General features: G+C 47.2%; 1 long non-coding RNA gene across 2 annotated transcripts; it reads right to left on the bottom strand.

Moving 5' to 3' along the window:
* Positions 1-33194: 33194 nt before the first annotated feature.
* LOC141165042 (uncharacterized) lies at positions 33195-134410 on the bottom strand. 2 transcript variants are annotated; one of them, XR_012251038.1, is made up of 4 exons: positions 134332-134410; positions 127464-127509; positions 103099-103401; positions 33195-34926 (listed from the first exon to the last, which is right to left on the bottom strand). It is a non-coding gene; the product is annotated as an uncharacterized lncRNA (long non-coding RNA). The 2 variants fall into 2 exon arrangements; XR_012251037.1 differs by lacking the exon at positions 127464-127509 and having other exon boundaries at positions 134332-134393.
* Positions 134411-144179: the final 9769 nt, after the last annotated feature.

Below are 144179 nucleotides of genomic sequence, written 5' to 3'. Positions count from 1 at the left end.
AGAAGCAGAGGTGACTCTTGATCTTCCTTTCCTGGGGCGGTCCTCATGTGAGCCAGTTTCTTTGTAACGCTTGATGGTTTTTGCAACTGCACTTGGGGACACTTTCAAAGTTTTCCCAATTTTTCGGACTGACTGACCTTCATTTCTTAAAGTAATGATGGCCACTCGTTTTTCTTTACTTAGAATTTATATTATGGCAAGAAAAAAGCAGCTAACAGTCTATTCAGTAGGACTATCAGCTGTGTATCCACCTGACTTCTGCACAACACAACTGATGGTCCCAACCCCATTTATAAAGCAAGAAATCCCACTTATTAAACCTGACAGGGCACACCTGTGAAGTGAAAACCATTTCCGGTGACTACCTCTTGAAGCTCATCAAGAGAATCCCAAGAATGTGCAAAGCAGTTATCAAAGCAAAAGGTGGCTACTTTGAAGAACCTAGAATATAAGACATATTTTCAGTTGTTTCACACTTTTTTGTTAAGTATATAATTCCACATGTGTTAATTCATAGTTTTGATGCCTTCAGTGTGAATGTACAATTTTCATAGTCATGAAATTACAGAAAAGTCTTTAAATGAGAAGGTGTGTCCAAACTTTTGGTCTGTACTGTATATCAAAAAATGTTAGAGGTAGGCCTCTAAAAATTATTAATGCGAGCATCATAAACACCCTTAAAAAATGTATAGTGAGGGTAGCATGATCACCTTGCTGATGATATGCTGGTGGAGGAGGAGGAGAAGGAGGAGGACGACACAAAAAAGACAAAATCCTGAAGCGTATACCCATGTTTGGGTGGAAAAGGATGTATGGGAATAGACCAGAAAAAAAACAAAAACACTGGATTTGATTTTATGTTCCACTGCTGTCATCCGGTGGTGTTGAGAAGTCTGGGCCAATACAGCCCTTGTTCATTTTGATAAGAGTCAGCCTATCAGCATTTTCAGTTCACAGGCGGATGCACATATCAGTTATAATTAGTGTTGAGCATTCCGATACTGTAATATCGGGTATCGGCCGATATTCGCGGTATCGGAGTTCCGATACTGAGTTCCGATACTTTTACAATATCGAATACCGGAATCGGAAGTTCCCATAATGCCTGCACTCTGCAGTGTCTCTGAAGGATGACAAGCTGGATGGCAGCGCTCAGCTGCGATCCAGCCTGTCATCAGAATGCCATCCCAGCGTGAGAGAATTCTCCTGATTGTTTAAAAGCCGGCGGGCGGTAAAAAGCTGCCGGCTTTTAAACAATCACACAGCCCCATACTGCTTCCCCGCAGCCTCCCATCCCGATCCTCCACTCCCCTCGCCACCTCCCATCCCGATCGTAAGTTAGGACCGGGCGGGGAGTGCAGCACCAGGGAGCGGGGAGCGAAGGACCCGGGCGGGGAAGCCGGCAGTGAAAAGACTTCACCGCGGCTTTCCCGTTCTGTGCTGCGTTCTCCCGCCGGTTATTTCAAATGAACAGCTGAGGTATCCGATCAGCTGTTCATTTGAAGTCGCCGCGGTGCCCTCAGAGGGTTCATGTGAGTTCATGCTTGACTGCATTGCATGAACTCACATGAACTTTCCCACGGCCGCACAGCCCGTCATGATTGGTCTGTGCGACGTGTCTGTGCGACGTGTCTGTGCGGGATGTGTGCGTGCAGGCAGACATAGGCCGATGTGACACTACTACTCCCATCGGCCTATGGCTGTCCCCCGTCCACTCGTGCCAGCAGGATCAGCTTGATGGGAGCAGTAGTTCCCATCAGCCTGATCCTGCTATTTAAATTGCCCTTTAAACTGGCCCATATGTTATTTTGTCCCCCATAGTTTTCTATTTTTGCCCCTATACATGTTTTATTTAGGCCCACATTTTTTGGGGGGGGGTTGTTGGTCCCCAATAAATTTAAATACATTTCATTGGTGGCCAGTGGTTACCTAAAATAAATTAGTTTATACATTACCTGTCCCCGCCGATCGTCACTTAAAATAAAGTAAAAAATAAAAAACTACACCAATACTCACCTAGACACCTAATTCCCCGAAGCCATCGATCTCCTGTAATAAAATATAAAATAATAAACCACAACCTTATCCTTACCCCTCCGTAGTAGTCCACGAGTGTCCCATGATGATCTCCAGTTTAGAGCAGCCACATAGAATGTGACCGCTCTAAACCGCTGCCGCTGCTAGAATGACGGGGCCGTAAAGCAGCCCCGTCATTGCATAAGCGGGTTCGCCGGAGTTCAGGCAGCGCTGCTCCTGTGACCTCCTTTACGGCCTTGCTGTACCGTGAGAAATTCCCACGGTACAGCAGTGCCGTAAAGGAGGTCTCCGGAGCTGCGCTGACTGAATGCACTCCGGTGACCTCAGTCAGTGGCTCCCGCTGCCGGGAGTGGACGTGTTCCCGGCAGTGTGAGCTTACAGCAGCCATGCACAGCTGTCACCCTCTCCAGATGTGACAGCTGTGCATGGGAGATCAGCGCAGGAACGTGGACAGGTAACTATTTTTTTTACTAAACTAAGAATTAAATAAAATGGTGTGTTTTATTTCAAATAAATTATTTTTTTCTGGGTGTAGTGTGTGTTTTCTTTTAAACACTTTGTAGGTTAGTAATGGGGGTGTCTTATAGACGCCCATCATTACTAACCTGGGCTTCATGGCAGCTGGCGCTGACATGAACCCCACCACAATTACCCCCTGCCACCGCACCAGGGCAGCGTGGAAGAGCAAGGCTAAGTGCCAGAATTGCTGCATCCTATGGATGCGCCATTTCTGGGGCGGCTGAGGGCTGGTGTTTCTAGCCTGGGAGGGGGCCTATATTCATGGCACCCTTCCTGGGCTATTAATATCAGCCCCCAGCTGTCTGCCTGGCATTTGCTAGCTATTAAAATAGGGGGGACCCCACATCATTTTATTGGGGGGGTCTCCCATTTTAATAGCTAGTAAAGGCTAGGTATTCAGCTGGGGGCTGATATTACTAGCCTGGGAAGCTCCGTGGGTATTACCCCCTCCCCAGGCTTCAAACATCTGCCCAAGCCGTCTGCTTAACCTCCGCTAGAGACTAAAATTATGGGGGATCCCACGCCAATTTTTTTTTTAATAAATCCTTTATTTTAACAGTAAATGACACTTGAGGGGTTAATAAAGATGCAGTCCCTAAATTATTATTTATTTTTTAATTAATTTTTCCCAAAAATTTTGACGTGGGCTTTGCCATATTTTTGTATGCCAGCCAGGTACAGCATCCAGGAACGGGCTGCCCCCAACTCCCAGCTGCCTATTTGTACCTGGCCGGACACAACAATATAGGGAAGTCCTTTCTTTTTATTATTATTTCATGAAATAATTTAAAAAAAATTGATGTGGGGCTTCGCCCTATATTTGTGTCCAGCCAGGTACAGCAGGCAGGAACGGGCTGCCCCCAACCACCAGCTGCCTATTTGTACCTGGTTGGACTCAACAATATAGGGAACCCCTTTTTTTTAAATTATTTCATGAAATAATTTTAAAAAAATTGACGTGGGGCTTCGCACTATATTTGTGTCCAGCCAGGTACAGCAGGCAGGAACGGGCTGCCCCCAACCACCAGCTGCCTATTTGTACCTGGTTGGACACAACAGTATAGGGAAGCCCTTTTTTTCTTAATTATTTCATGAATTTCATGAAATAATTTAAAAAAAAAATACGTGGGGCTTCGCCCTATTTTTGTGTCCAGCCAGGTACAACTAGGCAGCTGGGGGCTGGAATCTGCAGCGCAGGGAGGCCAAAGCTTTCTGGGTCCCCCCCGCTGCAAATTGCAGTCCGCAGCCACCCCGGAAAATGGCGCGTTCATAGAAGCACCATCTTCTGGCGCTGTACCCAACTCATCCAGGGCCCTGGTGTGGTGGCTCACTGGGTAATAAAGGGGTTAGGGCCAGCTTGGCATTATCAGCTGGCCCTAAGCCCGAAATTCATGGGGTCATGCCAATATTAGACATGACCGCCATGAATTTCTAGTAAAGTATTTTAAAAAAAACACAACACCCAGAATAAAGTCCTTTAATTGAAATAAACACACAATTCTTTATTGTTCTAAATTAAACCATACCTACCATCACGCCCATTCCAACTGAAGCCAACAATCTCCTGCAATAAAAGAAAAATAATAAAGCAACATCATCCTTACCTTTCCATGGTTCCCAGGACAGCTCCAGCTCTGCTACATCGAGATGACAGGCTGGACCGCAGCAGAAAGCTGCCATCCAGCCTGTCATCCCGCAGACACTGAGAAGCGCAGGCTTGCTTGCGCTCCTCAGTGTCAGGCTGTGACGGCATCCAGATGAGCCGAGTCTCTCACGCTCACCGCATGCGCAGGAGAATTCTCCCACGCTGTCAGTGACGTGCATGAGGTGAGCTGAGTTCATTGTCGGCTCATCTGGATGCCGTCACAGCCAGACACTGAGGAGCACAAGCAAGCCTGCGCTTCTCAGTGTCTGCGGGATGACAGGCTGGATGGCAGCGTTCTGCTGCGGTCCAGCCTGTCATCTCGATGTAGCAGAGCTGGAGCTGTCCTGGGAACCATCGAAAGGTAAGGATGATGTTGCTTTATTATTTTACTTTTTTTGCAGGAGATCGTTGGCTTCAGCTGGAATGGGCGTGATGGTAAGTATGGTTTAATTTAGAACAATAAAGAATTGTGTCTTTATTTCAATTAAAGGACTTTATTCTGGGTGTTTGTGGTTTTTTTTTTAACTTTGACTATGGGGCTAGTAATGGGGGTGTCTTATAGACGCCTCTCCATTACTAACCTGGGCTTGATGTCAGCTGGCATTATAAGCTGACATCAACCCCAGCCCTATTACCGCACTGCCACCGCTACAGGGCAGTGGGAAGAGCGAGGCTAAGTGCCAGAATTGGCGCATCCTATGGATGCGCCATTTCTGGGGCGGCTGACGGCTGGTGTTTCTAGCGTGGGAGGGGGCCAATATTCATGGCACCCTTCCTGGGCTATTAATATCAGCCCCCAGCTGTCTGCCTAGCCTTTGCTAGCTATTAAAATAGGGGGGACCCCTCGTCATCTTTTTTGGGGGGTCCCCCATTTTAATAGCTAGTAAAGGCTAGGTATTCAGCTGGGGGCTGATATTAGTAGCCTGGGGAGCTCCGTGGGTATTATCCCCTTCCCAGGCTTCAAACATCTGCCCCAGCTGTCTGCTTAACCTCCACTAGAGCCTAAAATTACGGGGAACCCCACGCCAATTTTTTTTTTAATAAATCCTTTATTTTAACACTAAATGACAAGTACAGTAATCAACACTATCACTGTACTTCATATATATGTGACTGACATGTTTCTATCTATCTCATCTATGTGTGATGCTCTATTCTTTCTGTTATAAATTGTCGGGTACCGCTGCGGAATTGCCGGACGGCTTTTTTAAAGAGACGGTGCATAAAAACACTGTTATTTTTTTAAATAAATCCTTTACACTAAATGACAAGTACAGTAACCAACACTATCACTGTACTTCATATATATGTGACTGACATGTTTCTATGTATCTAATCTATGTGTGAAGCTCTATTTTTTCTTTTCTAAACTGTCAGGTACCGGTGTATGCCGCTGCTGAAATGCCGGCTTTTCATGTTTCACTGTGAGCACTGTTCCCATCGATTTGGGCAACCACCTCCCCCAATACATTCTACATTATTGTTAGTTGTTTTCCTTCATGTAGAATTAACCTACAAGGAAAGAAAGGGTTTATTTTCATTCCGATATTTGTGTCCCATTGACTTGCATTGGTTTCCGGTATCGGAATCGGCGATATCCGATACTTTTTGGGTATCGGCCCGATCCAATCCGATCCGATATTTCCTGATATCGGAAGGTATCGCTCAACACTAGTTATAATACCCCCGGCGGCACTAAAAACCTGCTGTGACGAAATGCTAGCGGCAGGGCAGACCAGTACCTCCAAGGCGTAGAGAGACAGTTCATGCCACTTGTCCAGCTTGGACACCCAATAGTTGTAAGGCACAGAGGGATCATGGAGGACGCTGGTACGGTTGGCAAGGTACTCCTTCAGCATCTTCCAAAACTTTTTCCTCCTTGTCAGAGTACCCAGCGCATCAGGGCCTGGGCAGTGAGAGGTTCTGAAACCATTGATAGTGTTCCCCTGCGTCTGCTGCATCTGGTGTGTAGACAGAGAAGCGGGATGGTTATGCTGATTATGGCATCATTGCAGCTCACCATCTTGGTCGAGTCCTCAAAGTTTTGGAGAACCGCAGAGATGTCAGACATCCATGCCCACTCATCAGCTCTTATGTGCGGAAGCTGACCGGAATACCGACTGGTATGTTATAGCTGGTACTCAGCTAATCTGCTGCTCACAAAGCCTTGCCAACATATGTAACTTTGAGTTCCAGCGCATGGTGACATCGCACACTAGTCGGTGAGCTGGAAGTTGCAAACGCTGTTGCAACACTGTCAGCGCGGCGGAAGCTATAGCTGACTTGTGTAAATGGGCATACATGTGGCGTACTTTCACAAGCAGCTCAGGCAGATCTGGGTTGGTTTTAAGAAACCACTGAACCACTAAATTGAGCACGTGGACCATGCATGGTAAGTGTGCGAGGTTGCCAATCTTCAGAGCTGCCACCAGCTTACGGCCATTGGCACAAATGACTATGCCTGACTGTAGGTTCAGGGGCTAGAGCCGCAGATTAGTCTGGTCTGTTAGACCTTTCAACAACTCTGCGGCAGTGTGCAGTTTGTCACATAAGTAGATTAGCTTCAACAGAGACAGTTGCTGCTTGGCCGAGGCAGTGCTGCAGTGCCTCCAGCTTGCGACTGATGTTGACGTTTCAGAGATGGAGGGTGAGGAGGAGAAGGAGGAGGCGCAGGAACTGCTGTAGAAGGTGGGGGAAACCCTGATTGAACCAGGGCCCGCAATCCTCAGGGTCGGTAGCACGAGTTCCGTCCCAGGGTCCGACTGGGTCCCGGCTTCCACAATATTCACCCAGTGTGTCATCCTGGAAATGTAGCGTCCCTGGGCACAAGCACTTGTCCACATGTCCGTGGTTAAGTGGACCTTCCTAGTAGCAGCATTTGTCAGGGCATGGCTGATGTTCTGGGACACATGCTTGTGTATGTGGGGATGGCACACCAGGAGAAATAGTGGCGAATGGGGACCGTGTTCCAAGGGACAGCTGCTGCCATGAGGTTGCGGAAAGATTCCGTCTCTACAAGCCTAAATGGCAGAATTTCCAGTGCAAGCAGTCTGGAAATGTGGCCTTTTAGTATTGTGGCCTGTGGGTGGCTGTGTATTTACATTTGCGTTCCAAAGATTGAGGTAGGGACAACTGAACGCTGCCTGGAACAAGGACGTGGATATGGTTGCTGATGGTGGTTGCAAGTGTGCAACAACAGGTGCAGGGTTGGGATGCCTTTTTACCTGCGTCATGGGCAGGGAATTGGTGTGAAAGTACAACTGGGGAAGAGGCAGCAGTGGTGTCACCAGCAGACACTGTTTCTGGACCCTGGCGTTCGGCCCAACTAATCGGGTGCTTTGCTGTCATGTGCCTGAGTATGCTGGTTGTGGTCAAGCTAGTAGTTGTGCTGCCCCTGCTGATGCTGTCATTGCATATGTTGCAAATGGCCTTTTTGGGGTTAACTGGACAGTCTTTAAAAAGCACCTCAGGAACACCTAACCCTTGGCCTGGCAACTTCCACCTTGTTGATGTTTTGGGGAACACCTTGTGTCTCTGGCCATCCCACTGCCTCTTCCTGCCTGTTGTGGTGCTGTGGATCCCTCCCACTGTGGCTGCGGTCCTCGCTCTGCATGTCACATTTCCAGGTTCGTTCAGTGACTTCATCGTCCACCACCTCGTCTTCCACGTCTGCACCCTGGTCCTCCTACTGAATGGTATCTTAACAACATCACTTGTTGGCAATTGTGTCTCATCATCACCCATCTCTTGTGACAGTAATTGCACTTTCCCACCATCGCCTTCTTGTGAGCGTGTCTGCTCAAATATTTTGGCATCGCTACCTGCGATCACCTCATGTCCCGCTTGAAATGGGCAAAGCGAGAGGCCAGAATCTATAAATGGAAATGTGAACATCTTTAGCAGTATAAATGGCATATAATATCTGTTTTCACAACAATTTGCAGAATTAAGAGCAAAAAGAATATTAGTAGCCCTGAGAAGGACTATCGATATGAGTTCCAGCAGCAGAAAGGAAGTGCAATGAACCCTATCCTGTCTTACACTCTGCCTCTGGCACAATCTCTCCGTAACTACTGCTAACAGCAGTATTAATATTTATTATAATGAGCCCTAATAAAGGCTGTTGTTGCAGATGAAAGAAATAAAATTGGTGTCGAATCACTGCCTATCCGCAGCTAAAACTCTGTCCCTCGTTCTGCAGCACCTCGCTCCACTCTGTCTGCTTCTGTTGGTAGACTGTGATGAGCATAAAGTCCCGGGTCTTATATAGACCCAATGACGCTATGCGGCCAGCCAAACACAGTAATGCCACTACCAGCATGGCTATGGCATTACAGTGACTGGCAGGCAATCCCCACATGTTTATTGGCTGTCTAAAAAGCTCCAAACATGCAGGCGGGAACTCGAACTTTCAAAAACTACTCGCCGAGTAACAAGCATCTCGAACACACTGTTGCTCGAGCGAGTAAGGAGGAATGATGAGCACTCTCGCTTATTACTAATCCCAAATAAAAATTATTCTTCATTCAGAACCCCATCCACCATTCAGTTTAATCTGAGTCTGTCACTAACATCAATCTATCTCCTCCCCATCAACCCACATATTTCGGCATACAAGCCTTTGAAATGTAAATAATCCATCAACATTTTTACATCTTTTATAGCTGCAGAGGAAGACATGGACCGCACATCCAAAAATCATACATTGATCTAATACCGAAAGACAAAAATTTACAAAGCTGAACATGAGGTTCTTAGTTTAACATTCTGATCACACTGTGTGAAACCCACTACCACGTCAAGGTGAACATCTCATTAGGTCCGTAGCCTAAAAGGTACGGTGCCATGCGCCAATCACCGCCGAAGCAACAGCGCACAAGCAGGGGGAGCACCCTTTTAGGTTAGGGACCCACTGAGAGGTTCACCATAAAGTGGTAGAGGAATTCATACAGTCTGATTAGAATATTAAACTAAGAACCTCATGTGCAGTTTTGCAAATTTTTGGCTAACTGCTTTAGATCAATGTATGATTTTTGGATGTGCGGTCCATGCCTTTTTCTACAGCTATGGTGACTTTTACATCTTCTATCTGTTGCTGCATTTCTGGCTAATTAGCATTTTAATGCATGTGCAAATTAGGTATTTAGTGCTCAGGGCCCAACAGAGCAATTGAACAAGCCTCTGACTCCCCAGGTTGTTTTCCTGCCCAGCTCTGTAGCTTGATTGATATCTCACTGTCTGGCCACATTCAAATGTTCAGTATTTGGTCAGTACGTTACATGAGTATTTGTTAGCCAAAACCAGGAGTGGGTGAAAAATGCAAAAGTAGTGCATGTGTTTCTATTACACTTTTCCTCTGATTGTTCTAGTTGTGATTTTGGTTTACAAATACTGAAGTAAAATGCTGACCAAATACTGAATTTGTGAACTCTGTGTGATGTCAGGCACAAGGCAAGGAACTCAGACACTGAGCTATCAATCAAGCTAAAGAGACTGCTGCTGAGCGGGAAAACAGCCTCAAGAGGCAATGGCTCCTTAAGTGCTCTGTGATGCCAAGAGCACTTAACACCTCATTTGCATATGACAAAAACTGCAATTACTCGGGAATGCAGCAATACATTAAATATTTAAAGGTTTTAATGGATTTACATATCAAAGATCTTGAGTGCCCATATATGTGGTTTGGGGTGTTCATCTTACTGACAGAATCCTGTTAAGTGTGTCTAAGATTGTTTCAATACCCAGGACTGGACTGTAGCTGTGGTATTAAACTGTTTTCGAACATCTTGGCATTTTATAATTCTATTCAAATTAATGCTTTCTTAACATAGAAAAATATGAAAAACATTTCAGTTAATCTGTTAATTATATGTTGGAACACATGAATTTAGCATTTTTTTTCTGTTTCTTCTCCCTGGCTTCTCAATTTTTCACATCACGATAGGTGGTAGGTATAAATTAAATAGATGCAACACTGCTTACAAAAGTCTACATGGTTTATGAATGAAAAGAAATTAAAATAGTCTAATTTTAACCTGTTAAAATTGCAGTGATTATCAAGCATTGTTTGAATAACCATTAACCAAACAATTCTCCCAGTGATAAGCTAACCCTTTATTCTAATATAGAACACAATATGGGTTTGGAGACTATAGATTTTTGGAGACTATAGATTTATCTAGTGATTCAAAGATAAGATAGTAGCAAAAAAACCTTTCTCTTAAATGGTCCCAAATTCATTCTGGATCATAATTTATTTGCATTTCAAGATAAAATGTACCTCCAGCAGTTTGGCACTGCGATGGGGACTCGGGTTGCCCCAAGTTTCGCAAACTTGTTTATGGGGAGATTCAAGTCCCTGTCAACTATTATATCTCAAAAATACTGTACTAATATTAAATATTATCGCCGTTTCATTGCTGATTTATTTATAATCTGGCGGGGCACAGAGTTAGAAGCAACATCTTTCATAGAGGAACTCAACAAGAATTCTTGGGGGCTCTCATTTACTGCACATATTTCCAAGGAAAAGATTATGTTTTTGGATTAAGAACTGTAGCACCCTAATTGGTCTATCATGAGCAGAACGTATTTTAAATCCGTAGATGCAAATGGGTATCTTGATTATTTTAGTTCTCACATGATTCAAAATGGAAAAAGAACATACCATCTAGTCAATTCAGACACATTAGACAAAACTGCACTTCCACTGAAGATTACATACAACAATCACATACTTTACAAACTAGGTTTAAAGGAAAAAGATATCCTACATCTCTCGTCCAGATGGCATACCAACGCAATCTTTATCGTACCCAGAGCAAGCGTCTTAGAACCTCCTCTATAAACGGTGACACCACAATGGAGACATCACAGTGGAAGTGCAGTTTCATAACTACTTACAATAGGGGAAATCAAATCATTTGGAGTATTCTCAGTAAATATTGGTTCCTCCTTAAAAAAGATCTAATATTGAAAGAGTTCATTCCACACAGACCAACTATCACATTCCTTAGATGCAAAACGGTGAAAAATTGCATAGCACCCAGTCTTTTGAAAAAAAAACTTTCCAATATCTCTGAACTTCTGATCAGCAAAGGACAACATTCTAAAACGATCAAAAAGGGAGCGTATAAGTGTTGGAAATATCAGTGCCAATGTTGTAAGATCATTGACCATGGTGCAAAGTCAAAAAATACTAATACTGTATACCATCTTAGTCAAGAACTGTCGTGTGATTCAGACTTTGTGGTTTATGCAATTAAATGCGATTGTGTTCTCCTATATATAGGCCGCACTACACAAACCCTACAAGCACGCATGAACGGCCATAGGCACAATGTTAAAAAAAAAGACTTTTTGAAACATCTGACCCTGAAGGATAATAAAAATTTAGATTCTTTATGGGTAATACCATTAGAGCAAATCCCTATTCACACTAGAAACAGAAAATCAATCCTTAATGCAAAAGCGTCCCACTGGCTGTATATATTATAGGAACCCCCCCTCTTTCCCTACCTCCTCCATGAGACCAGTCACCGTTCTTTTTTGCTCTTTCATTTTGATTTCTCAATGCAATATATGGTGACCATCAGAGATGCGGATAACCCGCAACTTATATTCAGATGATTATAATGGGATTATATTTATTATTTTATATATGTATATACAATCAGTTAATTTCTATTAATTAGCTTTCATATGAGAAGTGTATAAGGAGATGACCATGATTCATTCTCCAACCTAGGAAACCCGACCCATAAAAACAAGGGAAGACATAAATAATCTGTATAAGGCATACATTTTTAGACACCCGATGAAGGTTGAATCAGCCAAAACTCGTTGTGTTTTAATTCTGTAATTTATGTACTGCGATTGCGACACTGTGCTCTTTGAGTGCACCGCTGCATGTTTTTATGAATAAAACTATTCAAGACACTCCTGCTGAAAATCCATCATTCATGACGATATTCTGCTGATCTTCCTTGGAATCTCCCTCTCTCAAATGAAAGCGCCTCTCTGGGATATTCACCATTATCAGTTCTAAGTATAGGAGAAGTTTTAGAACTGATTTATGTTAAGCGACTGGAAAAAAAAGGATTGCACACTGATGACATACTGATGGCTCACTGATCCAAAACAATGATGACACTGGAAACGGTTTTTCCTGTACTGGTATTATTCAGACGTGTGAAGAAGGCATTGGTTGGCAGCTGACACACAGAAAATATTTAAATATTTTTATATATTTCTCAGTTTTAATTGTAATTCAAAACAAAATAAAATGAAAGAGAAGGATGAGATTAAGGCTGCGTGCACACGATGCGTTTTTCATGCGTTTATGCTGCGGAATTTCCGCAGCGGAAACGCATCAAAAACGCATGGTAATCTGCACCCCATGGTCCCCAATGGCATTCCGCAATGTCAATGCACATGCTGCGGATTTTTCCGCAGTGTTTCTGCAGCGCTCATAAATCCGCAGCATGTTCATTAATTTTGCGGAAGCGCAGCGGAACTCCCGCCATTGACTTGCATTGAGACGCATAGAATCCGTGTCTGTACATTTGTACAAGCGGCTTCTATGCGTCTCTATGTGCGGATGGTACCCAGTTCTGGAGGAGAGAAGACTCTCATCCAGACCTGGGTACCATTGTACCTGTGAAAAAAAGAATAAAATAAAAAAATAAAGTTTATATTCACCTGTCCGGCGGCTTCTCTCTGCATGCCGGCAGCGCTGAAGGACCATCGGTGACGTCACAGTCATGTGACCGCAGGCCCTTCACCGCTGTGTCTCGCGATATGCCGGCAGCCGGGAACCAGACAGGAACGAGCGCTGCAGCACACGCCGGGGCATCGGGGGTGAGTATAGCTTTATTTTAAGCATTGTTTTATGGTCACACTATATAAATCCATGCTGTTTTCATGGATTTATATAGTGTGACCTAGTTGTCAAGCACTTTCCAAGTGATGCTAATCGCCTGGAAAGCACTTGTCAATCTGCATGCGGAAACGCATGTGAATCCGCATGTGAATCCTCACGTATTCCACATGTATTCTGCAGGAAAAACGCATGCACAATCTGCATGCGTTTTTTCTGCCAGGGAGATGCAGAAATGCTGCAGAAATTTTCTGCATCGTGGGCACATAGCCTAAGGGAGAAATTTCTGGGATTTTAAATTTTTTTTCTGGATTTTCTTTGTTTAGTGTTCTGTTGTTTCTATTCTGATTAATAGACAAAAAACACCACGATAAACAATCTTGTTTGGTGAAGATTATACATTTATCTTTATAGAATAGAAATATAAAATCATTTATCTTTATAAAACATAGAAGGTGCAGATCCTCATAAATTTAGGAAAATAAAGTTAGTAACTATAAAGGATTGCTATTTCTGTTAATATGATTTTATATCCCTTCATTTTTCATGTGGAATATACCAGTGGTGTAAAAAAGTGTTTGCCCCCTTCATGATTTCTTATTCTTTTGCTTGTTTGTCACACTTAAATATTTCAGATCACAAAACAAATTTAAATATTTGACAAAGATAACACAAGTAACCACAAAATGCAGTTTTTAAATGAAGGTCTTTATTATAAAGGGAAAAAGGATCCTGTGTGAAAAAGCAATTGCCCCCTAAAACTAATAACTGGTTGGGCCACCCTTAGCAGCAACAATTGCAATAAAGTGTTTGCGATAACTGGCAATGAGTCTTTTACAATGCTCTGGAGGAATTTTGGAGCACTCATTTTTGCAAAATTGTTGTAAATCATCCAGATTGAAGGGCAATCACTTTTTCACACAGGGCCCTGTAGGTTTGGATTTCTTTTTACCTTAATAACAAAGACCTTAATTTAATAACTGGATTTTTTGTTTACCTGTGTTATCTTTGTCTAACATATAAATTTGTTTTGTCATCTGAAACATTTAAGTGTGACAAACATGCAAAAGAATAAGAGATCAGGAAGGGGGCAAACACTTTTTTAAACCACTCTACCATATAAGTCATGAAGTGGGTCAGGATGTGTGGAGTTTAGCCAGCCAGAACCTGCCTCTAACAACAGCTACCAGAGCTAGCTCCAATTGCGGCATTTAAACCCTTTACTAATAGTGGCATTTAAAGGGGTAGTCCACTACTCAGACAACCCCTTTTAAATCCCTATGTTTCCCCCTTGTAAATTAATAACATTTATACTCAAATCTGAACCTGGCGCCATTCCAGCAGTGTCGGCACTGGCTCTCTGAGGATTGCATAACAATGTCACGCAATCCCAGAGAGAGCCTGTGCCGACACTGCTGGAACGGCGCCAGGTTCAGATTTGAGTATAAATGTTATTAATTTACAAGCGAGAAATATAGGGATTGAGACGAGGTTGTCCGAGTAGTGGACAACATCTTTAAGCTGTGCGATCATGCCTTGGTATCTATTCTGGGCACCCACAAGCTCACCCATGATGTGATCGCAGGATACTGATGGATTACCAAAGCAGCTGGATCCTTTCTGAAGGCCCCCCTCACTGACATGTTGGTAACCGTGAAGTCCAGCCACAGACTGAGTTTCACAGGAGACTATCAACATCGTTGTTTTGCAGTATGTAGAACAAGCAATCAAATGATCGCATTTTCAAGTCCCCTGTGGGACCTAAAAAATAAAATGTAAAAGAAAAGAAAACATTTTTAATTACCCCCCCTTTTCCCAGTTAAAAACAAAGTGAAAAAATAAGCATGTTTGGTATTACCATGTCCATAAAAATCTGATCTATGAAAATATGGAATTGTTTAACTCATAAAGTAAGCGTTGTAAGAGAAAAAAATTTCAACTTCCATTATGTTGTTTTTTTAGTCAGTGCACCTCTCACATAATAGTGAACAAAAGCGAACAAAATATGTATTCCAAAAGTGAACTATTAAAAACTACATTTTGGAACGCAAATCCTAGCCCCATTAAAGGAAAAGTAAAAAAAAATTGTGATACAAACCAAATTTTTTTTTAAGTTTATAATTTTTTAAGCCACTAGAATATAAAAAAAAATATTTGTTTGATATTGTTGTAATTGTACTCACCTGGAGAAGCATGTTGTCAGGTATTTTTTTTATTGTACAATTAACGCTATGGAAACAAAATCAACAAAAACAATGGCGAAACTTCACCTCATTTGAATTTTTTTTCCAGCTTTCCAATGCATTATATGGAAAAGTGAATGGTGTCATTCAAGACTACAACTTGCCACAAAAAACATACCATGATATGAGTATATATGAAGAATAGAAATGTACGGTATTCCTACCATGTAGAGGTTTGAGAAGGTGTATATAAAAAGAAAATCAAAAATTATAAGAAAAGCCTAAAAAGGGAGACTTGCTCAGTCAATAGCTTTAATAATACTTTTAAATAAACAATGTAACAGTGAAGCAAATAATGTAAAGTGAACTGAACAGGTGAGCACCGACTCGAGAAAGGTCAAGGAAGCTGGCATACATCAGACTGTAAAGTACTGCTGGATGACGATGTAAAACATTAAGCACATATCATTGACTCTACTACCGTTGTCATTGTGGCACCCCAGGGGTCTGGTTTCCACAGTAATAGCAATATTATGTCTGAGAGCAGGTGGGAGGTCTCTTGGTCAGGAATCCTATGCATGCCACACCTCCTGCCCAGTCCTGGGAGGGGAAGAACTTCCCCTATATAAAACTGGGGCTGAGGCAGGGTTAAAAAAAAAAGAGTAGAGAGAGAAGAGGAGAAGCAGCTATAGGAAAGAGAGATCAGGAGCTCTGGGGAAGTCGTGCTAAAAGGAATCAGGGGCTGGCAGCTGTAGAGCTCGCCCTGATTGAAGAGTTACCACCGGACCCGGAGTCCGAGGCTGTGGGGACTAATCCTTACCCAGCAGCAGAAACCGACCGGCAGGGGATTTCAGGTCCTCTGGCCAAGAAACCCGAAGGCACGGTCACACGCGTGGGACCAGCACCGCCGTCGTGGAGCGGAAGCCACTAGAAGGCCCCGAGTCGCCGGCCATACGGGTGAGCACCACACGGTACACTCAGGGACGTGGGCTACTTTTACCCGCCTCTAGCAAGGTAGCCAGTAGAGTACAACTAGTTGGGGAGGCCTACAACTCCGCCTGGCCAGTACTCCGGGAGGGTCTATTTTTGTCACCAGTAAAGACCCTGAACTACACCGCATCGTCTCTGAGTGGTTCCTTCTACCCCCATCATCCACGTCGGCTGCCCTGAGGCCATACCCCTCCCGTTGGGGGTTATCCCATCCACGCTGCACAATCCTTCCACCGGCCTCAGCGGTCTGCCCTGCAGCGGCAGCTCCATAGCTGCATTCAACGGGTGGTGTAGTCGTCCAACATCTACTGCTAATACTCAGCCACACAGTTTGACTCCCTGGGCACGGACCGGGTCACCGCCACGAGACTACTACCCCCAACAGGCCCGGCTCTGGGTAGTCCCCGCGTGCGCAACGCTACACCAAGTAGGCCCAGGGGCGCGTCAGCTTTTGGCGTAGTCGGCAGGATCTCGTGCCCGCAACCACCGGGTACTGCGTGCCTGAAAGAGACTGTTCAAACTTACCAGTGGTTAAGATTCCCGCCATCCGTGGAGGTTTCCCGCCATCCGGCGCCATCTTCTACCTTCTTCCCGCCATCCGCGAAGTTTTCCCGCCATCCGGCGCCATCTTCTGCCTTCTTCCCGCCATCCGTGGAGTTTTCCCGCCGTTGGACGCCATCTTGAAGACGCCGCGCGGGAAGAAGAGGGGCGTGGACTCTGAAAGCGCGCGAGAACTGAAGCCCCGCCTCACGTCCGGACGTTGCGTAAGGTCCTGGAAGGAGCCCAGCAGACGCCGACGTCACAGGAGCGCGACGGAAGGTCCTCGACCCTGACGATCCACTGCGGAGCCGCGGCCTACGGAAGAGGATCATCGCAAGGTAGGCCACGGTCCACTAGGGGGGAGGAGGATGTCGGATACGGAGGAAAGCTTCACTGCCGCAGCCACCGCCAGCGCCACCGCTGCTGCGGTCATGCCTTTCACCATGCCCTATATCCCGGGGGCAGCCTGGCTACCCCAGTACTCAGGGGAGTCACATACCCTGAATGACTTTAGAGAAAAGCTGGATAGCCTCTTCCAGGTGTACCCCCTCACAGAAGAGCAAAAAGTGAGCATCCTGGTGGCCCAACTAACCGGGGCAGCCCAAAGGGAGGTAAAGTCCTGGCCACCTGGGAGGAGGACTGTCGCAGGGATATTAACCCGGCTGAAGGACACCTTTGATACCCGCACCTCAGCCGAGATTAAGCTTAGATTCTACGGGTGCAAACAGCGAGCACATGAGAATATAAGGGACTATGCACTAAACCTACAAGAGGCCCTGAGAGCCATTAAGCAGACCGACCCTGACGGCGTGGGAAACGAGGACAGGCTGTTGACTGAACAATTTATAGAGGGACTATATTGCAATGCCCACCGAACCCAGTTGCGGGCAATGGCCTTACAGGATCCTCATCTGGACTTTGCACAGTTCAAGGACAGAGCCATCCGGGTGCTCCGAGAACCGGCACCGGGTGGCGTTGTGACCCACAGGCGCCCTACTACCACTTACCACCAGGAGGCGGCGCCCTTGTCGGCAGGGCCTGTGGGAGCTGATGTGCAGGCTTTGAGCAATGACCCGGATCCAGACCTGCACCATCAGGTCCAAGAGCTAGCTAAAAGCGTTGCTGCGCTAACCCGAACTGTGCAGTCTTTACAGGTTTCTGCTCCAGGGAAGATCCAGCTGGCATCCGGACCGGAGGACATCCCGTGGCGTCGACAAAGGAGGACCCCACCGGCCAGAGGAAGACCCAGCGACCGGTACAACGAGGACGGACAACCTATCTGCCGCCGCTGCAATCAACCCGGACATATGGCAAGGTACTGTCCTTTAAACTGGCACAACCTGGGGTAGAGGGCCAACCCCCAGGAAAAAGATCACCAGGCCCATCGAACTGGCGCGACAAATATGTGGGAGGACGTCCAGTCTTGCCTGTGGTACTGGATGGCATCCCTATGAGTGCCCTACTGGACACCGGGTCACAGGTCACCACCATCCCGTACGTGCTCTTCAAGCAGTACTGGAATGACTCGGATATAACCCGCTATCCAGACGACGACTTGAGTATCATCGCCAGTAATGGTCAGCCCGTGCCACAGATCGGATTTAAAGAAATGACCATTAAAATCGGTAGAGTCGAACTGGCAGCACAGGGACTGATCATTGTAGACATTGACAAGCGCGAGAGTCACCCAAAGATAACTCTAGGAACTAATGTGATTGAAAATTGTCTTGCAGAGGTGATTTTCATTTTACAGCAGGTTGCCAAGAACGCCAGCTCCGGCCAGCAGCGAGTGCTCCAGAAAGAGATCCGGGCACTGATGCGACGGCAACAGGTGGAACTCTCCGGTGGTGAGATTGGTAGAGTAAGAATGTGTGACCCTTTCCCTATTGCCATGCCCCCGAAAAGTGAAATGATGATTTGGTGCCGGGCAGCTATTGGTCTGAGAGGTAGAGATTACCAGGCCATGGTAGAACCAGTCTACTCAGACAGTAGGCCCACCATTTTGACAGCACGGGGGGTAGTTGATGTACGCCATGGGAGGGTGCCCGTTCGTATAATAAATATCGGGAAAAGGGAAGTATACCTGCCCCGGTATGCTACGCCAGCCAAATTATATACTATCAACCAAAATTCTATACAGTCTGTGGAACCCTTGCCTCCATCTCACCCGGAGGAAGGTAACGGCTCTACGAAAATAATGGAGGATTGGTGTCAGCAACTACATTTGGGTACTGACTCCACTCCCTCCCACCAGAAACAGGGAGTCTACCGGGTGGTTCGAGAGTACGAGAGAGTGTTTAGTAAACACCCGTTAGACTTCGGGCGAGTCAAGGGGGTAGAACACCACATCCCCACGGGAGACCATCCTCCCATAAAAGAGAGGTATCGACCCGTACCCCCTGCACACTACCAACACGCCAAGGGGATGCTTAGAGACATGAAGGAGGCTGGGGTAATCAGGGATAGCTGTAGCCCCTGGGCAGCTCCACTAGTCTTGGTCAAAAAGAAAGACAACACCATGAGAATGTGTGTAGATTACCGGAAAATTAACCGTATCACACACAAAGATGCGTACCCCTTACCAAGAATAGAGGAGTCTTTGGCTGCTTTAAAATCTGCTAACTTCTTCTCCACCTTGGATCTCACTAGCGGGTACTGGCAGGTTCCTGTAGCAGAGGCGGACCGGGAGAAGACCGCATTCACCACCCCGATGGGACTTAGCGAGTTTACCTGCATGCCGTTCGGACTCTGCAACGCACCAGGAACCTTCCAGCGATTGATGGAATGCTGTCTGGGACACCGAAACTTTGAGACGGTCCTGTTATACCTGGACGATGTCATCGTCTATTCCAAGACCTACGAGGACCACCTGAAACACCTGGCGGAAGTGTTCGAAGCTCTGGCAAGTTACGGCCTAAAGGTGAAACCCTCCAAGTGTCACCTCCTGAAGCCAAAGGTGCAGTACCTGGGACACGTGGTGAGTGCTGACGGAGTGGCTCCCGACCCTGATAAGATCACCGCAATTAAGGAATGGCCAAGCCCCTCCAGCGTAAAGGAAGTGAGGCAGTTCCTCGGGTTGGTAGGCTACTACCGAAGGTTCATTCCCGGTTTCACCAAAAAGGCAGCTCCTATGCAGGACCTCCTGATAGGCCAGTCCAGGAAGGCCAAGAACCAGAAGCCACCCTTCAGATGGGAGAAGCTGGAAGAAGAGTCCTTCCGCCAGCTGAAGATGGCCCTCACGGGGGATGAAATCCTGGCGTACCCTGATTATAGCCAGCCCTTTATCCTCTACACCGATGCCAGTAACATCGGGCTAGGAGCCGTACTGTCCCAGATCCAGCAGGGGAAGGAACGGGTAATTGCTTACGCCAGCCGAAAACTGCGACCCACCGAAAGAAACCCTGAGAATTACAGCTCATTTAAGCTAGAGTTCCTGGCAGTGGTGTGGGCAGTCACCGAACGCTTTAAGCACTACCTCGCTGCTTCCCGGTTCACCGTGTACACGGATAACAACCCGTTGACACACCTGGACACTGCAAGACTCGGTGCCCTAGAGCAGAGATGGATGGCCCGCTTGTCCAATTATGAGTTTACAATCAAATACCGGGCAGGACGCTCCAATACCAACGCGGACGCCCTGTCCAGGATGCCGAACCTACCGGACGTAGGGGAAGATTCAGAGGAACTGGAAGAAGTTGAACTCCCCGCGTTCCACCGTCATGGGACTATCCAGTATTCCCACCGTGTAAGGAGTAAGCAATCCGCTACGTTCAACCCATTACCTCATTACAACTGGGCGGAGACGCAAGACAGTGACCCTGCCGTCCGACTGGTAAAGGAGATGCTGACTCGGCCAGATGCACGCCTTGACCCAGACGCTCCGGAGGAAGCCAAGCAACTGTGGGCTGAGAAGAGTCGACTGTTCCTTTACAAGGGGAAGTTGTGCCGCAGAATGGTTAACTCCCGGACGCATGAACTAATCTGGCAAGTAGTGGTGCCAAGAAGAGATGCAGCTATGGTGATGGAGGCATACCACGACGGAGCTGGGCACTTCGGATGGAAGAAGCTGGAGTTCCTGCTGCGCGGGCGGTTCCATTGAGTAGGCATGAGAGGAACCATCGAGAGGTGGTGCAGAGACTGTGGCTCATGCAACCTAAGAAGGAGGGACCGTGCCAGCCAGAAGACTCCCCTGCAGTCCATCATCACCAGACAGCCGTTGGAACTGGTAGCCTTGGATCATGTAAAACTGACCACAAGCAGAAGTGGCTACGTCTACGCGTTAACCATCGTGGATCACTACTCCCGGTTCTTGGTTGTCGTCCCCGTCAAGGACTTAACGGCTCAAACAGCAGCTAGAGCCTTCCAGCAGCACTTCTGCCGTCCGCACAGATACCCGGAGCAGGTGCTGACGGACCAGGGGCCTGCCTTTGAAGCGGAAGTCTTCCAGGAGTTCTGCACCCTGTATGGCTGCCGGAAGATAAGAACAACACCCTATCACCCGCAAACTAATGGACTTTGTGAGAAAATGAACCAGGTGGTGATAGATCTTCTGAAAACATTGCCCCTGGAAGAACGTAGTCTGTGGCCTGAAAAGCTGCCCGACCTGGTGGACCTATACAACCACATCCCTGTAGGTTCCACCAACTGTACCCCGGCTTACCTAATGAGGGCAAGACCTGGTAAGCTTCCTGTTGATCAGGAGATGGGAGTCCTGACACCCGAGGACACTTCACCAGAAGCCAACTGGGACACAGAGAGGCAGCAGCAGTACCAGAAAGTACAGGAGAGCGTGGAGCGAAGTCTCTGTCAAGCTAGGGAAAGACAAGAGAAAACTTACAACCAGTATGCTCCCGCTGTTCCCCTGGTGCCCGGAGAGCAGGTCTTGAAGGGGAAAAGACGGCTCCACAAGTTGGACGACCAGTGGGAGAAGGACCCGTACACCGTACTGCCCTCAAGCCACGACAACCCAAAGATCTGTACAATCAGTAAAGACGGAGGGGAAACCACAGCCATTGTATCTCGGGATCACCTGAAGAAGTGTCCCGAACAGCTACGGAACCCTGAAGAGGAACAAGAAGACCCTCGACCCGTAGAGGAAAGGGAAGATATGGTTAGTACTGTGCTCGGAGACTTCCCTCGGTCTTGGACTCAAGTCAATGGTGCTGTTGTGGTACCCGTCCTCACGTTCCTCCAACCAGCATCCCAAGTGCCTACGGAGACACAGGTAGAGCTGGAAGAACAGCCGGTCCAGGAGGCAGAAGACCCCACACAAGCAGACCAGGAGAATCAACCCTCTGCTTATAGTGAGCCTGCCATGCCCCTAGTGAGCCAAAGAGTCTGCAGACGGCTGCCCAGTTTACCCTTGACAGCTCCTATACCCTGTAGCTCAGGACCAGTCAGCCAGCTCCGTAGGTCCACTAGGGTCACTAGAGGCCAGTTGCCCATACGGTGGAGGATCTAAATGTTCAAGCTATTTTATTAATGTTTACCTGTTTATTGTTGCTTGTGTATAATTATGTGTTTCTAGTTATTTGTAGGAGTCTTTGGTGGATTTACCGGGAATCCTTTGTGCATTTAGTTGGAGCGTAACCCAGGACGGACTAAAAGACTGATAAGGACTCGGGGCAGGACAGACCCCTACCTGGTTACGTCTCCCTGTTTTGGTGAAATGGACACCTTTGTTTTCCTCAAAAGTTACACCCGGTTGCGGACACGCCGTAACCACCTTATGTGTTGTCTCTACCAGAACGTTATTGTTTATACCTTGTTATGTTTACAAAAGTATGTTTAGTCCCGGAGTACAAAATTTCACTAGGGGGGAATGTGGCACCCCAGGGGTCTGGTTTCCACAGTAATAGCAATATTATGTCTGAGAGCAGGTGGGAGGTCTCTTGGTCAGGAATCCTATGCATGCCACACCTCCTGCCCAGTCCTGGGAGGGGAAGAACTTCCCCTATATAAAACTGGGGCTGAGGCAGGGTTAAAAAAAAAAGAGTAGAGAGAGAAGAGGAGAAGCAGCTATAGGAAAGAGAGATCAGGAGCTCTGGGGAAGTCGTGCTAAAAGGAATCAGGGGCTGGCAGCTGTAGAGCTCGCCCTGATTGAAGAGTTACCACCGGACCCGGAGTCCGAGGCTGTGGGGACTAATCCTTACCCAGCAGCAGAAACCGACCGGCAGGGGATTTCAGGTCCTCTGGCCAAGAAACCCAAAGGCACGGTCACACGCGTGGGACCAGCACCGCCGTCGTGGAGCGGAAGCCACTAGAAGGCCCCGAGTCGCCGGCCATACGGGTGAGCACCACACGGTACACTCAGGGACGTGGGCTACTTTTACCCGCCTCTAGCAAGGTAGCCAGTAGAGTACAACTAGTTGGGGAGGCCTACAACTCCGCCTGGCCAGGGGAGATCCCATCTGTTCAAGGACTGACCAGGCCCCGACCGCTAGCCAGTACTCCGGGAGGGTCTATTTTTGTCACCAGTAAAGACCCTGAACTACACCGCATCGTCTCTGAGTGGTTCCTGCTACCCCCATCATCCACGTCGGCTGCCCTGAGGCCATACCCCTCCCGTTGGGGGTTATCCCATCCACGCTGCACAATCCTTCCACCGGCCTCAGCGGTCTGCCCTGCAGCGGCAGCTCCATAGCTGCATTCAACGGGTGGCGTAGTCGTCCAACATCTACTGCTAATACTCAGCCACACAGTTTGACTCCCTGGGCACGGACCGGGTCACCGCCACGAGACTACTACCCCCAACAGGCCCGGCTCCGGGTAGTCCCTGCGTGCGCAACACTACACCAAGTAGGCCCAGGGGCGCGTCAGCTTCGGCTTGAGAACAAAACAGTCCAGAAATAACCCTTTAAAAAATAGTCCTAGAGCACTGAATAATGGTAAAAGTCCAAGGGGTTTTGTCTTAAATTAAGGATATTCCCAACTCCTGTATTAACACTCACACTGGTTTGAAAGCTATATTTAATACCCATGCTTTAATACCAACAAGTCCATTTGACAATTGAAGCTTATCTCCAGTGAGAACAGAGTTCAAAACCGACATGCTCGATCCTTCCTTTACTCGACATCTGCCATCTAGGCAACATCCAACCAATCAGTACGCAGAAAGGAAGCGTTATTTCCACAAGATTTATGATGACTTCCTGAGTGATGGGGGTCTGACTGCTGAAACTCAAACTAACCCTGTGAATGGTTTTCCCAGGCATGCTTTTATTGCACTTTATGTTTATGAGGCTGCTCAGCTATCTCCAGCAGTCCCATAAACAATGAATGGTATTGGAATTAATGTGTAGCCTCAGCTCAATAGTAACGAAGCATTTCAGGGGCCAAATTCTCAGGATCAGTGGGGTCCTAGCAGTCACAACCCCTCAGAATTGAGAATAACCCTTTAACAAGCACAATTTTCCAATAAATTCTCCTAGGGATTACACTGGATACACTAAACATAAGGGTTATCATTTATCTAGCAGTTTCAGTTTGAATGGATTCTTTAGCCAAAATGAGACAAAGAGGTGGGGTGTAGTAAAAGTGGAAAGATGAGACTATAGTACAGACAGATACATGGCTGAGGATTGCCCAAATGGGTTTGTTCTGGTTGATACGGCCTCCCATTGTGCTAACACTTTGGTTTATCCTATCATGGAATTTCATATATCGCATTTAAAGGGAATCTGTCAGCCGGATCAACCCTCTATATATGCATGTAGGTCATAGGATGTTGAATAAAAATTGTACATTTATATAACTGATCCAATGTCTTATTCCAGGGAAATCAACATTTTTCATAATATGAAAATGGCATTTATGATATATGGGCAAGAGATAGATCTCAGGGAGAATCTGCCTTCAGATCTTATTTTAAATGATATGAGGCGGTACCAGTGTGAGTCATGTAACTCAGGAGAGCAGACTGTCTGTAATTACATGTCTCACACTGGTAATGCCCCTTTTAATTTCAAATGAACTCTGGGGCAGATTCTCTGGGAGATATGTGTCCGACCCATAGATCTTAACAGCTCATTTACATATTAAGACAAATGTGGATTTCTTTGGAATGAGACATCAGATCACAGATATCAAGGTATCATTTTATTCAGCTTCCTATGACCTGTATGCCCATTAAGATAGCTTAAGACTGTTGATCCTACTGACAGATTCCCTTTCAGAGTTTGCTCACATCTGAGTATAAAATCGGCGAGTGCAATGTGAGAAAAAATCACATTGCACTCTCACCAATGTTATTCAATTAGCCAGTATTCATCTGTGAGTTTTTCCTCACCTGGAATTGGGCTGAGGAAAAAATTACAGCATGCTGCGTATGGCCTCATAAGATGGCCAAGACTCACCAATGCAAGTCAATGGGTGTGAGAAAAAAATCGCACGGCACACGGACCTTGCGTGTGCCATGTGATTTTTACGCACCCATCTCATAGGAAACCCAACATTTCATCAACCGAGTATAGTAAATTCACAGCGTGAACCATCAGAATAGAATAGATAGAATAGATAGATAGAAAGATATCATTGAGATATATAATTAGTGCAGTGTGTGTGTATGGAGCTTCCCTGCTTATTAATATCAGCCCACAACTGTCTGCGTAATCTTTGCTGGTTATTAAAAATAGGGGAGCCACACGTCATTTTTTGGGGGATCCCCCCTTTTTAATAACCAGTAAATGCTAAGTAGACAGCTGAGAGCTGATATTAATAGCCTGGGAAGCTCCATATTTATTGTGCCCTTCCCAAACTATTAAGACCAGCTCTCAGCTGTCTGAGTTCCCTCAGCTGGTTAATAAAGATACCCCCTTATTTTTTATTTTATTTATTTAATTATTATCTAAATACATGTACAGTAAGGTACACACACACTGCACTGATTATATACATCAAGGACATCTATCTAGCATCTATTTATATCTGTATATAAGATTGTTTTATTAGTTAGAAAACCAGCTTGAAATGACAGAGAATTACTGTATGTAAAAGCTGATGTTAAAAACGCATTGCATACGGATTGCATACACATGTCTTACGGAGAAAAAAAAAGCATAACACTCGCCTTACACTCTCAAACTTTTCTGGCTGAGACTCTCAGCTACTTAAAATAGGCAGATGTGATCGTACCCTTATATGAAGGATTTCTATTGACGTGCATATGAAGTGCATATATTAAGGAAAATCCCCTTATAGATCCCTCTCTCATCAATAGTTAATGGTGTTATCAAATGCAAATTACTGTTTTGGGAAAACAAATTGTAGCTAATTATTCATGTTCATTATAGTCACAAGTTGGACAAAGTTCTAACAATTAGGGAAGAATTATGTTAGAGTCTCAGTTGTTGTTGCCAAACATGCTCATTTGTCTTACTGTCAACACATTTCTGCTTTGCTTTACTGACCCAAATGGAAAATGTTTTAGTAGACAGTTGCCAACTGCTGCGAAGAAGGGAAGACATAAACTTATGTTACATGCTGATCAGCTCACTGCTGAGTCCTAGTTACTCACTTCTCCGGAGTTAGACTTTCTCTAAGTTACAGGTACATGCTATATTCCTTATCTATTAACACAAGGAACATGTTCTCTGGTTATACCATTAGATTTATTTTAGTATTAAATATAGGAGTTTATGTTCTTCCAATTCATGTCACCTTTGTCAACTTAGCGTATATCATATCCAAGTGTCAGTTATTTCAATATTTTTTTTACAGGTTATGGACACTAGATTCTGTGATGGAACATTGATCCAAAGAACTAGTCTTATTGTTGTATGCGACGTCTGGAAGGAATATTTCCCTTAATATGGGGTAATTAGCATCTGTCTCATGGGGTTTTTGCCTTCCTCTGGTTAGGTCATACAGTGAAGGAAATAATTATTTGATCCCATGCTGTTTTTGTAAGTTTGCCCACTGACAAAGACATAAAGAATTTTAAGGGTAGGTTAATTTTAACATTGAGAGATAGAATATCCCCCAAAAAATCAAGAAAATAACATTGTATAAATTAGATACATTTATTTGCATTTTGCAGTGAGAAATAAATATTTGATTCCTCTGGCAAACACCACTTAATACTTGGTGGCAAAACCCTTGTTGGCAAGCACAGCAGTCAGACGTTTTTTATAGTTGAATTTTGGTCCACTCCCCTTTGCCAATCATCTCTAAATCATTCAGATTTTGAGGCTGTAACTCGGAGCTTCAACTCCCTCTATAAGTTTTCTATGGGAGTAAGGTCTGGAGACTGGCTAGGCCACTCCATGACCTTAATGTGCTTCTTTTTGAGCCACTCCTATGTTGCCTTGGCTGTATGTTTTGGGTCATTGTCTTGCTGGAAGACCCAGCCACGACCCATTTTTAATGTCCTGGCGGAGGGAAGGAGGTTGTCACTCAGGATTTTACGGTACATGACTTCATCCATTCTCCCATTGATGGGGTGAAGTAGTCCTGTGCCCTTAGCAGAGAAACACCCCCAACACATAATATTTCCACCTCCATGCTTGACAGTGGGGACGGTGTTCTTTGGGTCATAGGCAGCATTTCTCTTCTTACAAACACGGCGAGTTGAGTTAATGCCAAAGAGCTCAATTTTTGTCTCATCTGACCACAGCACCTTCTCCCAATAACTCACAGAATCATCCAGGTGTTCATTGGCAAACTTCAGATGGGCCTGCACATGTGCCTTCTTGAGCAGGGGGACCTTGCAGACACTGCAAGATTTTAAACCTTTAAGGCGTAATGTGTTACCAATGGGTTTTCTTGGTGACTGTGGTCCCAGCTGCCTTGAGATCATTAACAAGTTCGCCTCGTGTAGTTTTAGGCTGATTTTTCACCTTCCTCAAGATCAAGGATACCCCACGAGGTGAGATTTTGCATGGTGCCCCAGATCGATGTCGATTGACAGTCATTTTGTATTTCTTCCATTTTCTTACTATTGCACCAACAGTTGTCTCCTTCTCACCCAGCATCTTACGTAAGGTTTTGTAACCCATTCCAGCTTTGTGCAGGTCTATGATCTTGTCCCTGACATCCTTAGAAAGCTCTTTGGTCTTGCCCATGTTGTAGAGGTTAGAGTCTGACTGATTAATTGAGTCTGTGGACAGGAGTCTTTTATACAGGTGACTATGTAAGACAGCTGTCTTTAATGCAGGTAACAAGCTGATTAGGAGCATCTAACTAGTCTGTAGGACTCAGAACTCATAATGGTTTGTAGGGGATTAAATACTTATTTCTCACTGCAAAATGCAAATAAATTTATCTAATTTATACAATGTGATTTTCTTGATTTTTTTTTGGATATTTTATCTCTCAATGTTAAAATTGACCTATCCTTAAAATTATAGACTGTTCATGTCTTTGTCAGTGGGCAAACTTACAAAAACAGTAAGGGATCAAATAATTATTTCCTTCACTGTATGTTGAACTTGAAGGAATTGTGTCTTCTTTCAACCTTAAGGCTGCGTGCCCACGATGCGGATTTAATGCTTTTCTGCGGCTGCATTTCTGCCAGGAAAACGCATTAAAAACCCATGTTAAGTTATCTGCCATGTTTCCCAATGATAATCCGCATGTGCTGTGCACATGCTGCGTAAATTTCCGCTGCGGATTATCATTGCGGAAAAATCCGCAGCACTACCATTAATTTTGCAGAATCGCAGCGAAATCGCCGCCATTGACTTGCATTGAACCGCATAACATAAGCATGCATACAAGTATGTTATGTAATTCAATGCGCAGATGGTACCCGGGTCTGGAGAAGAGGAGACTCTCCTCCAGACCCGGGTACCATAGTACGTGTAGTTAAAAAAAGAATAAAATTTAAAAAAAAAACATATACTTACCTTTTGATGGCCCCCTGTCTGCTCGGGGTGGTGTCAAAGGACCTTCCATGACGTCATTTATTCATGTGACAGGTCACGCGACCGCTGACATAGTAACATAATTTTTAAGGTTGAAGGAAGACTAAGTCCATCTAGTTCAACCCATAGCCTAACATGTTGATCCAGAGGAAGGCAAAAAAAAAAACATGTGGCAAACACTAAGCTCCACATTGGGGAAAAAAATTCCTTCCCGACTCCATACGACAATCAGACTAGTTCCCTGGATCAACGCCCTATCAAGGAATCTAGTATTTATAACCTGTAATATTATACTTTTCAAGAAAGGCATCCATGCCCTTCTTAAATATTAACAGTGAATCACTCATTACAACATCATGCGGCAGAGAGTTCCATAGTCTCACTGCTCTTACAGTAAAGAATCCCCGTCTGTGATTATGATTAAACCTTCTTTCCTCTAGACGTAGAAGATGCCCCCTTGTCCCCGTCTCAGGCCTCAGAGTAAAAAGATCAGTAGAAAGGTCTTTGTACTGTCCCCTCATATACTTGAACATAGTAATAAGATCACCCCTAAGCCTTCTTTTTTCCACAGTAAATAACCCCAAGTGTAATAACCTGTCTTGGTATTGCAGATCCCCCAGTCCTCTAATAACCTTGGTTGCTCTTCTCTGCACCCGCTCTAGTTCAGCTATGTCTTTCTTATACACCGGAGACCAGAACTGTACACAGTTTTCTAAGTGTGGTCGCACTAATGACTTGTATAGAGGTAAAATTATGTTCTCCTCATGAGCATCTATGCCTCTTTTAATGCATCCCATTATTTTATTTGCCTTTGCAGCAGCTGCCTGACACTGGCCACCAAACGTGAGCTTGTCCACCAATACACCCAGGTCTTTTTCAGTGACAGTTTTTCCCAGTGTTTTACAATTAAGCATATAATTATACATTTTATTTCCTCTGCCCAAGTGCATTACCTTACATTTATCCCCATTAAAGCTCATTTGCCATTTATCAGCCCAAGCTTCTAGTTTACATAGATCCTCCTGTAATATAAAATTGTCCTCCTCTGTATTGATTACCCTGCAGAGTTTAGTGTCATCTGCAAATATTGAAATATTACTCTGTATGCCCCCTACAAGGTCATTAATAAATATGTTAAAAAGAAGGGGGCCCAATACTGACCCCTGTGGTACCCCACTGTTAACTGAGAGCCAGTCTGAGTGTTTTCCATTAATAACCACCCTTTGTTTCCTATCACTGAGCCAATTCTTAACCCACATACATATATTTTCCCCTATCCCCATTGTTCTCATTTTATGTATCAACCTTTTGTGTGGAACTGTATCAAAAGCTTTTGAAATTTCCAAGTTCAGTTTTTGTCCCCTTTTTGAATATTGGCACCACATTTGCTATACGCCAGTCCTGTGGTACAGACCCGGTTATTATGGAATCTTTAATAAGACCATTTCACCCAGACTATTTTTAAGGGGGCCAACACTCACATTTTTTAGTTTTTTACTATTTATGTAGTTAAAGAATATTTTGGGGTTATTTTTACTTTCTCTGGCAATGATTCTCTCTGCCTAAATCTTTGCTGCCTTGATTTGTTTTTTACATAATTTATTTAATTTTCTATATTTATTTAATGCCTCATCACTACCTACTTGCTTTAGTTCTCTAAATGCTTTCTTTTTGTCACTTATTGCGCCCCTTATTTAGCCATAGTGGTTTCCTCCTATTTCTAGCATGTTTATTCCCAAAGGGTATATATTGTGCACAGGTCCTATTCAGGATGTTAATAAATGTCTCCCATTTGTTTTGTGTAGCTTTATGTCTCAGGATATCGTCCCAGTTTATTGCACTAAGATCATCTCTCAACCGTTGGAAATTTGCCTTCCTGAAGTTTAGTGTCCTTGTAACCCCTCTACTACACATCTTATTAAAGGTTATATGAAAACGTATTATTTTGTGATCACTATTACCCAAGTGACCCCCAACTCGTATATTTGATATGCGGTCTGGCCTATTGGTTAATATTAGGTCTAGCAGTGCCCCCCTTCTTGTTGGGTCCTGAACCAGTTGTGAAAGGTAATTGTCTCTCATAGTTGTCAAAAACCTATTACCTTTGCTTGAACTACATGTTTCTGTCCCCCAATGTATTTCAAGGTAGTTGAAGTCTCTCATAATAATGACTTCTCCTTGAGTCGCTGCTTCATCTATTTGCTTTACGAGGATATTCTCCGCTACTTCCATTATTTTTGGAGACTTATAACAAACCCCTATCAGTAATTTATTATTTTTTCCCCCTCCCCTTATCTCCACCCACAGGGACTCTACATTTTCATTAGATTCACATATATCCTCCCGCAAGACGGGTTTTAAGGATGATTTTACATATAAACACACACACCCCCCCTTGCTTGTTTGTACGGTCATTTCTGAACAGACTATAGCCCTGTAAATTAACTGCCCAGTCATGGCTCTCGTCCAGCCACGCCCAGATATCCCTACCATGTCATAATTATTTTCCAACAAAATTAATTCTAATTCCTCCATTTTGTTGGTGAGGCTTCTGGCATTAGTGTACTTGCATTTTATGTATCTCTCTGTACCTCTATTGCTTCTTACTTTATTGACTGTTCTAACCCCACCCCCAATTTCTTTATTTGTGCCCAGGTCACTATTTGCACTATCTTCCCCACCTATAAAATGAATACCCTCCCCCCCAATCCCTAGTTTAAACACTCCTCCAACCTTCTAGCCATTTTCTCCCCCAGCACAGCTGCACCCTCCCCATTAAGGTGCAGCCGGTCCCTAGCGTAGAGTCTGTAGCCAACTGAGAAGTTGGCCCAGTTCACCAGGAACCCAAATCCCTCCTTCCTACACCAGTTCTTGAGCCACTTATTTATCTCCCTAATCTCCCGTTGCCTCTCTGGCGTGGCACGTGGTACCGGTAGTATTTCAGAGAATACCACCTTGGAGGTCCTTGCTTTCAGCTTGCAGCCTAATTCCCTGAAATCATCTTTAAGGACCTTCCACCTACTTTTAACTTTGTCATTTGTGCCAATGTGCACCATGACCGCTGGGTCCTCACCAGCCCCTCCCAGTAATCTGTCAACCCGATCAGCGATGTGCCGGACTCGAGTGCCAGGTAGGCAGCACACTGTTCGACGATCCCTGTCTTTGTGACAGATTGTCCTGTCTGTTCCCCTAATAATTGAGTCCCCCACTACCAGCACCTGCCTGGCCTGCCCTACTCTCCTATTTCCCTCTTTACTGGAGCTGACACTCCTCCGGCTTTTAGGGGACATTCCTTGCTGCAGTAGTGCTACCCCTGTACCGTCACTCCCCTCATCTGCCAACTTTGCAAACTTATTGGGGTGTGCCAGATCAGGACTAGCCTCCCTGGCACTCTTCCCTCTACCCCCCCTTCTAACTGTCACCCAACTAGCGACCTCACTGTCCTGCAGCTCCCGACTACCACCCTCCCCCACATCTACCCCAGTGATCTGCTGCTCAGTGAGCAGCAGACTCCTTTCCATGTTGTCAATGGATCTCAGTGTTGCCAGCTGCTCATTTAGATCCAGTATCTGGGCTTCCAAACGCACAATGTGCACACATCTCGCGCAGCAGTAAGCAACCCCGACCGGCTGTTCAAGGAATGCATACATGTGGCAAGATGTACACTGGATAGCATTGTCAATAATGGAGCTCATTTCCTAATGGGGATTGCAATAGACAGAATGTTAAGTAAAAAGAAAAGTAAAGAATTAATGAAATACAGACAGCAATTCAGTCCAAAGTCCTCCCTTCCAAACTCCCTGAATCCAAGTCACTGAAAAACAAGTCACACACTTACTTTTGTTCGCACTCACGCTCCGGTCACACTCAGCTCGTTCACACTCGCAAATTAAGAGATTTAAAGAGTTTTTTTTTTTTTACCTTTTCCAGCAATGCACCCTTCACCTCAATGCACTTCCAAAAGTCACATGATTAAATGACGTCATGGAAGGTCCTTTTTAGAGCACGGCGAGCCGCCGAAGACACCGGATGCACCAGAGAAGGAGACCGGGGGCCATCGGAAGGTGAATATAATGTTTTTTTTTTATTTTTCAACATTTTTATTCTTTTTTTTACTATTGATGCTGCATTTGCAGCATCGTGACTTTGTCACACAACATAAATCCATGCCGTTTGCATGGATTTATATAGTGTGACCAAGTTGTCAAGCACTTTTCCAAGTGATGCTAAAATCGCTTGGAAAAGTGCTTGACAACCCACATGCGAAATCGCACGTTCAAAACGCTTCACAAACGCTTCTACCTGGCAGAAAAAACGCATGTAAAATCCGCATGTGTTTTTTCTGCCAGGGAGATGCAGAAATGCTCAGGAAAAATCCGGAGCATTTCTGCATCGTGGCCACTTAGCCTAAAACTATGAATTTTTCAGACCATAGCTGTGTAACACTGTTGGTGAAGCATGCCAGTATTTGTAAGAATCAGCATAGCCCACAAACCACAAACGTGAAAATATCACAACTTCCAGTGCTTCCTCTTGCACCATTTCAAGCATCGACTGTTGTATCAGCCCATGTCCTATCTCTAGTCACAGAATGCAGACTTGTGTAACTTGTTCTATATTTCAATAATGGCAGGCACTAGGAATTTGATTTCCCAATTACCTAAATTGCTCCTGTTTGTAGCAATTCAGCTAATAGAAGTGTAATATTTCATTTGAAAGGCTGAAGCTATAGTGCACCATAAGCAACCAGACTGTTGTACACTACTCAAGATGAAGACTTCAAGACCGAGTTAGTGACTCTAGTGACAGTAAAGTGGCACAGCAGCTGAAAAATCAGCATTTATAACATGCAGATTCAGCTGCGGATTTGTCACCGATTTCCCTACAGATTCCGACCTTCTACTTTGAAGTTGGAATTATCAGCAATGTAGTTTTTCTGCAGAAAATCTCATCTATTTGCTGGTTCTGTGTTACACTATTGATTGCTGTCAAAAAATGTATTTTGCATGCATGTAGACTATAAGTGGAAAAGCTGTAGTCATATTCCCTATTGTTAACGCATGTTATTGAATTTGTTTCTTGAAATATCAAGTTTATTTCTTTTCTCCTATATTATTTGATTTTGATTAATACTACACATTGAATAAAATGTATGCACATTAACATGTTTTAAAGAGAATCTGTCACCAGGTTTTTACTATGTAATCTGAGAGCACCATAATGTAGGAGCAGAGTCTCTGATTACAGTGATGTGTCACTTACTAGGCTGTGTTTTTCTGTTTCAATACAATCAGTATTTTATCAGCAGGAGATTATCATTACAGGAGAACTTGGCACATGCATGGTAGTCCAACCACGCCCCCAGCACTGCTTATCAGCTCTCAGTCGCTATACAATGTATACAGAAATCTGTGGTGTGGTTGGGGTTATATGCAGCTCAACAACTGAGTTCTACTGCAGAGAAAACTGTGCTGCACCCAGTACATTTAACTGGTACATTGCTGGAACCTCATGGTGCAGTCACATTACATAGCAAAAACTTTCTGACAGATTCCCTTTAAAAACAATAGACACCCTTGATAAGAAATCCTTTGTCTATATAGTTACCTATAATAGGTGTTCCCTAATTCATTACTTAGAACTTATCCACGGAATTGTCTGATTGCTGGGGGTCTTTTTTCTGCTGATGACATAAACATTCAATTCAGTGACACCGTGCATGCATGGTCCCAGGCTCCATATAAACTAGGGACATGGATCTATTCTAGTGGACAGTGAGGGGTCACACTAGTCAGACCCCCAGCAATCAAATACCTATTACTTTCATTGTGGGTTAGTAATGAGTCATGATTCTGGGGACCCCTTTCAATAAAAAATATACATTACTGTCACGGTTTCATTATTGGTTGAGGCCCAGGAATGCTGTGAGTGACAGTTCAGCTGACAGAAAGGTGACCACCTCAGCTGGGTGATGACCTCTGACCAGTTATGGATTGCTACTACATTTGTACACATTCAGAACCACGATCAGTACATGAATCTATTAGCAGAATAAATCTGAATATAGGGAAAATGAGCTAATTAGCAGAAAATGTTTAACCTTTTTTAACCTTAATGTACTTAAAAGTAAAATGTCTTGATTTACATGCTACTTCAGAGTCTTATTAAAGGTATGCTTTGTCAGGGGCTGCCGATACAAACTGACTGGTCCTCTTGATTGAAACAAGTTGATTGTAGTGCTATTTGGTCCAAATCTCTTTAATCAGGTAGATACTGTAGATCGAAAGATAGAAAGATAGATTAGATTGCCCATTAATGTTTTCCCAATTAACTAATTTAAAGAAGTTGTCCATTACTTTATATTACCCCCCCCCCCCATGTATCCCCCTGGGGCCCCTAAGGATTTTTGCAAATACCTTACATTGCTTTTTCTGCCTGTGAGCGGCGCTATCGGTGGCCACTCACAGGTATCACGTGACCGCGCGCTGACGTCATGACAAGTGAGGCGTGACTCAGCGCTGGGATCCCCGCGGTGGCTGATGGGTTGTGGGTGGGGTCACCCCCCGGGTCACACCCAGCATCCACCGCTCGCTTTCCCAATGAATGAGGAGAGGCAGAGCACGCGGTGGATGCCGGGTGTGATGCGGGGGGTAACCCTGCCCACAGCCTGGCATCCACCATGGAACGCAGAGGACAGAGATCCCCGGCCGCTGCTAACACTTGTCGTGACGTCAGCGGATGTCCGAGCCGGCTGCAGCCGGGGGTCACGTGATGCCTGTCAGCGGCCAGTGATAGCCCCGCTCACAGGCATTATCAGCAACAGAAGGTATTTACAAGAAGACTTAGGGGCCCCGGGGGGATACATGGGGGGGAGATATAAAGTAGTGGACAACCCCTTTAAATGTGAGTAGCATAATCTTATCAATTAGACAACTGTTGTATGAATTAAAATAGAAAGCTTGTAATGTATCATTGTACACAAGTTGGCTATAGAAATCATCTCATCTAACGTGTCAGTGACGTCTGACAATTATTGCAATACTTTCTGTAACCTTTTGTACAACATCAGTATGCCATGAATGCTAGCGGAGGTCCTGTGATTGCATTAAACAATTTTGACCGAACAACGTCGTCCTCTTTAGAAAAGGACAGAGCAAGGTGGCCTCTAGTGCCCCAGCCAAATCTTGATTTTAAAATCAATGCACAAATTCTATGTGCTGATTTGTCACAGAATCACTGAAAGTCAGCAGAATAATCAAATAATAAGAATGATAACAAGACTACGTTTCCACGATGAGCTTTGGTGAGTTTTTGATGTTGCAGATTTTTGCACCATTTCTGCACTTATTAAGTGAAATAGATTACTTGTGTAGCGCCCCGAGGGTTCGGCCGCTACAGGGGTATTGCACCTCAGACCAGAGGTGTGATATTCCACTCCCGGGTAAGGATGGAGTATGGACCAGGGCTCAGTTAGCTGCATACAGCACACACACCCCATTTCCGAGGGACAGCTCAACGGTGCTCCCACTAGACATAAGTGCAGGCACGACCGACTATGTCCCTGCCTGGAGTGGGGAGGGGGGGTGGAACACCCAGTGCTGTAGGGGCAGATAGGGGTTGGTTCCTGAGCGTAGGAAGGAGCTCATTGGTTGCTGGTCACCTGGGCTCATGGTCAGAGGGAGGTATAAAAGGTGGGCACCATCTTAGATCTAGGTTCTGTCCAGAGAGGAGAAGACAGGGAGTAGAGGCTCTGTAGGAGCTCTACTCCAGAAGGGCCTAGTGAGAGGCCGAGGAGGAGGTGAAGGGGAGCTGAGATTTTGGCTCATCTCAGCTCCAAGAGAAAGGAACAGAAAGGAACAGAAACAGAAAGGAACTGCAAAGAAAGAGAGAGAGAAACAGAAGGGCTCAGGAACAAGAAGGTGGAAGGGACCCTAAGAACCCACGAGAATCCAGGGTGAAGGGTCAGGCAGATTAAGGGTACCGGATCCCAAGTTGGTGGAGGAGAAACTACCCTCAGCCAAAGACCGGTCGTCGTGATCATCTATTGGTGCGACACCTCATCAAACCTGCTAGGAAGGCACCATATAGGACAGCGGAGGACGGGGCCCACGTTTAACCGCACGAGTCCGCGGCAGCTGGACAAAAGTGGGTCACTGGTGTGGCTGGCCAGAGAAAGGATTAAAGGGGGTCCTGTGCCATGCTCCTGAACTGCCTGGGAGTTGACCGAGCCCCTCACCTGGTGGACGCAGCACGGCTAGGGCGGTCACTGCCGACGGAAGTGACCCGGAACAAACGAACTGTGAGTAAAGACCCTGGACTGTAACTTGTTGTCCGTGTGCTCCTTCACTCCTCCGGCAATACCGGTACTGGGACCTTCACCACCATCACTCCCACCATCCACTACACTGCCCTGGGGCCGCACTCTTCCCGTGGGGAGTCACACTACCCTAGCTGCACACCTCATCAGCCCCAGCGGTCTGCATGCAGCGGCGGTTCCTAATAACCGCAATCCACGGGTGGCGTAGTCGGACATTATCTGAAGCACGTAGCAGACTACCATTGGCCTGACCACCCTGAGCCGCGGGACCGGGCCGCCACTACTACTACCCCCATCGTTCCCCTATCGCCCGTATCCGCGTGCCCCACGGCCCAGGGGGCGAGTCACTTGCATTTTTTCAAAATTATGCAGCGTAAAACACACACCAAAAACTTATTGTAGGAATGTACCTAAGTCAAATTGAAGCAGCTATTCAAATAGGCAAATCAAAGCATAGGAGACAACAAGACTGATGTACTGTATATATGACACGCCCCCTGGGCCTGTGTTGTGCAGGGGAACCCGGAACCGGGCCTGTTGTAGGATGCTGGGGGTTGTAGTCTCCGTGTGGCGGTGACCCGGTCCGTGCCCAGGGTGGTCAAACCAGTGGCAGTCTTAATGTATAGCAAATGTCCGACTACGCCACCCGTGGATTGCGGTCAGTGGGGACCGCCGCTGCGCTGCCGACCGCTGAGGCTGATGTTGTTTGCACAGCCGAGTATGGGATAACTCCCCACGGGAGAAGTATTGCCTCAGGGCAGCTAATGTGAGAGATGATGGGAGTGATGGTGTGAGGGTCCCAGTGCTAATGGTGCTGGTGCGGCAAGGAATCACAGAGACGTGAGGTGCAGTTCAGGGTCTTTACTGATGGTACAAGGCAGACCCTCCCGGGAGTACTGGCTAGTATAAGGGGCCTGGTCAGTCTGCGAGCAAGCAGGAGTTCCCCTGGCCGGGTGGAGTTGTAGGCCTCCCCGTTTATCTGCACTCTTCCTGGCTACCTTGCTGTCAGCGGTTACAAGTAGCCCACGTCCCTGAGTATACCGTGTGGTGCTCACCCGTATGGCTGGTGACTTGGGGCCTTCTGTTAGCCTCCGCTCCTGGATGGCGGCGCTGGTCCCTTCTTTGTGACTGAGCCTCCGGGCTTCTATGGCCAGAGGACCTGGAATCCCCTGCCGGTTGGTTTCTGCTGCTGGGTATATATCAGTCCCTACAGCCTCGGACTCCTGTGTCCGGTTTTAGTAACTTCAGCCAGGGCGAGCTATATCTCTGCTCACAGCCCCTGGCCTTCTGCCTCTGCTCCTACAGAGCTCCTGTTCTCACTTTCCCTCTCCAGGCTCTGACTCCTCTCCTTGTTCTGCAGGCTCTGGCTGACTTAATCCCGCCCCAGACCCAGTTTATAAGGGCAGATTCCTCCCCTCCCAGGTCTGGGCGGACAGTGCTGCATGCTTAGGGCTCCTGACCAGAGAAACCTCCCACTTGCTCTCAGACATAATATCTCTATTACTGTGGCAACCAGACCCCTGGGGTGTCACATTCCCCCCTAGTAAATTTTAGTACTCCGGGACTAAACACATTTTTAAAACATAATAACAGGGTATAAACAATAATACGATAACATATTTACAAGAAGCTGTAGTTCTTTAAAGGTCACGGCGTGTCCGCAACCGGGTGTCCATATCACCCAAGGTGAAGTTTTTGAAACAAGAGGGTGTCCATGTCACCCAAGGTGAAACTTTAAGCGAAGTAGGGGACCTGTCCAAAGCAAACCCCTTGCGTTGGCCTTGGGCGTGGCTGCAAGGGTAAACTAACTACTTTGGGCCGCAAGGAGGCCACGCCAGACAGGTTTTCTCTTCCACGACCGTCTTTGCAAGAGGCACCAAGGTGCAACTATCTACAAAACTGTTCCGGTTATCCAGCGTCCATAACCTGTTAGTCCATAAAAATCTGCAGGGTAACTGAGAAACATAATTAATAACAGGCAACAAACATAAACCATAAACAGTTAACAGATAAATTCACAGTGCATTAGTTTAGATTCTCCAGCGAGCGGGCATCTGACCTCTAGTGACTCTAGTGGACCTACGGAGCTCACTAACTGGTTCTGCACTACAGGGTGTAGGAGGTGTTATGGGTAAGCTGGGCAGCTGTCTGCGCACTCTTTGGCTCACTAGGGGCACGGCAGGCTCACTACTAGCAGAGGGTTGATCCTCCTGTACTGCTGGTGTGGACTCTTCTGCCTCTTGGGCCGGCTGCTCTTCCAGCTCTACCGGTTCCTCTGTAGGCACTTGCGGGGCTGGCTGGAGAAAGGTGAGGACGGGTACCACGACAGCGCCGTTTACTTGTGTCCAAGACCGGGGGAAGTCTCCGAGTACGGTACTGATCATTTCTTCCCTTTCCTCTGCGGGTTGAGGGTTTCCTTGATCTTCTTCAGGGCTTTGCAGCTGCTCAGGACACTTCTTCAGGTGGTCTCTGGAGACAATGGCTGTGGTTTCTCCTCCATCCTTACTGATTACGCAGATTTTTGGGTTCTCATGGCTTGATGGCAGTACGGTGTACGGGTCCTTCTCCCACTGGTCGTCCAACTTGTGGAGCCGCCTCTTCCTCTTCAAGACCTGTTCTCCAGGTACCAGGGGAACAGCGGGAGCATACTGGTTATAAGCCTTCTCTTGCCTTTCTCTAGCTTGAGACAGACTTCGCTCGACGCTCTCCTGTACTTTCCGATACTGCTGCTGCCGTTCTGTATCCCAGTCTGCCTCTGGCGAGGTGTCCTCAGGCATCAGGACTCCCATATCCAGGTCAATAGGCAGCTTACCAGGTCTTGCTCTCATTAGGTAAGCCGGGGTACAGTTGGTGGAACCTACAGGGATGTGGTTATACAGGTCCACCAGATCAGGCAGTTTCTCAGGCCACAGACTGCGTTCTTCCAGGGGCAATGTTTTTAGCAGATCTATCACCACCTGGTTCATCTTCTCGCAGAGTCCATTGGTTTGAGGGTGATAGGGCGTTGTTCTTATCTTCTTGCAGCCATACAGGTTGCAGAACTCCTGGAAGACCTCCGCTTTGAAGGCTGGTCCTTGGTCTGTCAACACTTGGTCCGGGTACCCGTGTGGACGGCAGAAGTGCTGCTGGAAGGCTCTAGCTGCTGTTTGAGCCGTTAAGTCCTTGACCGGGACCACCACCAGGAACCGGGAGTAATGATCTACGATTGTGAGGGCGTAGACATACCCAGATCTGCTTGGAGCCAGTTTCACATGGTCCAGGGCTACCAGTTCCAGTGGCTGTCTGGTGATGATGGGCTGCAGGGGAGTCTTCTGGCTGGCTCGGTCTTTTCTTCTCAGGTGGCACGGGCCACAGTCTCTGCACCACCTCTCGATGGCTTCTCTCATGCCTACCCAGTAGAACCGTTCACGCAACAAGAACTCCAGCTTCTTCCATCCGAAATGCCCTGCTCCGTTGTGGTATGCCTCCAGAACCATAGCTGCGTCTCGTCTTGGGACCACTACCTGCCAGGTCAACTCATGTGTTCGAGAGTTAACCATTCTCCGGCACAGCTTCTCCCTGTAGAGCATCTGGGTCAAGACGGGCATCGGCCTGGGTCAGCATTTCCTTCACCAAATGGACTGCGGGATCACTGTCTTGCGTCTCCGCCCAGTTGTAGTGGGGCAAGGGATTGAACGTCACGGAGCGCCTGTCCTTCACACGGTGGGAATACAGGGTAATCCCATGACGGTGGAACGCAGGGAGCTCAACTTCTTCCAGATCTTCTGGATCTTCCCCTACATCCGGTAAGTTCGGCATTCTAGACAGGGCATCCGCGTTGGCATTTGAGCGTCCTGCCCGGTGTTTGATGGTGAATTCAAAGTTGGACAGGCGGGCCATCCATCTCTGTTCCAGGGCACCGAGCCTTGCAGTGTCCAGGTGTGTCAACGGGTTGTTATCCGTGTACACGGTGAATTTGGAGGAGGCAAGGTAATGCTTGAAACGTTCGGTCACTGCCCACACTACTGCCAGGAACTCCAGCTTGAATGAGCTATAATTCTCAGGGTTCCTCTCCGTGGGCCGTAGCTTCCGGCTGGTGTAAGCGATTACCCGTTCTTTCCCTTGCTGGATCTGGGACAGTACGGCTCCTAGCCCGATGTTGCTTGCGTCCGTGTGGAGGATAAAGGGCTGGCTGTAGTCTGGATATGCCAGGATTTCATCCCCCGTGAGGGCCATCTTCAGCTGGCAGAAGGACTCCTCTTCCAGCTTTTCCCACCTAAAGGGCGGCTTCTGGTTTTTGGCTTTCCGAGATTGACCTATCAGGAGGTCCTGCATAGGTGCTGCCATTTTGGTGAAACCGGGAATGAATCTTCGGTAGTAGCCTACCAACCCGAGGAACTGCCGCACTTCCTTTATGCTGGAGGGTCTTGGCCAGTCCTTAATCACGGTGATCTTATCAGGGTCAGGAGCCACTCCGTCAGCACTCACCACGTGTCCCAGGTATTGCACCTTTGGTTTCAGGAGGTGACACTTGGAGGGTTTCACCTTTAGGCTGTAGTTTGCCAGAGCTTCGAACACTTCTGCCAGGTGTTTCAGGTGGTCCTCGTAGGTCTTGGAAAAGACGATGACATCGTCTAGGTATAACAGGACCGTCTCGAAGTTCCAGTGTCCCAGACAGCATTCCATCAACCGTTGGAAGGTTCCTGGTGCGTTGCAGAGCCCGAACGGCATACAGTTAATTTCGCTGAGACCCATCGGGGTGGTGAATGCGGTCTTCTCCCGGTCCGCCTCTGCTACAGGAACCTGCCAGTACCCGCTAGTGAGATCCAAAGTAGAGAAGAAGTTAGCAGATTTTAATGCAGCTAAGGACTCTTCTATCCTTGGTAACGGGTACGCATCTTTGTGTGTGATACGGTTGACCGTCCTGTAGTCTACACACATTCTCATGGTGTTGTCTTTCTTTTTCACTAAGACTAGTGGAGCTGCCCAGGGGCTACAGCTGTCCCTGATTACCCCAGCCTCCTTCATGTCTCTAAGCATCCCCTTGGCATGTTGGTAGTATGCCGGGGGTACGGGTCGGTATCTCTCCTTTATGGGAGGATGGTCTCCCGTGAGGATGTGGTGTTCTACCCCCTTTACTCGCCCGAAGTCTAGCGGGTGTTTACTAAACACTCTCTCGTACTCTCGAACCACTCGATAGACTCCCTGTTTCTGGTGTGAGGGAGTGGAGTCAGTACCCAAATGCAGTTGCTGACACCAGTCCTCCATTGGTTTCTTAGAAGCGTTACCTTCCTCTGGTTGAGATGGAGGCAAGGGTTCCACGGACTGTACAGAATTCTGGTTTATGGTGAACAATTTGGCTAGCGTGGCATACCGGGGCAGGTATACTTCTCTCTCCCCGATATTTATGATGCGAACGGGCACCCTCCCATGGCGTACATCGACCACCCCCCGTGCTGTCAAAATGGTGGGCCTACTGTCTGAGTAGACGGGTTCTACCATTGCTTGGTAGTCTCTACCTCTTAGACCAATAGCTGCCCGGCACCAAATCATCATCTCACTTTTTGGGGGCATGGCAATAGGGAACGGGTCACACATTCTCACGCTACCTATCTCACCACCAGATAGTTCCACCTGTTGCCGCTTCATCAGTGCCCGGATCTCTTTTTGGAGCACACGCTGCTGGCCGGAACTGGCGTTCTTGGCAACCTGCTGTAAAATGAGAATCACCTCTGCAAGACAATTTTCAATCACATTAGTTCCCAAGGTTATTCTAGGGTGACTCTCATGACGGTCTATGTCCACTATAATCAGTCCTTGTGCCGCCAGTTCGACTTTACCGATCTTAATGGTCACCTCTTTGAATCCCACCTGCGGCACGGGCTGACCATTGCTGGCGATGATACTCAGGTCGTCATCTGGGTAGCGGGTTATGTCCGAGTCATGCCAGTACTGTTTAAAGAGTACGTACGGGATGGTGGTCACCTGTGACCCAGTGTCTAGTAGGGCACTCATAGGAATGACATCCAGTACCACAGGCAAGATTGGACGTCCCCCTACGTATTTATCACGCCAGTTTGATGGGCCTGATGGTCTTATGCCTGGGGGTTGGCCCTCTACCCCAGGTTGTGCCCGTTTAAATGACAGTACCTTGCCACATGTCCGGGTTGATTGCAGCGGCGGCAGATGGGTCGTCCGTCCTCGTTGTATCTGTCGCTGGGTCTTCCTCTGGCCGGTGGGGTCCTCCTCAGTCGGCGCCACGGGACGTCCTCCGGTCCGGATGCCAGCTGGATCTTTCCTGGAGAAGAGACCTGTAAAGACTGCACAGTTCTGGTTAGCGCGGCAACGCTCTTAGTCAGCTCTTGGACCTGATGGTGCAGGTCTGTAGCCGGGTCACTGTTTAAAGCCTGCGCATCAGCTCCCACAGGCCCTGCAGACAAGGGCGCCGTCTCCTGGTGGTAAGTGATAGCAGGGCGCCTGTGGGTCACAGCGCCACCTGGTGCCGGTTCTCGGAGCACCCGGATGGCTCTGTCCTTGAACTGTGCAAAGTCCAGGTCAGGGTCCTGTAAGGCCATTGCCCGCAACTGGGTTCGGTGGGCATTGCACAGTAGACCCTCAATAAATTGTTCAGTCAACAGCTTATCTTCATTTCCCACGCTGTCAGGGTCTGCCTGCTTAATGGCTCTCAGGGCCTCTTGTAGGTTTAGAGCATAGTCTCTTATACTCTCATGTGCCCGCTGTTTACACCCGTAAAATCTGAGCTTTATTTCGGCTGAGGTGCGGGTATCAAATGTGTCTTTCAGCCGGGCTAGTATTTCTCTGACAGTCCTCTTCCTCCCAGGTGGCCAGGACTTTACCTCCCTTTGGGCTGTCCCGATTAATTGGGCCACCAGGATGCTCACTTTTTGCTCTTCTGTGAGGGGGTATACCTGGAAGAGGCTATCCAGTCTTCCTCTAAAGTCATTTAGAGTATGTGACTCCCCTGAGTATTGGGGTAGCCAGGTTGCCCCCGGGATATAAGGCATGGTGAATGGCATGACTGCTGCAGCGGTTGCGCTGGCGGTGGCTGTGGCAGTGGAGCTCCCCTCGGTGTCCGACATCCTCCTTCCCCCCTAGTGGACCGTGGCCTACCTTGCGATGCTCTTCTTCCGTAGGCCGCGGCTCCGCAGTCGATCGTCGGGGTTGAGGACCTGGCGTCGCGCTCCGATGACGTCAGAGTCGCTCTTCCTCCCTTCCAGGACCTTGCGTAGCGTCAGAGCGTGGGGCGGAGCGTGGGGCGGAGCTTCGGATCTCGCGCGCTTTCGGCGTCCAAGCCCCTCTTCTTCCCGTGCGGCGTCCCGAAGATGGCGTCCGAAGGCGGGAAGCAGCTGCGGATGGCGGGAAGAAGGCAGAAGACGGCGGGAAACGGTCCAAGATGGCGTCTGATGGCGGGAATCGGCTCCGGATGGCGGGAAACTTCACCACAGGTAAGTATAAAAGTCTCTTTTTCAGGCACGCAGTACCTGGTGGTTGCGGGCACGAAATCCTGCCGACTACGTCAAAGTTGACGCGCCCCCTGGGCCTGTGTTGTGCAGGGGAACCCGGAACCGGGCCTGTTGTAGGATGCTGTGGGTTGTAGTCTCCGTGTGGCGGTGACCCGGTCCGTGCCCAGGGTGGTCAAACCAGTGGCAGTCTTAATGTATAGCAAATGTCCGACTACGCCACCCGTGGATTGCGGTCAGTGGGGACCGCCGCTGCGCTGCCGACCGCTGAGGCTGATGTTGTTTGCGCAGCCGAGTATGGGATAACTCCCCACGGGAGAAGTATTGCCTCAGGGCAGCTAATGTGAGAGATGATGGGAGTGATGGTGTGAGGGTCCCAGTGCTAATGGTGCTGGTGCGGCAAGGAATCACAGAGACGTGAGGTGCAGTTCAGGGTCTTTACTGATGGTACAAGGCAGACCCTCCCGGGAGTACTGGCTAGTATAAGGGGCCTGGTCAGTCTGCGAGCAAGCAGGAGTTCCCCTGGCCAGGTGGAGTTGTAGGCCTCCCCGTTTATCTGCACTCTTCCTGGCTACCTTGCTGTCAGTGGTTACAAGTAGCCCACGTCCCTGAGTATACCGTGTGGTGCTCACCCGTATGGCTGGTGACTTGGGGCCTTCTGTTAGCCTCCGCTCCTGGATGGCGGCGCTGGTCCCTTCTTTGTGACTGAGCCTCCGGGCTTCTATGGCCAGAGGACCTGGAATCCCCTGCCGGTTGGTTTCTGCTGCTGGGTATATATCAGTCCCCACAGCCTCGGACTCCTGTGTCCGGTTTTAGTAACTTCAGCCAGGGCGAGCTATATCTCTGCTCACAGCCCCTGGCCTTCTGCCTCTGCTCCTACAGAGCTCCTGTTCTCACTTTCCCTCTCCAGGCTCTGACTCCTCTCCTTGTTCTGCAGGCTCTGGCTGACTTAATCCCGCCCCAGACCCAGTTTATAAGGGCAGATTCCTCCCCTCCCAGGTCTGGGCGGGCAGTGTTGCATGCTTAGGGCTCCTGACCAGAGAAACCTCCCACTTGCTCTCAGACATAATATCTCTATTACTGTGGCAACCAGACCTCTGGGGTGTCACATATACATTATATACAGTGGGGAAAATAAGTATTTAACCCCTTAAGCCCCGCGGGTGGTTTGCACGTTAATGACCGGGCCAATTTTTACAATTCTGACCACTGTCACTTTATGAGGTAATTACTCTGGAACGCTTCAACGGATCCCCCTGATTCTGAGATTCTTTTTTCGTGACATATTGTACTTCATGATTGTGGAAAAATTTCTTCGATATTACTTGCGTTTATTTGTGAAAAAAACGGAAATTTGGCAAAAATTTTGAAAATTTTGCAATTTTCAAAATTTGAATTTTTAAGCCCTGAAATCAGAGCGATATGTCACACAAAAGAGTTAATAAATAACATTTCCCACATGTCTACTTTACATCAGCACAATTTTGGAACCAAATTTTTTTTTGTTAGGCAGCTATAAGGGTTAAAAGTTGACCAGCGATTTCTCATTTTTCCAACAAAATTTACAAAACCATTTTTTTAGGGACCACATCACATTTGAAGTCACTTGGAGAGGTCTTTTTGACAGAAAATACCCAAAAGTGACACCATTCTAAAAACTGCACCCCTCAAGGTGCTCAAAACCACATTCAAGAACTTTATTAACCCTTCAGGTGCTTCACAGGAATTTTTTGAATGTGGAAGAAAAAAATGAACATTTAACTTTTTTCACAAAAATGTTACTTTAGACCCAATTTTTTTTATTTTCACAGGGGTAACAAGAAAAAATGGACCCCAAAATTTGTTGTGCAATTTCCCCTGGGCACGCAGATACCCAATATTTGGGGAAAAAACACTGTTTGGGCGCACGGCAGGGCTCGGAAGGGAAGGAGCGCCATTTGACTTTTTGATTGTAAAATTTGCTTGAATAATTAGCGGACGCCATGTTGTGTTTGGAGAGCCCCTGATGTGCCCAAACTTTGGAGCTCCCCCACAAGTGACCCCATTTTGGAAACTAGACCCCCCAAGGCACCTTTATAAATGCATAGTGAGCACTTGGAACCCCCAGGTGCTTCACAAATTGATTCGTAAAAATGAAAAAGTGAAAAAAAAAACACTTTTTCATTTTTACGAATCAATTTGTGAAGCACCTAGGGGTTCCAAGTGCTCACTATGCATCTAGATAGGTGCCTTGGGGGGTCTAGTTTCCAAAATGGGGTCACTTGTGGGGGAGCTCCAATGTTTGGACACACAGGGACTCTCTAAATACAACATGGTATCCGCTAACAAATTGAATGGAAAATCGGCTCAAATTGTTAGCGGACACCACATTGCGTTTGGAGAGCCCCTCTGTGCCCAAACTTTGGAGCTCCCCCACAAGTGACCCCATTTTGGAAACTAGACCCCCCCAAGGCACCTTTCTAGATGCATAGTGAGCACTTGGAACCCCCAGGTGCTTCACAAATTGATTCGTAAAAATGAAAAAGTGAAAAAAAAAACACTTTTTCATTTTTACGAATCAATTTGTGAAGCACCTAGGGGTTCCAAGTGCTCACTATGCATCTAGATAGGTGCCTTTGGGGGTCTAGTTTCCAAAATGGGGTCACTTGTGGGGGAGCTCCAATGTTTGGGCACACAGGGACTCTCTAAATGCAACATGGTATCCGCTAACAAATTGAATGGAAAATCGGCTCAAATTGTTAGCGGACACCACATTGCGTTTGGAGAGCCCCTCTGTGCCCAAACTTTGGAGCTCCCCCACAAGTGACCCCATTTTGGAAACTAGACCCCACAAGGCACCTTTCTAGATGCATAGTGAGCACTTGGAACCCCCAGGTGCTTCACAAATTGATTCGTAAAAATGAAAAAGTGAAAAAAAAAACACTTTTTCATTTTTACGAATCAATTTGTGAAGCACCTAGGGGTTCCAAGTGCTCACTATGCATCTAGATAGGTGCCTTGGGGGGTCTAGTTTCCAAAATGTGGTCACTTGTGGGGGAGCTCCAATGTTTGGGCACACAGGGACTCTCTAAATGCAACATGGTATCCGCTAACAAATTGAATGGAAAATCGGCTCAAATTGTTAGCAGACACCACATTGCGTTTGGAGAGCCCCTCTGTGCCCAAACTTTGGAGCTCCCCCACAATTGACCCCATTTTGGAAACTAGGCCCCCCAAGGCACCTTTCTAGATGCATAGTGAGCACTTGGAACCCCCAGGTGCTTCACAAATTGATTCGTAAAAATGAAAAAGTGAAAAAAAAAACACTTTTTCATTTTTACGAATCAATTTGTGAAGCACCTAGGGGTTCCAAGTGCTCACTATGCATCTAGATAGGTGCCTTGGGGGGGTCTAGTTTCCAAAATGGGGTCACTTGTGGGGGAGCTCCAATGTTTGGGCACACAGGGACTCTCTAAATGCAACATGGTATCCGCTAACAAATTGAATGGAAAATCGGCTCAAATTGTTAGCGGACACCACATTGCGTTTGGAGAGCCCCTCTGTGCCCAAACTTTGGAGCTCCCCCACAAGTGACCCCATTTTGGAAACTAGACCCCCCAAGGCACCTTTCTAGATGCATAGTGAGCACTTGGAACCCCCAGGTGCTTCACAAATTGATTCGTAAAAATGAAAAAGTGAAAAAAAAAACACTTTTTCATTTTTATGAATCAATTTGTGAAACACCTGGGGTTCCAAGTGCTCACTATGCATCTAGATAGGTGCCTTGGGGGGTCTAGTTTCCAAAATGGGGTAACTTGTGGGGGAGCTCCAATGTTTGGGCACACAGGGACTCTCCAAATGCAACATGATATCCGCTAACAAATTGAGCCGACAATTTGTTAGCGGATATCATGTTGCATTTGGAGAGTCCCTGTGTGCCCAAACATTGGAGCTCCCCCACAAGTGACCCCATTTTGGAAACTAGACCCCCCCAAGGCACCTATCTAGATTCATAGTGAGCACTTGGAACCCCAGGTGCTTCACAAATTGATTCATAAAAATGAAAAAGTGGTTTTTTTTTCACTTTTTCATTTTTACGAATCAATTTGTGAAGCACCTGGGGGTTCCAAGTGCTCACTATGCATCTAGATAGGTGCCTTGGGGGGTCTAGTTTCCAAAATGGGGTTACTTGTGGGGGAGCTCCAATGTTTGGGCACACAGGGGCTCTCCAAACGCAACATGGCGTCCGCTAACAATTTGAGCCGATTTTCCATTCAATTTGTTAGCGGACACCATGTCGCGTTTGGAGAGCCCGTGATGTGCCTAAACAGTGGAGCTCCCCCACAAGTGTCCCCATTTTGGAAACTATACCCCTCAAGGATTTTATTAAGGTGTATAGTGAACATTTTGAACCCAGAGGTACGGCACAGAATTTGTTTACATTAGGTCATCATATTGAATAAGTTGTCATTATTCTTGAGCGCAAGTGCTCGCTACTTGAGTTTGCATCGGGTACTCAGGTATGCACCATGTACAGCGTGTGCTCGAGTGACATGCTCGAGTCCCTGCTCCGCATGTTTCACGGCTATTAGACACCCAAAAAAAAACATGCGGGGATCGCTCGTGCATGGCAGGCAATCCCCGTAAAGTTTTTTGGCCGCGAAGCATATGGGGCAGAGACTCGAGCATGTCACTCAAATACCCACGATACTCAATGCATACCAGAGCACCCGATGCAAACTCAAGTAGCGAGCACTTGCTCTCAACACTAGTCGCCATATCGTCATCTTTTTTTCTTACTTTTGAAAAAAATCCCAACCCCAGCCCTAACCCTAGCACAACTCTAGCCCTAGCACAACCCTAGCCCTAGCACAACCCTAGCCCCAGCACAACCCTAGCCCCAGCACAACCCTAGCCCCAGCACAACCCTAGCCCCAGCACAACCCTAGCCCCAAACCCAGCCCTAACCCTAGCCCAATCCTAACCCAAGAGTTTATTTTTGACGCCATTCCTTGTGCAATATAAGTGATTAGACGACTTTATTCTTCGGGTTGGTGTGATTACAGCAATGCCAGAATCATATGGGGTTTTTATGACTGACAGCTGTCACACACTACAAGACGCATTTTTTGTAAAATCTAGTTTTTGCATCGCCATATTTTGAGAGCTATAATTTTTCCAGATTTTGGCAGACAGTCATGTGACGGCTCATTTTTTGCGGGATGACTTGACGTTGTTATTGGTGCCATTTTCAGGCACGTGACATTTTTTGATCGCTTTCTATTCCGATTTTTGGGAGGCAGAATAAACAAAAACCAACAATTCAGGAATAGTTTTTTTTTTTTTTTTTTTATTCTGTTCCGCGTGTGGTAAAATTGATGAGGTAGCTTTATTCTTCGGGTCAGTACGTTTACAGCGGTACCACATTTGTATCATTTTTCTATGTTTTGGCGCTTATACACAATAAAAGCTATTTTATAGGAAAAAATATTTTTTAGCATCGCTTTGTTCTGAGAGCTATAACTCTTTTATTTTTCGGCTGATGGAGCTGTATGGCAGCTTGTTTTTTGCGGGACGAGATGACGTTTTCAGCGGTATCATATTTATTTATATGCGTCTTTTTGATCGTGTGTTATTCCACTTTTTGTTTGGCAGTATGGTGATAAAGCATTGTTTTTTGCTTCGTTTTTTTTTTTTTTTTTTTCCGTGTTCACTGAAGGGGTTAACTAGTGGGACAGTTTTATAGGTCAGGTTGTTCCGGACGCGGCGATACCAAATATGTGTACTTTTATTGTTTTTTTTTAATTTTTTTTATAATAATATTTATTGATGGGTACATTATATTTTTATTTTTGGTGTATTATTTTTTTTAGTTTTTTATAATATTTTTGCACATTTTTTTTTTTTTTTTTTCACTTTCACACAGTTTATACACTTTATTACTTTGTCCCACTCTGGGAATTTCACTTTTTTTTTCTGATCGCCTGCATGGCACAGGAATGAAGCACCATCCCTATGCCATGAAGGCTGTCAGAAGTGCACAGTGTGAAGATTGCTTGGAGATGCACTGCGCATGCCCAAGCAATCTTCCTGCTCTCTGGTGACCCGGATGTTGTCATGACGACATCGGGTCGTCATGGCAACACCCGGGAAGCCTTTGCAGACTGCGCTGGAAGCCGGAAGAGGAGGTGAGTATCGCCGATCACCTCCCCTTGCCCCCGCAATGCCGCGATCGACTTCGATCGACTTCGATCGCAGCATCGCGGGGGTTAATGTGCTGGGAGCGGTGCAGGACCGCTCCCTGCACATAGTACCGGGTGTCAGCTGTGACAATCAGCTGACACCCGGCGGCGATCGCGCCCGCACAGCCTGTGTGAGCGCGATCGCCATGACGTACTAATACGGGTCTGGCTCTTAAGTCCCAGGGCACAGACGCGTATTAGTACGTCAGATGTTATTAAGGGGTTAATACACTGCCGATTTTGAACGTTTTCTCACCTACAAAGAATGGAGAGGTCTGTAATTTTTATGGTAGGTACACTTCAACTATGAGAGACAGAATCTAAAAAGAAAAAACAGAAAATCACATAGTAAAATAATTAAATAATTAAATTGCCTGAAATAAGTATTAGATCACCTACCAACCAGCATGAATTTTGTCTCTCACAGACCTGTTAGTTTTTCTTTAAGAAGCCCTCCTACTCTCCACTCATTACCTGTATTAATTGCACCTGTTTCAACTCATTACCTGTATAAAAGACACCTGTCCACACACTCAATCAATCACACTCCAACCTTTCCACCATGGCCAAGACCAAAGAGCTGTCTAAGGACACCAGGGACAAAACTGTAGACCTACACAGGACTGGAATGGGCTACAGGACAATAGGCAAGCAGCTTGGTGACTTGGTGAGAAAGCAAGTGCTGTTGGCACAATTATTAGAAAATGGAAGAAAGATGACCATCAGTCTTCCTTGGTCTGGGGCTCCATGCAAGATCTCGCCTAGTGGGGTAAGGATGATTCTGAGAATCAGCCCAGAACTACATGGGAGGACCTGGTCAATGTCATTGTAGAGAGCTGGGATCATAGTCTCAAACATTTCCATTAGTAACACACTACGCCATCATGGATTAAAATCCTGCAGGGCACACAAGGTCTTCCTGCTCACACCAGCACAAGTCAAGGTCCGTTTCGCCAATGACCATCTGGATGATCCAGAGGAGGCATGAGAGAAGGTCATGTGGCCAGATGAGACCAAAATAGAACTTTTTGGGATCAGCTCCTCTCGCCGTGTTTGGAGGAGGAAGAAGGATGAGTACAAGCCCAAGAACACTGCCCCAACTATGAAGCATGGTAGGGGAAACATCATACTTTGGGAGTGCTTTTCTGTAAAGGGGACAGGATGACTGCACCGCATTGAAGAGAAGATGGATGGGGTCATGTATCTCGAGATTCTGTCCAACAACCTCCTTCCCTCAGTAAGAGCATTGAAGATGGGTCGTGGTTGGATCTTCCAGTATGACAATGACCCAAAACATACTGCGAGGGCAACTAAGGAGTGGCTCTGTAAGAAGCATTTCAAGGTCCTGGAGTCGTCTAGCCAGTCTCCAGACCTGAACCCAATAGAAAATCTTTGGAGGGAGCTGAAACTCAATCTTGCCCAGCGACAGCCCCGAAACCTGAAAGATCTGGAGAAGATCTGTATGGTGGAGTGGGCCAAAACCCTGCTGCAATGTGTGCAAACTTAGTCAAGAACTACAGGAAACACCTGACCTCTGTAATTGCAAACAAAGGTTTCTGTGCCAAATATTAAGTTCTGTTTTTCTATTGTATCAAATACTTATTTCATGCAATAAAATACAAATTAATTATGTAAAAAACATACAATGTGATTTTCTCGTTTTTATTTTTAGATTCTGTCTCTCACAGTTGAAGTGTACCTACAATAAAAATTACAGACCTCTCCATTCTTTGTAGGTGGGAAAACAGCAGTGTATCAAATACTTATTTTCCCCACTGTAGAAGACAGTGTGCTGTACACATATCACATAGGAAACACTGAAACTGACGTATATACAACACATAGAAGACTCCAAGACTATTGTGTATACATCACATAGGAGACACCGGGGCTAGAGTACTGTATATACATTGCATAGAATACACTAAGACTGCTGTATATACAGTTGAAACCAGAAGCTTACATATACTATATAAAAAGACACATATGTATGTTTTTCTCAATATCTGACATGAAGTCAGTATAAATCTTTCCCATTTTAGGTCAATTAGGATTACCATCATTTTTAATATTTGCCAAATGCCAGAATAATGAGAGAGAATATTTTAAGGCATTTTTATTACTTACTGCAAAGTCAAAAGTTTACATACACTAAGATTACTATGCCTTTAAACAATTCTGGACTGCCCATATGGTGATGTCATGTGTCTGGAAGCTTCTGATAGTTTTTTTGGCAACATCTGAGTTAATTAGAGACACACCTGTGGATGTATTTTAATGCACACCTGAAACACTGCTTCTTTGTGTAGCATCACGGGAAAGTCTAAAGAAATCAGGCTGATATGACTCTCCGTAACAGATGTTGGAACAAAGAAGGATCACGCAATTTTAGTTTCAATGCCCGAATTTGTGTGTTCTCTCTTGAGAAAAGCTGCTGCCAGAGGGGTCTGGCTGCGATTTATTTCACTCGCTCTATAGATAACTAGTGTGCATGTGCATGGTGGGACTCGACAGAGAAAACTAAAGGCTAAATATTCAGCCTACAGCTGTTTGATGCAACATGGCCATCTTAAAGGGGTTGTCCACTACAATAGTTTATTGTACAATTGACACTATGATAGGCTTATAATAAAAAAAAAGTTACCGGATCCCCACCATTTCGCTGATGTACTGAGAGGAGTAAGTGAGGATTACTGGGGGTAGTAATATAGTTCATAATTATAATTATAATCCTAATTTCTATTTATCGTTCTAAAACCACAGGCTCTACCAGCTTTTTTAACCCAAATTAAGCTTCCATAACCCCACAGAAGCATATACTCATCAACTGAAGACACACCCCTGGGTATTTAACTAATATCTAGGATTACGCTCTTTTATGTAAACCATCACTATAGAGTCATCTATCGGAAGATTTAACTGGTGTTTAAATATAAAATTCTTTTTATTACAGCAATCACTCCAATATTTCATCTAATAAGAAGATCTATTATTCCGTTCGTATTCTCCTCCTCATCTTCTAATAAGATCCTCCTGACATCCCAGGTAAACACATGCCCAGTAGTTCTACAGAGAATCAAGTAACCTATACAGGTCAGTAATCATAGTCCTTATTTGTCCCACTACAGGTCCCAAACAGCTCTGGATCCCTGGAGGAATTACCCAATGCACTATTTTTAGCCCTTGTTTTAATACTAATATGTATCCATAACATTTTTAATATTGGCTCACAATAAAAATAAAAATATTAATATTCATCAACATTTGTATATTCTTCCATTACTACCCCCAGTAATCCTCACTTACTCCTCTCAGTACATCAGCGCAGTGGTTTTATATATTTTTGGTTTGACTTTCTATAGTGGTCTATGGTGACACATACCATCTGCAGCAGATACACTGAGCCTACCTACCAGCGCCCCTAATTTTATATTCTAGATCCCCACCATTTCTCTGCACCACTGCCGCTCTCCCCACCAGTCTCCTTGCTTCGTCTTCTTGTGAGTGATGTCACATGACATCTGCAGTCAATCATTGATTGGCTACAGCCGTGACATTTTGTCTGAGCTGGAGAAGAAAGCTCGGAGACTGTTTCTTCCCACTCGGATGGAAAGTCACTACTGCAGTCAATCAGTGGCTGCTGAAAGGCTGCAGTGGTCACATGACATCCCTATCAGACGAGGAAGTGAGGATCCCAGCGGATTAAGGCAAGGGGCACTAGCAGCATTATGGAAGAATAGTTGGGATCTGGTAGGTGAGTATGTTTTTTTTTTACTATTTTAAGACCACCACGGGCCTATTTGTAGAATGAAGTTTTGTAGTGGACACCTTTAAAGTGACATACAAATGACTGACCATTTCTTTTTGTTCATTAGTGACAAATTACCAACTAACTACATTTTGTGGCACCAGTTAATAATTAATCATGCAGCATACACATAAAAAGTCAACTTGATCTCTCTAATTTTAAAACTTTGCTGTTTTTAGCAGCACAAATTCTTGTTTTGTTTTCTTTACTCACAGCACTGAAAGGAAGGTCTGACAAGAAGGGCCGCAGAATGGATGACCAGCTGCTATTTAAAGACTCATGCATATCATTTAAGAGATGATTTATTGGCCGACACTGTGTGGTGGTAAATTGTTACACACGTAGGTACCTTACAAGAGGTTACAAATGATATATCATGGCACAATTCCAAAAGCTCTCATTTCACAAAGACATTCAATGTATGGAGATTAAAGTAATAAAGTATTTTATGGTTTATGTCAATGGTATAGCCAGCATTGGAGACCAACAGGCAGACAGCTGCTCTAAAAGTGATATTTGTGGTGACACAATGACATAACATACTAAAACTCTATACACAGTGACATCATCATACAGTGACATCACATTCTTCAATCTGGTTCATATAAATATTAAGGCAGCATGTCTTATGGATGTTATGTTATGTGGATAAAGAAATATCATGGCTAGTCATGGTGTAATTAGTCCCTTATAAAAATGAGGATACAGTATTGTGTAACCTAGATAGATGTGGCTAGGGGTGTGATGTATCAATGCCTCCTGTACTGTGGAGGTGATGCCATGTTACTCAAAAATAGGATAAGTGTTAGGGTGTAGAGATGAGCGTTGTTCTACTCGAACTGTTCGCCAATCTCAAATTCGAGCTGTTTTGGGCGGTGTTCGAGCCGTTCGGCGAACACGAACAATTTGAGAAAAATTCGGCTGTTCGAGGTTATGTTCGATAACTGTTCGTGCACCAAAATCATAACTGGATTTTTTCTCAGTAATGCTGAAAATTAATGTTAATACGCAGTTTGAGTGTACAGCGGGGTGGGGGGAGGGGCAGGGGATGGATCTCTGCAGGAACAATGAAGATCTCCATTTTTTTTTCTCTTTCCCGCATTTGCAGTGGGGAGGTGCAATCTGTCAGCCTATCAGCAGCGCACACACGGAGCGAAGTGCTTTTTTTCACACAAGCAAGGGCATGTGTCATTGGCAGTGTATGTCACATGTCCTTGCCCTATAAGACCAAGCCATTTTCCCCGTCGCCACCATTTTCTCACTGCTGCAGCTGCGTGTTAGACGGCACCGCTGTTGCTGTGTGCGCTATACCTTGTTAATTTCAAGCCAATTTTCGCACAAATCTACAGATAGCTTGGGAGTAGGGAATACTTGTGATTGCAGTCCTTTTAAGGACTAGGTTACAGCATTTCCTACGACTTTTATCAGGCAGGTCTGTGCTCTTAAATAGATAGGTTGTGGGAGTAAAGACTAATTGTAATTGCAGTCCTTTTCAGGACTAGGTTACATCAGTTCCTATCAGTTTTTGCCAGGCAGGTCTGTGCCAGTGCTGTGCAAGTTTTTTTCACAGCATTTGGCTGAATCTAGCAAAGCTAATCCTTTTTGGCCTATTGCAGAGTGTGTTAGTCAGTGGAGTAGCCTATCTGTGTTGCAAGATATACCACCTGTGTATAGAATACCAATTTTTTTACTGCACCTAGTGAAGTAAAATCTTTTGGGCATAGCAACATTCTATTAGTCCATCTATACTGACCTCCATCAGGTTGCAAACTGAATCTAATTTTTTTCTGCATCTAGCTCTGAAAAAATATTTGGCCTTCTAGCAGTGTGTGGGACTTGTTCTATTAGTCCATCTATACTGACCTCCATCAGGTTGCAAACTGAATATATTTTTTTCTGCATCTACCTCTGAAAAAATATTGGGCTTCTAGCAGTGTGTGGGACTTGTTCTATTAGTCCATCTATACTGACCTCCATCAGGTTGCAAACTGAATATATTTTTTTCTGCATCTACCTCTGAAAAAATATTGGGCTTCTAGCTGTGTGTGGGACTTGTTGTATTAGTCCATCTATACTGACCTCCATCAGGTTGCAAACTGAATATATTTTTTTCTGCATCTACCTCTGAAAAAATATTGGGCTTCTAGCTGTGTGTGGGTCTTGTTCTATTAATCCATCTATACAGACCTCCATCAGGTTGCAAACTGAATATAATTTTTTTCTGCATCTAGCTCTGAAAAAATATTTGGCCTTCTAGTAGTGTGTGGGACTTTCTCTGTTAGTCCATCTATACTGACCTCCATCAGGTTGCAAACTGAATATATTTTTTTCTGCATCTACCTCTGAAAAAATATTGGGCTTCTAGCTGTGTGTGGGACTTGTTGTATTAGTCCATCTATACTGACCTCCATCAGGTTGCAAACTGAATATATTTTTTTCTGCATCTACCTCTGAAAAAATATTGGGCTTCTAGCTGTGTGTGGGACTTGTTGTATTAGTCCATCTATACTGACCTCCATCAGGTTGCAAACTGAATATATTTTTTTCTGCATCTACCTCTGAAAAAATATTGGGCTTCTAGCTGTGTGTGGGTCTTGTTCTATTAATCCATCTATACAGACCTCCATCAGGTTGCAAACTGAATATAATTTTTTTCTGCATCTAGCTCTGAAAAAATATTTGGCCTTCTAGTAGTGTGTGGGACTTTCTCTGTTAGTCCATCTATACTGACCTCCATCAGGTTGCAAACTGAATATATTTTTTTCTGCATCTACCTCTGAAAAAATATTGGGCTTCTAGCTGTGTGTGGGACTTGTTGTATTAGTCCATCTATACTGACCTCCATCAGGTTGCAAACTGAATATATTTTTTTCTGCATCTTCCTCTGAAAAAATATTGGGCTTCTAGCTGTGTGTGGGTCTTGTTCTATTAATCCATCTATACAGACCTCCATCAGGTTGCAAACTGAATATAATTTTTTCTGCATCTAGCTCTGAAAAAATATTTGGCCTTCTAGTAGTGTGTGGGACTTTCTCTTTTAGTCCATCTATACTGACCTCCATCAGGTTGCAAACTGAATATATTTTTTTCTGCATCTACCTCTGAAAAAATATTGGGCTTCTAGCTGTGTGTGGGTCTTGTTCTATTAATCCATCGATACTGACCTCCATCAGGTTGCAAACTGAATATAATTTTTTTCTGCATCTAGCTCTGAAAAAATATTTGGCCTTCTAGTAGTGTGTCGGACTTTCTCTATTAGTCCATCTATACTGACCTCCATCAGGTTGCAAATTAAAAATAATTTTTATCTGCATCTACAGTACCTCTGAAAAAATATTTGGGCTTCTAGCTGTGTGTGGGACTTGTTGTATTAGTCCATCTATACTGACCTCCATCAGGTTGCAAACTGAATATATTTTTTTCTGCATCTACCTCTGAAAAAATATTGGGCTTCTAGCTGTGTGTGGGTCTTGTTCTATTAATCCATCTATACAGACCTCCATCAGGTTGCAAACTGAATATAATTTTTTTCTGCATCTAGCTCTGAAAAAATATTTGGCCTTCTAGTAGTGTGTGGGACTTTCTCTGTTAGTCCATCTATACTGACCTCCATCAGGTTGCAAACTGAATATATTTTTTTCTGCATCTACCTCTGAAAAAATATTGGGCTTCTAGCTGTGTGTGGGACTTGTTGTATTAGTCCATCTATACTGACCTCCATCAGGTTGCAAACTGAATATATTTTTTTCTGCATCTACCTCTGAAAAAATATTGGGCTTCTAGCTGTGTGTGGGTCTTGTTCTATTAATCCATCTATACAGACCTCCATCAGGTTGCAAACTGAATATAATTTTTTTCTGCATCTAGCTCTGAAAAAATATTTGGCCTTCTAGTAGTGTGTGGGACTTTCTCTGTTAGTCCATCTATACTGACCTCCATCAGGTTGCAAACTGAATATATTTTTTTCTGCATCTACCTCTGAAAAAATATTGGGCTTCTAGCTGTGTGTGGGACTTGTTGTATTAGTCCATCTATACTGACCTCCATCAGGTTGCAAACTGAATATATTTTTTTCTGCATCTACCTCTGAAAAAATATTGGGCTTCTAGCTGTGTGTGGGACTTGTTGTATTAGTCCATCTATACTGACCTCCATCAGGTTGCAAACTGAATATATTTTTTTCTGCATCTACCTCTGAAAAAATATTGGGCTTCTAGCTGTGTGTGGGTCTTGTTCTATTAATCCATCTATACAGACCTCCATCAGGTTGCAAACTGAATATAATTTTTTTCTGCATCTAGCTCTGAAAAAATATTTGGCCTTCTAGTAGTGTGTGGGACTTTCTCTGTTAGTCCATCTATACTGACCTCCATCAGGTTGCAAACTGAATATATTTTTTTCTGCATCTACCTCTGAAAAAATATTGGGCTTCTAGCTGTGTGTGGGACTTGTTGTATTAGTCCATCTATACTGACCTCCATCAGGTTGCAAACTGAATATATTTTTTTCTGCATCTTCCTCTGAAAAAATATTGGGCTTCTAGCTGTGTGTGGGTCTTGTTCTATTAATCCATCTATACAGACCTCCATCAGGTTGCAAACTGAATATAATTTTTTCTGCATCTAGCTCTGAAAAAATATTTGGCCTTCTAGTAGTGTGTGGGACTTTCTCTTTTAGTCCATCTATACTGACCTCCATCAGGTTGCAAACTGAATATATTTTTTTCTGCATCTACCTCTGAAAAAATATTGGGCTTCTAGCTGTGTGTGGGTCTTGTTCTATTAATCCATCTATACTGACCTCCATCAGGTTGCAAACTGAATATAATTTTTTTCTGCATCTAGCTCTGAAAAAATATTTGGCCTTCTAGTAGTGTGTCGGACTTTCTCTATTAGTCCATCTATACTGACCTCCATCAGGTTGCAAATTAAAAATAATTTTTATCTGCATCTACAGTACCTCTGAAAAAATATTTGGGCTTCTAGCTGTGTGTGGGACTTGTTGTATTAGTCCATCTATACTGACCTCCATCAGGTTGCAAACTGAATATATTTTTTTCTGCATCTACCTCTGAAAAAATATTGGGCTTCTAGCTGTGTGTGGGTCTTGTTCTATTAATCCATCTATACAGACCTCCATCAGGTTGCAAACTGAATATAATTTTTTTCTGCATCTAGCTCTGAAAAAATATTTGGCCTTCTAGTAGTGTGTGGGACTTTCTCTGTTAGTCCATCTATACTGACCTCCATCAGGTTGCAAACTGAATATATTTTTTTCTGCATCTACCTCTGAAAAAATATTGGGCTTCTAGCTGTGTGTGGGACTTGTTGTATTAGTCCATCTATACTGACCTCCATCAGGTTGCAAACTGAATATATTTTTTTCTGCATCTACCTCTGAAAAAATATTGGGCTTCTAGCTGTGTGTGGGTCTTGTTCTATTAATCCATCTATACAGACCTCCATCAGGTTGCAAACTGAATATAATTTTTTCTGCATCTAGCTCTGAAAAAATATTTGGCCTTCTAGTAGTGTGTGGGACTTTCTCTGTTAGTCCATCTATACTGACCTCCATCAGGTTGCAAACTGAATATATTTTTTTCTGCATCTACCTCTGAAAAAATATTGGGCTTCTAGCTGTGTGTGGGTCTTGTTCTATTAATCCATCTATACTGACCTCCATCAGGTTGCAAACTGAATATAATTTTTTTCTGCATCTAGCTCTGAAAAAATATTTGGCCTTCTAGTAGTGTGTCGGACTTTCTCTATTAGTCCATCTATACTGACCTCCATCAGGTTGCAAATTAAAAATAATTTTTATCTGCATCTACAGTACCTCTGAAAAAATATTTGGGCTTCTAGCTGTGTGTGGGACTTGTTGTATTAGTCCATCTATACTGACCTCCATCAGGTTGCAAACTGAATATATTTTTTTCTGCATCTACCTCTGAAAAAATATTGGGCTTCTAGCTGTGTGTGGGTCTTGTTCTATTAATCCATCTATACAGACCTCCATCAGGTTGCAAACTGAATATAATTTTTTTCTGCATCTAGCTCTGAAAAAATATTTGGCCTTCTAGTAGTGTGTGGGACTTTCTCTGTTAGTCCATCTATACTGACCTCCATCAGGTTGCAAACTGAATATATTTTTTTCTGCATCTACCTCTGAAAAAATATTGGGCTTCTAGCTGTGTGTGGGACTTGTTGTATTAGTCCATCTATACTGACCTCCATCAGGTTGCAAACTGAATATATTTTTTTCTGCATCTACCTCTGAAAAAATATTGGGCTTCTAGCTGTGTGTGGGTCTTGTTCTATTAATCCATCTATACAGACCTCCATCAGGTTGCAAACTGAATATAATTTTTTTCTGCATCTAGCTCTGAAAAAATATTTGGCCTTCTAGTAGTGTGTGGGACTTTCTCTGTTAGTCCATCTATACTGACCTCCATCAGGTTGCAAACTGAATATATTTTTTTCTGCATCTACCTCTGAAAAAATATTGGGCTTCTAGCTGTGTGTGGGTCTTGTTCTATTAATCCATCTATACTGACCTCCATCAGGTTGCAAACAGAATATAATTTTTTTCTGCATCTAGCTCTGAAAAAATATTTGGCCTTCTAGTAGTGTGTCGGACTTTCTCTATTAGTCCATCTATACTGACCTCCACCAGGTTGCAAATTAAAAATAATTTTTATCTGCATCTACAGTACCTCTGAAAAAATATTTGGGCTTCTAGCTGTGTGTGGGACTTGTTGTATTAGTCCATCTATACTGACCTCCATCAGGTTGCAAACTGAATATATTTTTTTCTGCATCTACCTCTGAAAAAATATTTGGGCTTCTAGCTGTGTGTGGGACTTGTTGTATTAGTCCATCTATACTGACCTCCATCAGGTTGCAAACTGAATATATTTTTTTCTGCATGTACCTCTGAAAAAATATTGGGCTTCTAGCTGTGTGTGGGTCTTGTTCTATTAATCCATCTATACAGACCTCCATCAGGTTGCAAACTGAATATAATTTTTTTCTGCATCTACCTCTGAAAAAATATTGGGCTTCTAGCTGTGTGTGGGACTTGTTGTATTAGTCCATCTATACTGACCTCCATCAGGTTGCAAACTGAATATATTTTTTTCTGCATCTACCTCTGAAAAAATATTGGGCTTCTAGCTGTGTGTGGGACTTGTTCTATTAATCCATCTATACAGACCTCCATCAGGTTGCAAACTGAATATATTTTTTTCTGCATCTACCTCTGAAAAAATATTGGGCTTCTAGCTGTGTGTGGGACTTGTTGTATTAGTCCATCTATACTGACCTCCATCAGGTTGCAAACTGAATATATTTTTTTCTGCATCTACCTCTGAAAAAATATTGGGCTTCTAGCTGTGTGTGGGACTTGTTGTATTAGTCCATCTATACTGACCTCCATCAGGTTGCAAATTGAATATAATTTTTTTCTGCATCTAACCCAGCCAATAGTTTTGGCCTAATACCACAGTTTGGCCACTCAGCTCTGCTCGGTTACCATCCATTGTTTTTTTGTGCAAACAACTCCAGAGTTGTGAATTAGCTAACCACCAAAATGAGTGGAAAAAGACCTGCTGCTGGTGGAAAGGGGAATAGGCGTGTTGGGAAGGGGAAAAAAGGTTGTGTCCGTGGGGTAGGTGTTAAAGCAACAGTAACATCTGCAGAAGAAAGACCATCTTCCAGCCAAACTAAAATGTCTACTTCTTTTAGCGGACAATGTGATAAGATCCCTTTCTTACGGCCACGCCAATCGCTACAAATTCCAGATGAGGCACAAAAACAGCAGGTGCTTCAACGGATATCAAGTGCTCCTTTAAGTGGGCTCTCCTCCACATCAACTTCAACATCACAAATACTCCAGTCCTCAAAGGTGTCACCCAAATCGCACTTGCTTCGTCACAGCTCCCAAATCTCCAGCTGCCCGTCTGAGTATGAGGTAGAACAGATGGTTGAGTCTGCAGAGCTGTTTACTCATACTATAGCCTGGGAATCAGAGGTCGACTCCAGCGCTTCTGTGAATCCAGACGAGGAAATGATCTGCACTGATGCCCAGAATCTTTATGAGTCGGATCCAGGACCAGACGCAGAAGGTTCTGACCATAATGTAGACCCTCATTCCCAAACTGTAACTCCTGTTGGTGGAGACAATGAGGAAGACGATGATAAGACTCAAATACCTGATTGGAGCGACAACTTTAGTTTTTTGTCAGGGCAGGAACAGGTTGGCTCTGAGGACGACGGGTGTGATAACACACAGGGTGATGATGATGAGGTTGGAGATCCCACTTACTGTCAACCCACAGTCAGCCAAGAGATGAGGTCAGCAGAGGAGGTGGAGGAAGATGCTAGTGACGACGAGGTCAGGTTGCGCCTTCCTGGACAGAGACGTAGTACTGGAAGCACGTCAACAACTGCATCCTCAAACACAACTCTGCCTCTCACCACAAGTCGTGGTGGCTCTTCAGGTCGCATGGGTGCTAAGCCTTGCATAGCCTGGGCATTTTTTCAGATCGATAAAGATGACCCAACTCGTGTTATCTGTAACATTTGTCAGCAAAAGCTAAGTAGAGGCCAAAAAATACATAGTTTGAGTACTTCATGCATGAACCGGCACATGGACATGAAGCATAAGTTGCAGTGGGAAGCTCAGTGTGCTACAATGCGGCCTAGCCGGCCGGGCCAACCACCGTCTGCCATATCTTGTGCATCCGCGGCCTCTTCATCCTCTGTGACTGGGGGGACAGCAGTCACACCTGTTTTGGGGCGCAGACCTGCCACCTCTTTACCCGCAACAGCCAGCGTGATTGGCAGGTCATCATTTTCTTTGGAGATGGTAACAGCAGCTGGTGTTGAGCGCTGTCCGACATCGATAGCACCACCTTTGGATCAAGGCAACCTAACATGTCCGCCTGCATCTTCCTCACAGACCGGCAGTTTGCCGGGGACACCCTTATCAACCCCGTCTAAGCACAATAGCCAGCCCTCGGTCCCTCAGATGTGGACAAGTAAAAGACCATTTCCTCCTAGCCATGAGAAAGCTAAGAGGTTGAATTTCACCATCTGCAAGCTCTTGGCTACAGAAATGCTGCCTTTCCGCCTGGTGGACACAGAGGATTTTCGAGACCTTATGTCCGTCGCAGTGCCCCAGTACCAGATGCCCAGTCGGCACTACTTCTCAAAGAAAGGTGTGCCTGCGCTCCACCAGCATGTCGCACACAACATCACCGCTTCTTTGAGAAACTCTGTGTGTGACAGGGTGCATTTCACCACAGACACTTGGACGAGTAGGCATGGACAGGGGCGTTACATGTCGCTGACTGGGCACTGGGTAACTATGGTGACAGCAGGACAAGGGGCTGCTGTCCAAGTCTTGCCGTCCCCACGAGTTGTGCGTCAATCCTCTTTATGTCAAAGTTCCTCCACTGCTTCTGCCTCCTCAACCTCCTCTCGGTCTTCCACCTGCACCCAAAGCCTGTCTGGTCATGCCACAAGCTTTCTAACTGCGCAGAAGGGATCCTGCACACCTCCTTACTATGCTGGCAGTAGGGCTCAACGTCATCAGGCGGTTTTTACTTTGAAATGTCTGGGAAATGTGAGTCACACAGCTGAGGAGTTGTGGTCAGCTCTGGAGAACCAATTTCATGAATGGCTGTCTCCACTGGACCTGAAACCAGGGAAGGCCGTGTGCGACAATGCTGCAAACCTGGGTGCGGCCCTTCGCCGGGGCAATGTCACACACGTGCCTTGTATGGCTCACGTGTTGAACCTGGTTGTCCAGCAATTTTTAGCCCACTATCCCAGACTAGATGGCCTTCTGCAGAGGGCACGGTCGCTGTGTGCTCACTTCCGCCGTTCGCATCCCGCAGCTCAGCGACTTACATCTCTACAGAAGTCGTTGGGCCTGCCACTTCACCGGCTAAAATGCGATGTGCCTACCCGGTGGAATTCAACTCTGCACATGTTGCAGCGACTGTGGCAGCACCGACAAGCCCTGGTGCAATACGTTCTGACGTATAGCCTGGGCCAACGAGATCCAGAGGTGGGGCAAATCACGCTGGAGGAGTGGTCTCAGATCAGGGACCTATGCACCCTTCTGCACAGTTTTGAAATGGCGACGAAGATGTTTAGTGCTGATGATGCCATTATCAGCATGACTATTCCGCTGATTTACATGCTGGAGCACATGTTAAACAGAATTCGGAGTCAGGTGGTGGCACAAGAGGAGGTGGAGGAAGTAGAGGAGGAGGAGTTGTATGCGGAAGGGCTAACATCTGCAAGGTCCAGACGGTTGGCAGCACCAAGGCGGCAGGCATGTGAGGGTGGGGGAGATGGTTTTACCAGGGCGCATGGTAGCAGCCAAACTAGTGAGGAAGGTGCAGGAGCCCAGGAAGAAGTGGAGGACGAACTGATGGAAGACTCATCAGATGAGGGAGACCTTGATCACATTTCTGTTGTGCGAGGTTGGGGGGAGAGGACAGAGGAAGGAAGCATGATTGTTACCTCGCCACCAACACAACAGGGACTTGGTGCTCCTGGATGCGCAACACACATGAGTGCCTTCTTGCTGCACTACCTGCAACATGACCCTCGAATTGTGAGAATTAGAAATAATCCTGACTACTGGGTTGCCACACTGTTAGATCCCCGGTACAAAAGTAAATTTGCCGAAATTATTCCTGCCATAGAAAGGGATGCACGCATGCAGGAGTATCAGCAGAGACTGTTGCAGAATCTTACATGTGCTTTTCCACAAAACATCAGTGGTGCACGTAGTGAATCTCACAGTTCCAACTTGCCAACCGTGGGACCGTCAAGTGTTCAGCACTCAAACCGTAACAGAACCACAGTATCTGCTGGTAACATCAATTTTGCGGAATCATTTCACCACTTTTTTAGCCCATCCTTTGCAAGGCCACAGGAGACAAGAAGTCTGACACATAGTCAACGCCTAGAGACGATGGTACAGGAGTATCTCCAAGTAAACATTGAAGCCACGACTGTGTCACTGGACCCTTGCTCTTTTTGGGCTTCCAATCTGGATAAATGGCCGGAGCTAGCCACTTACGCCTTGGAGATCTTGTCATGCCCCGCAGCCAGCGTTCTGTCTGAACGTGTGTTCAGCGCTGCTGGTGGTGTGCTGACAGATAAGCGCACGCGGCTCTCCACTGATAATGTAGACAGACTCACGTTCATAAAGATGAACAAATCATGGATCCGAAACGACTTTTCTACCCCTGTGTCATCCTGGGGAGATTAAAAGCTTGATGATTGGTTAAAATCACCCTACCAACCGTTTTAAGCTTTCAAATTACTAATCATGTTTATCTGTATCTTGACTGGAAAATAATTTGGGCTTTGTAGCAGTGTGCAGCACTGATCCTATTAGGCCATCTATAATAAGCTCCACCAGATTTAAAATTAAAAATAATTTTTAGCTGCATCTAGCCCGGAAAATAATTTTGGGGCTCCGAGATGCGCAAGACACATAAGTGCCTTCTTGCTGCACTACCTGCAGCATGACCCTCATATTGTCAGAATTCGAAGTAATCATGACTACTGGGTTGCCACACTCTTAGATCCCCCAAACTTTTCGATCAACCTTTTCATTTTAATAAAGACCAAAAAAATGGTCATTTTTGAAATTATAAGCATTAGCAGGTTGTTAGAAACTGAAATCAAACAGTTTTCAACTCAAAACTTTATTCTAGGTGATGTTACATTTTCACATAGGACCCCTTGTTCGAAAGGAGCTTCTGAACTCTCTCGTCCATTGAATTTGTCAGGCTTTGGATGGTTTCTGCTTCAATTGTTTTGCATGAGGACAGAATACCCTCCCAGAGCTGTTGCTTAGATGTGAACTGCCTCCCGCCATCATAGACACTCCTTTTAATGATGCTCCAAAGGTTCTGAATGGGGTAGAGGTCAGGGGAGCATGGGGGTCACACCATAAGTTTGTCCCCTTTTATGCCCATATCAGCCAGAGATGCAGATGTTTTATGTGCAGCATGAGATGGTGCATTATCATGCAGAAAAATGATCTTGCTGTGAAATACACGGTTCTTCTTCTTGAACCATGGCAGGAAGTGCTGTTTGAGAAAATCCACATACATTATGGAGTTCATCTTTAGCGCCTTCAGGGATCCTAAAGGGGCCGACAATCTCTCTCCCCATGATTCCAGCCCAAAACATTACTCCACCTCCTCCTTGTTGGCGCTGTAGCCGTGTTTGCGTGGGGTGTCCATCAACCAGCCATCCTCCACTCCATCCATCTGGACCATCGAGCGCTGCACGGCACTCATCCGTGAACAAAACAGTTTTGAAATCAGTCTTCATGTAATGTTTGGCCCACTGGAGCCATTTCTGCTTGTGTGAAGTGGATAGAGGAGGTCGACAGGATGGCGTATGCACAGCTGCAAACCTCTGAAAGACCCGGCATCTTGTTGTTCGGGGGACGTTGGAGGCACAAGCAGCTTCAAAAACTTGTCTGCTGCTATGACAAGGCTTTTTTGCCGCTGCTCTTTCAACCTGACGTAATTGCCTGTAGGAAAGAGTCCTCAATTTGCCCTTATCAGCACGCACACGTGTGTACTGTGAATCAGCTACATACTTCTTGATTGCCAAGACACTTCATCCTGATCATCGCACAATGTTGATTGTAGTCATGCCTTGACCTAAACACTCCACAATTTGTTGCTTCTCAGCAGCCGACACATCCTTTTTCTTTCCCATTTTGGCAGAAAATGTAGGCTGCTTAATAATGTGAGAGAGCCTTCTTAAGTAGTCTTGCCTTTCATTGGACACACCTGCCAAACTAATTAGCACAGGTGTCTGCAATTGCTTACAGTGATATAAAGAGCCCTGACACACATCACCATCAATGAGTTTAACTGACAAACAAACAAATTCTTCCCTTATCACTCCTAAACACTTTTTGCATAATAATTTGGAACGCAGTGTACATGTGCTTTTCCACAAAACACCAGTGGTTCACGTAGTGAATCTTACAGTTCTAACTTGCCAACCGTGGTCTGTATGGAATTGTTCAATAAAGGGCCCAAAATTAAGATAACATAGATGGGAGAGGTCTCTATGAATAGGAATTCCTAAGTATTTGATACCCTGTGAGGGCCAGGCAAAGGGAAAGTTGGACTGGATGGAATCCTATATGGATTTGGGGAGGGAGACATCGAGGGCCTCAGACTTCGCTGCATTGATTTTAAAATTTTACCATGTAACAAAGTGATCTATTTCAGCCATAACAGCAGGGATGGATATATGTGATTGAGTGATATATACTAGGACATCATCAGCAAATAGAGAGCACTTGTACTCGGTGCCTCCCACCTCAATCCACCTAATATTGGGGTTATGGCGAATTGATGAGAGCAGGTGCTCCGTCACTAGGATGTATAAGAGAGGGGACAGAGGACATCCCTGCCTTGTCCCATTGGTGATTGTGAAAGGTGATGAAAATGTTCTGACGCACCCCCTGGGCCTTGGAACACCCGGAGCCGGACCCTTTTTGGTGGATGCTGGTGGTTGTAGTCTTCGTGGCGGCGACCCGGTTCCGTGGCTCAGGGCGGTCAAACCAGTGGCGGAACTATTTATGTGGTTTTGATGTTTAAATGTCCGACTACGCCACCCGTGGATTGCGGTCAGAGTGAACCGCCGCTACAGGGCAGACCGCTGAGGCTGGTGTTGTGGGTGCAGCAGAGCGTAGCATAACTCCCCACGGGAGGAGTATAGCCTCAGGGCAGTGTATGCGGAGGATGGGGGTGATGGTGCAGGGCAGCAGCAGTAACGACACGGAGTCAGTGATGCAGTCCAGGGCCTTTACTCACAGTTCTTATTATCCAGACCACGTCTGCAGGTAACGGCTGCCCACGTCGTACTGTGCTCACCAGGTGAGGGGCTCAGACAACTCCCAGATAACTTTGGAGCACTTCACAGGACCCCCTTTGTGTGTCCTTTGTCTGGCCTTTCTTACCAACACTTCTGTCCGGCTGCCTCGGGCCTCCTCTTGGTAAATTTGGCGCCAGTTTCCCTGACCCTATGTGGTGCCTTCCTAGCGGGTGTAGCGAGGGTCTGCGCCACATAAAATGTCAGAGCCTCCGGTTTCTAGCTGAGGGTCGTTTCCTGCCTCCACTAGTTCGGGGACCGGTCTCCCCCTTTGGCCTGACCCCTTCACGCAGGTGGATTCGGGCGTGCGGTGGCTACTCGCCCGTCCGCACCCCTGGGATCCCTTCATTCCTCGTTCCTGGAGCCTTCTCCGCTCCTCTTCCTTCCTTCTCCCTCTTCCAGGCCTGGGCCTCTGTTACTAGGCCCGCCTCCGGAGCAGAGCTCATGCAGAGCCCCTGCTCCCTGCCACTTCTGCTCAGACTTCTCTGCACTGAACTAAGATGGTGCCCACCTTTTATACTCCCTTCTCAATGCACCCAGGAACTGCTTCCTCCCTGCTCCTGCACTACAGGGTTCCCCTTCCTCAGTGTTCCCTCCCCCCACTCCAGCCAGGGACAGGGACTGTCGTGCCCATCTCAGGGGCATATTGGTCGCCCTGCCCCACGGCAATGTGGTGTAATGCATGCAGGTGTCGGGTCCTGATCCACACTCCATCCTTACCTGAGAGTGAGATATCACACCTCTGGGTGAGGTGCAATACGTCTGTAGCAACCGAGCCCTCAGGGTGCTACAGTTCCATTTATCTTCAGCCTAGGTGACGTATTGCGATACAGGGCCGTGATTTTGGCTATAAAAGGGTCCCCTAGACCCCTACCCCAAGCTTTTTAAGAGAATCATATATGGCGTGCCAGGAGACTCTATGGAATGCTTTCTCAGCATCCAACGAGAGTATCTAATTACAAATTTTTAACTGCATCTAGCCCAGGAAATACTTTGTGCCTAGTAGCAGTGTCTGCTAGTCAGCGGATTATCCCGGCTGTTAAGCAAGCTACACCACCTGTAGTTTAGACACTTAATTTTTTCAAAGGAAATGCTTCGGGACCATGGGATACTTAGTGAAGAGCATCAGGAGGCACCCCAAGGCATAGGGGCTGGGACTGGCAGTAGGATGCCTTGCGGTGGACAGCCGAGCTCGATCCTTATAAAAGCTTTTTAACTGCAGCAGCTTTAGTGGACGCTACTGGAGCTGGAATTACCGCGGCTGCTGGCATGAGACTTGCCCTCCAATAGATCCTTGTAAATGGATTTAAAGTGTATTCATTCAAATTAGAGAGACAATTTAAATTAAAAAGCTTAGAGCTGCCTCCACCACAGGGGGGCTCGCTCGATCCACCAGCGGACAGGCACCAGTATTGGGAGAGGGGGGCTGGCCATCAGGGTTCACCGCGGCTCTGGCACAAACCCGGCGACACGGAGGTGGCACGGGCAGGAGCGGACTGGCCGTGTCGGCTTCTCACTTTTTGGATTTTAGAAGGGCATGACATGCCTATATCTGTGTCTCCCCCTCCTTTTACTCCTCCACCTCTTTTATTTTCGCATGACTATATGTACTTGGCACTTTTCCATGTGTTAGTTATGTCTTCTGAGCAGTTTGTCAGCTTTTGGACACCTTTGAAGGTGTTTTCTATGTGTTTCTATGTGTTTTTGTTTGCCTGCCATTGGTTTTAACGGTGTTCGAAGGTGTTCGACGAACAGTTCGACGAACAGTTCGGCGAACACACGGGTGTTCGACGAACCGAACCGAACTCGAACACTACGGGGGTGGCTCAACACTATTAGGGTGGCAATTCAGCAGAAGAGTCGGGATACTTTAGGACTTCAGGAATGCACAGGGAACACCTGTCTGCTAATCTGAATGAGGCCCATTCAGTATTAATACTTTCTCTTTTTTCAGGACAGTAGAATTGACGCTAGATATCTTTGAGTTACACGGCACTTTGTCAACTGTTTGGTGGTCTCAAATCTGCCAGTGTATTCTCTTCAACAGGGTGACGATCACCCGAATGATCATCTGAATGAATGATTGTTCCCAAACACTGTATTGTGTAAACAGAATCAGCAAAAATGTTCTTGATTAATCATCTCATAGTTTTTCTAACATAAAGATCATTGCTCATCGACACGTTTAAAGGGGGATGTGTTGCCAACTTTTACTCTTCATGATTATTGCTATATGTAAATGGTTCATATATGAGCACTAATTAACTACCTACAGTGGTGGCCAAAAGTATTGGCACCCCTGCAATTCTGTCAGATAATACTCAGTTTCTTCCTGAAAATGATTGCAATCACAAATTCTTTGGTATTATTATCTTCATTTAATTTGCTTGCAAGGAAAAACACAAAAGAGAATGAAGCAAAAATCAAATCATTGATCATTTCACACAAATTGGCTAAATACTTGGTTGCACAACCTTTAGCCAAAATAACTGCGAACAACCGCTTCCGGTAACCATCAATGAGTTTCTTACAATGCTCTGCTGGAATTGTAGACCATTCTTCTATGGCACACTGCTCCAGGTCCCTGATATTTGAAGGGTGCCTTCTCCAAACTGCCATTTTGAGATCTCTCCACCGGTGTTCTATGGGATTCAGGTCTGGACTCATTGCTGGCCACCTTAGAAGTCTCCAGTGCTTTCTCTCAAACCATTTTATAGTGCTTTTGGAAGTGTGTTTTGGGTCATTGTCCTGCTGGAAGACCCATGACCTCCGAGGGAGACCCAGCTTTCTCACACTGAGCCCTACATTATGCTGTAAAATTTGTTGGTAGTCTTCAGACTTCATAATGCCATGGACACGGTTAAGCAGTGCAGTGCCAGAGGCAGCAAAGCAACCCCAAAACATCAGGGAACCTCCAACATGTTTGACTGTAGGGACCGTGTTCTTTTCTTTGAATGCCTCTTTTTTTTTTCCAGTACACTCTATGTTGATGCTTTTTGCCAAAAAGCTCTACTTTTGTCTCATCTGACCAGAGAACATTCTTCCAAAATGTTTTAGGCTTTCTCAGGTAAGTTTTGGCAAACTCCAGCCTGGCTTTTTTATGTCTCGGGGTAAGAAGTGGGGTCTTCCTGGGTATCCTACCATACAGTCCCTTTTCATTCAGACGCCGACGGATAGTACGGGTTGACACTGTTGTACCCTTGGACTGCAGGGCAGATTGAACTTGTTTGGATGTTAGTCGAGGTTCTTTATCCACCATCCGCACAATCTTGCGTTGAAATCTCTCGTCAATTTTTCTTTTCCGTCCACATCTAGGGAGGTTAGCCACAGTGCCATGGGCTTCAAACTTCTTGATGACACTGCGCACGGAAGACACAGGAACATTCAGGTCTTTGGAGATGGACTTGTAGCCTTGAGATTGCTCATGCTTCCTCACAATTTGGTTTCTCAAGTCCTCAGACAGTTCTTTGGTCTTCTTTCTTTTCTCCATGCTCAATGTGGTACACACAAGGACACAGGACAGAGGTTGAGTCAACTTTAATCCATGTTAACTGGCTGCAAGTGTGATTTAGTTATTGCCAACACCTGTTAGGTGCCACAGGTAAGTTACAAGTGCTGTTATTTACACGAATTAGAGAAGCATCACATGATTTTTCAAGCAGTGCCAATACTTTTGTCCACCCCCTTTTTTAGGTTTGGTGTGGAATTGTATCCAATTTGGCTTTAGGACAATTCTTTTTGTGTTTTTTCATTGAAGACAAATTAAATGAAGATAATAATACCAAAGAATTTGTGATTGCAATCATTTTCAGGAAGAAACTGAGTATTATCTGACAGAATTGCAGGGGTGCCAATACTTTTGGCCACCACTGTAAGTCTCCAATCACCGCTCATTGTAGACAATTTATCGTCCCATTTATCGTCAGGACCCTGGGAGACCTGAGAGGTGGGCTGTGGCTCCCCTCCTGCTCTGGGCCAGTCATAACTGCCAGAATGTTTGACTGTCAGTCCAACCCAGATATACTGTATATCTGTTTTTACGTAGTTACACTGCATGAATTATGTACTGAAGAGTCCTGAGAAAGCAAAAAATAGTGAACACATGTGCCTCTGACACTTGACTAGGTGATACTGACAAATGCTTTGTAAGTGGTGTTGAAAATAATGACTACAGAACATGTCAAACACTTCATGGAAAGAGAGATGATATTTCTGAGTTGTTCGGATGTAATTACAATACATACGCATGGTGACAAATGTCTAGAACAGGGTGACGTTAAAAAGATTTTATAAGACATTGACATATTCACCTATAAGAATGGAGGATTACATGTAGTATTCTGTTTGTTAACATGTATTAAATCCAGTTCATGTGTCACCTGTACCAATGTTTTTGTAGTTTTGGCCTTCCTATTCATAAATGTAGAAGTCATTCTTCTATTAAGTGACATGTGAATTGTCAGTCTCATACACATAAATCACTGGCTAATGTTCACTCTGTGACTACATGTTTGCCAGATAGATTATAAGAGCTGAATATTCATGGTATGTAAAAAGTTGCCCATCTTTATTCCTGCATTCCAGCATCCTCCATACTAAGTGCACTGCCAAATAATGCTATGATATAATATCAAGGATTTGCAGACTATGGGCCAAGTTCATCAACCGTATTAGCTTCAAAATTCAAGAGTGGTCGGGCCTGTGATGGAGCGTGGTGAAACCGCCTGGCAAATTCATCAAAATTCATTACACTCCCTGACTGCAGTAACATATTTGGTGAGGCGTACACCTTTGATAAGATGCTCTAAATTCATTTAGTGGTGTGCACCTCTTAATGAATTAGTCCACATTCACACTATCAGTATTTGGTCAGTATTTTACATCAGTATTTGTAAGCCAAAATCAGGAGTGGGTAAAAATTGCAGAAGTGGTGACGTGTTTCTATTATACTTTTCCTACGATTTTTCCACTCCTGGTTTTGGCTTACAAATACTGATGTAAAATACTCATCATATACTCAGCGTGTGCACATGGCCTTAGACGCATCTTATTGTAGCTGTGCCTTCATTAAGACTGTTGTGCAAAATGGCATTCTTAATGAATGAGGCGCTATATGTTTTACATTTAGAAAATACACAGATATTTAATGTAGCCCAGCAATTGATACCGTGTACTATCATGATATATGTTCATCATAATAGCTAAATATTTACCCTATGTATAAGTCGACTTAGAGAAAAGAACAGAAGACACCCACTAGTCAAGACCTAGTATACGAGTCATGAAGAGCCTGTGGCTTGGGTTGCTGCTACATGTCAGTGGCTATTCTTCAGTAAGGCTGGATGTAGGCCATAACCTAGAAAGGAGGCTGCTATGACATGGTTTAGTCAGTAATGTAGTTTTATTTAGTGCAAAGTGATGAATGCTGGGGTTATGTGATGTGGGAAGAAGTTGGGGGAAAGAGGGTGGTATAAAAGGTGGGGACCGTTAGAACAGGGGCAGCCATTTTAGGTTAAGCTGATCCCATTAAACTCCCACCCTACCTTAACTTTGAATTTGAAAAATGTTGGCCAAGGGTATTCTGTCCACAGGATCAGGATGGAGTGGTTTCTTAGCCATTGTGTTTATTACCTGTTTTGTCACGGCAGTGGTGAAGGAGGAGAGGTCCTAGAAGTTGGGTATACAGCTAATAATGGATGGATGGGGGGGAGCTTGCAGGGCTCTGGACTCCCCAAGTGGTCTCAGTTTTTATGTTTGATAGTGGAATGTCTACGTAAAGGGGAATCGGGGGCCCATGGTTGGTTGGTTATAACTGAAATGCCAGGTCGTTTTAAATGGTGCCTCTGAGCAGGTGTCAGATTGGCTAAAGGTAATACGTCCTGATTAGTTATATGTTTATTGTGCCCACCAGATATTTTAGGCTTCGAAGATCATTCCCTTTCATATATATGGGATCATTTGGGGGATTATTGTTATTATGGGGTTATATATATGTTGTCCATTTAATTAGGGCTGCTGTGGTCAATTCATTCCATCTCACCGTGTGGTAAATTTTGATTTGAAATAACAAATGATGGGTTTGGTGGCTTATGGGTGGGTAGCAGGTTAAGGAGTCGTGGTGATGTGATGATGTATTGACTCATCAATATCCTTTGTCAGGGGTAATGTTTAACTTTACTGTTATTTATTTCACTTAGTTTGATATATAGATGGGGGTTGCTGAGTTCTATCTCTTATATCATGTAGCTTTGGCTGCTTCCAGAGTGGATTTCACTTAGTTAGATATATAGTGAGTGTCTTTTCACGTTATATATCTAGGTTGATGATTACTTGCCCATCTAATATCTATAAGAAGCCATATAAGCCTCTTTACTTGACCCTCTAATAGGAAGAATAGTATTTCATAGTATTTGATGCATATTCCTGCAATAGGATAATTTAGACAGTAAGTATTTGTATCCTGCTTTTACATCTCCTTTACTAACTATATTTTTAAAGAATTGCAATTGTTTAGGATAGCAAACAATGGATTGTTCTATATTCGACTTGTAATTATATGTTATAATATTATAGTGCATTATCCAGTACATTTGTATTATGCATATACAGCGAGTGAAATATTTATTGAATTTTCTAAGTAAATATATTTCTAAAGGTGCTATTGACATGAAATTCTCATCAGATGTCGGTAATAACCCATCCAATCCACACAAGCAATAAAATAAACCATAGATGTTTATAAATTAAGCTATGTGTAATAATGAGAAATGACACACGGAAAATTATTGAACACATGAAGCAAGAGAATTACAAAAAGCCATGGAATGTCATGACAACAGCTGAAATCTTATCAGTAATTAGAAAGCAATTCTGCCACTTAGTGAAAAATGATATCTGATGGCCTATAAAAAGGTGTCTCATTACCAAGGTGCCACACAAGAAATATCTCATGATGGGGAAAACCAGTTAGCTGTTTCAAGACCTTCACAACCTTATTGTTGCAAAACACACTGATGGCAGTAGAAGAATTAGAAGAATTTCTAAACTACTGAAGGTTCTAGTGAGCACTGTTGGAGCCACAATGCGGAAGTAGAAAGCACATTATTTCACCATAAACCTGCCATGACCGGGTACTCCCCACAAGATTTCAGACAGGAGTGAAAAGAATTATCAGAAGAGTTGTACAAGAGCCAACGACCATCCATGGAGAGCTACAGAAAGACCTGTTATTAGCAGGTAAAATTGTTTCAAATAAAACTATAAGTAATGCACTCAACCTCCCTGGTGTTATGCACACAACTCACTCAAACACGGGTAACTGGAATAATAAAGCCTACAACACAGAGAAGCTGCACCCACCCTCTACTGGTCCCTGTACAGACTAGACAATCCCTAGCAGCAAAAACACCACCTCGGACCTGGCTTCCTAAAAGGCCATCAAGGGATTTCTCGTACCTTCTGAAGAACCAGAGGGTGTGCCGCTGTGCAAAGCTAACCAGGAGAGGGAAAGAGTGCAGAGGGATATGAGGACCCTGGGTAATGAAACAACGCACATGCACGAAGGGGAACTAAGGAGAACTAGGGAGAATAATAAATGAAACAAGAATAATCTTCCACAAACCTATCTGAGAAGAAAGGAAAGGTGCTGGGGCGGCAGACAAACAAACTTACAGCAGAAACACAAACAATGTGTTTGCCTAGCAAGGAGAATCCCTTTGCTGAAGAGGTGGAATGCCTTAGGACTAATCCACTTAGAAGTATAACCAGAAAGGAAGGGTAGTGAAGGGAGTATGTATATATGTATATATAGTGCATTGTGAAAGTACTTGGCCCCCTTGAACTTTTCTACCTTTTGCCACATTTCTGGCTTAATGTGGCTTATAAAGATATAAAATTCTAATTTTTTTGGGAAGAATCAACAAAAGTGGGACACATTCGTGAAGTGGACCGAAATTTATTGATATTTTAAACTTTTTAACAAATTAAAAACTGAAAAGTGGGGCGTGCAATATTATTCAGCCCCTTTACTTTCAGTGCAGCAAACTCACTCCAGAAGTTCAGTGAGGATCTCTGAATGATCCAATGTTGTCTTAAATGACTGGTAATGATAAATAGAATCCACCTGTGTGTAATCAAGTCTCCGTATAAATGCACCTCCTCTGTGATAGTCTCAGGGTTCTGTTTCAAGTGCAGAGAGCATCATGAAGACCAATGAACACACCAGGCAGGTCCGAGATACTGTTGTGGCGAAGTTTAAAGCCGGATTTGGATACAAAAAGATTTCCCAAGTTTTAAACATCTCAAGGAGCACTGTGCAAGCGATCATATTGAAATGGAAGGAGTATCAGACCATTGCAAATCTACCAAGACCCGGCCGTCCCTCTAAACTTTCATCTCGAACAAGGAGAAGACTGATCAGAGATGCAGCCAAAAGGCCCATGATCACTCTGGACGAACTGCAGAAATCTACAGCTGAGGTGGGAGAGTCTGTCCATAGGACAACAATCAGGTGTACACTGCACAAATCTGGCCTTTATGGAAGAGTGAGAAGAAGAAAGCCATTTCTCAAAGATATCCATAAAAAGTCTTGTTTAAAGTTTGCCACAAGCCACCTAGGAGACACACCAAACATGTGGAATAAGGTGCTCTGGTCAGATGAAACCAAAATCAAACTTTTTGGCCACAATGCAAAACGATATGTTTGGCGTAAAAGCAACACAGCTCAACACCCTCAAAACACCATCCCCACTGTCAAACATGGTGGTGGCAGCATCATGGTTTTGGCCTGCTTTTCTTCATCAGGGACAGGGAAGATGGTTAAAATTGATGGGAAGATGGAAGAAGCCAAATACATGACCATTCTGGAAGAAAACCTGTTGGAGTCTGCAAAAGACCTGAGACTGGGACGGAGATTTATCTTCCAAAAAGACAATGATCCCAAACATAAAGCAAAATCTACAATGGAATGGTTCAAAAATAAACGTATCCAGGTGTTAGAATGGTCAAGTCAAAGTCCAGACCTGAATCCAATCGAGAATCTGTGGAAAGAACTGAAAACTGCTGTTCACAAACGCCCTCCCTCCAACCTCAATGAGCTCGAGCTGTTTTGCAAGGAAGAATGGGCAAGAATTTCAGCCTCTCGATGTCCAAAACTGATAGAGACATACCCCAAGCAACTTGCAGCTGTAATTGCAGCAAAAGGTGGCACTACAAAGTATTAACTCAAGGGGGCCAAATAATATTGCACGCCCCACTTTTCAGTTTTTAATTTGTTAAAAAAGTTTAAAATATCAAATAAATTTTGTTCCACTTCACGATTGTGTCCCACTTATTGTTGATTCTTCCCAAAAAAATTTGAATCTTATATCTTTATGTTTGAAGCCAGAAATGGTTCAACAGGTAGAAAAGTTCAAGGGGGCCAAATACTTTCACAATGCACTGTATATATAAATAATATATATGTGTATATATAATAATATATATAGTCCAACCCAGAATGTGATGGGGCAACCAAAATGGGACAATGGGAAACACCTGAAAAGAAGCAAACCCAGAAAGGAAAAACAACAAAGGCAATAGGAACCATCAGCCTGAGGACAGGGAAGAAATGGTCAATAGATCAGCAGACAGAAGAACTGACCATGGAGCAAGAGGTAACCAGATCGAATCCCCAAACCGAGGCATGACACATGACCTGTATGCACGCTCACCACGCAAGACTCCATTGCTGAACAAAAAGCATGTGTTATGCACACGCCCGGGCTGAGCGGCGTGTGCGTGTGATTGTAGTGATTCCACTGGACCATGAACCGGAGAGTGCCTGGAGGGGCGTGACTAAGTATCTGGCCGATCCGACCAAGATGGCACGACGGCATACGACGCCAGTGCACCAGGGAGAAACCGGGCAGAGGGACCAGGTGCTACTCCAGGTCAAACTCCGGACACGGGGGTTGACCCACACAGGGATTACTGGATCAGGCTGGTTAGGCTGGCGCACAGACTGGAGGGTATAGGCAGGCACGACTGGTATGCAGGCAGGCGGGTAAAGGCAAGCGCAGCTAGAGTGCAGACAGGGAGGCACTAGCAGGTAGGAACACAGGCGGGATAGGACCCAGTACACACTGGGACTCAGGAACAATACAGGTAGAGGGGTACAGGCAAGCACAGCTAGAGTGCAGACAGGGAGGCACTAGCAGGTAGGAACGCAGGCGGGATAGGACCCAGTACACACTGGGACTCAGGAACAGGCAGGTTAGGCTGGCACAGACTGGTGGATATAAGCAAACACGGCAGGTATGCAGATGGGTGGATACAGGCGAGTATGCAGGCAGGGAGGTACTGGCCGAAAGGACGGGCTGGAGCACAGAAAGGTTAAGACCCAGTACAGACTGGGTCACAGAACCGCAGATGCGGTAGACAACCACAGCAGAGAGGGAACGCCCGAAGCGGTGGGCAAGAACAGAGCAGGACAGGGCTGCAGGAGCAGCGAGCACAAGCAGGGCAGGACAGGACTGCCGGAGCAGCGGGCAGAAGCAGGGCAGGACAGGACGGCCGGAGCAGCGGGCAGAAGCAGGGCAGGACAGGACTGCCGGAGCAGCGGGCAGAAGCAGGGCAGGACAGGACTGCCGGAGCAGCGGGCAGAAGCAGGGCAGGACAGGACTGCCGGAGCAGCGGGCAGAAGCAGGGCAGGACAGGACTGCCGGAGCAGCGGGCAGAAGCAGGGCAGGACAGGACTGCCGGAGCAGCGGGCAGAAGCAGGGCAGGACAGGACTGCCGGAGCAGTGAGCAAGGAGTCAGAGCAGGCTAGAACCGCCGGAGCGGTGAGCAAAGGAGTCAGAGCAGGCTAGGCTGAGTAGGGGGGACAGGGCTCTGTTCACACGGAACAGACAGGAAGGGAAAGGCAGAGCCAGACACCCACAGGGTACTTGCAGTGAAGTAGCGAGTGGACCACAAACTCACAAACGGGAGTACAGAGACAACAAGCAGGAGTTAGGTACGAGTTCAGACTCTGCAGAAAAAGGAAGGGAACGGACATAGAGGCAAAACAGGTAAAGGATAGGAGAGAGTTCAGACTGGAACTGAGTGTACGGAGGAGACCGACACTGCAGCGGGATACAGGAGCGGGTCTGGGAATACGGCCCCCAGAGAGGCAGGACGAACAGGCAAGGAGCGTGTTCAGACAGGACAGACAAGATACAGGAGCGGGTCTAGGAAATCAGCCCCTAGAAGGCGAGAGGAACAGGCTAGGAGCGTGTTCAGACAGGTCAGACAAGATACAGGAACAGGTCTAGGTAATCGGCCCCTAGAAGGCAGGAGGAACAGGCTAGGAGCGTGTTCAGACAGGTCAGACAAGATACAGGAACAGGTCTAGGTAATCGGCCCCTAGAAGGAAGGAGGAACAGGCTAGGAGCGTGTTCAGACAGGCCTGGAAATACAGCCTCCAGGATAGGCAGACAAGAGAACACAGAACGGGACCTGGCACCTTCAGAGTGCAAGCACACACTGAAAGAAACACTATGCTCAGGCAGGGATAGATGGGCGCAGCTGAGCTATATACCAGGTGACAGACAGCAATAGGCTGAGGACGCACAAGAGGTGTGACCCACAGCAGGTACAAAAAGCAGGAAGTGATCGGGCGCCGCCCTTAAGCAGCAGAAACAGACACAAACAGACAGCATGGAGGGAAGCCAGAGAGACATTCTGGACAGGAGATCAAGTGCGCGCTCTTGCACAGTGGGAGATGGACCACTATGCAAGGACGCCGCCAGGTATGTTACAGCATGTTCAAGCGCATTTAAAGTTTGTTCAACAATATTTAGACAAGCCTGTGAGACACTAGGAGAATATAGTCTGGTCAGACAAGACTAAAATTGCACTCTTTGGATGCCATAATACACACCATGTTTGGAGGCCAAAAGGCACTGCATACCACCCCAAAAACACCATACCAACAGTTAAGTTTGAAGGTGGGAACATCACAGTGTGGGGCTGTTTTTCAGCAAAGCGACTAGCAAACTTCATATAATTGAAGGAAGGGTGAACGGACAAATGTACCGAAAATGTACTGAGGCATTCTTGATAAAAATCTGCTGCCATCTTCCAAGATGATGAAGATGAAATGAGGGTGGACATTTCAGCAAGACAATGATCCCAAACACACAGTCAAGGAAACGCTCAATTTTTTTGCAGAGAAAGAAAATAAAGCTGCTAGAATGGCCCAGCCAATCACCTGACGTGAATCCAATAGAACATTTATGGAAAAGACTAAAGCTAAGAGTTTATAGAAGGAGCCCACGGAACCTTCAGGATTTGCAGAGTGTTTGTGTGGAAGAATGGGACAAAATTACACCTGAGCAATGCATTGTGACTTGTTTCTCCATACAGGAGGCGTCTTGAAGCTGTCATCACCAATAAAGGATTTTGAACAAAGTATTAAATAAATTTCAGTAAGCGTGTTCAATATTTTTTCCCTGTGTCATTTCTCATTATTACACATAACTTAATTTATAGGCATCTACGGTTTGATTTCTTTGCCTGTGTAGAATGGATGAGTTGATACCGACATCTGGTGAGAATTTCGTGTCAATAGCACCTTTAGAAATATATGTACTTACAAAATTAGTGACGTGTTCAATACTTATTTCACCCATTGCGAACAGGTGGTTGGTTGGATGGCAGATAATACTTCCAATATGCTTCCCAGCACCACTCTCTCTTCCAAATGTTCCAGTCTCACTAGCCAAGAGTCTGAACAACATAATTCTCACCCTAATCTTTCTTCCTCCTACCTTGGCGAGTCCCAGGAGACAAGTGATTCCACACTCGGACATTCCAAGGAGCTCTTACAAATGGTTTGCAATACTTACCAATGTAAAATATGGTGCATTCTTAAATGAATATAACTGACCCATATATCATTTATAACATTTCTCAATATGTTTATCTGGACTGTTATAGAAAATTGGACAGTATTCCACCACACAGCTTCAATAGGGAATTGAAGGATTTGGTGGATGATGGTATGGAGAGACCGAAGCTGTGGTCTACATTACCTGTCCTTGCAGACTGATTTAAGTGGGTATGACCACTAGACCAATGAAAGTTCGCATTCAGGAACATATCCAAGATATTAAGAACACAGCCTCATGTTCTGATCCGCAATTACTTAAGACAACCCCTAAACATTATCTTGAGGTCCATCATGGTAATCCCAAAGGTACGACTGTATGTGACATTGACCACATGTATCTTGGGATTAACGGCGGCAATTTGAAACAAAAATTGCTACAAAAAGAAACACGCTGGATAATCCTCCTTGATACAGTAGCTCCACAGGGGTTAAACGAGAATGTTAGCTTCAAATCTTTTTTAGTGTAAATAGTAGTGATGAGCGAGCATGCTCGCTACTGCTCGGTGCTCGCCCGAGCATCTCACTGCTCGAGATGCTCGGCGCTCGGCGAGTATTTCCGGTGTTGCTCGGCGGGAGCTCAGGTCCCCTCCCTGTATGTTTGTCGCTCTTTAGAGTGCCAATCAACATGCAAGGATTGCCTGCCACTCACTGTAATGCCGTAGCCATGTTGGTTGTGGCATTACAGTGATTGGCTGGCTGCACAGCATCATCAGGTCTATATCAGACCTGGCGCCGCCATGTTCGTCACTGTCACTCTGGAATCAGTGAAGGGAGAGCTGCTGCTGCTTCAGGGAGAGATTTGCTTGTGTATTAGGTAGTGTAGGGAGAAAAACCATACATTACACATATCCATCTTAACAAACAGTCCTTTTGAGGACTAACTAATCCATCTGCAGAGATATCAGACAGGCAGTGTATATAGGCAGGCAGGCAGGGTATATAGCAGACTGCAGTGCATATAGCACAAGAGGCTCCATTCCAATTCTACCTTCTGCTGCTGTTAGATATTTCTATACAAAGGCCCAGGTCTCAGGGGCCAGGAATACTTTTCTTTGGATCTTAATCCTCATTATTTGTTTAAAAAGCAATCCAGAGAACACAGTTTTTTCTGCGCCATTTGCTTGTTGGCACTGCAGAATACAGCCAGGTCCTTTCCATATTAGAGCGGTAGAAATCCAGCTATTTAAAACTATGTTTTCTCCGTCAAACGGATCACATATACGTTGTCAGAAAATACTGCCATTTCTGACCTCCATTAAAAATTTCCTTTAGTGTGTCAGTGAAGCAATTCACAGCAGTTTGCTGTTCAAACTACTTACCTACAGGCCAGGTATTTAAAACTCTGTTTTCTCCTTCATACGGATCACATATACGTTGTCAGAAAATACTGCCATTTCTGGCTTCCATTAAAAATTTCCTTTAGTGTGTCAGTGAAGCAATTCACAGCAGTTTGCTGTTCAAACTACTTACCTACAGGCCAGGTATTTAAAACTCTGTTTTCTCCATCACACGGATCACAAAAATAATTCGCTCCAAACTCAGTTATTTTTAGTGAGCGTGGAAGATACTGTCCTCCATTTAAAATGGGTAAGACACGTTGCAAGGGACGGGGAACTGGACGTGATGGTAATGATGCATGCAGAGGCCGAGGACAAGGCCGTGGGCAAGCCGAAATTGTGCCACAACAAACACCCACATCTTCTCGCTTGACCTTCCTGTCCCAATTTCTAGGGGACCGCAGCACACCACTATTGAACCCAGAGCAGTGTCAAAAGGTTGTTGGTTGGATAGCGAATAATGCTTCCAGTCACTTAGCCACCACTACCACCACTCTGTCTTCCACACGGTAAAGTCTCAGTAGCTGTGAGTCTGGACCGCATATTCCTCACCCTGATCCTTCTTGCTCCCACCATGCCGAGTACCCAGAGACAACTGATCTCACACTTGGACACTCTGAAGAGCTGTTCACTTTTCCATTTAGAGATTCGGGCCTCTCGCCCGGTCCACTTGAAGCGGGGCAAGAGGAGATCGCGTGTAGTGATGCCCAAATATTTGAGCAGCCAAGGTCACACAAAGGCAACGGTGGGAAAGTGTCACAAGAGGTGGACGATGATGAGACACAATTGCCAGAAAGTCAGGAGGAGGACCAGGGTGCGGAAGTGGAAGACGAGGTGGTGGATGATATAGTAACTGACTCAACCTGACAGGAGGACATGTAGAGCGACGACAGAAGCCCACAGGGGGAGGGAGGCAGAGCACCCCAACAGGCAGGAAGAAGCAGTGTGGTGGCCGCAGACAGAAGGCAAGCAACCGTTCCCCGTAACACCAACACGAAGGAAGTTGCCAGTACAACTGTTAGGTCTTCCCGAGTCTGGTTGTTTTTTAAAGACTCTGCCGATAACCCCAAAAAGGCCATTTGCACCACCTGCCAGGCTAGCATCAGCAGGGGTGGCAAAACGACCAGCCTGACCAACACCAGCATGATCAGGCACATGGCAGCAAAGCACCCGACTTTGTGGACCGAACCCCAGGGTCCAGGAACAGTGTCTGCAGGTGGCACCATTGCTTCTTATGCTGTTGTGCATGCAAGCTAATCCCCTGTCCATGCGAAGATGCCTCCTGCCCTGCACCTGTCGTTGCACACTCTCAAGTAGCAGCATCAGGAAGCATGTCCATGTCCTTGTCCCAGCGCAGCATTCAGTTGTCCATACCCCAGTCCTTGGAACGCAAGCGCAAATATGCAACCAACGCTCCACAGGCCACACTACTAAATTCTCACATTTCACGACTGCTTGCGTTCGAAATGTTGCCTTTTAGGCTCGTGGAGACGGAAGCATTCCGAAACCTGATGGTGGTGGCCATCCCTCAGTACTCGGTCCCCAGCTGCAACTATTTCTCCCGGTGTGCCGTCCCCGCATTACACAAGCACGTGTCCCAAAACATTAGCCGTGCTCTCAACAACGCAGTTACCCGTAAAGTCCACCTAACCTCGGACACGTGGACAAGTGCTTGTAGGCAGGGACGGTACATCTCGCTGACAGCACACTGGGTTAACATAGTGGAAGCCGAGACCCAGTTGGACCATGGGACGGAACACGTCCTCCCGACGCCAAGGATTGCGGGCCCTAGGTCAGTCAGGGTTGCCACCACGGTCTACAGCTCCTGCACCTCATCCTCCTCAGCCTCCTCCTCCTCTTCAGCCTCCATCTCTGAAATGACCACATCAGTCACAAGCTGGAAGCACTGCAGCACTGCCTCGGCCAAGCGGCAACAGGCTATGCTGAAGCTAATATGCTTAGGTGAAAAACCGCACAATGCTGAAGAGTTGTGGACAGCTCTGAAAGAGCAGGCAGATCTGTGGCTCACACCGCTGAACCTACAGCCAGGCATGGTCGTGTGTGACAATGGTCGGAATCTGGTGGCGGCTCTGAGGCAAGGCGAGCTCACACACGTACGATGCCTGGCTCATGTGCTTAACACAGCTACAGCTTTCGCTGCCCTTGCAGTGTTTCAGCAGCGTATGCAGCTTCTGGCTCACAGACTGGTGTGTGTTGTCCCCACGCGTTGGAACTCTACACTGCAGATGTTGGAAGGATTTTTGAGAAGAAGAGGGCAGTTGTTGAGTACCAGCATCAACAAGGCCGTCAGTATTCAGTTCAGACTCCACACATAAGACCTCAGGAGTAGACATGGATGTCAGACATATGTACCATCCTCCAAAACTTTGAGGACTCCACCAAGATGGTGAGCGGCGATGATGCCATAATTAGCATCACCATCCCGCTTCTCTGTCTTCTGAAACGATCTCTGCTCACAATCAAAGAGGATGCATTGCAGGCGGAGCACGATGAGATGGAGCAAGGAACCATACAGGGTGATTACACACAGCCAAGCCTCATTTCATCGGAACGTGGATTGGGCGACAATGAGGAAGAGGAGGAGGAGGAGGAAGGACAGGAGCTAGATTCATGCACTATAGATGGTACTACCTGCACAGCTGTCATACCGTCTGTTCAGCGTGGATGGCCAGAGGACAAAGAGGATGAGGAGGAGGAGGAAAGCATGGTCAGTCATCCTCTTGGTGAGGACACAAAAGTCTTGCCTGTTAGTAGTCTGGCACGCATGGCTGAGTTTATGATACGCTGCCTTTCCCATGACCCTCGCGTTCTCAAAATTTTGGGTGACAGTCATTACTGGTTGGTGACACTTCTAGACCCACGCTACAAGGAGAACTTTATATCTCTTATTCCTGAGGCGGACAGGTGTACAAAAATGGGGCAGTACCAGAAGGCCCTTGTTGCGGAACTATTAAAAAAATTCCCATCTGAAAACGCTGGCGGCAGAGGGCACACTTCGTTGGACAACCAAGGAGTACAGGCGAGAGAGACACAACTTCAATCCAGCAGAGGCAGGGGAACACTGTCAAAGTTCTGGGAGAGTTTTCTCAGACCCTCCCATCGCACAGGCCCTGAGGCGCGGGGCACTCTCACAAGGAGTGCAAAGTTTGGGAAGATGCTGAGGGAGTACCTTGCTGACCGTACCAATGTCCTCCGTGATTTCTCTGTTTACTGAGACCCTCCTCTATGTCTCTTCAAAGGGGTATTGGGTTGCGTCCAAATTTTTGGCAGCCCTTGCAGTCACTGCATTCGCAATAACAGTATAAGAGACCCACTTGTTAATAATGGGAACAACAAAGCATAGCTGGCTGATGGCTCTCTAACAATAGCTAGGGCCGACTGCTGGCCTTTTAAGAACAATAAGGGCCGTCTGATGTCCCTATAAAAATAGACTTTATGACTTTCAGGGTCCCTCCATCATAAATAAAACAGGATGTGTCTGATGATGTGTCACACACCACATTGCCAGATAAGGTTGTAAAATGTTAAAATTACATTTTCTGGTGAATGCATTTGTCTTAAAAAATAATGTTAAAAAAACAAAACAATAGGATCTTTCTTTAGTATAAAAAACAGCGTCACCAATTTAACCTCAATGTAATCACATTGTTCAGCTCATCCACCTCCTCCTCCATCTCCGAAATTACCACATCAGTCACAAGCTGACAGCACTGCAGCACTGACTTGGCCAAGCGGCAACAGGCTGTGCTGAAGATAACATGCTTAATGCTTAATTGACAAACCGTCCAGCGCTGCAGAGTTGTTGAAAGTTGTAACACAGCAGCCTGATCTGTGGCTCTCACCGCTGAACATACAGCCAGGCATGGTCGTGTGTGACAATGGGCGGAACCTGGTGACGGAGAAATGACAGCCTGGGTAGATACGGTTTCCCTCCATGCCAGTCCTTTCACCGTGCTAAAGAATATGGCTGTGGTGAAATATAACTCCAACTGAGAAGCAGTTTCAGATTGAAAAACATTGTGCCCACCAGAGGATTTGATTCTGAGGGCTAACCTTTCTCCCCCCGCTCAAGAGCCCCATAGCAGCTACAAAGTTAGCGCTATCATGAACTCTCCTGAGGTAGAAGCCAAGGCACACCAGAGGATTCTCTGGTGGGACCATCCAACCCTGACGAGAAGCAGTCCAGGCTAAGAAAAGTGTGTGGGAAGGTTCCTGGACACTCTATGGCTGCTTTTTTACTGAGGAGGAAACACACACAAACACGGGGAGAACATACAAAGTCCTTGCAGATGTTGTCCTTGCTGGGATTTGAACCCAGGATCCCAGCGCTGCAAGGCTTCAGTGCTAACCACTGATCCAATGTGCTGCCGTTCATCCTCTAATATCTAACAGGCTGCAGAAACTTGTACCTACTGCCACTCTATCTTCAGCTTCTTTGTGAGAAAATGTATTTAGGCAGCCACTCAGTCTGCCAAATAAAATTCCTGAGAAGGAATTTGGGGATGGCTTCGCTACTGGTACTATGGGCAGTGCTAATACCATGGCGTCGTACCATAGTTTGCTGGAAATATTCCAGGGTGGTAGGAGGCAAGCAAATTCCCACAGAAAAGTACCAGCAGTAATGTTCAGGCCACTTTTCAAGTGCAAGCAGCTTTAGAGGATTTCCTGGGAGAAATGACATGCAGGGTAGATACGATTTCCCTCTATGCCAGTCCTTTCACAGAGCTAAATACAACTCTTAGCAAAAAAAGTTGTGGACTGGCTCCGTACCGTCCCTGGCCACATTCACCTGTCCACGTGTTTGTGGTTAGGCTGTCCTTTCCAGTAAGTGCACTGGGGAGGGCACGGGTAATGTTGTGGAACCCATGCTTGTGGAAGGCGGAGGCGATACCGGGAAATATAGTGGCGGCTGAGGACCGAGTATGGACACCCGGACGCCGGTGGCATGAGGTTGTGAAAAGCTTCCGCCTCCATGAGCCTAAAAGGCCACATTTCAAGTGCAAGCAGCTGTCAAAAATTTGGCAGTGTAGTATTGCAGCCTGTGGGTGGGTGGCTGCCTGCATACTTGCGCTTGCATTCCAAGGAATGGGGTAGGGGCAAATGAACGCTGCAGTGGGACAAGGACGTGGACGGTGATTGTTGCAAGTCTGCAATGACAGGTGCATGGCAGGATGTATCTTCGCATGCGCCAAGGATCACTTATGATGGGCACACTTTTAGGCAGTGACCTGGGAGTCAGAGATGCTTCCAGAGGTCTTCCCCATGCTGTTCCCATGTCTTTTCAGCACTGCATGCATGTGTCTGATGATGTGTCACATACCACATGGCCAGATAAGGTTGTAAAATGTTAAAATGACATTTCCTGGTGAATGCATTTGTCTTGGTTGAAAGCAATGCAAAAGTGCAAAAACGCATCAAAAACAGTACGTGTGAACATAGCTCAAGGTCTGGAGGAGTATTTTTGGTTTTGGTTAATTATTTTGCCTTATATACAAGTCATTACCCTGGAAAAGATGTTCCTTAATATATTTCCTAGGAAAATCCATTTTGTTTTTGTATGCTTTATTGTGAATCCGTAAAAGTGGCGTAATACTCTGACAAAGTTGTTGACAGCAGTGACCTGGGAGTCAGAGATGCTTCCAGGGGTCTTCCCCATGCTGTTCCCATGTCATTTGAGCACTGTTCCCGTTGATTTTGGCAATTTTTAGGCCCTCTGCAGACCGCCGGGGGAGCCGCCTGAAAAATACTCGAGTTTCCCTTAGACTTACAGTACATTGGGCTCGTTGCTTGGGTCGAGCACCCGAGTATTCCAATTTGCTCGACCCGAGCAACGAGTACTCGAGCATTTTAGTGCTCGCTCATCACTAGTAAATAGTTTAGGTGCTTCTTTTTAACAGTGGGTTTTAGATATGGTATCTCATGGATATGTTTTAATTGTATTTGTCTACTTTCCCAGATTCATGCTCTTTCTATGTGACGCTGCCTTACATCTCTTTTATAACCATACATGAAATTTGAACCTATCCTCGGTGTTATGTCAAGACTCCGAAGACATACTTGAAAGTGGACCTCCTTACTGTATGGACTCGTTAGTAATGTGGCTATTATAACTGCCTTTGTGGACTTCTTTATGGTCCGGTCTGTTTTGCTGTACAAGTCCGTTGATATGATTGATATATATTTTGGCAGCTTCTGTTTGTATATTTAGATCGGTCCAGTAAAGTTAAGAACAGAATTTGTTGATTGGGACAGGTTCATGCTATTGTTGGTAGTATGCGGGACAGTGCAGTGAGCTATAGTCAAAACTAACGACGTATTGCTTTATTGCATGACCGGACTGACTATACCGCCCTGCATATGTGATTTTGTTTAATATATTACCTGCTATTATTATTATTTGTATTATATTATGACTTATTAGTGCTTTATGGCTGAGGCTTTTGTACCTGTAACGTGTCCAGATGGGGTTATCTTTCTGTATGGCTATTTTGGTTATTCCGTGATGTGGTCTAGATGGCGCCCATGGCTGAGGTGGGCTGGCCACCCATCTCAGCCAGGTATGTGCGCCCCCTGACATCACCGCGGATACCACCGGCCTATTCATGTCTCAGCATAGGTCTTCTCCATGACGGCATGGACGCGCTCTGTTCGTCCGCTGCCGTGCTCTTCAAGCATCGTGTGCGGTGCAGGGTTGCCGTGGCAATGGGATAGATGACGTCTCATTGTGTGCGGTGTGCTCGGGCCCGCTCTGCCGCTGGGGGGCACGGCATCATGAATAGCAGCACGCCGATTGGTTTTATACCGCTGCTCATCACTATATATTCACCCACTTCCTGAATGTTAGCCACACCTCCTGAAGAAGCCATGCAGGGGAAACGCGTGTCAGAGCGCAATATTCTCTCTCTCCAGGCCTCCCACATCGCTGACACCATGTCGCAAGGTAAACACTATTTCACCAACGTTATTTGTAACTTTGAAGCGTGATCACCTGCGACAGCCATATTAAACATGCTCATATACCAGTCCAGCAAGGACTTTACGGGATCAGTGATCTTATAGGGATTATTGTCCTGACACTTTGACCATTGTGTCCCGATTAGCCATTATTACCCCAATTAACGTGGGACGTGACAGCTACCCACCCTGAACCTATTCCTCTGATTCTTGTAAATTGGGGGGTATTTGACTAGCGAATACAGGTTATACATACACTACCGTTCAAAAGTTTGTGGTCATCCAGACAATTTTGTGTTTTCCATGAAAACTCATACTTTTATTTATCAAATGAGTTGCAAAATGAATAGAAAATATAGTCCAGACATTGACAAGGTTAGAAACAATGATTTTTATTTGAAAGAATAATTTTCTCCTTCAAACTTTGCTTTCGTCAAAGAATGCTCCCTATGCAGCAATTCCAGCATTGCAGATCCTTGGCATTCTAGCTGTTAATTTGCTGAGGTAATCTGGAGAAATTTCCCCCCATGCTTCCTGAAGCCCCTCCCACAAGTTGGATTGGCTTGATGGGCACTTTTTGCGTACCATACGGTCAAGCTGCTCCCACAGCAGCTCAATGGGGTTGAGATCTGGTGACTGCGCTGGCCACTCCATTACAGATAGAATACCAGCTGCCTGCTTCTTCCCTAAATAGTTCATGCATAATTTGGAGGTGTGCTTTGGGTCATTGTCCTGATGTAGGATGAAATTGGCTCCAATCGAGCGCTGTCCACAGGGTATGGCATGGCGTTGCAAAATGGAGTGATAGCCTTCCTTATTCAAAATCCCATTTACCTTGTACAAATCTCCCACTTTACCAGCATCAAAGCAACCCCAGACCATCACATTACCTCCACCATGCTTGACAGATGGCGTCAGGTACTCTTCCAGCATCTTTTCAGTTGTTCTGCTTCTCACAAATGTTCTTCTGTGTGATCCATATACCTCAAACTTTGATTCGTCTGTCCATAAAACTTTTTTCCAATCTTCCTCTGTCCAATGTCTGTGTTCTTTTGCACATATTAATCTTTTCCTTTTATTAGCCAGTCTCAGATATGGCTTTTCCTTTACTACTTTGCCCTGAAGGCCAGCATCCCGGAGTCACCTCTTCACTGTAGACGTTGACACTGGCGTTTTGGGTGTACTATTTAATGAAGCTGCCATTTGAGGAGCTGTGAGGCGTCGATTTCTCAAACTAGAGACTCTAATGTACTTGTCTTGTTGCTCAGTTGTGCAGCGGGTCCTCCCACTTCTCTTTCTACTCTGGTTAGAGCCTGTTTGTGCTCCCCTCTGAAGGGAGTAGTACACACCGTTGTAGGAAATCTTCAGTTTCTTGGCAATTTCTCGCATGGAATAGCTTTCATTTCTAAGAACAAGAATAGACTGTCGAGTTTCACATGAAAGTTCTCTTTTTCTGGCCATTTTGAGAGTTTCATAGAAACAAACAAATGTAATGCTCCACATTCTCAATCAGCCAAACCGTTTTCAGCTGGGCTAACATACTTGTGCAAGGGTTTTCTAGGGTTTTCTAAACATCCATTAGCCTTCTTACACAGTTAGCAAACACAATGTACCATTAAAACACTGGAGTGGTGGTTGTTGGAAATGGGCCTCTATACACCTATGTAGATATTGCAATAAAAACAAGACGTTTGCTGCTAGAATAGTCATTTACCACATTAACAATGTATAGAGTGTATTTCTGATTAATTTAATGTTAGCTTCATTGGAAAAAATTGTGCTTTTCTTTCACAAATAATGAAATTTCTAAATGACCCCAAACTTTTGAACGGTAGTGTACATATACAGTACAGACCAAAAGTTTGGAGACACCTTCTCATTTAAAGATTTTTCTGCATTTTCATGACTTTGAAAATTGCACTTTCACACTGAAGGCATCAAAACTATGAATTAACACATGTGGAATTATATACTTAATAAAAAAGTGTAAAACAACTGAAAGTATGTCTTATATTCTTGGTTCTTCAAAGTAGCCACCTTTTGCTTTGATGACTGCTTTGCACACTCTTGGCATTCTCTTGATGAGCTTCAAGAGGTAGTCACCGGAAATGGTTTTCACTTCACAGGTGTGCCCTGTCAGGTTTAATAAGTGGGACTTCTTGCCTTATAAATGGGGTTGGGACCATCAGTTGTGTTGTGCAGAAGTCAGTTGGATACACAGCTGATAGTCCTACTGAATAGACTGTTAGAATTAGTATTATGGCAAGAAAAAAGCAGCTAAGTAAAGAAAAACGAGTGCCCACCATTACTTTAAGAAATGAAGGTCAGTCAGTCCGAAAAATTGGGCAAACTTTGAAAGTGTCCCCAAGTGCATTTGCAAAAACCATGAAGCGCTACAAAGAAACTGGCTCACATGAGGACCGCCCCAGGAAAGGAAGACCAAGAGTCACCTCTGCTTCTGAGGATAAGTTTATCCGAGTCACCAGCCTCAGAAATCACAGGTTAACAGCAGCTCAGATTAGAGACCAGGTCAATGCCACACACAGATTTAGCAGCAGACACATCTCTTCAACAACTGTTAAGAGGAGACTTTGTGCAGCAGGCCTTCATGGTAAAATAGCTGCTAGGAAACCACTGCTAAGGACAGGCAACAAGCAGAGGAGACTTGTTTGGGCTAAAGAACACAAGGAATAGACATTAGACCAGTGGAAATCTGTGCTTTTGTCTGATGAGTCCAAATTTGAGATCTTTGGTTCCAACCACCGTGTCTTTGTGCGACGCAGAAAAGGTGAATAGATGGACTCTACATGCCTGGTTCCCACCGTGAAGCATGGAGGAGGAGGTGTGGTGGTGTGGGGGTGCTTTGCTGGTGACACTGTTTGGGATTTATTCAAAATTGAAGGCATACTGAACCAGCATGGCTATCACAGTATCTTGCAGCGGCATGCTATTCCATCCGGTTTGCGTTTAGTTGGACCATCATTTATTTTTCAATAGGACAATGACCCCAAACACACCTCCAGGCTGTGTAAGGGCTATTTGACCAAGAAGGAGAGTGATGGGGTGCTACGCCAGATGACCTGGCCTCCACAGTCACCAGACCTGAACCCAATCGAGATGGTTTGGGGTGAGCTGGACCGCAGAGTGAAGGCAAAAGGGCCAACAAGTGCTAAGCATCTCTGGGAACTCCTTCAAGATTGTTGGAAGACCATTTCCGGTGACTACCTCTTGAAGCTCATCAAGAGAATGCCAAGAGTGTGCAAAGCAGTCATCAAAGCAAAAGGTGGCTACTTTGAAGAACCTAGAATATAAGACATATTTTCAGTTGTTTCACACTTTTTTGTTAAGTATATAATTCCACATGTGTTAATTCATAGTTTTGATGCCTTCAGTGTGAATGTACAATTTTCATAGTCATGAAAATACAGAAAAATCTTTAAATGAGAAGGTGTGTCCAAACTTTTGGTCTGTACTGTATACTTAGGGGCCCTAGCTCTGTATTTTAGAATTAGAGGTCCCTAGCTACTGTATATGGTCTGCCATCCTTTATTGCTGGATATATTTACAGCTTCTGGTTTTATTTCAAACCAGAATATGAGTATTTCTAAATATAGGCGTTCATTGTGGGAGAACCTATGAGGGATCATGTCTCTTTTCTCAGGTGCTTTCAACATTTCCTGTTGTTCCTAGTCATATTTCTCATCTACTGCCACTAGTTTTGTGATATTTTGTATCGTTGCACTTTTTTGCTGTTTTTGTATAATAAACTTCTATTTTTATCAACTGTTCTTTTCCCCTATTTCTTTATGGGAGTTCTGCAACTGCACCACTGCACCATTCTATGAGATACATGAGGTTTATATTGGCAGATATTTCCTTTTTTTTGTTAGGTCTATAATGCATTGTTAGGGTATGTGCACACGATGCAGAAATGAAGCAGAAAATTTCTGCATCATTTCTGCATCTCCCTGGCAGAAAAAACGCATGCAGATTGTGCATGCGTTTTTCCTGCGGAATACATGCGGATTCACATGCGTTTCCACATGCAGATTGACAAGCGCTTTCCAGGCGATTTTAGCATCACCTGGAAAGTGCTTGACAACTAGGTCACACTATATAAATCCATGCAAAAAGCATGGATTTATATAGTGTGACCCGAGAGAATGGTAAAAATAAAAAATACATGTATACTTTACCCTCTGATGGCCCGCGCTGTCCTGCTCAATCCGTTCTCCCGGCTGCCGGCAACTTTGAATTGAAAGACCTGCCGACGTCAGTGACGCGCCCCCTGGGCCAGTGCTGTTTGGGGATACCCGGAACCGGATCAGATGGGGGTTGTAGTCTCCGAGTGGCGGCGACCCGGTCCGTGCCCAGGGTGTCAAACTCAGTGTGTGGCAGTCTTGATAGATGTTATTGATGTTCTTAGTGTCGACTACGCCACCCGTTGATTTGCGGTCAAAAGGCCGCCGCTGCAGAAGGGTCCGCTGAGGCTGGTGGTGTGTGTGCAGCTGTGATAGTATAACCCCCAACGGGAGGGGTATAGCCTCAGGGGGTCAGATGTAGAGGATGGTGGTTGTGCAGGTGCAGGAGAGCTAAGCAAGAAGACTCAGAGTCGGGCTGTGTAGTTCAGGGGTTTTTACTTACGGGTGTTCTTATGGTCACTCTGGCCTGAAGCGACCACCCGAGCCGTGCTGCGTCCACCAGGTCCTGGACTCGGCCAACCCCCCAAGTAATTCTGGAGCGTGGTCCTGAGCTCCTGTCTGACTTTCCCTCTCTTCTGGCCGTTCTCACTAGGGATCCACTTATGTCCGGCTCCCTCGGGTCTCTTGGTGGGTGCACCTCTTCTGGGTTCCCTGACCCTATACTTGGTATGCCCTCCTAGTGGATTTAGTGAGGGTCGTGGCAGATCCTGCCCACGACCTTCGGTCTCTGGCTGAGGATTAGTGGCCTCCACCAGCTTGGGATCCGGTACCCTGGGTGCCAACCCTTCACCCTGCTGTTTGTATTCTGGGGTCTTGGGGTTCCTTCTTCTTCTGTCTGGGTCCTTCTGACTCCTCTCTCTCTCTCTCAGACTTGGCCTTGGAGCTGGGCCCAGCCGGAACCACAACTCCCTGCCAGCCCTTCTGGCTGAGCTTCTCTGCTCTGCTCCTCTGACTCTACAAAGGCTGACTCACTCTACAAAAGACCCTGTCCTAAGATGGTGCCCACCTTATATACTCCCTCTATGTGTGAGCTCAGGTGACCAGCACCCAATGAGCTCCTAGCCTTACCCAGACTGCTCCCCCTATCTGCCCCTACACTACTGGGATGTTCCACCCCCCTCCCACTCCAGCCAGGGACAGACGCTGTCGTACCTGCACATAAACTGGTGGGAGTACCGTCGATCTGTCCCCCGGAAATGGGATGTATGTAGTGCATGCAGCCTACTAGCTCAGTTCCACACTCCATCCTTACCCGGGAGTGGAATACCACACCTCTGGCTTGAGGTGTAATACCCCTGTAGCAGCCGAATCCTCAGGGTGCTACATTCCCCCCTGGTAAATCACAGCACGTCCTCGGGCTGTAAAAGAATAAAAACATCCACAAACATACTTTTTTTTTTTCATAAAACATAAACATATAAAACATCATATATTATCAGCATAAACTTTTCATATAAAGCTTTTCATAAATAACACTCTTGTTCCTCCGGCCACGGTGCAACTTGTGACCGGGTAAAGTGCGACAGTCTCTTGTAGTAAAAACAACAGTTTCCTATAAAACCGGTAGGGGGCGCCTTAGAAAGCGCAACTATATACAAGGGAAGGTGGCCGCTCTCAGTCCTCGACCAGTGGGGAAAAGGGATGACTGCTCACAGTCCTCAGCCTGTGGGGAGATGGGACACACTGGAACAGTTCACACTTGTCCCAACGGGGACCTTATTTTAAGTTAGCAGCATGGCATATACCCTGACGGGTAACTATGTACAGTCTCTTTACCGTACTTTAATGACGGCGTACTCCTGCTCCTCCTTCAGACCCGTCCGGGTCCTCTTGCTCCTCTTCACACCGTAGCTCCTCCTCCGTCAGCCGGTGTACATGGAGGGCGTAGGGTCCTTTGGCACACTTGTGCCGGGTGAACGTGACCTCGTCCCCTACATATAGGTCACGACCTCTGTGTCCCTCCGGCAGATGGGACTCCACGTCTCTGCGGGTGACAAAGACGTCGCCGGGGGTGTGATGATCCCTGATGAAACCCCAACCGTGCTGCAGTTGGAATTTAATTACAGTCCCGGTGGCACGGGGTCCGTGGGCTGCACGGGGGTTCCTCCTGGTCCGGCTCTTCTGCTCTGCACTCTGTTCCTGCAGCCGCTGCTCTCGGACCCGCCTCTCTCTTCGCTCCCGGTCAAAGACCTCTAACTGCTGCCGGCAGCACTCCGCACGCTCAGCTGCGGCTGCCCGAGTCTCTTGGGTGAATCCCATGAGGTCTCCTCCGGTGGGGTCCCACGCAAACTGCGCTTCCTCCAACGAGAGTGGGGTGATCTTAACGGGCTTCGGAACCGGAATCAGGGGCTCATCTAGGGGTCTTTCTTTCCGGAGTCGGGGATGGTGGAACTCCGGTGGCCACACAAAGGGCTGCCCATCCGGGCACGTGTGCTGGGCAAACAAGTCTTCACCCAGGTGCGGCACGGTGGACGTTGAGGGCGCGGTGGTGGTAGCGGCGCCCGGGTTCACTAGGCCTTGCGACCAGGCTTGGGGCACCCTGAAGGTAAAGGGCACCGTGAAGACGGCGGCGCCCGGGGTTACTTGGCCCAGCGACCAGGCCGGTGGCTCAGTGGAGGTAGAGGGCGCTGTTGGAACTGCGGCGCCCGGGGGTACTAGACCTTGCGACCAGGCCGGTGGTGTTTCCTGCTTTGCCGCGCTCAGGGTTGAGGCGCGTGACGTCACAGGGGTCGCGGCCGCGGCTTCTGCTTGAGGCCTTGTCTGGAGCGGTGACGATGCAGCGACGGGCACGGCAGGGGGAATTTCGGGCTCTGCGACGGGGAGCTGGGGCAGGCACGCGGTTTCTCGGCTCGGGGTAGGGACGTCCCCTTTACCTGCCTCCATCTGTCCAGCTCCCTTCTCGGCGCCGTCTCCGGCCTTCACTCCTCCTGCACCATTCTCAGAGGCGGTCTGTCTCCTCGTCTCGGGTGGCGTGCTTCGCTGGCGGGTTCTTGCCTGCAGGGCCATCTCTCGGCTCCACTCCGTCAGCGTCTCTCGCTGCACCTGGGCCATCCTCCATGCGAGGCGCTCCAGCGCGGTCTGTGCACACTCCCGGTCTCGGGGGAGCTGTGCCAGGATCTCCACTAAGCCTAGTGGGGTTGTTGCTTGCAGCAGGCTCCTGACCACAGGGTCGGTGCTGCCTGACTCTCCTTCCATCTCCGGGTGCGACTTCTCCGGAGTCCTCTCCAGACTTCTTGTCTCCGGGTGCGCTCTCTCCAGACTCCTCCAGGCTGCACTCATCTTCGCTCTCTTGTTCTGTCTCCACCCACATTGAAGGTGGTCCCGGGGCAACTTTGTGATTGTCAGTTCCAGGGGCAGTTCTCTCACGCTGATGGACATCTCCAGCACCACAGTCTCTGTTGGTGGGGGCGGTTTCCGCTTTTGGCACCATTCCTTGACCTGGCCCACGATGGGAGGTGACCTCTTGCCACCCTCTGGCACGCCCATAATGGCGTCCGCTCTTCCAAGGCGGGAAATCTTCTGGAAATGGCGGGAATCGTCTCCCAGTGGCGGGAAACTCCGTGGATGGCGGGAAAAAGCTGCAGATGGCGGGCAACCGGCGGGAAACGATCCGTGATGGCGTCCCATGGCGGGGACCCTCTGGAACCGGCGGGAGACTTCTTCTTAAGGTAAATTTGAACTTCTCTTCAGGCACGCAGTACCCGGTGGTTGTGGGCACGAAATCCTGCCGACTACGCCAAAGTTGACGCGCCCCCTGGGCCAGTGCTGTTTGGGGATACCCGGAACCGGATCAGATGGGGGTTGTAGTCTCCGAGTGGCGGCGACCCGGTCCGTGCCCAGGGTGTCAAACTCAGTGTGTGGCAGTCTTGATAGATGTTATTGATGTTCTTAGTGTCGACTACGCCACCCGTTGATTTGCGGTCAAAAGGCCGCCGCTGCAGAAGGGTCCGCTGAGGCTGGTGGTGTGTGTGCAGCTGTGATAGTATAACCCCCAATGGGAGGGGTATAGCCTCAGGGGGTCAGATGTAGAGGATGGTGGTTGTGCAGGTGCAGGAGAGCTAAGCAAGAAGACTCAGAGTCGGGCTGTGTAGTTCAGGGGTTTTTACTTACGGGTGTTCTTATGGTCACTCTGGCCTGAAGCGACCACCCGAGCCGTGCTGCGTCCACCAGGTCCTGGACTCGGCCAACCCCCCAAGTAATTCTGGAGCGTGGTCCTGAGCTCCTGTCTGACTTTCCCTCTCTTCTGGCCGTTCTCACTAGGGATCCACTTATGTCCGGCTCCCTCGGGTCTCTTGGTGGGTGCACCTCTTCTGGGTTCCCTGACCCTATACTTGGTATGCCCTCCTAGTGGATTTAGTGAGGGTCGTGGCAGATCCTGCCCACGACCTCCGGTCTCTGGCTGAGGATTAGTGGCCTCCACCAGCTTGGGATCCGGTACGCTGGGTGCCAACCCTTCACCCTGCTGTTTGTATTCTGGGGTCTTGGGGTTCCTTCTTCTTCTGTCTGGGTCCTTCTGACTCCTCTCTCTCTCTCTCAGACTTGGCCTTGGAGCTGGGCCCAGCCGGAACCACAACTCCCTGCCAGCCCTTCTGGCTGAGCTTCTCTGCTCTGCTCCTCTGACTCTACAAAGGCTGACTCACTCTACAAAAGACCCTGTCCTAAGATGGTGCCCACCTTATATACTCCCTCTATGTGTGAGCTCAGGTGACCAGCACCCAATGAGCTCCTAGCCTTACCCAGACTGCTCCCCCTATCTGCCCCTACACTACTGGGATGTTCCACCCCCCTCCCACTCCAGCCAGGGACAGACGCTGTCGTACCTGCACATAAACTGGTGGGAGTACCGTCGATCTGTCCCCCGGAAATGGGATGTATGTAGTGCATGCAGCCTACTAGCTCAGTTCCACACTCCATCCTTACCCGGGAGTGGAATACCACACCTCTGGCTTGAGGTGTAATACCCCTGTAGCAGCCGAATCCTCAGGGTGCTACATCAGCGTCACGTGACCCGTCACATGACTCTGACGTCAGCGCAGGTCCTTCAACTCACTGCAAGTGCCGGGAACCAAGCAGGAGCGCTGCGCGGGCCGAAAGATGGTAAGTATATATATATTTTTTATTTTATTCTTGTTTTACAGCTTTTTTAATGGTACCTGGGTGTGGATGAGACTCTCCTCTCCTCCACACCCGGGTACCATCCGCACATTAGAACGCACCAATTACGCAAGCACAGATGTAGTCTTGCGGAATTGGCGCGTTCTAATGCAAGTCAATTGCGGCGAAAACGCCGCGTTTATGCAAAATTAATTGACATGCTGCGGATTTTTGAGCGCAGCGTTTACGCTGCTGAAAAATCCGCATCATGGGCACAGCACATGCGGATTTCAATTGGGGAACATTGCTGCCCTTCTACCATGCGTTTTTAATGCGTTTCCGCGGTGTTTACGCAAATGCAAAAACGCCGCGGAAATGCATTAAATACGCATCGTGTGAACTCAGCCTTACTTGTTTCTCCATACAGAAGGCATCTTGAAGCTGTCATCACCAACATAGGATTTTGTACAAAGTATTAAATAAATTTCAGTAAGCGTGTTCAATATTTTTTTCCCTGTGTTATTTCTCATTATTACACATAACTTAATTTATGGACTGCTATGGTTTGATTTCTTTGCGCGTGTGGAATGGATGGGTTGATACTGAAATCTGGTGAGAATTTCGTGTCAATAGCACCTTTAGAAATATATGACAATTGGTGACATGTTCAATACTTATTTCACCCATTGCGAACAGGTGGTTGGTTGGATGGCAGATAATACTTCCAGTATGTTTCCCAGCACCACTCTGTCTTCCAAACGTTCCATCTCACTAGTCAAGAGTCTGGACAACACCTTGGCGAGTCCCAGGAGATAAGTGATTCAACACTCGGACATTCCAAGGAGCTGTTGCAAATGGTGTGCAAAGCTTAGCAATGTAAAATATAGTGTATTCTTAAATGAAAAATTTATATAACTGACCCATATATCATTTATAACATTTCTCAATGTTTACCTGGTTGTCCTATCTGGACAGGTTCATTTACACAAGCTTACTGCTGGCACTAAACTCTCTGATCAGCAACTTGTTTACTGATGAGTAGTGATGAGCGAGTATGTTTTGTTAACCCTTTCAACTAGTATACTCGGCTGAGCACCGAGTATTTATAGCATGCTCGGGTTTTAAGTTTTCGTCGCTCCGTGAACATGATTTTCAACTGTTTGACAGATTTAATACATGTAAGGAATGCTGGAAAAACAGGCATTCCTCACATGTATTAAATCTGTCAAACAGTCACAAATCATGTTCATGGAGCGACGAAAACTTAAAGCCTGAGCATGCTATAAATACTCGGTGCTCAGCCGAGTATACTCGGTGAAAGGGTTAACAAAACATACTGATCAGCAGTCATTTGATAGCCTGTTTAAACAGGCAGACTCCTCTTAATGATGCACACTGAACAATCTATAATAGATCGTTAACTTTACACAGATTGCCATTGTTCTCGGCAGCACATGCCCTGTTTATACAGAATAATGCGCTGCTAAGAAATATGATCTTTTGTGCAACACAAAAGATTATTTCACCCAACAAACAAGTGTTTTGCTCATTTATCAGCTGATCGGCAGCCTGTTTAGATGGTAAGATTATTCCTAGGAATGCTCTATAATCTTAAAGTGTAAAGGAACCCTTAGAATGAAGACACCCCAGCAATCATCTCATATGAGACCCATTGTGATGAAATCTATATCCTTTAATCAGGCAGATTATATGGGCTACTACAAGAACAAGGACATGCTCCCAGTTTACTTACTATATAGGCCCTGATTGATGATCTTGGTGAACCCTGTAAAGGCTTTCATTGCTTATGTTGCACCCCAGGGGTCCGGTTGCCACAGTGGCTTTGCCTCCCTAAAAAGAGGTAATGCCATGCCTGGAAGCAAGCAGGGATCCCCTAGTCAGGGATACTAACCATGCAACACTTTCCTGGCTCCAGACCAGCAAGGGGAGTCCCCACCCCTTGGCAACTGGGATCTGGGGGCGGGGTTAGTGAGTCTTAGTGTCAGGAGTTGAGTTTAGGACTTCAAAGCGACAAGAGCTAGGGACCGGAGCTGAGGTAGCTCGTCCTAGCTAGAGAAACACAGAGGACCGGACACCGGAGTCCGAGGCTGTGGGGCACTGAAGGCCCAGCAGCAGATACCGTAGGGCAGGAGACTGCAGGTCTCCTGGCCCCATCAGACGCCCAGAGGCTCAGCAGCACAGAGGGACCAGCACCGCCGCGTTGGAGTGACGCGCCAGCAAGGTCCGAGCTGCCTGCCATACGGGTGAGGACAGAACGTTACACTCAGGGACGTGGGCTATAGCACAGCTACAGGCAGCAAAGCCAAAGAGTATAGTGAGAAGGGGAGGCCTACAACTTCACCTGGCAAGGAGGACTCAATGTTTGCTTCCAGGCTGACCAGACTCTTATCTCTAGCCAGTACCCAAATCCAGGCTTGCCTAATTGTCATCAGTAAAGACCCTGGGACTGCACTATACTGACTCTGTGGTTATTACTGCACTACGACACCCTGCACAACCACCAACATCCACACCCTGCCCTGAAGCTAACTCTTCCTGTGGGGAGTCATAACATCCTTGCTGCAATACCACCAGCTTCAGAGGACTGTTCTGCAGCGGCGGCCCCCCCCCTCCCCCTTTAGCCGCATTCCACAGGTGGCGTAGTCGGACTCTTTAATAAAACCTATACATATAATTTCCCTTGGATTGACCACCCTGGGTCACGGACCGGGTCACCGCCACTGTGACTACAACCCCCAGCATCTACTGGCCCGGCACCGGGTACCCCACGGCCCAGGGGGCACGTCACGTACATGCCTGCTTGTTTATGCAGCTTGTCATTGCGCATAGAAAATAGTACCAGTTTGTCTTGACAAGGGGGCAAAGTGCATATGTTAACAAACTGAGGATATGAAGATCAATCAGTGATCATTTTACTATTGTACTGCTGAAATTATGGATATTTTTAAGGTTTTTTTTGAAGGGGAACTCACCACCTCTCGTGGCAGCCTGTTCCACTCATTAATCACCCTAACTGTCAAAAAGTTTTTTCTAATATCTAATCTGTGTCTCCTCCCATTTAGTTTCATCCCATTGCTTCTAGTCTTTCCTTGTGCAAATGAGAATAAAGATGATCCTTCTACAATGTGACAGCCCTTGACATATTTGTAGACAGCTATTAAGTCTCCTCTCAGTCTTCTTTTTTGCAAGCTAAACATTCCCAAATCCTGCAACCGTTCCTCATAGGACATGGTTTGCAGACCAGTCACCATTCTGGTCGCTCTTCTCTGAACTTGCTCCAGTTTGTCTATGTCTTTTTTAAAATGTGGTGCCCAAAACTGTACACAGTATTCCAGATGAGGTCTGACCAAAGAGGAGTAAAGACCGATAATGACTTCACGTGATCTAGACTGTATGCTTCTGTTAATACATCCCAGAATTGTATTTGCCTTTTTTGCTGCTGCATCACACTGTTGACTCATGTTCAGTCTATGATCTATTAGTATACCTAAGTCTTTTTCACATGTACTGTTGCTTACCTCTATTCCTCCCATTCTGTATATGCTTTTTTCATTTTTATTGCCCAGATGTAGTACTTTGCATTTTTCCCTGTTAAAAACCATTCTGTTGGTTGCTGCCCACTGCTCCAGTTTATTTAGGTCTTTTTGAATCCTCTCTCTCTCTTCTCTAGTATTAGCTATCCCTCCTAGCTTTGTGTCATCAGCAAATTTAATCAGCTTACCCTCAATTCCTTCATTTAAATCATTGATAAACATGTTGAACAATACAGGTCCCAGGATGGAGCCCTGTGGTACCCCACTTGAGACATTCATCCAGCTGGATGTGAAGCCATTTACAACCACCCTTTGAGTCCGATCACTAAGCCAGTTATGAATCCACCTAACAGTTGCCTGGTCCATTGCATACTTGGTCATTTTTTCAATAAGGATGGTTTGAGATACTTTGTCAAATGCTTTGCTGAAGTCAAGATATACTATATCTACAGCATTTCCCTGATCCACCCAGTCAGTGATTCTGTCATAGAAGGAAATTAAGTTAGTCTGACATGACTTGTTAGTTACAAACCCATGCTGACTCTGGTTAATCACTTCATTCTTATCCATGTACTTACATACATGTTGTTTAATAATTTGTTCAAAGATCTTTCCTGGTATAGAAGTCAGACTCACCGGCCTATAGTTCCCTGGGTCCACCTTCTTCCCCTTTTTGAAGATAGGAACAACATTTGCTCTTCTCCAGTCTTCTGGGACTTCTCCTGTTCTCCAAGAATTTTCAAAGATTATGGAGAGTGGTTCTAAAATTTCTTCTACGATCTCCTTCAGTACTCTGGGGTGTAATTCATCTGGACCTAGAGACTTGAACTCATTTATGTTAGCTAAATATTCCCTCACAATCTTTCTGTTTACAGATAACTTGGATTCCTCTATTCCTTTAAAAGGACAGTGAAGATCAGTTGATGTTACATTTTCTTTCTGAGAGAAAACAGATGCAAAATAGGAATTAAAAAGTTTGGCCTTCTCAACATCCTCTCTTACCATTTCTCCATTTTCATCCTGTAAAAATCCTATAGCATCTTTGACTTTTCTTCTACTTTTGACATACCCCCAAAATCCTTTTTTATTGCTTTTGACATCTCTTGCAAGCCTTAATTCATTGTCAGCTTTAGCTAACCTGATACGTGCCCTACAGGATCTGCAGACTGCATTATAATCTTCTTTAGATATGCCTCCCTCTTTCCATTTAATAAACATTTCTTTCTTTCTTTTTAGCATGTGTTTAAGTTCTGTGTTCATCCATCCTGGTTTCCTTAAAAGCTTCCCATTCTTCCTACTTTTCGGGATTGTTAACGATTGTGCTTTGAGAATCTCATTTTTAAAAATTTCCCATCCTTCCTGGACATTTTTGTCCTTAAGGACATCCAGCCATTGGATCCCTCCTATTCTCTTTCTGAGTCTCTTAAAATCTGCCTTTTTAAAATCTAACCTTGAAGTTTGAGTCTTCACATGTCTTCCTCCTCTAGTTATCCAAAATTCTATAATAGCATGATCGCTGCCTCCTAGGGTCCCAGCCACCTTTACCTCCTCAACCATTTCCTCCCTGTTTATAAGGATTAGATTCAAAGTAGCAGATCCCCTTGTTTTCTCCCCTACCTTTTGGAAGATAAAGTTGTCAGCAAGAGAGGATAAGAATTTGCTTGACCTGTTAGTTTTACTTGAGAGAGATGCAAATGCAAAGTGCATCAAGGCCAAATGAATGATGTTTTGTCAATAACTAAACATTGACATGAAGGTGAAATATTGACAGTAATGAGAATTGTGGCTCACCCAGTATGCTGTCATACCACACTCCCTGAAAGGTATCAATTAATTTGATGATATATGCAAATGATGATCTTTACTTTGTTGAACTTATAATTAATAAAATTGAAATTCAGAAATGCAGCCTTCAGAATATATCTTTACAACAACTATATATGTCTTTAAAGTCATTGAGTTTATATTTCTGAACCCAAGCATATGAGAAATACAATCAGGTAGTTAAATAATATAAAACACTTTAACCTATTATGTCACATTTATACTGGGATGTAGATGTGATAAAATGAAAATTTCACCAAATTTACATACACACATACATATGTGTGACTGGAAGAAATAAATGAAGAAGCTGCTGCAGAACCCCAGGAAGGAAAAGGCTTCTACATAGGTGAGTATAACGTGCTGTGTGTGTCTGTCTATGTATCTATCCCACATCTATCTATCTATCTATCTATCTATCTATCTATCTATCTATCTATCTATCTATCTATCTATCTATCTATCTATCTATCTATCTATCTATCTCATATCTATGTATATCTGTCTATTATCCCTGTGGTTCACAATATTGACAGTCCAGCATAATTCATATCCTATAGGGCAGCTGAGCTATCACTCATTGGAAGCCTCAGCGTGATACATTACTTACTGCTTTCTCCAGATCACTAGGTAATGGTTCAAGGTGGAAATAAAAGCCATTCTATCAATGTAATGTGTAGCGCCGGTGTCCCTGCCCTCTGCTAGGCAGGGACGCTGTTCCCCTCACCTCTCTGCTCCGTGCCCGGCGTGCTCCTCCCGCTCTGCTGGCAGCGTGCGCTCCTTCCCGGCCACTGTGCTTAGGGCGCGCGCGCGCGCTCTCCCTCCCTCTTAAAGGGGCCGCGCGCGCCGTCCTAAGGAGTCCCCGGCCAATGGCCGGAGGACTTCACCATATATAAGGCACCTCCTCCAAAATGGAGGTGCCCGAGCAATGTTGTTGCACTGTTCACTACTCAGCTTCAGCCCTCAGGTCCCGTTGCCAGTTACCTGCCAGATACCTGCCAGATTCCTGCCAGCTTGCTGTCTTATTCCTGCCTGATATTCTGCTACCTGCCTGCTAGCCTGAGGTCCGACGGTCTGCTTTACTACTCCTGTCAGTCTGTCTAAGGACCAGCTTGCCCGCTTACCTGGGAGCGCACATCAACTACCTGCCTGCTTGCCTGAGGTCCGACGGTCTGCCTTCCAACTCTTGTCAGTCTGTCTATGGACCAGCTTGCCCGCTCACCTGGGAGCGCACATCTGCTACCTGCCTGCTAGCCTACCTGGAGACTCTGCCGTCACGTGCTGTGACCACCTGCCTGTCCAGAGACTCCTGCCCGCTCACCTGGGAGCGCTCATCTGCTGCCTGTCTGCTAGCCTACCTGGAGGCTCTGCCGTCACGTGCTGTGACCACCCGCCTGTCCAGAGACTTCTGCCCGCTCACCTGGGAGCGCTCATCTGCCGCCTGTCTGTTGGTCTTCCTGGAGGCTCCGCCGTCACATGCTGTGACCACCCGTTTATCCAGAGACTCTCGCCTGCTCACCTGGGAGCTCACGTCTACCATCAGCCGCCACAGGTCGTACCAACCCTTTACCCAGAGACTGCCCCGGTCACTTGCCGTGACCATCTGCCCGTTCACCCAGAGACTGCCCCGGTCACTTGCCGTGACCATCTGCCCGTTCACCCAGAGACTGCCCCGGTCACTTGCCGTGACCATCTGCCCGTTCACCCAGAGACTGCCCCGGTCACTTGCCGTGACCATCTGCCCGTTCACCCAGAGACTGCCCCGGTCACTTGCCGTGACCATCTGCCCGTTCACCCAGAGACTGCCCCGGTCACTTGCCGTGACCTCCTGCCCGTTCTTCCAGAGACTGTCCCGGTCACCTGCTGTGACTGCCTGTCTGGTCGCCACCCGCTCCCTTACAAGGACCGCCCCCTTGTATAGTAGCTCAGAGGTTCCGCCTCCCAGACCCGTTACAGTTTGCTCGGGCCATGGAACCCGGTGGCACCCAAGCTCCCTCGCTCTCGGACCTGTGTCATGAACTGTCACCTGCGGAATGTCAATTCTCGCCTGGACACTCTGACTGCTCCGCCAGCAACCTCCGCCAGTGCCATGACTCGCAATCCGGCAGCTCCGCTGTCCACTAATACCATGGTATCCTACCCCGGACCCCGGCTTTCTGCACCTCCTCGCTTCGGAGGCGACTCCGCCCAGGCTCGGGGCTTCATAAATCAGTGCACCCTGCACTTTGAACTCCTGTCCCACCAGTTTAACTCCGACCGGGCCAAAATTGCCTTCATCATGTCCCATCTCACCGGGGAGGCCCTGGCCTGGCTAAATCCTCTATGGGAGAGAGGAGACCCCCTGGTGTCCGACTTGCCTGCCTTTCTCATGGCTTTCCGGAAAGTCTTCGACGAACCCGGACGGAAGACCTCATCCGCATCATCACTGCTACGCCTCCGTCAGGGAAGTCTCACCGTGGGCCAATATGCCATACGGTTCCGTACCCTTGCCTCGGAGCTGGCCTGGGATAACGACGCTCTGGTATCCGTCTTCTGGGAGGGTCTGTCCGGCCGTATTAAAGATGAACTTGCCGGTCGGGACATTCCTACCACTCTCGATGACCTAATAACTCTTGCCACCCGGATTGACTTACGGTTCCAGGAGCGTGCCAAAGAGGTCACCCGTGAGAGGAGGTTTCCACGTCTAGCTCCTACTTTTCAGAAATCCGTCTCTCCCCAGGTACACTCTCCTGAGCCTATGCAGGTCGACCAGACCAAGATGGTCAAAACCCGTCAGGACTTACGCTGTGCCGAGGGGAGCTGCTTCTACTGTGGCAGTAAGGAGCACCGGATCCGTGCCTGCCCGGAGAGGTCGGGAAACGCCTGTGTCTAGGTTCGCTCAGAGAGGTCGACCTAGACAAGAATAAATCCTCTCCATCTCTGCTGCTGTCAGTCTCAATCGTCTGCGGGGAGAACCGTTATTTCGAACTAGCCCAACTTGACTCTGGAGCAGCCGGGAATCTTATTTCACAGTCCCTGGTAGAGAAATACCGCATCCCCACCAAACCTCTGGCTGTACCCTTGTCTGTTGCTGCCGTGGATGGGGGTCTCTTACCACGTCCCATCCAACTCATCACCGAATCCATTACTCTGCAGGTGGGAATGCTGCATTCTGAGAGTATCTCCTTTCATGTTCTGCCTGGACTCTCTCACGCCCTCTTGCTAGGTCTACCTTGGCTCCAGAGACATGCACCCGTGCTTGACTGGCAGACCGGAGAAGTCCTTCGCTGGGGACAGGACTGCCATAAGACCTGTCTGGTTCCCGTCCATCCCGTCCGTCCTTCTCCTACCCCAGCTAATCTACCTGGACTTCCGATTCCTTATTGGTCTTATGCTGATGTCTTTAATAAAAAGGAGGCAGAGACACTACCCCCTCATAGACCATACGACTGCCCTATCGACCTGTTACCTGGTACTACTCCTCCCCGTGGGCGTATTTATCCATTATCCGCTGCTGAGACCCGGTCGATGTCCGAATATATTGAGGAGAATCTGGCCAGGGGATTCATCCGGAAATCTACCTCCCCGGCGGGAGCAGGCTTCTTTTTCGTCAAAAAGAAGGACGGCTCTCTCCGTCCCTGTATAGACTATAGAGGCCTTAACCAGATCACGGTGAAGAATAAGTACCCCCTTCCGCTCATTCCGGAGTTATTTGATCGTCTGAGGGGGGCTAGAATCTTCACCAAACTGGACCTCCGTGGGGCGTACAACCTGGTTCGTATCCGTCAGGGGGATGAATGGAAGACGGCATTCAACACCCGGGACGACCACTATGAATATCTGGTAATGCCCTTTGGTCTCTGTAACGCTCCTGCCGTCTTTCAAGAGTTGGTCAATGACATCTTCCGGGACCTTCTCTACTCCTGCGTAGTGGTGTACCTGGACGACATCTTGGTCTTCTCTCCGGATCTCTGTAGCGCCGGCGTCCCTGCCCTCTGCTAGGCAGGGACGCTGTTCCCCTCACCTCCTTGCTCCGTGCCCGGCGTCCTCCTCCCGCTCTGCTGGCAGCGCGCACTCCTTCCCGGCCACTGTGCTTAGGGCGCGCGCGCGCGCTCTCCCTCCCTCTTGAAGGGGCCGCGCGCGCCGTCCTAAGGAGTCCCCGGCCAATGGCCGGAGGACTTCACCATATATAAGGCACCTCCTCCAAAATGGAGGTGCCCGAGCAATGTTGTTGCACTGTTCACTACTCTGCTTCAGCCCTCAGGTCCCGTTGCCAGTTACCTGCCAGTTACCTGCCAGTTACCTGCCAGATTCCTGCCTGATTATCTGCTACCTGCCTGCTAGTCTGAAGTCCGACGGACTGCCTTACTACTCCTGTCAGTCTGTCTAAGGACCAGCCTGCCCGCTCACCTGGGAGCGCACACCAGCCACCTGCCTGCTTGCCTGAGGTCCGACGGTCTGCCTTCCTACTCCCGTCAGTCTGTCTATGGACCAGCTTGCCCGCTCACCTGGGAGCACACACCTGCTACCTGCCTGCTAGTCTACCTGGAGGCTCCGCCGTCACATGCTGTGACCACCTGCCTGTCCAGTGACTCCTGCTCGCTCACCTGGGAGCGCTCATCTGCTGCCTGTCTGCTAGCCTACCTGGAGGCTCTGCCGTCACGTGCTGTGACCACCCGCCTGTCCAGAGACTTCTGCCCGCTCACCTGGGAGCGCTCATCTGCCGCCTGTCTGTTGGTCTTCCTGGAGGCTCCGCCGTCACATGCTGTGACCACCCGTTTATCCAGAGACTCTCGCCTGCTCACCTGGGAGCTCAAGTCTACCATCTGCCGCCACAGGTCGTACCAACCCTTTACCCAGAGACTGCCCCGGTCACTTGCCGTGACCATCTGCCCGTTCACCCAGAGACTGCCCCAGTCACTTGCCGTGATCTCCTGCCCGTTCTTCCAGAGACTGTCCCGGTCACTTGCCGTGACCATCTGCCCGTTCACCCAGAGACTGCCCCAGTCACTTGTCGTGATCTCCTGCCCGTTCTTCCAGAGACTGTCCCGGTCACCTGCTGTGACTGCCTGCCTGGTCGCCACCCGCTCCCTTACAAGGACTGCCCCCTTGTATAGTAGCTCAGAGGTTCCGCCTCCCAGACCCGTTACAGTTTGCTCGGGCCATGGAACCCGGTGGCACCCAAGCTCCCTCGCTCTCGGACCTCTGTCATGAACTGTCCCGTCAGAGGTCCCAACAGGAGTCCATCCTGGGTCACCTGCGGAATGTCAATTCTCGCCTGGACACTCTGACTGCTCCACCAGCAACCACCGCCAGTGCCATGACTCGCAACCCGGCAGCTCCGCTGCCCACCAATACCATGGTATCCTACCCCGGACCCCGGCTTTCTGCACCTCCTCGCTTCGGAGGCGACCCCGCCCAGGCTCGGGGCTTCATTAATCAGTGCGCCCTGCACTTTGAACTATTGTCCCACCAGTTTAACTCCGACTGGGCCAAAATTGCCTTCATCATGTCCCATCTCACCGGGGAGGCCCTGGCCTGGCTAAATCCTCTATGGGAGAGAGGAGACCCCCTGGTGTCCGACCTGCCTGCCTTCCTCACGGCTTTCCGGAAAGTCTTCGACGAACCCGGACGGGAGACCTCATCCGCATCGTCTCTGCTACGCCTCCGTCAGGGAAGTCTCACCATGGGCCAATATGCCATACGGTTCCATACCCTTGCCTCGGAGCTGGCCTGGGATAACGACGCTCTGGTATCCGTCTTCTGGGAGGGTCTGTCCGGCCGTATTAAAGATGAACTTGCCGGTCGGGACGTTCCTACCACTCTCGATGACCTAATAACTCTTGCCACCCGGATTGACCTACGGTTCCAGGAGCGTGCCAAAGAGGTCACCTGTGAGAGGAGGTTTCCACGTCTAGCTCCTACTTTTCAGAAACCCGTCACTCCCTCCGTCTCTCCCCAGGTACACTCTCCTGAGCCTATGCAGGTCGACCAGACCAAGATGGTCAAAACCCGTCAGGACTTACGCCGTGCCGAGGGGAGCTGCTTCTACTGTGGCAGTAAGGAGCACCGGATCCGTGCCTGCCCAGAGAGGTCGGGAAACGCCTGTGTCTAGGTTCGCTCAGAGAGGTCGACCTAGACAAGAATAAATCCTCTCCATCTCTGCTGCTGTCAGTTTCAATCGTCTGCGGGGAGAACCGTTATTTCGAACTAGCCCAACTGGACTCTGGAGCAGCCGGGAATCTTATTTCACAGTCCCTGGTAGAGAAGTACCGCATCCCCACCAAACCTCTGGCTGTACCCTTGTCTGTTGCTGCCGTGGATGGGGGTCTCTTACCACGCCCCATCCAACTCATCACCGAATCCATTACTCTGCAAGTGGGAATGCTGCATTCTGAGAGTATCTCCTTTCATGTTCTGCCTGGACTCTCTCACGCCCTCCTGCTAGGTCTACCTTGGCTCCAGAGACATGCACCCGTGCTTGACTGGCAGACCGGAGAAGTCCTTCGCTGGGGACAGGACTGCCATAAGACCTGTCTGGTTCCCGTCCATCCCGTCCGTCCTTCTCCTACCCCAGCTAATCTACCTGGACTTCCGATTCCTTATTGGTCTTATGCTGATGTCTTTAATAAAAAGGAAGCAGAGACACTACCCCCTCATAGACCATACGACTGCCCTATCGACTTGTTACCCGGTACTACTCCTCCCCGTGGGCGTATTTATCCATTATCCGCTGCTGAGACCCGGTCGATGTCCGAATATATTGAGGAGAATCTGGCCAGGGGATTCATCCGGAAGTCTACCTCCCCGGCGGGAGCAGGCTTCTTCTTCGTAAAAAAGAAGGACGGCTCTCTCCGTCCCTGTATAGACTATAGAGGCCTTAACCAGATCACGGTGAAAAATAAGTACCCCCTTCCGCTCATTCCGGAGTTATTTGATCGTCTGAGAGGGGCTAGAATCTTCACCAAACTGGACCTCCATGGGGCTTACAACCTGGTTCGTATCCGTCAGGGGGATGAATGGAAGACGGCATTCAACACCCGGGACGGCCACTATGAATATCTGGTAATGCCCTTTGGTCTCTGTAACGCTCCTGCCGTCTTTCAAGAGTTGGTCAATGACATCTTCCGGGACCTTCTCTACTCCTGCGTAGTGGTGTACCTGGACGACATCTTGGTCTTCTCTCCGGATCTCCAGACTCACCGGAGGGACGTTCGTCAGGTCCTGCTCAGGCTCAGGCAGAATCACCTCTTCGCTAAATACGAGAAGTGCCTCTTTGAGCAGACCTCGCTTCCGTTTTTGGGCTACATTATTTCTCAGACCGGCCTACGAATGGATCCAGAGAAACTGTCTGCCATCGAGAAATGGCCCCGACCGGAGGGGTTGAAGGCCATTCAGCGGTTCCTGGGCTTCGCCAACTACTACCGCCTCTTCATACCACACTTCTCTTCCCGGACTGCCCCAATTTCCGCGCTCACCCGTAAGGGTACTAATCTCAAAGAGTGGCCGCCCGAAGCAGAGGAGGCCTTTCTTTCCTTAAAACAGGCCTTCTCTTCTGCCCCGGTGCTGCATCGCCCGGACGGCAACAAGCAGTTCTTCCTGGAAGTTGACGCCTCCTCCTCTGGAGCCGGAGCGGTACTTACTCAAAAATCATCTTCCGGGAGGATGGTAACTTGCGGCTTCTTCTCTAAACTCTTCTCCTCCTCTGAGCGCAATTATTCCATAGGAGACCGAGAGTTATTGGCCATCAAGCTGGCATTGGAGGAGTGGCGTTACCTGCTCGAGGGGGCTCTTCACCCGGTAATAATTTACACTGACCACAAGAACTTGGCTTACCTCCAGCATGCCCAGAGACTTAACCCGCGCCAAGCCCGGTGGTCCTTGTTTTTTGCTCGCTTTGATTTTGTTCTTCATTTTCGCCCGGCTGACAAAAACGTCAAGGCGGACGCCTTGTCTCGATCCTTTCTGGTGTCTGATCTCGAGGAAGATCCGAAACACATCATCGATCCCGCCAGAGTAATGCAGGTGGCTCCCGTGAGTCTAAATAGTCTCCCTCCCGGAAAGACGTTCGTATCAGTACCTGATCGGGAGAAGATCCTTCACTGGGGTCACTCGTCTAAACTAGCTGGCCATGCCGGTCAGAAAAAGACCCTCCAGCTTATTACCCGGCACTACTGGTGGCCTACCCTGCACAAGGACGTAATAGACTTTGTTTCTGCCTGTGTGTCCTGCGCCCGCAACAAGGTTCCGAGACATCTGCCAGCCGGTCGCCTCCTTCCGCTCCCAGTACCTGCTGCCCCCTGGCAGCATATAGCAATGGACTTTATAACAGACCTCCCAGTCTCTGCCGGTTGTACGGTCATTTGGGTGGTCGCTGACCGCTTCTCCAAGATGGCTCATTTCGTTCCCCTGCCAGGCCTCCCGTCTGCACCCGAGCTAGCTAAAGACTTTATTCATCACATCTTTCGTCTTCATGGCCTGCCCCTCCACATCGTGTCGGATCGTGGGGTACAGTTCACCTCACGCTTCTGGAGAGCCACTTGTAAACTGCTAGATGTCACCCTGGACTTCTCTTCCGCTTACCACCCACAGTCCAATGGTCAAGTGGAGCGGATCAATCAGAACCTGACCAGTTACCTCCGGCACTTCGTTAATGCCCATCATTCTGACTGGGTGGATCTCCTACCATGGGCCGAGTTCTCTTATAATAATCACGAGAGCGAATCCTCCTCCAAATCCCCGTTTTTTGTAGTCTTCGGTCAGCATCCTCGGATTCCTTTTCCTGTCTCCACCTCTGTGGACAACCCGGCTGCGGAATCTCTCGTTAGCAAATTTTCCTCCATTTGGGAGAGTACCCGATCCGCACTCCTTCTGTCTTCGGAACGGATGAAAAGACACGCTGACAAAAAACGCCTTGATCCTCCACAATTTCGTCCCGGAGATAAAGTCTGGCTCTCATCTAAATATGTCCGGCTCAAGATACCTTCTTACAAGTTAGGGCCTCGGTTCATCGGCCCCCTGGAGGTCATCAGTCAGATCAACCCGGTGGCCTATAAATTGAAACTCCCGGCCAACTTACGGATCCCTAACTCCTTCCATGTATCTCTCCTCAAACCTGAGGTACTTAACTCTTTTTCCAAGTCTACAGGTACGCCTCCTGCTCCGGTTTCTGCTGAGGACGAGTTTGAGGTAGAGAACATTCTTGCCACCAAAAGGGTAAGAGGAAAGACCTTTTTTCTAGTAGATTGGAAGGGGTTTGGTCCTGAGGAGAGAACGTGGGAGCCCCGGGAGAACATCCATGCCCCTCTTATCCTTGCTAAATTTCTGTCTGGCCTAAAAAAGGGGGGGCCTAAAGGGGGGGGGTACTGTAGTGCCGGCGTCCCTGCCCTCTGCTAGGCAGGGACGCTGTTCCCCTCACCTCCCTGCTCCGTGCCCGGCGTCCTCCTCCCGCTCTGCTGGCAGCGCGCGCTCCTTCCCGGCCACTGTGCTTAGGGCGCGCGCGCGCGCTCTCCCTCCCTCTTGAAGGGGCCGCGCGCGCCGTGCTAAGGAGTCCCCGGCCAATGGCCAGAGGACTTCACCATATATAAGGCACCTCCTCCAAAATGGAGGTGCCCGAGCAATGTTGTTGCACTGTTCACTACTCTGCTTCAGCCCTCAGGTCCCGTTGCCAGTTACCTGCCAGTTACCTGCCAGTTACCTGCCAGATTCCTGCCTGATTATCTGCTACCTGCCTGCTAGTCTGAGGTCCGACGGTCTGCCTTACTACTCCTGTCAGTCTGTCTAAGGACCAGTCTGCCCGCTCACCTGGGAGCGCACACCAGCCACCTGCCTGCTTGCCTGAGGTCCGACGGTCTGCCTTCCTACTCCCGTCAGTCTGTCTATGGACCAGCTTGCCCGCTCACCTGGGAGCACACACCTGCTACCTGCCTGCTAGTCTACCTGGAGGCTCCGCCGTCACATGCTGTGACCACCTGCCTGTCCAGTGACTCCTGCTCGCTCACCTGGGAGCGCTCATCTGCTGCCTGTCTGCTAGCCTACCTGGAGGCTCTGCCGTCACGTGCTGTGACCACCCGCCTGTCCAGAGACTTCTGCCCGCTCACCTGGGAGCGCTCATCTGCCGCCTGTCTGTTGGTCTTCCTGGAGGCTCCGCCGTCACATGCTGTGACCACCCGTTTATCCAGAGACTCTCGCCTGCTCACCTGGGAGCTCAAGTCTACCATCTGCCGCCACAGGTCGTACCAACCCTTTACCCAGAGACTGCCCCGGTCACTTGCCGTGACCATCTGCCCGTTCACCCAGAGACTGCCCCAGTCACTTGCCGTGATCTCCTGCCTGTTCTTCCAGAGACTGTCCCGGTCACTTGCCGTGACCATCTGCCCGTTCACCCAGAGACTGCCCCAGTCACTTGTCGTGATCTCCTGCCCGTTCTTCCAGAGACTGTCCCGGTCACCTGCTGTGACTGCCTGCCTGGTCGCCACCCGCTCCCTTACAAGGACTGCCCCCTTGTATAGTAGCTCAGAGGTTCCGCCTCCCAGACCCGTTACAATCTCCAGACTCACCGGAGGGACGTTCGTCAGGTCCTGCTCAGGCTCAGGCAGAATCACCTCTTCGCTAAATACGAGAAGTGCCTCTTTGAGCAGACCTCGCTTCCGTTTTTGGGCTACATTATTTCTCAGACCGGCCTACGAATGGATCCAGAGAAACTGTCTGCCATCGAGAAATGGCCTCGACCGGAGGGGTTGAAGGCCATTCAGCGGTTCCTGGGCTTCGCCAACTACTACCGCCTCTTCATACCGCACTTCTCTTCCCGGACTGCCCCAATTTCCGTGCTCACCCGTAAGGGTACTAATCCCAAAGAGTGGCCGCCCGAAGCAGAGGAGGCCTTTCTTTCCTTAAAACAGGCCTTCTCTTCCGCCCCGGTGCTGCATCGCCCGGACGGCAACAAGCAGTTCTTCCTGGAAGTTGACGCCTCCTCCTCTGGAGCCGGAGCGGTACTTACTCAAAAATCATCTTCCGGGAGGATGGTAACTTGCGGCTTCTTCTCTAAACTCTTCTCCTCCTCACAGCGCAATTATTCCATAGGAGACCGAGAGTTATTGGCCATCAAACTGGCATTGGAGGAGTGGCGTTACCTGCTCGAGGGGGCTCTTCACCCGGTAATAATTTACACTGACCACAAGAACTTGGCTTACCTCCAGCATGCCCAGAGACTTAACCCGCGCCAAGCCCGGTGGTCCTTGTTTTTTGCTCGCTTTGATTTTGTTCTTCATTTTCGCCCGGCTGACAAAAACGTCAAGGCGGACGCCTTGTCTCGATCCTTTCTGGTGTCTGATCTCGAGGAAGATCCGAAACACATCATCGATCCCGCCAGAGTAATGCAGGTGGCTCCCGTGAGTCTAAATCGTCTCCCTCCCGGAAAGACGTTCGTATCAGTACCTGATCGGGAGAAGATCCTTCACTGGGGTCACTCGTCTAAACTGGCTGGCCACGCCGGTCAGAAAAAGACCCTCCAGCTTATTACCCGGCACTACTGGTGGCCTACCCTGCACAAGGACGTAATAGACTTTGTTTCTGCCTGTGTGTCCTGCGCCCGCAACAAGGTTCTGAGACATCTGCCAGCCGGTCGCCTCCTTACGCTTTCTGTACCTGCTGCCCCCTGGCAGCATATAGCAATGGACTTTATAACTGACCTCCCAGTCTCTGCCGGTTGTACGGTCATTTGGGTGGTCGCTGACCGCTTCTCCAAGATGGCTCATTTCGTTTCCCTGCCAGGCCTCCCGTCTGCACCCGAGCTAGCTAAAGACTTTATTCGTCACATGGCCTGCCCCTCCACATCGTGTCGGATCGTGGGGTACAGTTCACCTCACGCTTCTGGAGAGCCACTTGTAAACTGCTAGACGTCACCCTGGACTTCTCTTCCGCTTACCACCCACAGTCCAATGGTCATGTGGAGCGGATCAATCAGAACCTGATCAGTTACCTCCGGCACTTCGTTAATGCCCATCATTCAGACTGGGTGGATCTCCTACCATGGGCCGAGTTCTCTTATAACAATCACGAGAGTGAATCCTCCTCCAAATCCCCGTTTTTTGTAGTCTTCGGTCAGCATCCTCGGATTCCTTTTCCTGTCTCCACCTCTGTGGACAACCCGGCTGTGGAATCTCTCGTTAGCAAAGTTTCCTCCATTTGGGAGAGTACCCGATCCGCACTCCTTCAGTCGTCCGAACGGATGAAAAGACACGCTGACAAAAAACGCCTGGATCCTCCACAATTTCGTCCTGGAGATAAAGTCTGGCTCTCATCTAAATATGTCCGACTCAAGATACCTTCTTACAAGTTAGGGCCTCGGTTCATCGGTCCTCTGGAGGTCATCAGTCAGATCAACCCGGTGGCCTATAAATTGAAACTCCCGGCTAACTTACGGATCCCTAACTCCTTCCATGTATCTCTCCTCAAACCTGTGGTACTTAACTCTTTTTCCAAGTCTACAGGTACGCCTCCTGCTCCGGTTTCTGCTGAGGACGAGTTTGAGGTAGAGAACATTCTTGCCACCAAAAGGGTAAGAGGAAAGACCTTTTTTCTAGTAGATTGGAAGGGGTTTGGTCCTGAGGAGAGAACGTGGGAGCCCCGGGAGAACATCCATGCCCCGCTCATCCTTGCTAAATTTCTGTCTGGCCTAAAAAAGGGGGGGCCTAAAGGGGGGGGTACTGTAGCGCCGGCGTCCCTGCCCTCTGCTAGGCAGGGACGCTGTTCCCCTCACCTCTCTGCTCCGTGCCCGGCGTCCTCCTCCCGCTCTGCTGGCAGCGTGCGCTCCTTCCCGGCCACTGTGCTTAGGGCGCGCGCGCGCGCTCTCCCTCCCTCTGAAAGGGGCCGCGCGCGCCGTCCTAAGGAGTCCCCGGCCAATGGCCGGAGGACTTCACCATATATAAGGCACCTCCTCCAAAATGGAGGTGCCCGAGCAATGTTGTTGCACTGTTCACTACTCTGCTTCAGCCCTCAGGTCCCGTTGCCAGTTACCTGCCAGATACCTGCCAGATTCCTGCCAGCTTGCTGTCTTATTCCTGCCTGATATTCTGCTACCTGTCTGCTAGCCTGAGGTCCGACGGTCTGCCTTACTACTCCTGTCAGTCTGTCTAAGGACCAGCTTGCCCGCTCACCTGGGAGCGCACATCAACTACCTGCCTGCTTGCCTGAGGTCCGACGGTCTGCCTTCCAACTCTTGTCAGTCTGTCTATGGACCAGCTTGCCCGCTCACCTGGGAGCGCACATCTGCTACCTGCCTGCTAGCCTACCTGGAGGCTCTGCCGTCACGTGCTGTGACCACCTGCCTGTCCAGAGACTCCTGCCCGCTCACCTGGGAGCGCTCATCTGCTGCCTGTCTGCTAGCCTACCTGGAGGCTCTGCCGTCACGTGCTGTCACCACCCGCCTGTCCAGAGACTTCTGCCCGCTCACCTGGGAGCGCTCATCTGCCGCCTGTCTGTTGGTCTTCCTGGAGGCTCCGCCGTCACATGCTGTGACCACCCGTTTATCCTGAGACTCTCGCCTGCTCACCTGGGAGCTCACGTCTACCATCAGCCGCCACAGGTCGTACCAACCCTTTACCCAGAGACTGCCCCGGTCACTTGCCGTGACCATCTGCCCGTTCACCCAGAGACTGCCCCGGTCACTTGCCATGACCATCTGCCCGTTCACCCAGAGACTGCCCCGGTCACTTGCCGTGACCTCCTGCCCGTTCTTCTAGAGACTGTCCCGGTCACCTGCTGTGACTGCCTGTCTGGTCGCCACCCGCTCCCTTACAAGGACCGCCCCCTTGTATAGTAGCTCAGAGGTTCCGCCTCCCAGACCCGTTACATAATGCAACAATAACAGCTAAGATGTATTATGAGGTTCTGCAGCAGCGGAACTGTGTATAACGAGGTTCTGCAGTAGCTGAGGTGTGTACTATGGTGTTCTGCAGCAGCTGAGGTATGAGGTTCTACAGAAGCTGAGGTGTTTATTATGATGTTCTGCAGCAGCTGAAGTATGTATTATGAGGTTCTTCAGTAGCTGAGGTGTGTATTATGAGGTTCTGCAGTAACTGAGGTGTGTATTATGAGGTTCTGCAGCAGTTGAGGTGTGTATTATAAGGTTATGCAGTAGCTGAGGTGTGTATTATGATGTTCTGCAGCAGCTGAGGAGTGTATTTTGAGGTTCTGCAGCAGCTGATGTGTGTATTATGAGGTTCTGCAGTACCTGAGGTATGTATTATGATGTTCTGCAGTAGCTGACTGAGGTGTGTATTATAAGGTTCTGCAGCAGCTGAGGTGTGTATTATGATGTTCTGCAGCAGCCAAGGTGTGTATTATGATCTTCTGCAGCAGCCTAGGTGTGTATTATGAAGTTCTGCAGCAGCCGAGGTGTGTATTATGATGTTCTGCAGCAGCCAAGGTGTGCATTGTGAGGTTGTGCATCAACTGAGGTGTGTATTATGCAGTTCTACAGAAACTGAGGTTTGTGTGTGGGCTAACATACAGTACAGACCAAAAGTTTGGACACACCTCATTTAAACATTTTTCTGTATTTTCATGACTATGAAAATTGTACATTCACACTAAAGGCATCAAAACTATGAATTAACACATGTGGAATTATATACTTAACAAAAAAGTGTAAAACAACTGAAAATATGTCTTATATTCTAGGTTCTTCAAAGTAGCCACCGTTTGCTTTGATGACTGCTTTGCACACCCTTGGCATTCTCTTGATGAGCTTCAAGAGGTAGTCACCGGAAATGGTTTTCACTTCACAGGTGTGCCCTGTCAGGTTTCATAAGTGGGATTTCTTGCCTTATAAATGGGGTTGGGACCATCAGTTGTGTTGTGCAGAAGTCTGGTGGATACACAACTGACAGTCCTACTGAATAGACTGTTAGAATTTGTATTATGGCAAGAAAAAAGCAGCTAAGTAAAGAAAAACGAGTGGCCATCATTACTTTAAGAAATTAAGGTCAGTCAGTCCGAAAAATTGGGCAAGCTTTGAAAGTGTCCCCAAGTGCAGTTGCAAAAACCATCAAGCGCTACAAAGAAACTGGCTCACATGAGGACCGCCCCAGGAAAGGAAGACCAAGAGTCACCTATGCTTCTGAGGATAAGTTTATCCGAGTCACCAGCCTCAGAAATCGCAGGTTAACAGCAGCTCAGATTAGAGACCAGGTCAATGCCACACAGAGTTCTAGCAGCAGACACATCTCTTCAGCAAAGGTTAAGAGGAGACTTTGTTCAGCAGGCCTTCATGGTAAAATAGTTGCTAGGAAACCACTGCTAAGGACAGGCAGCAAGCAGAAGAGACGTGTTTGGGCTAAAGACCACAAGGAATGGACATTAGACCAGTGGAAATCTGTGCTTTTGTCTGAAAAGTCCAAATTTGAGATCTTTGGTTCCAACCACCGTGTCTTTGTGCGACGCAGAAAAGGTGAACGGATGGACTCTACATGCCTGGTTCCCACCGTGAAGCATGGAGGAGGAGGTGTGATGGTGTGGGGGTGCTTTGCTGGTGACACTGTTGAGGAGTTATTCAAAATTGAAGGCATACTGAACCAGCATGGCTACCACAGCATCTTGCAGAGGCATGCTATTCCATCCGATTTGCGTTTATTTGGACCATCATTTATTTTTCAACAGGACAATGACCCCAAACAGACCTTCAGGCTGTGTAAAGGCTATTGGACCAAGAAGGAGAGTGATGGGGTGCTACGCCAGATGACCTGGCCTCCACAGTCACCAGACCTGAACCCAATCGAGATGGTTTGGGGTGAGCTGGACCGCAGAGTGAAGGCAAAAGATCCAACAAGTGCTAAGCATCTCTGGGAACTCCTTCAAGATTGTTGGAAGACCATTTCCGGTGACTACCTCTTGAAGCTCATCAAGAGAATGCCAAGAGTGTGCAAAGCAGTCATCAAAGCAAAAGGTGGCTACTTTGAAGAACCAAGAATATAAGACATATTTTCAGTTGTTTCACACTTTTTTTGTTAAGTATATAATTCCACATGTGTTAATTCATAGTTTTGATGCCTTCAGTGTGAATGTACATTTTTCATAGTCATGAAAATACAGAAAAATCTTTAAATGAGAAGGTGTGTCCAAACTTTTGGTCTTTACTGTACATATATACTGTGTATACACATACTGTAGATACACACACACATTCATATCTACCTACACACTTGCAGACACACATTACTATGGACTCTTCAATTCACAGGATTCCTATGTCCGGTGTAATTTGGTGGGCATGTGCCAACTCTGTCACCACTGTGGATGTGATGTGAGGTAGATTATTGCACTACAGATGAGAGGACACAGGATCATTCGCAATCACTTCCAATGCTGCAATACATGATAGAAGTCAGTGCGAGGGCAGATACTAACAGCCAATGAGTGAGTAGTGGTCGGGAAGAGGGCTGGCCTGGACACTAAGACCGGGGGCAGGGCTACTTCTGGCTTTGAGCTTAGAATAAAAGCCCAGGATACTGCCTGGTCTGGAGAGCAGCATATAAACAAACTGGGTGAAGGAAATTAAGTGAAATTCAGGAGGAATGAAAGGTAGAAACAAAAAAACAAAATGTATAGCGGTGTTGTACATTACAATACAGCACAGATTAGCTCAAAAAAATCGGATTTCAGGGTTGGGCAACCTCTGTATGCTCCCTCTCTGTCAGTTTTCTCTGAGCTTAGCAGTGAGCAGAGACTAGCTGCTATGATGTTGTACATACATTGCACACACACATAGGCTGTGTGCCGACTATGCGTTTTTTAAGCGTTTCCTTTTAGTCTACCGCGAGCTGCCGACAAGCCAGGACGCATCGGATAAAGACTCCGGAGGCCATCAGAAGGTAAGTAGAATATTTATTTTTTATTTTTTACCATTCTTTCAATCACACTATATAAATCCATGCCGGTTGCATGGATTTATATAATGTGACCAAGTTGTCAAGCACTTTCCAAGTGATGCTAAAATCGCTTGGAAAGCGCTTGACAACCCGCATGCGGAAATGCAAGTGAAAAACGCTTCACTTCCGCAAGTCCCTGGTAGGAAAAACGCATGTACAATCCGCATGTACAATCCGCATGCGTTTTTTCTGCCAGGGAGATGCAGAAACGCTCAGGAAAAAATCCGGAGCATTTCTGCATCGTGGGCACATAGCCATAAGAGGAGATCCAGCTTGCATATCTTTCTGTAGAACAGAAAGCAGAATGAAGAATATTATACAGCAGTACTGAGCAGTGTGGCTGTAAATCCTGCTTGGGATGAGGTAAATACATACTCAAAACCGGCAGCACAATCACTGTGTTTCTCTGCCTCTGGCTCTCCCCAACTTCTGATCCCTCAGTAAGCTAAAACCAGTCTTGATTTCCAAGACAGATTGTAGCAGCTTTTGAGATTGTCGTGTGTGTGTACATCAGGAGTAGCACTATTTTGGGCTTTTATATAATTGGGATCCTTAAGTTTTTTTTCAGTTTTCCACTTTGCAGATTCCCTCTCTGACTACCAGTTTTCTCTGAGTTTAGCAGTAAGCAGAGGCTAGCGGCTATGATGTTTTACATACACTGCACACAGAGAAGAGGCGATCCTGCTTTTATATCTCTCTGTAACACACAGAGCAGCATGAAGGATACTATACAGCAGTACTGATCAATGTAGCTGTAAATCCAGCACAGGGAGAGGGAAACGCTTTCTCAAAAGCTGCAGCACAATCTCCAGTCTTGTCTCTCAAGATTGTAGCAGCATTTGAAAGTGAATTAACAGTAAATCATAACATATGTAAACATCTGGGCATATAATTGCCTATTACTTTCTGTATGCATGGTGGGACTGTTTCAAATGCAGACCTGTGTTCAGCGACTATACTGGGCCCATAGTGCTCATACCCGTACATCTCCAAAAAACAGAGCTATAGGAGCTCCATGTGTCGCCGTATGGTACCTCCATCTACCACTGTTTTACAGAGTTAGAGAGAAGAGATGAGCGGTGTTTGACTAGAACTGTTCGCCAATCTCAAATTCGAGCTGTTTTGGGCTGTGTTCGAGTCGTTCGACGAACGTGAACGATTTGCAAAAAATTCGGCTGTTCGAGGTTATGTTCGATAACTGTTCGTGCACCAAAAGCGTGTCCTGCATGTCTGGCGCTATTTAGAGCACCAATCATGCAAGGATTGTCTGCCACTCACTGTAATGCCACAGCCATGGTGGTTGTGGCATTACAGTGGTTGCCCAAATCGATGGGAACAGTGCTCACAGTGAAACATGAAAAGCCGGCAATTCAGCAGCGGCGTACACCGGTACCCGACAATTTAGAACCGAAAGAATAGAGAATCACACATAGATTAGATACATAGAAACATGTCAGTCACATATATATGAAGTACAGTGACAGTGTTGGTTACTGTACTTGTCATTTAGTGTAAAGGATTTATTAAAAAAAATAATAGTGTTTTCATGCACCGTCTCTTTAAAAAAGCCGTCCGGCAATTCCGCAGCGGTACCCGACAATTTATAACCGAAAGAATAGAGCATCACACATAGATTAGATAGATAGAAACATGTCAGTCACATTTATAAGAAGTACAGTGATAGTGTTGATTACTGTACTTGTCATTTAGTATTAAAATAAAGGATTTATTAAAAAAAAAAATGGCGTGGGGTTCCCCTTAATTTTAGTCTCTAGCGGAGGTTAAGCAGACGGCTGGGGCAGATGTTTGAGGCCCGGCAAGGGGGTAATTCCCACGGAGCTTCCCAGGCTACTAATATCAACCCCCAGCTGAATACCTAGCCTTTACTAGCTATTAAAATGGGGGACCCCAAAAAATGACGTGGGGTCCCCCCTATTTTAATAGCTAGCAAAGGCTAGGCAGACAGCTGGGGGCTGATATTAATAGCCCAGGAAGGGTGCCATGAATATTGGCCCCCTCCCAGGCTAGAAACACCAGCCGTCAGCCGCCCCAGAAATGGTGCATCCATAGGATGCGCCAATTCTGCCACTTAGCCTCGCTCTTCCCACTGCCCTGTAGCGGTGGCAGTGGGGTAATAGGGTTGGGGTTGATGTCAGCTTATAATGCCAGCTGACATCAAGCCCAGGTTAGTAATGGAGAGGCGTCTATAAGACACCCCCATTACTAACCCCATAGTCAAAGTTACAAAAAAACACAAACAGCCAGAATAAAGTCCTTTAATTGAAATAAAGACACAATTCTTTATTGTTCTAAATTAAACCATACTTACCATCACGCCCATTCCAGCTGAAGCCAATGATCTCCTGCAATAAAAGTAAAATAATAAAGCAACATCATCCTTACCTTTCCATGGTTCCCACGACAGCTTCAGCTCTGCTACATTCACATGACAGGCTGGACCGCAGCAGAATGAACTTGTCCAATGAACTCAGCTCACCTCATGCATGTCACTGACAGCGTGGGAAAATTCTCCTGCGCATGCGGTGAGTGCAGGAGAATTTTCCCACGCTGTCAGTGACGTGCATTAGGTGAGCTCATGTCCAATGAACTCGGCTCACCTCATGCATGTCACTGACAGCGTGGGAAAATTCTCAGCGCTCAAGCAGGAGAATTCTCCCACGCTGGGATGGCATTGAGATGACAGGCTGGATCACAGCTGAGCGCTGCCATCCAGCATGCCATCATTCATAGACACTGCAGAGCGCAGGCATGCTTGCGCTCTGCAGTGTCTCTGAAGGATGACAAGCTGGATGGCAGCGCTCAGCTGTGATCCAGCCTGTCATCTCAATGCCATCCCAGCGTGGGAGAATTCTCCTGCTCAAGCGCTGAGCGCTGAGAATTTTCCAACGCTGTCAGTGACGTCATGAGGTGAGCCCAGTTCATTGGACATGAGCTCACCTCATGCACGTCACTGACAGCGTGGGAAAATTCTACTGCATTCACCGCATGCGCAGGAGAATTTTCCCACGCTGTCAGTGACGTGCATGAGGTGAGCTGAGTTCATTGGACATGAACTCGGCTCATCTGGATGCCGTCACAGCGAGACACTGAGGAGCACAAGCATGCCTGCGCTTCTCAGTGTCTGCTGCATGGCAAGCTGGATGGCAGCGTTCTGCTGCGGTCCAGCCTGTCATGTGAATGTAGCAGAGCTGAAGCTGTCGTGGGAACCATGGAAAGGTAAGGATGATGTTGCTTTATTATTTTACTTTTATTGCAGGAGATCATTGGCTTCAGCTGGAATGGGCGTGATGGTAAGTATGGTTTAATTTAGAACAATAAAGAATTGTGTCTTTATTTCAATTAAAGGACTTTATTCTGGCTGTTTGTGTTTTTTTGTAACTTTGACTATGGGGTTAGTAATGGGGGTGTCTTATAGACGCCTCTCCATTACTAACCTGGGCTTGATGTCAGCTGGCATTATAAGTTGACATCAACCCCAACCCTATTACCCCACTGCCACCGCTACAGGGCAGTGGGAAGAGCGAGGCTAAGTGGCAGAATTGGCGCATCCTATGGATGTGCCATTTCTGGGGCGGCTGACGGCTGGTGTTTCTAGCCTGGGAGGGGGCCAATATTCATGGCACCCTTCCTGGGCTATTAATATCAGCCCCCAGCTGTCTGCCTAGCCTTTGCTAGCTATTAAAATAGGGGGGACCCCACGTCATTGTTTTTGGGGTCCCCAATTTTAATAGCTAGTAAAGGCTAGGTATTCAGCTGGGGGCTGATATTAGTAGCCTGAGAAGCTCCGTGGGTATTACCCCCTTCCCAGGCTTCAAACTTCTGCCCCAGCCGTCTGCTTAACCTCCGCTAGAGCCTAAAATTACGGGGGAACCCCACGCCAATTTTTTTTTTAATAAATACTTTATTTTAACACTAAATGACAAGTACAGTAATCAACACTATCACTGTACTTATTATATATGTGACTGACATGTTTCTATATATCTAATCTATGTGTGATGCTCTATTCTTTCTGTTATAAATTGTCGGGTACAGATGCTGAATTGCCGGTCGGCTTTTTTAAAGAGACGGTGCATGAAAACACTAATATTTTTTTTAATAAATCCTTTAACACTAAATGACAAGTACAGTAACCAACACTGTCACTGTACTTCTTATATATGTGACTGACATGTTTCTATCTATCTAATCTATGTGTGATGCTCTATTCCTTCTTGTCTAAATTGTCGGGTGCCGGTGTATGCCGCTGCTGAATTGCCGGCCGGCTTTTTTAAAGAGAGTGTCTTCTGAGCAGTTTGTCAGCTTTTGGACACCTTTGAAGGTGTTTTCTATGTGTTCCTATGTGTTTTTGTTTGCCTTCCATTGGTTTTAACGGTGTTCGACGGTGTTCGACGGTGTTCTAAGGTGTTCGACGAACAGTTCCTTGAACATCCCGGTGTTCGATGAACCGAACCGAAACCGAACACTACGGGGGTGGCTCAACACTATTAGAGAGTTATCTTTTTGCCTGGAGCCCTTCTGTAGTTCATCATTTTATGAAATATGCCACAGCAGAATAGCTCTATGGGTTGTCATGTGAGGCGCATAGCTGATGTCTTGCCAGCCCAGCTTATCAAAAACTGAGTCTGGAATTCCAGAAGGTAAAGAAATGTGTGCAGCTCCCGTCCACAGCCAGAGAGCACTGACTTGAGCCCTGGACCGGGAGTGAAGCAAAGAGATCTGCTCGTCTCTGCAGAGTTTGTTGTGGCTTCATCCTAAATTTTTTAAAGGGTGAAAAAGTTTGTCGGTGTAAAACAGGGATGTCAAACTCAAACACACAGAGGGCCAAAATGACAAACTTGGACAAAGTCTCAGGCCAACCAGTATACAGTAGAATCGGCCCCACATAGCCCTCCATGCAGAATAATGGGCCCCATATAGTCCTCCATACAGAATAATAGGCTCCACATAGTCCCCCATACAGTATAATGGGCCCCACATAGTTCTCCATACAGAATAATGGGCCCCACATAGTCCTCCATACAGAATAATGGGCCCCACATAGTCCTCCATACAGAATAATGGGCTCCACATAGTCCTCCATACAGAATAATAGACCCCACATAGTCCTCCATACAGAATAATAGACCCCACATAGTCCTCCATATAGAATAACGGGCCCCACATAGTCCTCCATACAGAATAATGGGCCCGACATAGTCCTCCATACAGAATAATGGGCCCCCCATAGTCCTCCATACAGAATAATAGACCCCTCATAGGGGTTGCGGTTCTGGTGTTGAGGGCCTAATATAACCACCCTGAGGGCCAGATTTGGCCCACGGGCCATAGCTTGACATGTATGGTGTAGAGTATTTAAGTATCATAAGAATTTTTTAATCATTCATCCATCATTTCAATTCAAGTGATTTATATGTTAAAACAGACATACTTAAAATTTAGCTCAGATTACAGTAAAATGATGATAATTGAATAAAGAAAGGCTAGTCTAACTTCACCAACATTAAATTGGCAAGCCATCTTGTAGACAAACATTCATTCAGTCGTGGAGACCTGAGATGCTAATTTGTATCACTTTCATTATAGCAAGACCACGAGCATGATAGCTATTTTTGGAGCTTCAAAGATTACTCTGAATGAGATTATTAGTTTGAACTGTTCTTCAAAATTTGATACCTTGAGCTATAAAAAGTTTTGCTTCATCTGTCCTATTTTTACACACATGTACAACATGATATTTCATTCTATATGTTAACATTCGTCATAGGATTTCTATTAATACATGACAAGATTGTTTAGTGAAACATTTCTTACAGACATTGCGGGTAATCAGTTTTAAATGTAGCGTTGCCCTTGCTGTGAAGCCACACGGCCACTTATCTGGTTCTTTCCTAGATTTACCAATCAGTTGTTAGGGCCAATGACCTTTTCACCTGTAGTTCACTACATTCTCAATGATCTTGCAATAAAATCATTCTCTCATCTCATAAAACATATTCTAACTCCAACACCCAGGTCAATGAAAAGAATTGCATAATGTAAGTTAGTAAACTGATCATCTTGCACAATATTATATTCCTGCATTATGTTGTGCAACTATATAGACTAAATAGTATGATTTACTTACAACTCCAGGTATCCCTAATTCTGCAGTAGAATACCATACAGCAAAAACATTCGATAAAGTCTAATGTGGTTATTGGCTTTCATAAGAATGTTCTATTGTCTGACCTGCAGTGGTTCAGTTACCTCACAGTCCTGGGGTCCTGGATTCCAATCCCACCAAGGGCAATACCTGCATATAGATTGTATTCACGTCATGTTTGCATGGGTTTCCTTTAGGATCCCTCTTTCTCCCACAATAAAAAACTACTGATTTGTTGGCCCTAGAGATTGTGTCTGAGACTGTGAAGGAGTGACGTAAATAGTGACAATTAGACAAACAAAACAACTCAACAGCACTCTGTATACGCTAAGATGTATGCAATCATTGAATATATGAAATTTGAACTACGGTACATTACTGTACTTATAAAAAGTAAGGTACTCAGCCCATAAATTAGCCAATTCATGAGAACCCATCAGTCATGGCAAGGCGTACTTTTCTTTGATGGGACCCTAAACCTAATATTTATCAAACATGAAATTCCGCAGCATAAACGCTTGGAAAGCGCATTGTGGGCACCCAGCCTGACAATGCTGCCGCCACCTGCCTTATCTTTCTCTACTTATTGATGATACTAAAGGTTCTTTAACAATAGTACCTTCTTCTGTCTCTATGTTGAATGATCTGTGCTATCTTATCTCCTATCCTTATGCTGTAAAAGCATAAAATGGAGCTGCTTGGCCGGCCCATCTTTTATACTAGTTTTAGTAGTCCCCATGATTTAAGAAAAAACAAAATGAGCATATACCCTACTGTAGTAAGTAAATAGTAATAGCACATATAAGTAACATAAGGTATTTCACAGGTGCGTACTGTCCATAGCAGCAGCCCACACAGCTGCTATCGGGCACGTAAGACAGGAAGGCCCGATGTGAAACAGCATCGGACCCCTCCATCCCCTCATCAGAATTTCAACAGTATCTGCATCCCTAGGATGCAAATACTCTTGTAAACAACCAGGCTCGGTCAAAACCACCAGGGGTTTCTGAGAGCCTTCTGCTCTGCAAGTATAGCAAGGGAGGAGTGAGCTCTGCAGTCGGGTCCCAGGAGGTGGGGAGGCTGCACCACAGAGAAGATGGAAATACAGGCTACAGGAAGAACAATCTGGCAAGTGAGGGCCCCACTGCTGTCCAGTGCCGCATGCATCATGTGCAGTCATCTGTAGAAAGGGTAAATGCATGTGTAATATGTGCGTGTCTAATATGTTCTTTGTGTCATGTCCATGTATGTGTACATATGTGTATGTGCTGCCCATGTATTTAGTACATACATGTATTTACATATGGTCACATGTGGCATTTCAGCTCCATTACAAATTTAAGAAAGGCCCCGTGTGATGGGGCTGAAGGGCCACATGTGAACATATAGGTGAATAAATACATTTAAAGTGAACCTGATACATGGTGCCCACACTGTGGGTCGCATGTAGCAGGCACCGGTTGTATGATCCCAGCCAGGAATGGCTAAGGGTATGTGCACACGGTCAGGAGCCGCCTGCAGCCCCAACGCTGCAGAATAGCCGCTCGGCTTCGGCCCTCATTATGCAAATGAGCGGCGCAATTTTTTTTTTTTTTTACACATGCGGACTTTCCTCATAGATGTTAGTGACGCACCCCTGGGCCTTCGTCGCGCGGCATCGCGCGCACGGGAGCTTACCCGGAGCCGGATCTGTTGAGGGTTGTAGTCTCGTGGCGGTGACCCGGTCCGTGCCCAGGGAGTCAAACTGAGCGGCGATGTATTAGCGGTAGATGTTGGACGACTACGCCACCCGTTGAATGCAGTGAAGGAGCTGCCGCTGCAGGGCAGACCGCTGAGGCCGGTGGTAGGATTGTGCAGCGTGATAGTATCACCCCCAACGGGAGGGGTATGGCCTCAGGGCAGCCGACATGGATGATGGGGGTAGCAGGAATCACTCAGAGACGATGCGGTGTAATTCAGGGTCTTTACTGGTGATAAAGATAGACCCTCCCGGAGTACTGCCTAGCGATCGGGGCCTGGTCAGTCCTTGAGCAGATGGGATCTCCCCTGGCCAGGCGGAGTTGTAGGCCTCCCAAACTGACTGTACTCTTCTGGCTACCTTGCTAGAGGCGGGTATAAGTAGCCCACGTCCCTGAGTGTACCGTGTGGTGCTCACCCGTATGGCTGGTGACTCGGGGCCTTCTAGTGGCGTCCGCTCCACGACGGCGGTGCTGGTCCCATGCGTGTGACCGTGCCTTCGGGTTTCTTGGCCAGAGGACCTGAAATCCCCTGCCGGGCGGTTTCTGCTGCTGGGTAAAGATTAGTCCCCACAGCCTCGGACTCCGGGTCCGGTGATAGCTTCTCAGTCAGGGCGAGCTCTGCAGCTGCCAGCCCTGACTCCTTATAGCACTGCTCCCACAGAGCTCCCGATGTTCTTTTCCTAGATCTGCTTCTCTTCTCTGTCTCTACTTCTTCTCTACTCCCTAACCCTGCCTCAGCCCTAGGTTTATATAGGGGAAGTTCTTCCCCTCCCAGGACTGGGCAGGAGGTGTGGCATGCACAGGATCCCTGACCAAGAGACCTCCCACCTGCTCTCAGACATAACATTGCTGTTACTGTGGAAACCAGACCCCTGGGGTGCCACATTCCCCCCTAGTGAAATTTAGTACTCCGGGACTAAACATATTTTTTAGAAAAACATAACAAGGTATAAACAATAATAATACAATAAGAAAAACACATAAAGATGGTTACGGCGTGTCCGCAACCGGGTGCAGTCTTTGAAGAAAACAAAGGTGTCCATTTCACCAAAACAGGGAGACGTAACCAGGTAGGGGTCTGTCCTCGTTGTATCGGTCGCTGGGTCTTCCTCTGGCCGGTGGGGTCCTCCTTGGTCGACGCCACGGGATGTCCTCCGGTCCGGATGCCAGCTGGATCTTCCCTGGAGTGGAAACCTGTAAAGACTGCACAGTTCGGGTTAGCGCGGCAACGCTTTTAGCTAGCTCTTGGACCTGATGGTGCAGGTCTGGAGCCGGGTCATTGTTCAAAGCCTGCGCATCAGCTCCCACAGGCCCTGCCGACAAGGGTGCCGCCTCCTGGTGGTAAGTGGTAGTGGGGCGTCTGTGGGTCACAACGCCACCTGGTGCCGGTTCTCGGAGCACCCGGATGGCTCTGTCCTTGAACTGTGCAAATCCCAGATGAGGGTCCTGTAAGGCCATTGCCCGCAACTGGGTTCGGTGGGCATTGCAATATAAACCCTCTATAAATTGTTCAGTCAACAGCCTGTCCTCGTCTCCCACGCCGTCAGGGTCGGTCTGCTTAATGGCTCTCAGGGCCTCTTGTAGGTTCAGGGCATAGTCCCTTATACTCTCGTGTGCTCGCTGCTTGCACCCGTAGAATCTAAGCTTGATCTCGGCTGAGGTGCGGGTATCAAAGGTGTCCCTCAGCCGGGTTAGTATCCCTGCAACAGTCCTTCCCCCAGGTGGCCAGGACTTTACCTCCCTTTGGGCTGCCCCGGTTAATTGGGCCACCAGGATGCTCACTTTTTGCTCTTCTGTGAGGGGATACACCTGGAAGAGGCTATCCAGCTTTTCTCTAAAGTCATGCAGGGTATGTGACTCCCCTGAGTACTGGGGTAGCCAGGCCGCTCCCGGGATATAGGGCATGGTGAAAGGCATGACTGCAGCAGCGGTGGCGCTGGCGGGGGTTGAGGCAGTGAAGCTCTCCTCCGTATCCGACATCTTCCTCCCCCCTAGTGGACCGTGGCCTACCTTGCGATGATCCTCTTCCGTAGGCCGCGGCTCCGCAGTGGATCGTCAGGGTTGAGGACCTTCCGTCGCGCTCCTGTGACGTCGGCGTCTGCTGGGCTCCTTCCAGGACCTTACGCAACGTCCGGACGTGAGGCGGGGCTTCAGTTCTCACGCGCTTTCGGAGTCCACGCCCCTCTTCTTCCCGCGCGGCGTCTTCAAGATGGCGTCCAACGGCGGGAAAACTCCACGGATGGCGGGAAGAAGACAGAAGATGGCGCCGGATGGCGGGAATCTTCACCACTGGTAAGTTTGAACAGTCTTTTTCAGGCACGCAGTACCCGGTGGTTGCGGGCACGAGATCCTGCCGACTACGCCAAAAATTGACGCACCCCTGGGCCTTCGTCGCGCGGCATCGCGCGCATGGGAGCTTACCCGGAGCCGGATCTGTTGAGGGTTGTAGTCTCGTGGCGGTGACCCGGTCCGTGCCCAGGGAGTCAAACTGAGCGGCGATGTATTAGCGGTAGATGTTGGACGACTACGCCACCCGTTGAATGCAGCGAAGGAGCTGCCGCTGCAGGGCAGACCGCTGAGGCCGGTGGTAGGATTGTGCAGCGTGATAGTATCACCCCCAACGGGAGGGGTATGGCCTCAGGGCAGCCGACGTGGATGATGGGGGTAGCAGGAATCACTCAGAGACGATGCGGTGTAATTCAGGGTCTTTACTGGTGATAAAGATAGACCCTCCCGGAGTACTGGCTAGCGATCGGGGCCTGGTCAGTCCTTGAGCAGATGGGATCTCCCCTGGCCAGGCGGAGTTGTAGGCCTCCCAAACTGACTGTACTCTTCTGGCTACCTTGCTAGAGGCGGGTATAAGTAGCCCACGTCCCTGAGTGTACCGTGTGGTGCTCACCCATATGGCCGGTGACTCGGGGCCTTCTAGTGGCGTCCGCTCCACGACGGCGGTGCTGGTCCCACGCGTGTGACCGTGCCTTCGGCTTTCTTGGCCAGAGGACCTGAAATCCCCTGCCGGGCGGTTTCTGCTGCTGGGTAAAGATTAGTCCCCACAGCCTCGGACTCCGGGTCCGGTGATAGCTTCTCAGTCAGGGCGAGCTCTGCAGCTGCCAGCCCTGACTCCTTATAGCACTGCTCCCACAGAGCTCCCGATGTTCTTTTCCTAGATCTGCTTCTCTTCTCTGTCTCTACTTCTTCTCTACTCCCTAACCCTGCCTCAGCCCTAGGTTTATATAGGGGAAGTTCTTCCCCTCCCAGGACTGGGCAGGAGGTGTGGCATGCACAGGATCCCTGACCAAGAGACCTCCCACCTGCTCTCAGACATAACATTGCTGTTACTGTGGAAACCAGACCCCTGGGGTGCCACATTAGTCTATGTGGAAAGCCCGCATGTGGACCCGCAAGAGAAATTGACATGCTGCGGTCCTGAAAGACGCACCGCATGTCAGTTTCTGCGGGTGATTTCTAGAAATCCATCCACTATGCTGTAACATCTGGACACTTCAGGTTTGACGCTGCATAGACACACAGCTTCAAACTCACAGCGGCTCCTGATCGTGGGCACGTACCCAAACTGTGAAACTGCAGCATTTCAGAGAAAAACACTTTATTAGGGGACAGAGCTGGGCTGTAGACTAGTCTGACAGGCGTGTCCCTGGCCACTTCTCCCCGCCCGCGGCAGTGACTGCGCACTTAGGCAGAGACCTGTCAGTCATTGGCAGCAGGTGGGGAGAAGCCGCCAGGGACCCGCCTGTCTGACTAATCTAGAGCACAGCTCTGCTAATAAAGTTTTATTCTCTGAAATGCTGCAGTTTCACAATTAGACATTCCTGTCTGGGATCATACAGCCGGTGCCTGATACATGCGGCCAGTGACTCATAAGTATCAACTGTTAAAGGAGTTGTCCAAAATAATGAAATCGCTGCACGCCAGAAGTAATACAAAAGGTTCTAATGTGGCTAGATTGTGTACAAATAACAAAATAAATCATACTCGCCTGCTGTCACTCATCTGGATCCAGCGCAGATTGATCTGTGATCTGCGCCAGCATCAATGTTTCTACCTTTCTACCTGATACAAGACCACTGCATCTTGGATAGGTATGCATCACAAGCTGCAGCAGTTGTGTGCCTGGTAGAACGGTGGCATCATTGATGCTGGTGCAAACCACAGGGTGGCTTGCGATGGACTCAGGAGGGCCCTGAGAATCAATGTCACTGGTGGGTCCTATGTACCCCAGTCTGACAATGATTATAATGGTGGAACAGGGAGGTGTCAGATCCTTTCTCCATCATTCAGCTTGTCAATCTGAGTCTCCTCCTGTACGGAGCCTCAGTCCTCAAGCTGCACAAAGTGGAACAGCGCAAGAGGGGAATGTTTCTAGGCAAGTTGCATTTTCCTTTCTTTAATCAATCAGTCAGTACATATAGGGGGCCATCATACTATGTGGTGGGGACCATTGTGGGAACGTTCATACAGTGTGTGGGGGAATTGTACTGGTGGGGCCATTATACATTATATGGAGGTCTCATATTGTGTTGACGTATTTACTTGTGGGGACATCATACTGTTTTGGGGACACTGGGGTCATCATACTGTGCGTGGGGGTATCATACAATGTGTTAGCTGCATTTTTGAAAGCATCATACTCTGAGCGGTCATAAAAGGTGTATTGTAGTGGGTGAGAACAGTAAGGGGCTTCAATAGGACCAAAATTATTCTGTATGCGCTGTAATTCATGTCCCTCTCCGCTTTTAAATTTATGAGGCATGCCATTCTGTGACTCCTCCTATGCGCCGTGACCCTGCCTACTCCACTGAGAGGAAAGGGGGGGGCCCAATTAGGATTTTTGCTATGGGGCCCCATGGTTTCTATGTACGTCATTGGTATTTAGTTAATAATATTTTGATTAAAAAAAGTGTAAAAGCCAATCCCACTGCGATTGTCATGGTGGGATGGCTTTTACAGCTTTTTGATCAAAATAATGTTAATAAAGTACCCTATGTTACTTAAAAGTACTATTACTACCATGTCTCTCCGAAAATAAGACACGGTCTTCTAATATTTTTTGCTCCAAAAAATGGCTTATTTTTAGGGATGTCTTATTTTTTCCATGAACAACAATCCACAATTATTATTGAAAAAAAAATCAACATTTATTCATATATAATCATGTCATAACACACTGCACATACACATGTAAATATAGACACACTGCACATACGGTACATACCAGCCTGTCTCTTTTTCAGTTCCTCTAGACTTCTGTAGGCAAAGGACCTTTGGTCATACCATGGCCACATGACCATGATGTCATCAAATTTGCTTAAGTAGTCTTAACCGCAGAATAAAAATGCTTGCAGTGAGAAATTGCCCAGTTTGCCACGCCTTCCCTCTAACGATGGCCCTGCATGCCAGCCTGTCGCCTCTTCATTTCCTTTAGAATCCTGCACTTAAAGGACATTTGGTGACATCATGGTCACATAACTGTCATGTCACCAAAAGTCCTTAAGCAGTTTTAACCTTGGAACAGAAATGCTGGGGGTCCCTAAGTGAGTGGGGGCCCCGGGCAATTGATCAGTTTTCTCCCTTCAAAAAAACTCAGTTCCTGACTTTAACTTTTGGGTATATGCTTATTTTGTTTTTTTTTCTTGGGTTCTGCTTGTGAAATGGCCACATTGTGAACGTCCTTCTACACATTGCCTGAATACCAACAAGCTCATTTCTTTGATTTTGCTGTAGTTCCCATGATCTGTTGCGCTGGACCTTGTGATGTTATAGCTACAAAGCATTATATTGAAGCTTGCCAGGTTGTATCTGTCCTTAGCCCGCTTTGCGACTCTTCAGGAGTGTTTGAAACGGTATTTTTTTTCCATGCCACATAAATCGAATTGCAAAGTGTTTGAATTTGTGGGTACCTGCGAATTTCAGGAAATTCATCTCAAATTCAATTTGCCACAGAACGTTCCAATAATCTCTGGTGACAAGCTCTACAGCACTGTGGAATATGTTAGTCCAATATAAGCAACATAAACAAAATAATAAATAATGGCAAATAAAAAGTAGAATGGGTATACGCAGTGGATCCACATAATATACTGTCATAGCCAATGAGACAATTTTGTTTTTAGTTAAAGTGTACAAGTTTCTGTACAGAATTACGCTAACTGTTGTGTGTGTACACAAGGAGTTACATAATTTTTGGTCATTATATGACTTCTATCTTTAATTTATCATTTTGCACCTGCAGTTTTTCGATCTCCATGCTCCATCCCTACTTGTCAGTTTCCCTTCAGCTGAGCTCCAGAGTGAAATGAAGAGCTGCCATACACAGTACACAAGGAAGAAGAGATCCTCCTCTGCCATCTCTCTGCCTCATACCATTAGAAGCAGCTGCATATGACTCACCCCCTGGGCCGTGGGGCACTCGGATCCGGGCAATAGGGAAACGGTGGGAGTAGTAGTGGCAACCCGGTTCCGTGGCTCAGGGTGGTCAGGCCAGTGGTAGTCCGTTATGTGCTGATGATTATGTCCGACTACGCCACCCGTGGATTTGCGGTCATTAGGAACCGCCGCTGCAAGGCAGACCGCTGGGGCTGATGATGTATGCAGCTGGGATTGTGTGACTCCCCACGGGAAGAGTGCGGCCCCAGGGCAGTATAATGGATGGTGGGAGTGATGGTGGTGAGAGTCCCAGTGCGGATAGTGCTGGAGGAGCAAGGAGCACACAGACAACAGGTTGCAGTCCAGGGTCTTTACTAAAACAGATAAACTGACCCACAAACAGTCCCGGCTAGGAGGGGACCTGGATGTCTGAGAGCAATTGGAAAATTGGCCCTAGTCAGGGTGAGGGTGTAGGCCTACCGTGCTTTCTGTGCTCCTTCTGGCTATCTCCTCCTTATAGGGTAACAGCCCACGTTTTCGAGCTTTCCGTGTACTCTCGCCTGTATGGCCTGCGATGTGGGTTCCTTTCTGCTCCCGGCCTGGTACGGCTTTACTGGTCCCTTCTGTTGTGGCAGAGCCTCCAGGCTTCTTAGGCCAAGGAATATACAGTCCCCTGCGGACTGGTTATCTGCTGTAGGATGTGGAATCCTCCCAGCCTCAGACACCAAAGTCTGGTAAATTAAGTCCTTTATCTGCCAAGACAGGCTCACTTCGCTTCTTGTCTCTGGCTTGTGGCTCTTCTACTGCCACACTTCCTCTTAGGGTGCAATACAGCTGTCCCTCATTGCTCTGGACACTTCTCAGTGCTGAGACAGGTCGTCCAGTTATCTCTAACCCTGCCCCCAGTTCCAGCTTTTATAGGGGCAGCCTGCTCCCCATACTGGCCTGAGACAGGAGGTACTGCATGCTAATGTTCCCCTGACTAGAGAACCTCCCCCTTGCTCTCAGACACAGCTTTATTACACTTGTGGCATCCAGGCCAGGGTGACACATTCCCCCCTAGTAAAATTTAGTACTCCGGGACTAAACAAGAAACAAGAACAATATACATAACCATAAAACACGAGTAGACAAACGACGCACAGGTTGAGTTCTTAAGGTCACAGTGTGGTCTGTGACCGGGTGTCCATATTACCCACACAACGGGGAGCCTTAACCAGGTGGGGGTCTGTCCTACCCCAAGTCCTTTACAGTCTTAGTTCATTCCTGGGTTAGGCTCCGAACGCAGTCCATACAAGGTCCCGGTTATAAAAAGTCCATAACCTTTGAGTCCTTACGGTAACTGCAAGAAACTGAAACACGCTATTAATAATCACGCAGGTAACTTGGCAAACATTTCAACATTTGGCAACAGGGTTATTTACAATTTTAGTGCACCCTATATTCTCCAGCGAGCGGGTATCTTCCCCTTTGTGCTCCTGGTTGACCTCCTTAACCCACTGTCTGGTGGTGGACCGACCTGGCTTTCCCCACTAGCGCTAGGGGTTCAGCTACCAGCTGGGTGTACTGGTAGGGCAGGCAGCTGTCTGCGGGTCCTTTTGCTTACCGCAGGCATGGCAGGCTCACTGTCAGCAGAGGGTTGACTCTCCTGGGCTGCTGGTACAGGTCTTCTGCCTCTGGAACTGCTTGCTCCTCTTCTGTTATGATCTGCTACAGGGACTAAGGAAAGACAGGAGAACTGTCCCTACAATAGAACTAAACTAGATCCCTACGATGTAATGGGGAACTTGATCCTGCGATCAGACCCGCTAAAGTCCTCGGCTAGTCTGAACGAAGACCTATAGATGTGAGGGAGGGATCCCTACAAGAACTAGGGACTGGGATAAGTTGGACACCTCCTAGCAGAAATAGTAGCAGTCAAAGACAAACACACAACAAAAAGCATAGAGGTCAGAAGACCTAGCAAAGCTAACAGAAAACGGCAACAGAGCACCAAGCTAGCTCAAGAGTAGTAAATACAATGAAGTCCAGCAAGACCAGGAGGGCGGAGCCGGATTAAATAGGCAAAAATGGTCATGTGACCAGCAAACTAAAAAAAAACTAACAGGAGAGTTCTAACAGTACCCCCTCTTCTAAGAGGATCCTCCGGATCCCCTAGGCCCAGGCTTACCAGGAAACCTCCTGTGAAACGCTCTGACAAGTCTGGAAGCAGAAACATCATCTGCCCTCACCCATGAGTTATCCTCAGGTCCGAAACCCTTCCAAGCGACGAGATACTGCAAACTCCCTCTATACCGTCTAGAATTTAGGATGCGGGAAATTTCATATTCCCCGTCCTCCACCACCGGAGGAACAGTGGCAGAGGCGTCACCATCAGACACATCAGCTTTTTTCAACAGAGAAACATGAAACACCGGGTTAATCTTCCAGGACTAGGAACCTCCAACCTAACAGCAGATTGGTTAACTATCTGAAGCACCTTAAAGGGCCCTACGAACTTGGGACCCAATTTTTTAGAAGGAATCCTCAATCGCAGATCGTAAACCGCCATCTTTTTTTTTTACAAAAAAAAATCCAACAGCCACAGGAGACTTGGAAGGTCTAATGTGACCGGCTGCCAAGCTTGTCTGTATGTATTCCTCCAAAGCCTTTCTCTCAGGAATAGTAAGATTAAATAAACGACTTTTAGGAAGAGTCGCTCCAGGGACAAATTCAATGGTACAATCATAGTCTCTATGGGGAGGCAAAATTTGTGACTCCTCCTCAGAAAAAACTCTCCAAAAATCCTGAATAGGTACAGGCAATTCCCCTTTATCCACAGCAGCAATACGTCCGTTACAACACTTGTCATAACACTTAGGGCTCCAGGACTTAATTTCATTGGTAGACCATACCAGTACAGGATTGTGCAATTTTAACCAGGGTAACCCCAATATTACTGGAGAAGGCAAATTATCCAATACCACCAAATCCAAATTTTCTTGGTGAATACCATTAATAGTGAGGGGAAATTCACAGACCTTATGAGTAACACTCTTCAAGGGAGAGCCATCAACAGAAACCACAGCAATAGGGGATGACAAAGTTTTAGGTTCTAATCTAAGTTTTTCCAAGAATCCCCCATCAATCACATTCAGAGTAGAACCACAATCCACAAATACCCGAAATTCAATTAATTCATCCTGAGCAGCAGTAGTGGCAGATAGGAATACTCCCTTAGAATTTAAACAGGCAATACGGGCATAACTGACCATTTTTTTTTCTTTCTTCAAACGAAGCACACAGTTCTTAATAAAATGACCAGAATTTCCGCAAAAGAAGCACAAGCCTTCAGAAAGCCTGCGATCTTTTTCCTGAGAGCGGGGTGGCATCGCCCCAATCTCCATCAGCTCTCCATTGTCAGCACAGACCCTCTCAAGACTCGGAGCTGACATAGCAGAGGATTTGCTCTCATTAACCCTTGCACGCAGTCTCCTGTCCACCCATATAGCTAATTGCATAGCCTCCTGCAAGTTTCCAGGTGTGGGATAAGCAATCAGTAAATCCTTAACCCTTTCACCTAGCCCTGCAAGAAACAAGCTTTTCAAAGCTGAATCGTTCCACCCCACCTGGGCAGACCACCGACGGAAGTGAGTACAATATTTTTCCACATTACCTGATCCCTGCCTCAAACGTCTCAATTCAGACTCAGCAGATGAGACACGATCAGGATCATCATACAACAAACCCAAAGCAGAAAAAAAACTATCCACTGATCTAAAGCACGGATCACTAGGTTGGAGAGAGAAGGCCCATCCCTGAGGATCTTTGCGCAAAAGTGACATTATGAACCCTATGCACTGTGATTCATCACCAGAGGATCCGGGTCTCAAACGAAAATACAATAAACAAGCATTTTTAAAAGAAAAAAAATCTTGTTGTTCGTCAAAAAATAAATCAGGCAGACGTACCTTTGGTTCCACAAAATATGCTCCAGAACAGCTACTCACGTGTTGTTGGAGCTTGGCCACCTCCAGAGAGAGTCCCTGCAAGCGTTGAGCCAAATCTTGAACCGAGACCATGATGGAAAACTGGAGGTCTTTCCTTAGAGAAAATTTTTTTTTTCTTTTAGGGCTGGACTTACTGTTATGATCTGCTACAGGGACTAAGGAAAGACAGGAGAACTGTCCCTACAATAGAACTAAACTAGATCCCTACGATGTAACGGGGAACCTGATCCTGCGATCAGACCCGCTAAAGTCCTCGGCTAGTCTGAACGAAGACCTATAGATGTGAGGGAGGGATCCCTACAAGAACTAGGGACTGGGATAAGTTGGACACCTCCTAGCAGAAATAGTAGCAGTCAAAGACAAACACACAACAAAAAGCATAGAGGTCAGAAGACCTAGCAAAACTAACAGAGAACGGCAACAGAGCACCAAGCTAGCTCAAGAGTAGTAAATACAATGAAGTCCAGCAAGACCAGGAGGGCGGAGCCGGATTAAATAGGCAAAAATGGTCATGTGACCAGCAAACTAAAAAAAAACTAACAGGAGAGTTCTAACATCTTCACCTTCCGGCTCTGGGGCAGGTTGTTGCGCAGTCGGTTGCAGGAAATGCAGGACGAGTACCTCTATGGCATCGTTTATCCGAGTCCAGGACTGAGGGATCTCTCCGAGAACGGTGCTGATCATTTCTTCCTTGTCCTCTGCGGGTTCAAGGTCACTTTGATCCTCTTCTGCACTACGGAGTTGCTCGGGGCATCTTTTGAGGTGGTCCCTGGAGATGGTACTAGTGGTTTCTCCTCCGTCCTTGGTGATCACGCACACCTTCGGGTTGTCGTGGTCAGACTGCAGTACGGTGTAGGGTTCCCTTTCCCACTGGTCGTCCAACTTATGTAGCCTTCTCTTTCGCTTCAGGACCTGCTCACCAGGTTCTAGGGGACCAGCAGGGGCGTGTTGGTTGAAGAGTTTTTCTTGCCTCTCTCTCAACTGGGCCAGGCTCTTCTCCACACTCTCCTGTACCTTCTTGTACTGCAGTTGCCTTTCCGTATCCCAGTCCGCATCCGGGGAGGTGTCCTCAGGTGTTAGGACTCCCATCTCCAGGTCTACGGGCAGCTTACCTGGTCTGGCTCGCATCAGGTAAGCCGGGGTGCAGTTTGTAGCATTCACCGGGATATGATTGTATAAGTCTATCAGATCCGTCAGTTTTTCTGGCCACAGGCTGCGTTCCTCCAGGGGCAACGTCTTCAGGAGATCAATGACTATGTTGTTCATTTTCTCACACATCCCGTTGGTTTGTGGGTGGTAGGGTGTTGTCCGAATTTTCTTACAGCCATAGAGGTTGCAGAACTCTTGGAAGATTTCGGCCTCGAACGCTGGACTCTGGTCTGTCAGAACTTGTTCTGGATACCCGTGTGGATGGCAGAAGTATTGCTGGAAGGCTCTGGCCGCCGTTTGGGCTGTCAAGTCTTTTACTGGGACCACCACTAGAAAACGGGAATAGTGGTCCACGATTGTCAGGGCGTAGATGTATCCTGACCGGCATGGAGCCAATTTGACGTGGTCCAGAGCTACCAACTCAAGAGGCTGCGTGGTTATGATGGGCCTCAAGGGTGTCTTCTGGCTAGCATTGTCCTTCCTCCTTAGGTGACAAGGGCCACAGTCTCTGCACCACTTCTCTACAGCCCCTCTCATGCCGACCCAAAAGAACCGTCCTCTTAGCAGGAACTCCAGTTTCTTCCAACCGAAGTGCCCCGCTCTGTCATGGTAAGCCCCCAGGACCATAGCTGCATCCTGCCTTGGAACCACGACTTGCCAGGTCAGCTCGTGCGTCCGGTGGTTGACAATCCTTCTGCACAGCTTGCCTTCGTAGAGGAACAGCTTGCTCTTCTCTTTCCATAGCTGCTTGGCTTCCTCTGGAGCATCCGGATCCATGCAGGCGTCTTCCTGGGTCAGCAGATCTTTCACTAGGCGGATGGCAGGGTCACTATCTTGGGTCTCGGCCCTGCTGTGGTGAGGTAGGGGATTGATCATCACGGTTGTTAGATCCTCCTCCTTCACGCGGTGGAAGTATTGAGAGGCTCCATACCGGTGAAACACGGGGAGTTCTACCTCCTCCAGCTCTTCTGGGTCTTCGTCACCTTCAGGTAAGTGAGGCATTCTCGATAGGGCGTCAGCGTTGGCATTGGTTTTGCCTGCCCGGTACTTGATCACGAAGTCATAGTTGGAGAGACGGGCCATCCACCGCTGTTCCAGGGCACCCAGTCTCGCATTGTCCAGGTGTGTCAACGGGTTGATGTCCGTGTACACGGTGAACTTTGCGGAGGCCAGGTAATGCTTGAAGTGTTCCGTTACGGCCCACACCACCGCCAAGAATTCTAGCTTGATGGAGCTGTAATTCTCCGGGTTCCTCTCGGTGGGCCTCAGCTTCCAGCTGGCGTACGCAATCACCCTTTCTCTGCCCTGTTGGTTTTGGGACAGTACGGCTCCCAGTCCCACATTACTGGCGTCTGTGTGGAGAATAAAAGGCTGGCCATAATCAGGGTAGGCCAGGATCTCATCCCCCGTGAGGGCCATCTTCAACTGGCGGAAGGACTCCTCTTCCGGTTTATCCCACTTGAAGGGTGGCTTTTGACTTCTGGACTTCGACTGTCCGATCAGGAGGTCCTGCATAGGAGCTGCCATCTTAGCGAACCCGGGGATGAACCTTCGGTAGTAGCCTACCAACCCGAGGAACTGTCTCACCTCTTTGATGTTCGAGGGGCTTGGCCAGCTCTTGATTGCCGTGACCTTGTCAGGGTCGGGGGGCTACTCCTTCCGCACTTACCACGTGCCCTAGGTACTGGACTTTTGGTTTCAACAGGTGACACTTAGATGGTTTCACCTTCAGGCCATAGCCTGCCAGGGCTTCGAACACCTCGGCCAGGTGCTTTAGATGGTCCTCGTAGGTCTTCGAAAAGACGATCACATCGTCCAGGTAAAGGAGGACCGTCTCGAAGTTTCGGTGCCCTAGTCAGCATTCCATCAGCCTCTGGAAGGTCCCTGGTGCATTGCAGAGCCCAAAGGGCATACAGTTGAACTCGCTCAGTCCCATCGGAGTGGTGAAGGCGGTCTTCTGCTTGTCAGCCTCTGCCACAGGAACCTGCCAGTACCCGCTAGTAAGGTCCAAAGTAGAAAAGAAGTTAGCTGATTTTAGTGCGGCTAAAGACTCCTCTATTCTAGGCAGCGGATATGCGTCTTTGTGGGTGATACGGTTGATTTGTCTATAGTCCACGCACATTCTCATGGTGCCGTCTTTCTTTTTTACCAGAACCAGGGGGGCTGCCCAGGGGCTACAGCTATCTCTAATGACCCAAGCTTCTTTCTTTTCTCGCAGCATACCCTTGGCGTTCTGATAATGTGCAGGGGGTACAGGCCTGTGTCTCTTTTTTATTGGTGGGTGGCTCCCCGTGGGGATATGGTGTTCTATCCCTTTTACTCTGCCGAAGTCCAGCGGGTGCTTACTAAAGACTCTCTCGTACTCCTGTACCACCCGGTAGACTCCTTGTTTTTGGTGCAGGGGAGTGGAGTCAGCACCCACATGGAGTTTCTGGCACCAGTCCTCCTTTTGTTTCTGGGAGCCATTACCCTCCACCTGTGGAGATGGAGGCAAAGGCTCCACGGCCCTGATAGCTTTGTGTTCGACAACAAACAGTTTGGCAAGTGTAGCGTACCTGGGTAAGTGTACCTCTCTCTCCCCAATGTTGAGGATGCGGACGGGCACCCTCCCATGACGGACATCAACCACCCCCCGGGCTGTCAAAATGGTGGGCCTGCTGTCTGAGTACACGGGTTCTACCATGGCTTGGTAGTCTCTACCTCTCAACCCGATTGCAGTCCGACACCAGATCATCATTTCACTTTTGGGAGGCATGGAAATGGGGAATGGGTCACTCATTCTTACGCTACCGATCTCACCACCAGACAGTTCTACCTGCTGCTGTCTCATCAGGGCTTTTATCTCCTTGTTGAGGACTCTCTGTTGGCTGGAACTAGCATTCACCGCCACCTGTTGTAGAATTACAATTACCTCTGAAAGACAATTTTCAATCACGTTAGTACCCACAGTTATTTTAGGGTGACTTTCACGACGGTCAATGTCCACAATAATTACTCCCTGTGCCGGTAGTTCAACTTTACCAATTTTAATGGTCATCTCCTTGAACCCCATCTGCGGCACGGGTAAGCCATTACTGGATATGATGCTCAAGTTACTGTCTGGATACTGTGTGATATCAGCATCAGTCCAATACTGCTTAAAAAGTACATAAGGGATAGTGGTTACTTGCGACCCAGTATCCAGCAAGGCGCTCATGGGGATACCGTCCAGCACCACGGGTAAAACCGGGCGCCCCCCAACATACTTATTACGCCAATTGTAAGGGCCTGGCGACCTTATGCCTGGGGGTTGGCCCTCTGCCCCAGGTTGGACCCGTTTAAATTACAGTACCTGGAAATGTGTCCGGGCTGGTTGCATCTACGGCAAATGGGCTGCTCATCCTCTGCGTAGCGGTCTGTGGGCCTCCCTCGGAACGACGGGATCCTCCTCTGTCGACGCCATGGGACATCCTCCGGACTTGAAGCCAGCTCGATGGGTCTTGACGGGTCCACTTGTAACACCTGGATGGTCCTGGTCAACGCCGCGACGCTCCTGGTCAGCTCCTGGACTTGGTGATGC

Source organism: Phyllobates terribilis, unplaced genomic scaffold (genome assembly GCF_046119375.1).
Source record: "Phyllobates terribilis strain yellow unplaced genomic scaffold, ASM4611937v1 Scaffold_11__3_contigs__length_659146591, whole genome shotgun sequence".
NCBI classification, from domain to species: domain Eukaryota; kingdom Metazoa; phylum Chordata; class Amphibia; order Anura; family Dendrobatidae; genus Phyllobates; species Phyllobates terribilis.
Note: the sequence above shows the minus strand (reverse complement) of the source record. Positions and strands in the feature narration are given on the sequence as shown.